Source organism: Leucopleurus acutus (assembly GCF_964270905.1).
Source record: "Leucopleurus acutus genome assembly, chromosome: 14".
In the NCBI taxonomy this organism is placed as follows: Eukaryota; Metazoa; Chordata; class Mammalia; order Artiodactyla; family Delphinidae; genus Leucopleurus; species Leucopleurus acutus.
In genome coordinates, this window is record NC_139156.1 from 42,570,498 (window position 1) to 42,714,676 (window position 144,179).

General features: G+C 35.5%; 1 protein-coding gene across 1 annotated transcript; it reads right to left on the reverse strand.

The window, feature by feature from the left end:
- Window positions 1-94,792: 94,792 nt before the first annotated feature.
- On the reverse strand, window positions 94,793-98,501 carry ZWINT (ZW10 interacting kinetochore protein; the record flags this gene model as incomplete). The annotated part of the gene is made up of 8 exons (XM_082854995.1): window positions 94,793-94,870; window positions 94,961-95,138; window positions 95,219-95,361; window positions 95,897-95,953; window positions 96,878-97,044; window positions 97,201-97,324; window positions 97,491-97,581; window positions 98,458-98,501. The coding sequence occupies 8 exons, from the start codon at window positions 98,499-98,501 to the stop codon at window positions 94,793-94,795; spliced, it is 882 nt and encodes a 293-aa protein (XP_082711121.1).
- Between the last annotated feature and the right edge of the window lie 45,678 nt (window positions 98,502-144,179).

Genomic DNA, 144,179 nt, shown 5'->3' on the forward strand with positions numbered 1-144,179 from the left:
AGACTGAGGGGCTTAAACAAGAAACATTTATTTCTTATAGTTTTGGAGGCTGTGAAGTCCAAGATCAAGGCACCAGCAGTTTTTGGTGTCTGGTGAGAGCCTATTTCCTGTTTGCAGACTGCCTGCCATCTTCTTGCTGTGTCCTCAAAGGCAGAAGGGGCAAGAAAGCTCTCTGGGGTCTCTTTTATAAGGGCACTAATTCCATTGAATAGGGCTCCACTCTCATGACCTGTCTAACCTATCAAAGTCCACACCTCCTAGTTGCCATCAGTTTGGGGGTTAGTATGTCAACACATGAATTCTGGAGGTGAGAAATATTCAATCCATAACATCAACTCCTTTGCCTGTTTAAACTTTCTTAATGAAATATCACAACTTAAAATACCATAAACACCATAAAACCAATTCTTACTCAGCCCTTTTAGCCATTACTGTAACTTTATTATTTTTAAATTCTATTTATTATTCATGTTGCTCACAAGGCCACGTGGTGGTAGAGGCCCTGCATGTTCCTCATGTTCCATATATATTAAATTTGCCTAACAATCAATTTTACTGTCTTTTTCTCTAACCTAAGTTCTTTTAGCCTTTATATAATGTATTTAATTTTCAGACCATTTAATTTCCTTGAAGGCCCTCCTCTGAATCCTTTCCTGGTACTTGAGCTCTCTCTATTTACAGAGGCCAGAAAAGAACAATCATCACTTCTCTCAGGTGTTTAAAGATACATGAATGAAAATAAATGAAGCAGTTGAAATTTCTAAGGCTGTCTCTTTGTAATGTAATTTCCATATATATTAACAGATGTGATTCTAAAAGAATATTGTGACATTGCTGGAAACAGGGTTATTAAATTAAGCACATTTGTTAAACATAAAGAAAACATAAAGGTAGGGTCATATCACACAGGGTCGAAGGCCAAGTTATACAAGAAACCAAGACTAGATTCCGGGCTTTGCTTCTGTTGCTAAATTCTTTTCTAGAACATGTTGAAGTTTATGTTTTGTCTATTGCATTCTTAGTAATAGGGCTCATATAAGAAGCATAGGCTAGGTTCTTTCTTTGGCACTTGTTTAACTATGGGATAAATCTATATTAAATGTTTGATTATATAAATGAAACAACAATGTATTTAATTATTTTCAAATTTACAATCATGACATTTGTAAGTAACTCTTAAAACAACTTTAAATAACTAATCTGTGTAGCATTAATATCAGAAGTATACTTTTCTCCAGTATATACTTTTTTGGTTTATTTCACCATTTGGCACCTCCCTATAGGGCAAAAAAGAACTAAGATTGGATAACCAAAAAAACATAACAAAACAAAAAGAAAACAAAAAAAACACACAGACAAAAAAACTAATGTGATGCACTTGCTCTGTGTGTGTATGTGTGTAATCTCTGAAAATATTACCTCATATTCATAGTGTTTGTTACAGTTTTCCAAACACTTGCAAATAAAACACATTGATGGGCACAAACTACTTACAAAAAATGGAAGGCAGACAGTAGCTATTCTTTTATGCCTTTTAAATACATTAAAACTGATTCATGCCCAGATAATTTAAGTAACTCATTCAAAATCTAACTTAGGTCTGTGCACCTATTTTTTTGGTAAATGCCTGAGACAAATATTCATTGATTTCCTTCTATGTGCCAGGCAGTATTCTAGTCCCCTGGAATACAGCAGTGGAAAAAGAAAGAATAGTGGCTTTAATCACTTTGCCAAAGCCATGGGCATATCTCTCAGACAGAGAAGGTGGTTAAGCAGATTTAACAGATACCTGTACACAACCCAGGTCTGTATAACTAGGCAATAGTCTGGTATTCCTAGTCTAAACCCTTATTTATATGTGAGTAAAATCAATTATATGTATTTAAGAGAAACTGAACATATCTTCAATCTCAACCCCCACTGAATATGTCTCAAAATCTAAGCAAGTTTTTTCCCCTGCCTTGGGGCTTGAGTACTTAATTTTTATGTTATCATTTTTATTCTTAAAGTGATATAAAATTATAATATTTCCAAGGACTATCGTATCTGAATTCAGACTGTCTGATACTTTATGGAATTTAAATTGGTATGGATGTTCATTGAAGAGAGCAGACATTAAAGATCACTGAGTAAAATGCTACACTGGACCAGGAAGATCAAGATAGTGCAGAAGGAGGATGTTGAACTCACCTCCTCCATAAACACATCAAAAATACATGTTAAGCAAGTCTCACTGAAAATTAACTGGAGACTGGCAGTGAGACACTTGTACAATGAAGGCTGTAAGAAAGATCCACACGGAATCGGGAAGGAAGGGAAAAGAAGCAATCAGGTCAGGACCTGTGCCCCTGAGAGGGAACACAGCTAAGAAAACTAGACTCTTCTCTTGAAGAGTGCACACTCACTTACCTACTCCCGAAACAAGGCTGAGAAAGCATATTGAAACTGCACAAGACTCTGGTTGGTTCCCTGCAATCACTCTGGCGCAGGCAACAGTCTAAGCCTAGCACCCCCTCCAGCCCCATGTGCTTCAGGATGCAGCTCCATACAAGGGCAAGGGCTGGAGCAGCCAAGGGGAGTGTTCAGCTGTGAGGGACAGAGTCAGCTCAGACCCAGGAGGGAAAGTGAAAGGGGCAGCGGCAGCCATTTCTGGCACTTATGGAGGCAGTACATCAGGGGCAGTCTGGAACTCTGACTGGGTCCAGGGCTACCTCAGTCTGCACCCTGACCCACACTGAGAGCCAGCTCTACGCCCTCTTACTCCAGCAATGCTTCCCTCCGGAGCGAGGGTGCCAGTGCTGGAAAGAGCACACACTTAGAGGGAATGTTACCAACTCAGACCGGACCCTCAGGGATTCTGCTCCAGCAACTTAGGACCCATCCCGACTCCCAGGGGAGTAGTGTTAGCCACTGAGCAGAGAAGGAGCCCCAGCCAACAAATAGCTCTGGCTCTAGCCCCTCCATCTCCAGCCCCACCTCCTACCAAGGTAACAGCTGCTAGCCCATCCTGGGGAAAGACGTGATTGGTGAGCACATCAGATATAGCTCTCCCACCAAAGCCATTGGTCACATGCAGACTATATAGGGATGCTCCCACACAAGGACACCCCTTCAAGACCACAACAGCCAAGACACAAGACATTGCTTAAAGAAAATAATTAAGGTATAAATATTTGGAGAAGTATGTCAAGTTCATTGGTAAAAAGACTCAATAGTGTAAAGACATGTATTCTTTCAAAATAGAGTTATTTCAGCATACTTTTTTCCAGATATTCACAAGCCAATGCTAACATTTTTATAGGGAAATAATACTTTGTAAAGGCAGATCAAGTTCAGGGAACTAATGCTATGTAAATTTGTCTTACTATAAAGCTAAAATAAGGGAGTGTAGCATTGGCATAGAATAATCAAAGAGTTCAATAAAACAGAAAACACATTCCCACTCTGTGGTTAAATATTTAACAAAGACACTAATTCAACTAAGTGAGAAAGAAAAAAAATCAACAAATGAAACTGTATCTACTAACTTTTTTTTAAGGAAAGGGGCTTAACCTTGCATCATAGTATACATAAAAAATTAACACAAAAATATACAAGCTAAAATTATAGCTCCTAAAAGAAAACATAGATGGATACTTAAGTAAACAATCATAAAAAACAACATGCTTATCAAAAGATCCTGTTAAAGGAAATGAAAAAGCAAGCCACAGATTGAGAAGAAATAGTCACATATACATTTCTGATATAAACTTATATATCCAGAATACATAAGAACATCCAACAAATCAATAAAAATAAAAGAAAACCAATGGGCAAAAAAACTTGGACAGGCTCCACAAAAAAATAAAATATATAAATGGCTAATAGCTAATAAGCATGAAAATGATGGTCAATATCACTATTCATCAGAGAAATGCCAATAAATTTCACAATAAGATACCACAGTGCACCACTACTGTGGAAAAAAAGACTAATGAGTAATAAGCAAATATCAGAAGATGTACTAAGTAATTTGATTTTCACACATTACAGGTGGGAATGTAAACTTGTACAACAACTTTGGAAAACTGTTTTTTTTAAGTTTATTATATACATTTTATGATGCAACAATTCAATCCAAATGTTATTTTTAGAAAAATAAAAATATATACCCACAAATATAGATTGATTACAAGAATGGTCATTGCAGCTTTATTCTTAAAAGTAATATTTTGAAACAACTCAAATGTCCCTCTCAGGAGAATAGATAAACAGATTGTGATATATTCATATAATGCAATATTACTCAGAAATTATGAGAAATGAACTACTGATTCACACAATAGCATGAAAACAATTATTTAAATGTTGAGTGAAAGAATTCAAAACAAAAGACTGCATACATTCTGAGTCCATTTCCATAAAGTTTAAGTAATCTAAAGAGATTAGATACAAATCAGCATAGTGATTGTCCCTGTGAGATAAGAAGAAAGGAATGGGGGGAATCTCCAGAGTGAAGGCAATATTCTATACCTTAATTTGTGTGATGCTTAAACATGTGTATACATTTGGCAAAACTCTCAGAACTGTCTCCTTAATACATGGGCATTTTATAATATATAAACATATATCAATTTTAAAAATTAAAAAATAAGAGTTGACAATATACATATCTACTTTTCATTTATTAAATAATTATCACTGGTATTAAGCAGCTAGTTAATTTCTGCTCATTTGCTATTCTTATGTGGTTGATACATTTAAAGTTCAATTTGTGGTCTCTGAATGTGTCCAACAGCATATCCTTCTATGTTTTAGAATCCCTGACACTAACTCCATAATGCCTTATAGGTCTCCCTAGTTACATGCAGCTCATTCCAATGTTCTTATTTATTGCTGAGTTTATTAGAACGCTCTCTGTGTTTCCTACATTGCTTTCTCTAACTTGTCCTGGTACTTCCCCATGGACAAAAAGGAAGTGTTTGAAATTATTAATAAATACTTTAAAGAGAATGTTTCACCTCTATCTAGAAATGTGTCTCCTTAATTTATAATAATATAAATGCACCTCATATCAAGCTGTCTCTTCTAAAGCAACTAAACAATATTTTCTAACATTTTGTCCCCCTTTCTAGAATGTGAGAGCCAAATTAATTTTTCCCTTTCAAAGTGTTAACAGCTTGAGAAATTGGACTCAGTGAGATAGTCTGGACAAGCCGTATAAACTTCTTCCCCCAACCAAACATTCTTCTATTTAAGTGTACTATGCGCTGTATTTCAGAACCACAGAGCTCTGCAGAGACAGGAGGGGGTAAAAAAGGAAGAAAAGGAAAAGAAAACACACGCCAAGAAGGACTTGTATTTAAATAGAGATAACTAAAGTTAGAGTAAGAAATAATCAGAATAAGAAATTGCAGGATAGCCATGAAGAATGCACAATCTATATAATTTTGAAAACAACAATAAAACCCAGTTTTGCATATTTGAATGTCCCCCTTATGGAAGAGAAAGGACTTTCATGTAGCTTTTTTATCATGTGTTCAATATCAATATGAATTGGAAAATGACATGTTAAAGTGTTTCCATTTATAGGAATATAAACAAGACTGTTAAAGTGTTTACATTTATAGGAATAAAAACAAAGTACAGGTAAATGTTATTGGAGGAAAAACATGGTTCATATCAGCCAGTGTCTCCACATTAGTACACTCATTTGGAACGGGGATTTTTTCCCCCAAATCTGCACAACTTCATGCAAATAAAACGAATATGGAGCAGAATGGTTGAGATTTGTAGATGTTCATGTTAATAACTGCAAGATTGAGAAGTTGAGATACAATTTTATCTAAATGAGTACTTCATATAAAAACCAAATTGTAGGGCTTCCCTGGTGGTGCAGTGGTTGAGAGTCCGCCTGCCGATGCAGGGGACACAGGTTTGTGGCCCCGGTCTGGGAAGATCCCACATGCCGCGGAGCGGCTGGGCCCGTGATCCATGGCCGCTGAGCCTGCACGTGCGGAGCCTGTGCTCCACAACGGGAGAGCAGACAACAATGAGAGGCCCACGTACCGCAAAAAAAAAAAAAAAAAAAAATGTCGTAAGCTACCAGCCACAGAAGCCCTTTAATGAGTGGTCAATATATCTGAACTCTGTAAAATTGCTTTTATTTATAAATATTCTAACTGGATAACTCTGTTCTTAAGAATGCAAAAATCGACCAAATCAAACTCTTCTGAGAAAAGCTTTCACACAATCTGCCCAAGTGTACAGAGCAAGGCAGACTGCTATTGTAGGCCTTTTTTTCCTTCTTTTTTTTTTTTTGTATGCCTGCTCTATCTAACTTGATACAGAAGAAAAAGTAGGAAACAAAATAATTGTCTGTTTTCTTAATTGCTTCTGGTATTATGTGGACTCCTTCTATCCCTGAGCTATTTCAGTGTGGGCAGAAAAATCAGTTGACATATTACCCAGCGGTATCACTTGAACACTGACACCTTCCTCTTGCATTCTGTCCAACTCTTCACACTCAACAGGAGACACAGGATTCTGAATAGAACTGCTAGCACAATCTGATGAATGCTGTCAGAGCTCACCAGTGTGAAGTCCATGGGTACTAATGATCATGCCACAAGCTGCTGGCGGGAAATTATTAACAATATTGCCTGAGATCTGCAAACCTCTGGCATATCAATTAGCAGAAGCACACACCGTCAATTTTAACCTCCAGATTAAACACCCAGAATAAAAGAGAATCTTATATGAGGGGCATGGCGATTTTCTGGATATTCTGAGCATTTGGTATTGGTATCATGTTTGTTTCATACTATTATAATTACTGTGAAATGGCTCAAATTAGTCTGATTCCTCAAATCCAATTTCGATGATTTACTGATTTTGAGGATACCAAGGGGGTGGTGTTAGGAGTAGGTTGGGAGGGGCCTAGGGGGTGACTAAGAAAGATGCTTATAATAATTTAAGGAGATTCTCTCTCCCTTTTAGGAAAATGGCTACAGATAAGGGCACTCAGAGTTCATGATAAATTTGTTCAAATTGTTTCTTGATCCTTCTTAGTTACCTACCACAATCATTTGCACATAGACTGCACAAACACCTGCAATTCCTTGCTTGGTAAACATTCACTAAGTGCCTTCTCAATTTCAGACATGGTCCTAGTTTTTGTGATAGGAAATAGGTAAGTAAGGCAAGGTTCTAACACTGAGAAGTTTACAATTGGGTTTTTGCTTTTTTCCCCACAAATTAATAAGTTGAAACAACCAGTGTTAAACCATCTCAATGACCCCTCTTTCCGACTGTGGATTTATTTCTGTATACTGAAATACATTTTCAATCCATAAACCTCTCCATTCTACAACAGGCTATACATGCAGAGGCGGGGGGTGGCTGTGGTTCATGGTGGGGAACAAGGACATTGGCAGCAGAAGTTATGGGAAGTATTCCCTGGCGTAAGCCCTCCCAGAGTCTGTCATTAGCCCCATCAGAGAGTCCAGGTAGTCTCCAGTGTTGGGTTGCCTCAGGCCAACAACCAACAGATAGGGAACCCAGCCCCACCCATCAACAGTCAAGTGGATTAAAGTTTTACTGAGCTCTGCCCACCAGAGCAACAGTCAGCTCTACCCACCACCAGTCCCTCCCATCAGGAAACTTACACAAGCCTCTTAGATAGCCTCATCCAACAGAGGGCAGACAGCAGAAGCAAGAAGAACCACAATCCTGCAGCCTGTGGAACAAAAACCACATTCGCAGAAAGATAGACAAGATGAAAAGGCAGAGGGCTATGTACCAGATGAAGGAACAAGATAAAACCCCAGAAAAACAACTAAATGAAGTGGAGATAGGCAACCTTCAATAAAAAGAATTCAGAATAATGATAGTGAAGATGATCCAGGACCTCGGAAAAAGAATGGAGGCAAAGATCGAGAATATGCAAGAAATGTTTAACAGAGACCTAGAAGAATTAAAGAACAAACAAACAGAGATGAACAATACAATAACTGAAATGAAAATTACACTAGAAGCAATCAATAGCAGAATAACTGAGGCAGAAGAACGGATAAGTGACCTGGAAACAGAATGGTGGAAATCACTGCCACGGAACAGAATAAAGAAAAAAGAATGAAAAGAAATGAAGACAGCCTAAGAGACCTCTGGAACAACATTAAACGCAACAACATTCGCATTATAGGGGTCCCAGAAGGAGAAGAGAGAGAGAAAGGACCCAAGAAAATATTTGAAGAGAATATAGTCAAAAACTTGGGAAAGGAAATAGCCGCCCAAGTCCAGGAAGTGCAGAGTGTCCCATACAGGATAAACCCAAGCAGAAATATGCCAAGACACATAGTAATCAAATTGGCAAAAATTAAAGACAAAGAAAAATTATTGAAAGCAGCAAGGGAAAAACGACAAATAACATATAAGGGAACTCCCATAAGGTTAACAGCTGATTTCTCAGCAGAAACTCTACAAGCCAGAAGGGAGTGGCATGATATATTTAAAGTGATGAAAGGGAAGAAGCTAAAACCAAGATTACTCTACCCAGCGAGGATATCATTCAGATTCCGTGGAGAAATAAAAAGCTTTACAGACAAGCAAAAGCTAAGAGAATTCAGCACCACCAAACCAGCTCTACAACAAATGCTAAAGGAACTTCTCTAAGTGGGAAACACAAGAGAAGAAAAGGACCTACAAAAACAAAGCCAAAACAAGTAAGAAAATGGTCATAGGAATATACATAGCGATAATTACCTTAAACGTGAATGGATTAAATGCTCCAACCAAAAGACACAGGCTTGCTGAATGGATACAAAAACAAGACCCATATATATGCTGTCTACATGAGACCCACTTCAGACCTATGGACACATACAGACTGAAAGTGAGGTGATGGAAAAAGGTATTCCATGCAAATGGAAATAAAAAGAAAGCTGGAATAACAATACTCATATCAGATAGAATAGACTTTAAAATAAAGAATGTTACAAGAGACAAGGAAGGACACTACATAATGATCAAGGGATCAATCCAAGAAGAAGATAAAACAATTATAAATATATATGCACCCAACATAGGAGCACCTCAATACATAAGGTTACTGCTAACAGCTATAAAAGAGGAAATCGACAGTAACACAATAATAGTGGGGGACTTTAACACCTCACTTACACCAATGGACAGATCATCTAAAATGAAAATAAATAAGGAAACAGAAGCTTTAAATGCCACAATAGACCAGATAGATTTAATTGATATTTATAGGATATTCCATCCAAAAACAGCAGATTACACCTTCTTCTCAAGTGCGCACAGAACATTCTCCAGGATAGATCACATCTTGGGTCACAAATCAAGCCACAGTAAATTTAAGAAAATTGAAATCATATCAAGCATCTTTTCTGACCACAACGCTATGAGATTAGAAATGAATTACAGGTAAAAAACGTTAAAAAATACAAACACATGGAGGCTAAACAATACGTTACTAAATAAAAAGAGATCACTGAAGAAATCAAAGAGGAAATCAAAAAATACCTAGAGACAAATGACAATGAAAACACAACGATCCAAAACCTACGGGATGAGGCAAAAGCAGTTCTAAGAGGGAAGTTTATAGCTATACAAGCCTACCTCAAGAAACAAGAAAAATCTCAAATAAACAATCTAACCTTACACCTAAAGGAACTAGAGAAAGAAGAACAAACAAAACCCAAAGTTAGCAGAAGGAAAGAAATCATAAAGATCAGAGCAGAAATAAATGAAATAGAAACAAAGAAAACAATAGCAAAGATCAATAAAACTAAAAGCTGGTTCTTTGAGAAGATAAACGAAATTGATAAACCATTAGCCAGACTCATCAAGAAGAAGAGGGAGAGGACTCAAATCACGAAAATTAGAAATGAAAAAGGAGAAGTTACAACAGACACCGCAGAAATACAAAGCATCCTAAGAGACTACTACAAGCAACTCTATACCAATAAAATGGACATTCTGGATAAATGGACAAATTCTTACAAAGGTATAACCTTCCAAGACTGAACCAGGAAGAAATAGAAAATATGAACAGAACAATCACAAGTAATGAAATTGAAACTGTGATTAAAAATCTTCCAACAAACAAAAGTCTCGGACCAGGTGGCTTCACAGGGGAATTCTATCAAACATTTAGAGATGAGCTAACACCCATCCTTCTCAAACTTTTCCAAAAAATTGCGGAGGAAGGAACACTCCCAAACTCATTCTATGAGGCCACCATCACCCTGATACCAAAACCAGACAAAGATACTACAAAAAAAGAAAATTACAGACCAATAGCACTGATGAATATAGATGCAAAAATCCTCAACAAAATACTAGCAAACAGAATCCAATAACACATTAAAAGGATCATACACCAGGATCAAGTGGGATTTATCCCAGGGATGCAAGGATTCTTCAATATACGTAAATCAATCAATGTGATAAACCATATTAACAAATTAAAGAATAAAAACCATATGAAAACCTCAATAAATGCAGAAAAAGCTTTTGACAAAATTCAATACCATTTATGATAAAAACTCTCCAGAAAGTGGGCATAGAGGGAACCTACCTCAACATAATAAAGGCCATATATGACAAACCCACAGCAAACATCATTCTCAATAGTAGAAACTGAAACCATTTCTTCTAAGATCAGGAATAAGACAAGGTTGCCCACTCTCACCACTATTTTTCAACATAGTTTTGGAAGTCCTAGCCACAGCAAGCAGAGAAGGAAAAGAAATAAAAGGAATACAAATTGGAAAAGAAGAAGTAAAACTATTACTGTTTGCAGATGACATGATACTATACATAGAGAATCCTAAAGATGCCACCAGAAAACTACTAGAGCTAATCAATGAATTTGGTAAAAGTTGCAGGATACAAAATTAATGCACAGAAAACTCTTGCATTCCTATACACTAATAATGAAAAATCTGAAAGAGAAATTAAGGAAACCCTCCCATTTACCACTGCAACAAAAAGAATAAAATACCTAGGAATAAACCTACCTAGGGAGGCAAAAGACCTGTATGCAGAAAACTATAAGACACTGATGAAAGAAATTAAAGATGATACCAACAGATGGAGAGATATACCATGTTCTTTAGTGGAAGAATCAATATTGTGAAAATGACTATACTACCCAAAGCAATCTAGATTCAATGCAATCCCTATCAAATTACCAATGGCATTTTTTACATAACTAGAACAAAAATCTTAAAATTTTTATGGAGATGCAGTCATAAAAGGGAAACACAAAAACACTTGTGGCAATGGAATTGTTTAGTATCTTGACTGTAGTGATGAATACATGAAACTACACATGACAGAACTGTATAGAACTATATACACACACACGTAAAAGTAAAACTGGAAATATCTGCATAAAATTATTTGATTATATCAATGCCAATATCCTGGTTGTGACATTATACTATAGTCTGAATGTGGTTATACATTCTTTCAAAAAAGTTCAGTTAAATATAAAAATGATAATATTTCAAATATATTTCCCAGATCTAAAACATAGACATTTTTTAGATTATAATGGTAATCTGAGTTCTTCCCAAATTGAATGAAAGTTAAACCACACAATATTCCATCAATATGAAATTTCAGAACTCAGTACAAAGAAAATATGTTCCAATTATATAATTTCATACAAAGGATCATGAATCAGAATGGCATTGGAATAATAGCAGTGCTAAAAGCTAGAACATAATGGAACATGCCTTCTGTATTCTGTGGGAAAATTGTTTCCAACCTACATGTCAATATTCAACCAAACTCCCTTTATATGTTTGGCATGTAAAATATCTATAAATAGGGCTTCCCTGGTGGCGCAGTGGTTGAGAATCTTCCTGCTAATGCAGGAGACACGGGTTCGAGTCCTGGTCTGGGAAGATCCCACATGCCGTGGAGCAACTAGGCCCGTGAGCCACAACTACTGAGCCTGCGCGTCTGGAGCCTGTGCTCCGCAACAAGAGAGGCCACGATAGTGAGAGGCCCGCGCACCACGATGAAGAGTGGCCCCCGCTTGCCACAACTAGAGAAACCCCTTGCACAGAAGCAAAGACCCAACACAGCCAAAAAAATAAAAAATAAATAAACAAATGTTGGGTTTAAAAAAAAAATCTATAAATAGTATCTTCTATGTTTGAGGAGGGCATATAGTGATATTTTCAAACATATGAAGTTTCAGAAACTTTGCTACCCAATGACCGTGTCTCGGTATCATATTAGAGGATGTTTCACACCATAATAAAGAAATAAATGAGAATAAAGAAGTCATGGGCCTCAGAAAACAGGCAATTCAAATAGATAACAGACAAGAGCAATTCCCAGAATAAGGTTGGAGGAACATATCTCTATGACAACTCTTCATCAAGCCTAGGAAGCCATTGTGTGAGAGTCAAATGGTCAGAGGGCCCTGGGAGAGATTTCTTCAAAAAGAAAAAAAAAATAATGGATTATCTAATCTATCAACACATATTACAAAGAAGCTTTACAAAACTGAGAATCATGAGTTGAATTTGTGATATGGACATAGAAAACTATGTACGTGGAAACATAAAAGACCACTGTAACCAAGAAACAAAATGATGTAAAGGAAATGAAGAGCAATCATAGGATACTGCATGGCATAGATCTGTATAGCTTTTCTTTGGAAACAATATAATAAAATTGCACAGTGACTAAATTTATGATATAGTGATAGAGGGAAGATTAGTACAGGAAAGTATGTGTGGAGTAGTTAAGGGATGCTAAATCCTAATCTTCCATAGGAGAAAAAGAAATCAATACATAATATTTATAAGTTAAAAATCAAAAAGTAGAAATGGAGGGACATTGTTCAAAGATATGAAAGGATACGAAAATCAACTAAAGGATTTGAAAATGATTGTCTCTGAGGAAAAGGAAATGGTAAAGGAAGGAAACATATGACAGTACAGCTTTATTAAAACATCATATAATTATTTGATACTTTATATATTCTGAAATCCATATATCTCTATCTATATGTATGTATATCTAGATATACACACATATACATATATACACACACATTTAGATATAAATGCACATATAGATATACATATTAACATTTAATATATCTTACAAATTTCAATTCATTCTAAGAACATTTTAAATTCATCAGAAATTAACTTGTCTTACATAAGGCTATATGAATTTCACATTTTAGTTATAACTTTAAGAACATAATACTAAAAATATTTACTTTCCCATAAAAAGAAAAATGCTTTTAAAGCTACTGAAACACAAGTCAAATAGGATGCTTATTACTAAAGAAAATATAACAGAATTAAATGACAGTAATTTTTACCAAAATGGATGGAAAATTGATACAAGATAAATGGATTTATATACATAATAACCCATTCATAAAATATTAAAAAGAATATGCCTATGGGAAAATGTTATGAAAATAATCTACCTTCCCTATTTCACAGTTAAGCAGAATTATGGATGGTACTGAGAGATGTCGCATATCAAAGCTGTGCCCTGCAATGTTCACTATAGCATTCAAATAAAAACTAACATTGAAAATATCATTCATCATCAAGGAATTCAGAAAGTATTTCTGAGGTTATCTGCAATATTTTGATCTGATGTCCTCATAGAAACTTCATTTGGAAGACTGATAGAGAAAAGTATCTGAATTATAGCTAATAACTTTATATTTTAATGTCAGCTTTAAATTTTATAAAGGTATCAAATATTCATAAAATTAAAAAATATGCTTATATTTTTTGAGCAACTAAATTTTAAGTGCTTTTATTAGGCAGAATGATTTTTACAACAAATAACTGCCACAATCTGTTTTCTTTTCTTTTCTTTTTTTTTTTTTTGATAATACTTATAAAAAGAAATCACCTGAAATGCATGGAAAATTTTAATTCATAATGAAAACAGTATAATCAATAGTTATAAACAAAAGGTACACTTAGAAGACTTCTGTCTCTGCTAACAATAGATCATTTGGTATTGAATCTATCCTCATATCAAAAACAACTGGAAAAATATGTAAAAAGTTACAGACTCTGTAAACCATGCATTTTTCACAGAAACAGAACACGAACTGTAAAATTTGTATGGACCCACAAAAGACCTTGAATAGCCAAAACAATCATGAGAAAGAAGAACAAAGCTGGAAGTACCACACTCCCTGATTTCAAAACTATAATTATCAAAATAGTATGATATTGGCATAAAAAAAGGACACATAGATCAATGCAACAGAATAGAAAGCTCAGAAATAAACCCAGGCTTATATGGTAAATTAATTTACAACAAAGGAGCCAAGAACATACAATGAGGAAAAGACAGCCTCTTCAATAAATGGTGTTGGACAGTCACATGAAAAAGAATGAAACTAGACTAAAACCTTATAGCACACACAAAAGTTAACTAAAATTGAATTAAAGACTTGAATGTAAGGCCTGAAACTATAAAACTCCTAGAAGGAAACATAGATGATAATGTCCTTAACATAGGTTTTAGAAATAATGTTTTGAATCTGACACCAAAAACAAAAGCAGCAAAAAATTAATAATAAAGTGGGACTATATAAACCTAAAAATCTGCTGCACAGCAAAGGAAATCATGAAAAGGCAACCTACAAAAGGGAGAAAATATTTGTGAATCGTATATCCAATAAGGGGTTAATATTCAAAATATATAACAAACTCATACAACTCAATAGTAAAACAACAATCTGCTTAAAAAAATATACAGAGGACCTGAATAAACATTTTTCCAAAGATATACAGATAGCTAACAGGCACATTAAAAGATGCTCAACATGACCAATCGTCAGAGAAATGCAACTCAAAACCACAATGAGATATCACCTCACACTTGTCAGAATTATAAAAAAAGACAACAAATAACGAGTGCTGAAGAGGGTGTGGAGAAAAGGGAACCCTTGAACACTGTTAGTGGGAATGTAACTTGGTGCAGCCACCATGAAAAACAGCATTAAGTTTCCTCAAAAAATTAAAAATAGAACTACCATATAATAAAGCATTCCATTTCTGGGCATTTATCCAAAGAGAACAAAAACTGTAATTTAAAAAGATATATGCACATCCATGTTCACTGCAGCATTATTTACAATAGCCAAGATATGGAAACAACCTAAATGCCCACTGTTGGATGAATGGATAAAGAAGATGGACTACTACTTAGCCACGAAAAAGAATGGAATCTTGCCATTTGTAACAACATGCTGGACCTTGAGGGCATTATGCTAAGTGAAATAAATCAGAGAAAGACAAATACTATATGATTTCACTTACATGTAGAATCTAAAACAACAAAATAGAAAAACAAAGCAAAACAACAACAACAAAACACAATCTCATAGATACAGACAACAGACTGGTAGTTGCCAGAGGGGAGGGGGGTGGGGGTGGGCAAAGTGGGTGAAGCAGGTCAAAAGGTGCAAATTTCCAGGTATAAAATAAATAAGTCATAAGGATGTGAGGTATAGCATGTACTGCAGTGCATATTTGAAAGTTGCTAAGAGAATAAATCTTAAAAATTTTCATCATAAGAAAAAACTTTTTTAACTATGTATGGTAAGGGATGGTAACTAGACTTATTGTGGTGATCATTTTGCAATGTACCCCAATACGAAATCATTACATTGTACACCTGAAACTCATATAATGTTATATATCAATTATATCTCAATTTTTTAAATATTAAATTATATCATTTCACAGGTGATAGAAAGATCCTCTTCTCCTTAAGTATGTCTCCCACAGTTCTTGAAATGCCACCATTAGGTATCACTTATGATAGGAAACAGGACAAGAATGAAACGTGAATTTAAAGACTGCACATTGTTCTAAATTATTTTTCATCTAGGTAAAAATAGGATCATGATAAGTACCAACAGGAAAGAATGAATTATGCAAGTATAAGTAGAAAACTCCCCAAAGCAAGATGCCCTATTTCACATATTTTTAACACTGATTCCAGTCATATGATAAAGGACCATCACAGACACTCGCTTTTAATATTTGTAAGAGGAAATCTAGAATCTCAGATACAGATAAGGATGAACAGTTCAAAGTACTCCCAGGTCAGATTTAATTGTTTAGATTCTCTTACAGGTGAGGCCATTGAAACCTCTGTGGCTCCAACTAAAAATTTACCCAAGAATGGGGAATCCAGCATCTCAGAAATAATAGAGGTAGAGGTGAGGTTGTATTTTTTTTTTAACCTCTGTTTTGTTTTGTTTTTCCTCTCTAGGAAGAACTCTTAAGAACATCTGTAATTACTCAGCAACTGTTCATATTCCTCTTTTCTTATCAGAATGGCCTGGAATGGGGAAAAAACTAGAAGAGAAAGAACCATGTCTGGAACAAAGTGAGCAAACACACTGAACTTGTGTTGCAACTTATCACACTTTGCCATGGCAGACACTGCTAATCCACCTCTGCAGTGGTTCCTACTGGGCTCCTGTTCAGTGACACAATCTTTATTAACACATTCACCAGGAAGCACCTACACATCAGGGGTGCTGGTGCCCAAGAGATTAAATAATTTTTCTACTTCAGCTCATGTATGAAGTTTGACTTAATTATAAAACTGGAATGTATCAAAAGTGTATTCCTATTCTTGGCAATAAAGTTTAATCATCACTGTACTTCCTTCACATCCACCATCAAAAGAAAGCAGAAGTTCATGTGGACCTAAAAGTACCAGCAGTCTATACCTTGCAATATATTTGTTAATTATTAACAATAACTAACCTGGGGAGAATTTGTGCTTTCAAGTGCTGTACCAAGTAATTTCATGGATTATATCAAGTATTACTCACAAGAATATTATGAGAGAGGAAACCTAGAATAAGAGAATTTATAGATGAAGAAACCTAGAAGAAGAGAAATTATTTGACTTCATGAAAATAATACAGATATTGAGTGGTGGAATCATTAGATTAATCTGGCCAGTCTAAGTCCAAAGCTTTCATTCTTAAGATTTTGAGGTTTCATTAACAACTGCTATTTTGAAAATTTGCACCCTGATTATGTTTTTTAAATCTCTCTCTCTCTATGTGTGTCTCCTTCTCTCTCTCTCTCACTCTTTACATATATAAATACTTCTATCATTTCTTCAGTTAAAAAAAAACACTCTGTACCTGAATTTTATAATTGAGAAACTGGAAAAAAGCAAAACAAATTATAAGACAAAGGACTGTAGAGGTGAAATTCTCCTTTAATGCTTAATCTCAAAAGTGCTATTTTCTAAATAGGATTATGAATGCTGGAACTTTGTTCAATAAAACATTTATCAGGCCAAGGTGACCGAAGCCACACTCATAAAGTGCTCTTCATACAAAACATACTGCACAACACCTAAATAAAATGGATTATAAACACGGTTTCCATACAGACAAATCAAAGAGACCTAAAAAGATGTGACAAAATAATAGAGTGAAAGAAAACATCATGAAAATACAGAATGGTCTGAACGAAGGCCTTTATCTTTTATTTGTACCTATGAACAAACGAGGCAGGCTTACTGGGAAGAGATAAATCGTCTTGAAATGAGTGATCCTCAAAGAAAAACAACAATTAATAGCTATTATGCTTTTAGAAGATTTTTATCTTCTGTTTGGACATTTAAACAGAACAAAGTATGGTGAATTTGCCAAGCCCCAAAAATTACCTCAAATTTCAACTTGAAGTACTTATCATTTATATTAATTCTGAGTCACTGAGGACATTAACTCTGAAAGAGATTGTAAATATTGGATTTATAATTGGTTTTTGGAAACATCAGGTTAAGGAAGAGATTAAAATGAGCAACATTTGCTTTGATTTTTTTCGGGGGGAGGGGTGCTGCGCTCTACAGCATGCAGGATCTTAGTTCCCCCACCAGGGATGGAACCCATGCCCCCTGCAGTGGAAGCGCAGAGTCTTAACACTGGACCGCCAGGAAGTCCCTGCTTTGCTTCTTGAAATCAAGATTTTTTAACTACCACAAATATGTAAAACAGCTAGAGATAATTAATTATATTATGAATGATTATTAACCACGGTGGAGAAAAAGAAGAAAATATAAAACATGACTTCATTAGTTGACATATTTGTTCCAAAATGCCTCCTACTATTTAAAAGAGAAACCACCACATCGGCTTAACTGGATATTTTACTATGCTTGCCCTTGTTTTTCAAAACAGCAACAACATAGACACACACAGAGATTTGAGGACAAACATTTAATTTTCATCACTGGCATTAGTAAACCTCAGTGGGGCAGATATATTAGAAATCGGATACTCCTTATCCATCTGGGAGAAGGGTATTATTTTCCTAGAGGGTAGAAAATGTTTTTAGATCTATTTCTAAAGGTGTGAATGGACAAGCTCAGAGCTGTGAGCTCAGATTGATGCAAGAGGGTAAACTCTAAAACCAGAATGATAACCTCTTATTAGAATGGCAGGTCTAAAACAGATAATCATGGAAAAACTTCAGCTTTTTAGAGCTGAAGCCCTTTCTTTGAATGTGCCCAATATTTAGAGGCTTGATATTTCATTTTTTACCCAATTTGGGGAGAATGTAGAGATATAACACAGACTGATAGAGAAAGAGTAATGCAGAAAGGCTTATTAGAACCTAGAATGTGATGTAACAGCTAGATTCATCTGCGAAAACAGTTGTGATATTATCGTCTGAGAGCTCTGCTGCTTTGTATTTTAGGGGTGTAAGCCCTGTTTTTCTGGATTGAAGTGATCTATGTTAATTTCTTTTCATACCTGTATGCTACTAATCTATTTGAGAATGAACCTTTGGTGGGATGGGACTTAGATTAAACGAGAGATTTAAGACTTAGTTACTACTAATCACCGTAAATATCTGCCAAAGGCTGGCAGCTTCTCAAGCACATGAAGTCCAGAGAAACAGCCTTATCAAGAGTATTATGAATTTAGAACTCCATAATAAGATATCTTTTCAGAAAGTAGAAATTTGAGATCACCTAGGACTAGCCAATATCTCTGCAATTTAGAAATCACAAAGGTTGAATGTGGTCAAGATACTATGTTTCAAAACAATTGCTCACTGCTACACACAGCAGTCCCAAGGCACCTCTACACCTCAGGATATAGTTCTCAGCATTCCTTGCTGAATTGTTTTTCATCTAGATTCTTCTCCTTAGGAGACTAATGCTGGAAGTTTTCCCCAAGCCAAATAGAAAGAAAAGACGTTTTTGCTTTCTGTCATTTGACACACCAACCTCATACTTCTTTTTAGATATTTTCTCACATGTGTGTTGTCTTCATCCTCTGTGGTATTTTTATCTGGCATTTAAAATTCCCAGCTGCAAACCAGTTTTCTGGAGAAAGTTCAGCGCTGTGTCTCTGAATTTCCTATTTATTTTTCTTTCTCTCACAGATATAATTTCATTATCGAGAGGACAGGAAAGGACATTTGATAATAATATTCATTAAAACATATTACCTTCTAGATGACAATCTAAATAAAATTAATTTACATGAATATTTAGTTTTATTGCTAAAATATGAATATGAATAGAACAAAGCTTTATTAAGGAAGATGAATGTCATATAATGCAGAATGGTGAAATGCTATTGTAAAGCTGTCTTTTGTTAAAGTCTGAGAAGAGTGTGAAAAAATAAAAACAGATTCATTACAACTAAGCTGTCTAAGTGATAGCTGCCAGTAGGAGAACTATAGACACAAGACATTAGATATCTGATGAAGTTAGCCAACTGCCCATTTTCTCTTGTAATGTTGATGCCAAAAACATTTTTCCTTTAGTGTAACACTTTGCTTTCCCTTGTATGTGAGAATCTGAGTTATTCTTTTATGATGTCAAGATAGTTATCTGTGTAGTAGCTTCTGATAATCATTTACTTATATTTAGCTTTTCATGTATTTGTGTCTTTAGTCTCTAAACCAAACTATCTCAAAGTTTATAGGCTCTCGAATTTTTTTCTTTATTTTAATTTCCCTTACCACCTAGGAAGGTGGCTTGCACATCACAGCTTCTGATATTTTTGTTTGGTGTTTGAGGACATGTTTTGTATTTCCAGGATAAATGTATTTCCTCTACTAAATGCTACTTCTTGATTAAATGTTCCTGTATTCATACATTTTTGACACTGCCTATTCTATGAAACCCTAACATTTCAGAACAAACTGGTATTTTGTCCTATCAGGTTAAATTTAGTTGTCTAGAGTCTAAACTCTGGGATTTACCCCCAAATTTAGTAATCCTTTACTTTCGTTTGCTGTGAAGACATCTGATGAAAATAATATCAGGGCTCTCTAGACTGTATGTTTAAAAGGATTTGGCTAGGATAACAAAATTTCACCTTTCTAAATAAAATTATAAATATTACATTCATCTTTGGCCTTAGTATCCTTTCATTGATTTAATTCTGTTTTTGAAAACCATTTTAGACTTTGTGATTTCCCTAATGGATATTCACCCATTCTTAAACTTCTGAACAAAAAGTGTAACCTGGTGTCCCTCAATTCAAAGTAACCTGGTAGTCCTAAGAGTATTACTAATTTTCAACTCACAAAACTCAGGCTGTAGTATTATCCCTACTGAGGCTTTATCAACTTGTCAGATCAAGTGAGCACTTAATTTGTAAAGCACAATAACAAATTCCTTTATATAACCATCTAACAAGAATTATCACCATTCTATATAATATAATGGGCTCTTGACTTTGTTCACCACATCTGGTAATGATAACCTGGAAATATATCCTCTGGTAAAATTAGTTCAAAATGATATCTGGATAGTGTCAATGAAATCAAGTCTTTATAAAGTAGGCTGGGTCACAAGGCAGAATAGTATATTGATCTTGAAGCCTATATATTAATTTTTGCTATTTCATAGTTGAATAATCTACACATGCAATAAACTGATCGTTCAAAGAGCAAATTTATTTTCGGTCCTCACAAGAAATTATGTCCTACAAATGTGTAATCTTCCAAGGGACTCATTTTCTGAATGGTGGTTTACTTTTATATCTTGAGCATTTATCCCAAGCATGCATTTCCTCACTCCCTTGCATTTCTGTCAGAAATACATCCAAGTGACCTGCTTGGTTTTTATTTCCATTTTTGAGTTCTAAGTAAATAAAGTATTCACAAAATAAAGGTAACTTATTTGATAGCTCTATCAAAATATGGGAAGAGGAAAGTCCCCAAATCCATTTCCAACAATGTCTACCCAGTCCTGATTAGTTTTGGAGACTGACTTACCTACAGGGTCAGGTCAAACCCAGAATGTGTAGCTTTTAAGAGCAACATAGATGAAAGACAGCAGGAAAGGGGGCATGGGTCTAGCAAAATTATATTGATTACTGAATGAATCATGGATCATTAGTTAATAATCTGTTTTTTGAGGCAAAAGTTAGTAATGATTTAAATATGAACTATAATATAAAAATTGGGTATTGAAATGTAATCAGCACAAATTTGATTAGTTTGAAAGGTCAAAGCCTTTCAAACCTGGAAGTGGCTTAAAGTTAGTATAACAGAGTACTTTTCTAGAAATTAAGACAGCTTCTATTAAAGAAACATGCTTCCAGAACAAAAACAGAAAAAAACAGACAACTCTTTAAAAAACTATAAGTATAAAAGTTGAAGGATAAATACTTTCTAATTTTTGAAGATTGGCCTGAAGCCTCATGTCTCCCATTAAAATCTATGTTCTTCAGTGTTCATAAGTGAATCTCAAAGGTCACCAAATTACAACTTGCAAGAAAGAGATACGGTCTCCTAGGACAAAGAATTAAAGTTGCAACAAGCTCTGCCTTTCCTAATAAAGGTACTCTCAGTCCCTCCCATCTCCACTGGCCATGCCGATACATATCCAGAGGCCAATTCCGTTGTTTGTAAGAAAAAGAATATAAATAATGATAGGAAACTTAGGAGTTATTTTAATGTTAGACTTTGCAAAACCTAGTAAAATCCTCTCTAGGTCCATTTTGATACAGACCTTACTTGACTACTATAGCATGGTGAACACTTTGTGGTCAATCAAATATTCTGAAATTTTGATGAACAAATGGTCTCTGTCTTAACCACAGGAACCCAGAAAGCATTACTATGAAAGAGACTGAAGATAGGGAAGAGGTCTAGGTCCTGCATAGCCACACTGTAATTACAGGATCTATAACTGATGACTTGTGACTTGTAGACCATTATCTTTTAATTCTTATTTAAATAAAAATTTGTTCAGTGTTTGAGAAAATGAGATACCATGCTAAGCAGTGTCACATGTAAATAAGAAATGGATCAGAAATGTTAAATCTGGAAATATAACACATTAGTGCATTAAGTGAAAGAGACAGAACAATGTAGAAGTGGAAAATAGAGAAAAAAGAGATGCAACAAGGTTTACACAAGTAAAACTGAATATATTTACTAATTTCATGAATACTGAATTTCAAAATCTTCTGGAGTATTACTTTTACATATAGCATCAACTGTTTTTCTGGTCCCTAGGTCAGTTTTTACAGCTTCAGAGCAATTCGACTCATGACTGAGTAGAGAATCATAGCAGCTTTAAGGACCAATGTTTCCTTTCTAAACTTATGTAGCCAAGAGTCTCTCCACGTGATGTGCAACCTGAAAGCAGTCCTGACTCAGGGCATGCAGGAAATGGACAACTAAGTTATTCGACAATAAGCAATATCACAATGACTGATTATTCCAATATATCTTATGCATATGTATACTTGTGAAAGGATGACTTAAACACCTCCATTTTTCTACTTTGTACTACTCTCTGCTCCTAGTTTTGACATCCATAAGCTATCCCCTGATGATTCATTCAGCTCCCTCACATAAACACCAAATAATTGCCCTTTTTGACTATACTTCATTTATGAAACTTACTGAATTTTGCTCTTCTTCATAAACAGTAATCCCACGTTCCATTCCTAAAAGATTTCTCCATAGAAAACATCTAATTTTTAAATCAATGAGAATATATAAGCATTGCCTCACAAAGATTGTTTCCTCTAGAAAATGCAAAATTATAATGTAGAAATAGGGCATTTTGACAAACCATTAAAATCCACTGAATAAATATCTTAGGCAACAGGGCTCTTTAGAAGTCATTACATCACACACTCTAATAATCTTCCTATATAAGACTCATGCTGCTTACCTACCCCACAATTAAATCAAATTCTTATTATGAAAATCACTCCCTACAAATCATTTTGAGAGTACAACTTAAAAATAACAATCTATTACAGAATCATCATTAATGAAAGATATTTATATCCCATGATCTTAATACATACCATGATCTTAATTTTTTTCTAAATGTTTAATTTTTTAAAATTTGTCATTAAATTGCATCCCAGAGATACAAGGATTTAAAAATAAAGCTTCAAGCAGGCTATCAAAACTCTAGGAAATAATATAGTATATATGTAGTAATCTTCAGTGAGGAAACTATGGAAAAGAGAGTGAAAGTAGCTTGTTCCAATTTAACTAAAAACTAAATACTTGACTGTCCCTCCATACTTATTCAAAAGTACTATAAACTCTAGGCCTCAGTATTAAAACATGGCTTTGATTTGCCACTTCCTACTTTTTCCCCAATCTCTCTCCATTCCACTCCCTTACAGTCAGTTAATGTTATTGAATGTTTTCAATTTTAAAGTAGAAATGTAGTTTGAAAGTATAATAATGAAATACCCTACAAGCACTGCAAAAATCAATCAAGGAACCAAAATTATATTGAGTTTTTCTAAATATTGCCACTAAAAAATCTGTATCAAAACTTTAAAAAAAACTCCTTATGATGCACAACAGAAAATGGAATCCATACTTTTTGGGAAAATACATAAGCTCCCTCTGTAATGGGCAAGCACAGTCCACAAGCTAAGCTATAGCTTTGATTCTAAAAAGGAATGCCTGAGTTTTTATACCTGGGAAGTATATAAAATTAGGAGAAAAAAATGTGTTTTCACTTTAGTATTTTTCTACCACATGAGTACAATTTATATATTTGTTATTTCCACAGTTATGTCTGTACATCACTTCTACCCAAGAAAAAAGTAAATTAAAATGTTAAACATATGAATGACCAGCACAGTATAGGCACATTCTCTATATAAGCTATTTACCCATATTTCACTGATCTATGTGTTTTCTATACTGTGTCTTAAAGAAAAGATGTTTTATATTATATATTTCATCAAGTTAGTGTTATTTAATGTCTTTTAAAGAAAAAGAAAATCTTAACATATAATATTTAGAAACAAAGAGGTATTTAGTGAAATCTTGTTTTCCATATAATTTTTTAGTAAGAAATAAGTTATAGTGAACTAGGTAAACAGTAATTGATAAAGTGTACAGATGAGATTTTTAAAAATCCTTAAGAAGATAGTTGGGGAGAGAAAAAGCAAAAGCAAAATGGGGAAGTGCTATCAATCCAGGCTGGCATCATACTTTTAGGAGAAAAAATGTACAGGTGATCACTGATGGCTGCAATTAATCTGTAATCATTGTCTATTACTTGTAATGGATTTGTATCTCCTCAAAATTAATATTTAAAAATACTGATTGTAGGCATTTAGAAGTCTTTTAGTGAAGGGACAAAGTCAGAGAACAAATGAAAAACGATGAACTTCATTATTCATCAGCCCTCTCACTTTTCTCTGCAATTACTTATTCAACTCTCCACCCTTCATATTTTCATCATCCTGCAATGTGTCCAAAATTCATAAAGCTCTCCACAATGCAATCTTCTTCTTCTTATGACAGCAATAGTGATATACTCCCTTTGTTATAATTTGCTTGTTTCTCTGACTATACTGAACACGTAACTGTGAGACCGTCATGATGCTAAGGGATTTAAACCCAAGAGTGTGCAAGACTTAAGTCTTAGTAGGATTTAAATCCAAGCATAAGAGGTATTTCAACTATCCTAATGTTACAATGTCAAACTTGAAAACAAAAAGTTATCACCACTTACTTAACTATTGGATCTATGAAAATGTTATGTCCCCTTGAGCCTCTGATTGTGACTTTGTTTGAAAAAAAGAGCATCCTAGATTAGGGTGTGCCCTAAACCAATGACAGGTTTTCTTATAGAAATGAGAGAAAACACATAAAGGAGAAGGCCACATGAAGACAGAGGCAGAGACTGGTGTGATGCTGTCGCAAGACAAGAACACCTGGATCCATGAGGAGCTAGAAGAGGCAACAAGGAAGTGCAGCCCTGCCCGTGTGACTTCAGACTTCTGACTCCAGAACAATAAGAGAACACATTTCTGATATATTAAGCTACCAATTTTATCATAATCTGTTATGGAATCCCTAAGAAGCTAATATACAACATACTTCCATTATAAAGTAAACAGAACTAAAACAAATATTTGGCACATTTGGCAAGTGGGATCATGTATGTCACTGTGCTTTGAGAGCCATCAACATAAAACTAATCTAGATAGCGAATAGCTAGTGTTTTGGTGAGAGAAAATTGTGGCCTGGACATTTGTTTGGGGAGTGGAAATAGAGAGAAACCTGATAAATACTTAGGAGGCAGAAGTATCAGGATATGATGATTACTGCGATGCCCAAGTTTGAGGAAGAAGGACATATCAAGAATGACTCTCAGGTGTCTGTATTGATGAAAGTTAGATATATTTAAATTATACACCCACTACTCAGTGTGTACATGACAAATTAATGTTACACCAAAGAGTAAATTGTGTGGTGGTAGGTAATATGCCATACTCCATAAAACATCAAGTTTAGAGAACTTTTAAGGAAAACAGGAATAGCAGTTATGCTTTGGACCATTTGGCTGAACAGTTGCATATTTAATATCACCTTTGATTTCCTCAGAAACGTTGCTTTAGCTCTGGAACAATGGTCTGAACACAGATATTTTATTTAACATTTGAAAATCCCATTGTATTTTATCATTTTTGTGCGGCTGAAATTTTAAGAATTTATATTGTTAATGTAAATGTTATTCCTCTTCATTGAGTAGAACCTTTGCTCATTCCTAATGCTTAATGCACTACTGCATGACAGAACATATCTAAATAATGCTCTGCATCTGACCCTTGTTTCAGAACATTCACACATGCACAGGGCAGAGGTAAATCAAAGGCTCCTTGTTGTAAGCACTACAGAAAGCATTGAAAAAGAGTGAAATAAAGCTTAAAATTAGGCTTCTACTAAAGAGATTTAGATATAATCTAGTTAATAATCATACAGCAGCATCAGTTTGCTAAGCTAGTCAAGAACCCTGCAGGTGTAGAGTATGAATGAAGGTTATCTCCCGGGAAAGCACTTGATGACAAGTACTTCTCCAACCTGATCTAATCATTAAAGAAGAAAAAGAAAAAAATAATGATGTGAACCCTTACAGTGCAAGCTTAGAAAAACAAAACAAAGTTGGACAGCATTCCCTTAGAGAATTATTAATATGATAGAAAAAACTGTTCCACTTTTCCCAGTTACTATTTTTAATTCTGAGTCTACTCTGACTCTACTCTCCTTCTGCACATTCATTTTACCTCCCACTTGCCTTCAGAAATTCACCGATGCCTCGCAAAAGTGAAGTTAGTTGTATTTTCTATTTACTTATCCCAAAGAAATCACTTGCAGGTTTTTATTGTTATTATCAGTTTAATTGTCTTTTTTTTTCTAAAGTGAAAGTATCCTTAAGGCTTCACTCCTCTATTCCCAATCCCTAACACAATACCTGGTGTTTATTGGCCACTCAATAGGTATCTGCTAATTTGAAGTAAAGGCAATTCCCTTCTTATTCCATGAGATGGCCTGCTTCCATTCTTTTGTTCTTTATACCTCTAGTTCATCCTGAATATATTCTTAGAACTACCCAGGTTCATAGTGACTTAGCTCTCCACCAGCCTCTTAGAATTATAGCAACTACTGATCTTAGATTTTCCAAGACAATCCTAATTTTATTTAAGTTTACTATCTATGTAAATAAATTAACAAATGTGTTGCTTCATCTTTATCTGCTATTGCATTACACAAAAATGACTGAACAGATTTTACTAAATCTATTTGACTCTCAGATCAAATTAAACTAAGGGTCCAGTCAGAAACATCATATTAATCAGTAGTCAAATACTGCAGCATTTAACCTGAATGAAAGACAGAGACAAGAAACTGGAGTTTAAAGGAGGGATTGGTAGTCAGAGAAGAATGTAAACCAAGAAATAAAATATTTGGAACAAAGGGGAGTCTGAGAAATTGAACCCAAATATGCAAGACTGATGTGGGTGTGTGGTTATATGTACTCCAACCAGCTCTGAATGTTAGTACAAGGCATAAGGCACTTTCAGATAATAGTATGATTACAGAAGTTCTTAGAACTGTACCAGATTTAACTCTGTTTTACCTCCGTCTATAGCTGCTCTGTCCAATATAGTAACCATTAGCCACACATGGCTATTGAGCACTTGAACTATGAGTAGTATGAACTAAGAGGTACCATATGTATAGAACATATATATTTTTTGAGGACTTTGTACTAAAAAATAATTCATAATATTGCATTAATAATTTTATACTGCTAATGTGTTTGATAGATAATATTTTAGATACATATTTACTTTCTAATATAGCTACAGGAAAATTTTCAATTACATGTCTAGCTGGTATTATATTTCTATTTGACAACACTAGATCAGAGAGTGGCTCAATCTTCCAAAATAACTTCTTCCCTAAGTAATTCATTTGATTTCAGATGTATTTAACAAAAATATCATTAAGAACATAAAAATGTATGCATTATAATAATGGTTCCATATAAATTATATTTTAACAAAACTGGAGGAAAGATATACATTTTTATTTGAAACAGGCCTATTTTACCAAAAATTCCCCTAATAATTGCATACAAATTAAAAATTAGACATTTTATAATGGCTCTTAGAACAAATAATATTAGTTATATACTACAATTTTCTTTTTTTTTTCATCAGTTGGAAATATTTTATCCAGAGTGGGGATATATGTATACTACAATTTTCTTTAATTACTAAAATCAAAGAATTCAACATAATAAAATTTCTGAGTAAAGTTCTGTTAAACAACAGAAGTGAAAGGAGAGAAAGTTCCGTAGTGAAACATAAAAACCCTGAGAGAGCCAAATTCAGAAATGGAATATTTCAATAAAGCGAAGAATAACTTAATGCAAATATTGTATGTAATTCAATCTAGGTATGAACAATTTAGGCCTCAAAGAAGAAAACTCTCATTAGTTTTAGTTGAATTCACTGTGAGTGATATGGTTCATTTGATCTTGAAAAACATAATATAATACAAGTTTGAAACCCATGAAAATCAATTTGGGAAAAATCCTTTTAAGAGGGTGTTTCATGTTTTTACATAGTCATGCTTGATGTGTTTTGGGGTTAAGGTAAAAGTATTCTGCTTCTCTTGGTTTATGGCAAACTTCCTCATTACCATTTTCTTTCTGTAACATACAGTCTCTCACATCCTTGGAAAAAAATAACAGGTTGATTTTGTTTTAGTTTGATAGCCATCAGTTTCATAATTTGATTCTATATTCACATGCAAATGGCCAAAGTTTTCCATAGCTAGGTATAAATATGAGTGAACATCTGAACGAAACATAACTAAATGACACAGGTAAATGAAAATATATGTTAATAAAGAGGGCTAATATCAAGAATATTCCATTTAAATATGAGTCTTTTCTAGATAAAGCAACTTTGTTATTTAAAAATAAATATATAAATAGCAAAAAAGCCAATTTTCCCCTGCAGTCAAGAGGTAAATTCAGATGTAATTATCTGACATAGAAATTGATTTTTTAGGCTACTAAGGCCCCTATCATTACACTAATAAATGACTTTCACACAAATTTCTCAAATGACATTTAAATATAATTAATTAAAATTAAAATACAATTTATTTGTAAAACTGCCTTATATTGTGCTTTAGGGGGACATGATAATTACTATATTTATCCAGAATTTATTTTCTATAGAAGTAATGAATAAGTAGATATTAAAGATGCATTTTTACATAAGCCACATGCTTAACCGTGAGGAAAACATGAGTTTCCTTGGTAGAAGTATGCATTGGAATAAATCAGGACCAGGATCAGGGTTAGAGGAAGTGACTGTCCCCAGAATAGCTGTAATCCCAGAAGCGAGCAGCAGGACATGTTTATGCATAACATGGGTTGATGCCAATATCCAAAACAGCAGATCTGGTAGCTAGGTACTCCACATTATTGTCAATATTCGTAAGCAGGAAGATGGGCCAGTCTTTGTCTCTGGGTCCTGAACCCAGTGTAAAGTCCATAGCCAACAGCAATAGACACAAACTATGATCTCCATGAGACCAGATGCTTTAGCAGAACTTTTTACCATGGTTTATTTTAGAGCAGGATTGCATTTTGTTTTGAGTATTAATAAGATTAAAAACTGAAAGTCAGCTCAACCCAAGATTATCCAAAGAGAGTATTCAACCTTCAACTAATTTCTTTACCAATTCTCAGAAAGTTCTGGACGCAGCGTTCTGAATTCACTTGTAGAGATTCCTTAGTGAAGTTCATTGGTCTGAAGTTAGAAAACGTGGACTGAAATATAACTGTCATCACTTCTTGATCCTCATTTCCCTCATAGAGAATTAAAAGATAACACTGACCTGTATATATATCAAGAGGGTTTATAAGGGCAATATGAAAAACTTATGCAAAATCACTTTGCCTAGGCAATTTTTTACAAATCTGCAATACTTTTCATTACTACTATTGTCGCGACTATGATAATGGTGATTTTGCTGCTAGACACCGGCTAATAAACCTGTCAATATAAATAACTAATTTTGCATGAACTTAAATAAATGTTTTATTCTATCATACCTTTTTTTAATCTTTTACTTTTAAGTAATAAGTTACCTATTTACTTGTCATAGTGTTTGTGTGGAGTAGGGGAGAAAAGGTGGTTTGCTTGGTGAACACAGATATCTCCTCCACAATTTTTTTAGCGTCCAGAGCCCACCCATGGGATTCAGTCTGCCTATTAATGGCTGCTTTCAGAGTATAGCCCTGACAATTTGATTAATGAAAAATGTTTGATTTTGAATGATCAATCTGTGATGAAGACGATATAGAGCAAAGGCAAAATCTGAATTAGAGCACATAGCAAATTTACTTGATGTTATAAGAAGGGTATAGACAAAAGCAAGAATGGAGAATAAATGGGACAAGAGTACAAAGGGTGGATAATGGGCAGTGATTACAAAGCACTGGAGAAAGTACAAGGTAAGGAAATGAGAACAGTTCTGGAGACAGCACCAACAATGTGAACCTACTAAGCATGTTGTTCTTATATATGGCCCAACCAACTTCACTTAGCAAGAGGTGAGTTCTTTATAAAGGGGTTAATCAAGGCCAGAGTATCAGATGCTCACTTAGCATGACAAATACATCTCTCAAGTCAAATCTAGAGGCTTCTTTTACCTTAAAGATTTCTCTTAAGGAATGCTGCCTACATCACATCTTAAAATCCAGGACTTTTGGCAAGCAGATTTTCAGGTTAAATATACTTCCAGAGAGAAAAAGACCACTTAACCTAAGTATATCATGAGAGTACTTTGGAAAGAGAACTATTTCCTCACAATCTAAACTATTTAAAAGGATGCCTATAAAATACAATTTATAAAAGCAAATAGATGGCTTCTTGGGTTGTCCAGGGGATGTAAATAAAGGCCAATTCTATCAATTTTGAAAATCACCATAGTTAAGTTTTTACTCTAATAAAATGCTTTGCTAGAATAGGATGCAGAAATAGTATTGTAACAAAGAAGAGCCCTCACTGATCCAGCAAATCTGTTCTTCTGCATAAAATTAATATCAATTTGTTTATGCATCTATGACCATAGAATATAACTATAAATCATTACTTATGAATACTTTAATACAAGTACAGACTGTTGTCAGAATATTTAAACATGGACAAAAGCTATATTTATACGAAATACTTCAAACCTAACAGCTACCTAAAATTAAGTCACCAGTGCTGAAATAACAATGTCCTGTAGATGACCAACTAACACAGGTTGCCTGGGACTAAGATTCCCAGTTCAGCAGACTTTTCATGCTAAAATCAGGAAAGTCTTGGGCCAACTGGAACAAGCTGATTACCCTAGTGGTGCAATGCGTTAGTCAGATGTCTGTATCATGAAATCAACTTCAAAACACTGCCTATAACTGTAATCAGAAACATTATTTCTGTTTTATTTTGGTCTTTGTAAACTATTTTATATACTAAGCTGGATTCACATGATGCTGTCAAAGATTTGAAATGACTGTGCTCCAACTCAATTTGCCCTAAAAGCAATCAATTTTGCATATTCTGAAGTGATCAGAATACTCATGAACTTCCTTTTCCCAAAATACAGTGAAATCTCTGCCACATTTATTCAGGCAAGGGTCAGAATTGTTTAGAGAAAAATGCTAGAAATAGATAATATATATTTGATATTTAAGAACTGGAATCAACAATTGATACTTATAGCAATCCCTTATAGCCACTCTCAATGTATCTATTACAAAAGCTTCCTCTCCCTTGACAGTTTGAGTGATATATACCATTAGATTCTTTTCTCCATTAATCTTGAAAAAACTCATAAATCTAAATAGGATTATTTTTTGTGCCATGCCTTGTGCTATGAATATGGTATGATGTAATGAATAAGGCATTTGTTCAACTAACATTTATAGAGCTTTTGTACACATCATTGGACTACACACAGTTTTGTGCTTGGCACTTAGGTAAATTATCCAATAGATAGGGAGCCCTTGATACATAGCTGTTGGTACAATAAATGGTTCCCAAAAGAAATACAAAGTACTAACTTCATCTTTCAAAATCTTATAATTCCCCTGGAGAAACATATCATCCATTAAAACCAGGCTTTCTCAACTTCAGCACTACAGGTACTGACATTTTGGGCCAGATAATTCTTTACTGTGGTGGGCTGTTTAGTGCATTATAGGCTATTTAGCAGCATCCGTGGCCTCTACCCACTGGATGCCATTATCCACCCCCCCTCAAACAACAATAATGTTTCAACATCCAAAAGTATCTCCAGACATTGTTAAATATTTCCTGGGTGAAAAAATCACCCCAGATAGAGAACCAGTAGTATAAAAAGTAAGTTACTAAGTCTGAGAAAATAGACTAAGGACAGTGTACTCCTACTCTGAATCTAATGTGAGCCCTTAGAGGGCCACTTGACTTTGGACAGTAGTGAACGAAGAAAGGGATCAATCTGTGTTGCAGGACCTGGGGAGAAATATCTCAAAACCAAGGGGAATAACCAAGTTAGTTCAAAATCTTCTGGGGCTGGGCAGGGGAATAATTTATAACATCATATCTTCTGTCAAGGGGTCAATTTCTAAATTTATTTTGAAATGGCAATTTTTGCATATGTCAAAATTATTCTTAAAAATACTTAGAACATTACTACTCTAAAGGCCAATATTCTATATTATTTCTCAATAAATCTAACACAGCCAGTGTTGTTGTTTTGGTTTCCCCAGCATTGGCACAGTTTACTCTTTCTTCAAGGATCAGGACTAGTAGTTATGCTGAATTTAAAAGTGAGAGTTACATTCTAGGGCATAAATGCTTTAGGTGGGATAGTGACTAGAACTACCCACACTATTTAACACATTTTTCATTTTTTCATTTTTTTTTCTTTATGGTTGATGATATAGAGCTTCATTTGTGCAAGTAATATGTCTTTGATGTAATTTTCTGTGTGGGATAGAGTATTGAATAAAAGACTACAATCTAGGCCAAGAAAGATCAAAGCTGAGAGTGCAAAGTAGAGCCTGGGGGAATTCCCAGCATTGGGGAGATGCTACAGGCTGTTGTCAAATGTACTCCAGTGGTCTTGGTTAATGTGAGGATGGAACTATTAAATTTGCTGATCTAGTCAGAATAACAATGCAGGTGCATGGCCCATTTGAGTGAAGGGAGAGAGTAGTATGAGCTGAAGGGCTTAATGAAATTCTGTTTAACAGACTTAGAAGAGGTTTATATTTAGATCACGAAGAATGTGTTTGGGAAAAATTGCAAGCAACAACAAAAGCAAGAATGCCAAAGCAAATCTATGAAGAGAAGTATATTTTGGTTCTTTTGAAAAATCATTGTATAGGAGTTTGGAAGGGTGGTATAAAAGAAAAATCTTGCACCAGACACTTATTAAAAACAAGATAGATTTTATTCAAGGTATTGCAGTAGAGGAGAGAGGATTCACTATATAACTAAGCTCAACTCTGAATACAGCAAAGACAGCTGAGGATTTATAGTCAGTGAACAGAGTAAAGGTGTTGGTGGATGGAAAATTACTAAGAGGAACTTGATTAGATATGAAGGAGGGGGGTATGTTTGCTAAAGGTGAATTAATAGATTTCTTGCTAAAGCCAGGCCAAGGACTTAGATATTAATGGTGAGGGATAAGGAACTTGATTAGAAATCAAGAGTGGGGGAATTCTTGATTAACTGCTTAACAGGATTTTTTGTTAACCTGGGCTCAGCAGGTCAAGCATGGGCAGGAGGCCAAGGTCAATGCCTAGCTGGCAAGAGGGCTCAAAGAATTTGAATAAAGTTTGGTCTAGGAGGGAGCCCTCATCAGTAGGCTGGGACCTGATGACAGATAGCTTTACAGTCAGGAAGCAGCTTCAGCTGTGCAACTACAGAAAAGTTTTCCTTCCTTTATTCAGGTGGTTATGTTTGCCCCTGGATATCACCCTGAAAATTAGACTTTCCCCATTTTTTTTCTCTTCCCTGTTACCTGTCTTCTAGTAATCCCAGTTTCTATACCTTGTTTCTGACATCCAAGATACTGAACTTATTTATACCCACATTCTTGTATAACACTAAGATTGAGAATTTGCTCTACAGACAATGGGAGCAAGCAGAATGATTTTAAGAAGATTATGGGCAGTGATAGGCCGTTACAAATTTTAAACAAATATCAGCATGAATTACATAAATATCAACTAATTGTTGATCAAAAAGTATTTTTATGCTAAATTTATTTAAATTCCTATTGCTTGGAATTCTCAATTCCTTAAGGCAACACAATAGAAATAACGTAGACTTTGATAATAGGTCTGGATTGACACTGGATCCACAGACAAACTGGCCCTTCCTTTGTCAAAATTCTGCACTACAAACAAACAAAAAATGGCAAGATTGGGCCTGAAAGAATCCAATACTTTTTAAAAATCTTTTCCAAAAAGGGAATGTTTTCTTTTTGCCCAGGTATAAACTTTATAAATTTTTATTGTAATAAATAATTCAGAAAACTCAAGAATACAAATTTAAATATGAAGGTGTTAATCTTCCAAAATCACACCCTCAGTAGATACTCAAGAAATATATTATTTTACGTCCTTGGAGTATTTTCAATGCCTATATATTTAATATAAAGAGGAAGGAGATGTTTATATGTTGCCCTGTAACTTGCTGTTTCCATTTAACAATATATTTTTCTCTATCCAGATGTATATATCATCTGTATTTTTAATCACTAAATATTATTTTATTACATCAATATAGTATAGTTTATATAGTTTATAGTCCATAGACGGACATGAGATTTTTTTTAATTTTGAACTTTATTCTAAATACTTCAATGAATACACTACTATGTAGGTAATTTGCATATTTGCACACATGTCCTAGAAGTAGAATTCTTTTTGTCAAGTCTCACTTTTCCCTGGGTAGTTCCTCTGAACATCCTAGCCCACAATGAATTCCTACATTTATATACTAATAAAAATCTTAAAGTGTTTATCATATAATATAAAATAGCAACAATATTTACAAAAATTACAAATTTTTTGTTAATCTTCTACCATGACCTATGGTAAAACAGGTTAAGAGAGGATACAGGTCAGACTGCCTGGAATATACTAGTTATATGACCTCAAGCAAATATTTAAATTCTCAAAGTTCTCTCATCTCTAAATAGAGAAAACAGTAGTTTCTATCTCATTTCACGATAAAAGAATGAAATTATATAATACATATAAAATGATTAGTACAGTGACTGGAACATAGTAAGCGCTCAGTAAATGTTATTTATAAATTTTATGATACAGGAATTGAAGAGCAGAGAATCTAAGACACATTCCTAGGAAGCAGTGGGATGGAGTGTCTAACTCAGATCACCTTAGCTTCGAAGATCGCACTCGTTTTATCATTTTCTGCTGGCTCCTTGTACTGAATTAGTATTTGCTGTTTCACAATGTTCAGACACTGAATAGCCTTGTAGTTTCGAGCACTAACTGCAAAGTTGTACTGATGGGGTTAAAAATCTCAGCTCCACACCTATGGGTTGTGAAGCTTTAAGTAAATTACTTAATATCACACTGTCTCAGTTTTCTCACCTGCAAAATGTGGCTCATGTCAACTAAAATTTTGGTGGGAATTATACATATAAATGTTATACATTAATTAATTATATATATGAATAGTACCTATCATATACTTAGTATGGGTAAAAAAATGGCAGTTATTATTATTATCAGTGACCTTTTTCTCTTTGGTATATGGTCAGTGTTTACCACTATGTAACATATTCATTAATAGCAGAAGTTTTATCTCATACAGTATTGTCATACTCTTAAAACTGGTAAGTACATAGCATTTTCTCACTAAATATTTACTGATCTGCATCAATGACTAGATTCATCGATAATGATTCATATCCTACATAGGGACACCAATTCTAGAAATACTTAATTTTATTTCTTGACCCTAAGGACATCATAGAATGGTATTAAAGTCATTTCCTAAATATATACCTCTGGGCCTTAAAATTAATATTCTATTTTCTTAAAAATAAGAATTGATCTCAGTGCTATTTTACAATTCCATCATCCATTAGTAATGTTCACACTCTCATTCTTGAAATCACATTACCTCAATGCTTAAAAATTAGCTAATATATTCCTCCAAAAATTTCTGATTTTAATAGTGAGGTGAGCTTAGGAACAAAAAGAATGTTTTTCTTGAGAATTAAGTTTAAATAAATAAATTTCTTAGTTTCACATACATACACACAAACACACAGGAGGAAAGATTTTTTTTAAAGAATTGAATTAGTCAGTCTTTCCCCAAGAAATAGCCCCTTTGAGAGTTCTTAGTAGTGAAGCTGGTAAACAGGAAAGACTAAAGGTATGCCTCACAAAAGAAACTGGATATGTTAAAGCCTAGAATGAATTATGTGTTACCAGTGGCTATTTCTTAGAGGTGGAATCAAAGCTTCCCAAAAGCTTAACAAGAAACTGCCAAAAGTCCTGAACTTGGGCAAGTTCATATACCAAGACTCCAGAGGAAAACAGAGAAACACTGAAAGAAATGCCTTAAGCTGAAAAATCACCTTCTGCCCCAGCAGGAATCCTGTTCTTTCATTTAAGATGGAAAAAGCAAAACAAGTTCATCTTTTGTTTATTATTTAATTCACTTGTTGAAAGGAAGGGAATAATAGGGGCTCAGAGAGTTCAAATACTGGTCTTATTAAAATAACATTTAGGTGGAAGAAAAAACATTCAGCATGAAAAATGCAGGAATCACAACCTAGAAAGAGTACCTACCCATTTCACTTGGAGGAAGAGAAACATAGGCTCATAAAATGGTGGATTATCAACAATATAGGGGAAAAAATAAACACTAAACACCTGGGCTACAATCCCATCAAATACTAAAAGGAAAAACTGTCTAATTTTGTTATAACTTCCAAAGACACATATATTGCTTTTAAATACTATTTGAAAATAAACAAAATAAAAACATTTAAATGAGAAGGAATAGGTTAGTCAATAAAAGGCAAAATCACACCCTAAGGTGAGGTAAAAAATGGGGACTATTTGGGGAAACCATAAATGTAGAGTTAGAAACTTTTATATTTTCCACACAAGTGTCCTTACATTTTCCAGTACTACAGAATTATACCTTAGATATAGCCTTTTTTCAAAAATACCTGAGACAATTACCTGAGACAACTGTCCTTCTCACATTAGCCTCACTGAACAAAATATTTTTCTCTTTCTATAAATCTACCACCTGCTTTATGAACTATTGCTTTATCTTGCTGAAGGTTGGCATAAGCAATCCACAAATCTCAAAGAAAGGTCAATAAAACAATAAAAAAAAAATGTATGTACATTGTTAAAATCCACTGGACCGGCAACTTTAAAAATAATGATATATTTTTGTTTTCCTCCTGGAAGTATATCTTAACATTTCCCTAAATTACGCTTTCACAAATAAGACAGATCATGGAATTGGCTTGCAGTGAAGTTACATTACCTTTTATTTTTCTTCTCCTACTGCTGTTATCACAAAACTCTCATGTAGGTTGCTCTTTCATAAATGTTTTGCCTACATGGACAAATGCAACTTCCTTAACTACTGTTTTCCGGCCAATGAAAACTGCTTGACCGCGGTCTTATTTTAGATGGCTGTTGACATGTTTAACAAGATGCAAACATACTCCTCCACATTTTATTTCATATTCTGAGGGAAACTTCTATTCTCAATCAGTTTTAGCTTCTGCATTACATATTTGCTAATATGTAATGCCTTACATATGTGCTAATATTTCATTTTTCTTCCAGGACAAGTTTTCCATAGTAAAAAAAATTATATATATATATATATATATATATATATATATATATATATATGTGTGTGTGTATATATATAAATTATATACATATATAATCTCTATTTGCATTCTTCAGCATCAAAATAACATTTTTAACAATTCTTTAAGTAATCATCAGGCATTAGTCTGGTGATATCTAAATATGCTGGTCCTTCAAGTGATTATTATTAATATGTACTTACCATAGTATAAGCCTTTGAACACATTTCAAGTGAAGAATAATTGAGAGATGTAGGTAATTGAGAGATGTAGGTAAAAACAACAATGTATAAAAAGTATGACCAAGTGGGATTTAGTCCAGATATTCAAGTTTGGTTCAATAGCCAAAAAAATAAAAAATTGACCACATTAACAGCCTAAAGAAAAATCATGTGATGATATCAACTGATGCAGAAGAGACATCTGAGAGGATCCAACACTCATTCACAAAAAAAAAAAAAAAAAAAATCCCAGTAAATGAGTATAAAGAATATCTTCAAAATTCCACAGCTAACCACATACTAAATGGTGAAAAAAAATGAATGCTACACTCTGAAGAGCAGGAGGAAGGTAAGGATGCCCTCTGCCACCAAACCAATTCAACAATGGACTGCAAATCCTAGCTAGTGCAAGAAAACAGACCAAAAAAAGAGGAAATAACAGTATATTCTTTCATATATGACATGACTGTCTACGTAGAAAACCTCAAAGAAAACCAAAAAAACTTGCAGTATAAACAAAAATAGCAAGGTTGCAAGATACATGGTCAATATACAAAATTTATTGTTTTCTTATGTATCAACAATGAATAAGTTGACTTTGAAATTTTAGAAAATATTCTTTACAATAGTACAAAAAATGAAATACTTAGGTATAACTATAAAAAAGTGCAAAAAGGTTCTATGTGCAAATACTGCAAAATTGATGAAGAATCTCAAAGAAGATCTAAGATATCAAATAAATATCTTTCATGTTCATGAGTCAAAAGAGTCACTACTACTGATATCATTTCTTCCCCACTTAATCTCTAGACTCAATGAAATCCAAATCAAAATTCCAGAAATCTATTGTGTAAATACTGACAATCTGATTCTAAAGTTTATACGAAAAGGGAAAAGGCAGAATAGGCAATACAATACTGATGAACAGAAACAAAGTTGGATGATTCATCTTATCTGATAAAAGTAGAAAAATCAAGACAGTATAGTACTGGTGAAAAAAAAAATAGGCACATAACTCAATGGACTAGAATAGAGAATCAAGAAATGACCCCTACAAATATAGTCAACTAATTCTTTTTTTTTTTTTTTTTTTTGCTGTACACAGGCCTCTCACTGTTGTGGCCTCTCCTGTTGCGGAGCACAGGCTCCGGACACGCAGGCTCAGGGGCCATGGCTCACGGACCTAGCTGCTCCGTGGCATGTGGGATCTTCCCGGACCGGGGCACAAACCCGTGTCCCCTGCATCGGCAGGCGGACTCTCAACCACTGCGCCACCAGGGAAGCCCTCAACTAATTCTTGACAAAGGAACAAAGACAATTTAATGGAGAAAGAAGGCTTGTCAACAATTGGAGCTGGAAGAATTGGGTCTCTGTATGTAGAAAAATGAACCTAGATACAGACCTTATACATTTATAAAAAAATATCTCAAAAAGGATCAATCGGGCTTCCCTGGTGGCGCAATGGTTGAGAGTCCGCCTGCCGATGCAGGGAACACGGGTTCGTGCCCCGGTCCGGGAAGAGCCCACATGCCGCAGAGCAGCTGGGCCTGTGAGCCATGGCCGCTGAGCCTGCGCGTCCGGAGCCTGTGCTCCGCAATGGGAGAGGCCACAACAGTGAGAGGCCCGTGTACCGCAAAAAAAAAAAAAAAAAAAAAAAAAAAAAAAGTATCAATCATAGACCTAAATGTAAAATGCAACACTATAAAACTAAAAGAAAACATGGAAGAAAATCTGTATAACCATAAGTTTGATAATGAGTTCTTAAATACAGTATCAAAAGCATAATCCATGAAAGAAAAAAAAAGATAAATTGTTTTTTGTACAATTAAAAACTTCTACTCTGTGAAAGACACTGATGAATGACTGAAAACACAAACCACAGACTGAGAAAAAATATTTTCAAAACACGTATCTCATAAAGTACTTGAATCCAAAATATACAAATACCCTTAAAACACACAATAATAAAAACAAAAAAGCATGTAAATTGGCAAAAAATTCTGACCAGGCAACTCACCAAAGAAGATATTCAAATGGAAAATAAGCATATGAAAAGATGCTCACATCTTTTGTCATTAAGGAACTGCAAATCAAAACAATGAGATACCACTACAAAACTATTAGATTGGCTAAATTCCAAAAGACTGACAGTACCAACTGCTAACAAGGATTCAGACCAACAGAAATTCTCATTCATTGCTGGTGGGAATGAAAAATGGTACAATCACTTTTGAAGAACATTTGTTAATGTCTTGCAAGCTAAACATAGTCATATAATCCAGCAATCATGCTCCTAGGTGCTTATTCAATGGATTTGAAAATTTATGTACCCAACAAACTTGCACATTAATATTTGTAACAGCTTTATTCATAATTCCAAAGAACTGGAAGCAACCAGGATTTCCTTCAAGGAGTGAAAGGACAAACTGGTACAACTGTATAAAGACTACCATTCAGTGATAAAAAGAATAAAAATATGACAACAAATAACAAGTGTTGGCAAGGATATGGAGAAAGGGAACCCACATGCACTGTTGGTGGGAATGTCAATTGGTGCAGCCACTATGGAAAACAGTATGGAGGTTACTCAAAAAATTAAAAATAGAACTACGGTATGATCCAGCAATTCCACTTCTGGGTATTCTTCCAAAGAAAACAAAAACACTAATTTAAAAAGTTATATGCACCCATATGTTCACGGCAGCATTATTTATAATAGCCAAGATATGGAAGTAACCTAAATACATGTGTGTATGTGTATATATATACACACACACACACACACACACACACACAATGGAATATTAGCCATAATAAAGAATGAAATCTTACCATTTGCTACATGTATGGACCTAGAGGGCATTATGCTAAGTGAGATTCAGACAGAGAACAACAAATACTATGTTTTCACTTAAATGTGGAATCTAAAAAACAAAACAAATGAACAAACACAACAAAATGAAAACAGAGTTATAGATACAGAGAATGAAACAGGTGGTTGCCAGATTGGGGGGGGTGGGGAGGAGGAAAGAAATAGGTGAGGGGATTAAGAGGTGCAAACTTCCACCTGCAAGATAAATAAGTCACGGGTATGAAATATACAGTGTGGGGAGTACAGTCAATAACTGTAATACCTTTGTATGGTGACATATCATAACTAGATCTACAGTGGTGATCATTTTGAAATGTAGAGAAATATCAAATCACTATGTTGCACAACAGGAACTAACATAATGTAGTAGGTCAATTATACCTCAAAAACAAATAAACTCACAGAGTTACCAGCGAGTGGAGTGGGGGGAGGGGAAATGGATGAAGGCAGTCAAGGGGTACAAGCTTCCAGTTATAAATAAGTACTAAGGATGTAATGTACAACATGATAAATATAATTAACACTGCTGTATGTTAATATATGAAAGTTAAAGTTAAACTCTAAGAGTTCTCATCACAAGGAAAAATTTTTTTCTATTTATTTAATGTTGTATCTATATGAGATGAATGCTCACTAAACTCACTGTGATAATTATTTATTATTTCATGGTGTATGTAAGTCAAATCATTATGCTGTACACCTTAAACTTATACTGTGCTGTACGTCAATTATATCTCAATAAAATTAGGTTACTGTGAGGGTGACATATAATCAAAATGCAACTCAAAAAATCAAAATATGAAATACAAATTGTTTGCCAGTTTAGGTTTTTATGTTTCCCAAGTCCATTTATTCTTTCTCTCCAAAGAAGTAACACTTGTTTAAAAAAAATATTCAAAATATAAAACCATGAGAAGACCTGTATGAAACTTGAATGTATATTTCTACACAAAAAAGTCAATTTGAACAAGGCTACATATTGTATAATTTTGATATTATAACATTCTGGAAAGACAAAACTAAAGAGATGGTAAAAAGGTGAATGGAGGCTAGGGTTCCCAAGGGAAGTAGGGAGAGCTTAACAGATGAAGCATGAAAGATTTTTGGTGTTGAAACTGTTCTGTATGAACAGAAATGTTGGATAATAATAACCATTTATCAAAATCCTTAGAACTTCACAGCACAAAGAGTGAACTATAATGTATGCAAATTTTAAAATAATCATTTAAAAGGCCAGAGGATCCCAGGATCAAATGTGGAGCTATAAAACAAACTGTACTATAACTACATACAACAACATCACTGAATGGCAAAGGGGAAAAGGGTGCCAACCTAAACAACTTTGGAAATGAGTAGAGTTTGTAAAACTAAATGCAAAAGAAAATGTGCAATAAGCACTGTACTCTAGTTGAGGAAGTTGATTGCCACAGCGATACGAGTTAACAATTCTGATACCACTATACACGTACACTGAAACTTAAAAACTAATAAATGAAAAAAATTGAAGAGCCAAAATTCATACTGCTGGAGTGGGGAGTTAAGTGGAAGTAAGGGGAAGAGACTAGAATCATCCATGCAGTGATGTCTTAGAATTGGAGACATCAGCATGAACTCATGTTTAGCTTTACATAGTACAGATAGTTAGACATAAACATATTTATAGATATGTGTGTATGCACGGGCTACTATGCTCACACGTATTTTCTTGCTCTGTCAGCTTAAAGGGCCTAGAGCAACACAACTCCAGTCAAAATTAACACATCCAGTGCCCAGATCTTGGTTTCTAATACAATTCTCCAGTAAAAGGAACCAGTTTTGGGGAAAATGTCTGATTCTCATACTGGGCAGGAAATACAGGAAGTACTCAAAACACATACCAACAAACCCCATACTGATAGAGGTATGTCAAATGGGCACTGAAGCAAACTGAAAGAGCTCTCAATGGCCAGAAATGGACCCATTTTAGCAGCAAAATAAAGTAGTATTGGATTATAACAACATTAAAATAAATATCCATGAGTCCATGGAAATAAATAAATTATTAAATAGATAAATAAATTGGAGAAAGAGGAAAAATCACCCAGCACAATGAGATATCACCTCACACTTGTTATAATGACTATCATCAAAAAGACAAGAGATAACAAATGCTGGTGAAGATGCGAAGGAAAGGGAATCCTTGTACACTGTTGGTAAGAATGTATACTAGTACAGCCAGTATGGAAAACAGTATACAGGTTTCTTAAAAAATCAAAAATAGAACTACCATATGCCTCAGAAATCTCACTTCTGTGTATATATCCAAGGAAATGAAACCATCATCTTGAAGATTCATCTGTACTTCCATGTTAATTGCAACATTATTCACAATAGACAGGATATGGAAATAACCTAGGAATTTGTTCACAGATAAATGGATCAAAAAATGTGGACGATATATATGGTGGAATATAATTCAGCCTTAAAAAGGAAGGAATTCCTGTCATTTAGGGCAGCAGTAGTGAAACTGAAGGGCATTATGCTAAGTGAAATAAGCCAGACAGAGAAAGATAAATATTCATGGTATTACTTATATGTGAAATCTAAAAAAAAAAAAAAAAAAAAAAAGTTGAGCTCATAGGAACAGGGAGTAGAGAAGAGGTTGCCAGGGGTTGGGAGTGAGGGAAATAGGGAAAGTTTGGTAAAAGAGTATAGACTTTCAGTTTTAAGATGAATAAAGTCTAAGGATCTAATGTACAGCATGGTGACTAAAGTTGATAACACTGTATAGTATAATTGAAATTTGCTAAGAGAGTAGAACTTAAATGTTCTCATAAAAAAGGGGAGGGGTTTTAAAAAAGGTAAAAAAAAAAATCTCCAGGGCAGAATGTTTCCAAATAATTTATATAGATAGTCCACTCTCAAAAGGTAGAGCATAACGTCACACTTCCTATGCGAGGGCTGTGCAGTGACTTCCTTCCAAAAAGTACAGTTAGAAAAAAGGGAGGAGTAACTATATAGAAGACAAACCTCACAAATGCTATCTGAGTCAGATGTCAAGGTTTACATCAACAATGACACATCTTATTGATAGTATATACCTTTGAGATGATGTGATGAAAATGATAACCTATCTCTATTGTCTTCCTCCCCAAAGCATTCAACCCCATTATAGCTATGAGAAAATATCAGACATATATCAGTTGAGGGACATTCTACAAACTATTTGGCCAGGAATCCTCAAAAACATCAAGGTGATCAAAATCTAGGAAAGTCTGAGAAACTGTCAGAGCAAAAAGGAGTATTAGGAGACAGATAACTAAGTGTAATGTGACATATTGGATGTGATATCCCTAACATAATACCATATTAGGAATGGATATGATGTCCGTGATAATCAAGACTGCCGTTTTGTTGGACGTTCATGGTTTAAACTTTTATCATTGAGGTTTTCAGTTTTAGGATTGAAGTCTCTTTGGTTATCCCAAGTGATAATGTAGATAATAATTTGAAGAAATTAAGATATTAATGAAGTAGTCATTATTACCTTAGTATTTAAACTTCACTTGTATAAATCAACTGAAAACTAGCTGAAACTTTGGAAAATAGAGGACAAAACTGACAGTATAATATTCAAAGCAAACACATTGCAGTAGAGAGAAAGGAATACATCTTGATCTAGATAAGAAAGTGTAATGGTACCTTTTAATAGTAGGGCTTCTGTAGAAAGAAGATAAGTTTAAAATTTGATCCAGTTAAATAAAGGACAGGAAAGGAAATACCATGTTCTCCATTGACAAACATTTCCTTGCATTTTAATTTTACCTGAGGATGGTTCTGCTGGGATTTTAGAAGTATAAATGAGGCAATTCACTTTTTTTTTTTTTTTTTTTTTGTGGTACGCGGGCCTTTCACTGTTGTGGCCTCTCCCGTTGCGGAGCGTGCAGGCCCAGTGGCCATGGCTCATGGGCCTAGCCACTCCACTGCATGTGGGATCTTCCCGGACCGGGGCACAAACCCGTGTCCCCTGCATCAGCAGGCGGACTCTCAACCACTGCGCCACCAGGTAAGCTCTCATTTTATTAATGAAAAATAATAGTAATATATGATGAAATGCTTCTACACACATATAATTTTATTTGGTAAAAAGTCTTTGGAAGATGTAAGAAAAACCGATGGATGCAAGTATTTAAGTATATTTTAAGTGTTTGGTTGAGTTATTCAAATTAATATGATAAAGAAGAAAAATTTGCATTGGTTATTGGCACATAAAACTAAATTACATTATACAGTTGTGCCCTCAAGACTGAAATAAGCGGAGTTTTCCTGGATTAAGTGTCTCTTGACCAAGTTAATGATAATATAAAGGTTTACCTATCAGCTCAATTAATTAAACAGTAATTATTGACTGATCATAGGTGGAATAACAATCTCATCCTTTGTCAAATGTCTTGACAAGAGTTTGTGAGGAACTGTGAGGAGCAGAAGATGCTATCTCAAGGGGATGAACACACATTGTAAATAAAAAATTGTTGAGCCTGTTTCCTTGAGAAATTCTGGGGTATAATAAAGGCGAGTTATTTCTTCCACTGATTGAACACAGTCAGTGTAAAGAAAACAAGCAATCTTGTGGATCCTTGTTAGCCCAACTATTCTTCCTGTCAGTTTTGTTATATGGAAAGGAACATGTTCTGAAACACAATAGAAATTACTCAGTCTTGTGTCTGTGCGAATTGCTGAACAAGCATAGCAAACAGTGGAGACTACTTTATAAGGTGTTTTCCTGTTTCTTGCTTTTGCCAGAGGGTCAAGTCCCCTTCAAAAAGTGGCTGTAAGTACAGAACGCAAGGTCAACATGCTATAATTTTAAGTTTCAGTTTAAAAAAAACAAAAAGAAATCTTTCATGAGCTTAGGAAAATTGGAGAAATATACTCCAAGTAACTTGGGTTTCTAAAGATTTTTTTAGAAAATCAATAGCAATATCAGGCAGTACTATACTAAGAGAAATTTCTAAAGCATTTATAAAATCCTGTATCTTTCAATAGAGAGCTTTGATGTTAAGTCCCTGTCCCATTGATGCAATGTATTGATTTTTCTTCCCACTGTTCATGAGGTCCTTTTATTTTTATAAGAATACCACTAAAATGTGTCCATCAGTTCAGGAAAAGAGGGTGAATATACAAAACTACAGTCCAGAAAAATCTTCACTCTGTAAAAATATGAAAGAATATAACCTATGCTTTCACACTTTATGGTCAGTCTATATATTTATGACACATAAGTACTGTGTGGTTGGTCTAATAGGAAACTAATTACTTTTATCATTCCTCCAGGACCGAAGGCAAAAAAAAAAACACTCACTGATCATTAGAGAAACGCAAATCAAAACTACAATGAGGAATCACCTCACACTGGTCAGAATGGCCACAATTAAAAAATCTAGAAACAATAAGTGCTGGAGAGGGTATGGTGAAAAGGGAACCCTCCTGAACTCTTGGTGGAAATGTAAATTGATATAGCCACTACGGAGAACAGTATGGAGGTTCCTTAAAAAGCTAAAAATAGAACTACCATATGACCCAGCAATCCCACTACTGGGCATATAGCCTGACAAAACCATAATTCAAAAAGAGTCATGTACCACAATGCTCATTGCAGCACTATTTACAATAGCCAGGACATGGAAGCAACCTAAATGTCCATTGACAGATGAATAGATAAAGAAGATGTGGCACATATATACAATGAAATATTACTCAGCCATAAAAAGAAACGAAATTGAGTTATTTGTAGTGAGTCTGATGGACCTAGAGTCTGTCATACAGGGTGAACTAAGTCCAAAAAAGAAAAACAAATACCGTATGCTAACGCATATATATGGAATTAAAAAAAATGGTATTGATGAACCTACTGGCAGGGCAGGAATAAAGATGCAGACATAGAGAATGGACTTGAGGACACAGTGGGGGGAAGGGGGAAGTTACGGCGAAGTGAGAGTAGCATGACATATATACACTACCAAATGTAAAATCAGCAATCCCACTACTGGGCATATACCCTAAGAAAACCATAATTCAAAAAGAGTCATGTACCAAAATGTTCATTGCAGCTCTATTTACAATAGCCAGGAGTTGGAAACCTAAGTGTCCATCATCGGATGAATGGATAAAGATGTGGCACATATATACAATGGAATATTACTCAGCCATAAAAAGAAATGAAATTGAGTTATTTGTAGTGAGGTGGATGGACCTAGAGTCTGTCATACAGAGTGAAGTAAGTCAGAAAGAGAAAGACAAATACTGTATGCTAACACATATAGATGGAATCTAAGAAAAAAAAAAAGTCATGAAGAACCTAGGGGTAAGACAGGAATAAAGAAACAGACCTGCTAGAGAATGGACTTGAGGATATGGGAAGGGGGAAGGGTAAGCTGTGACAAAGTGAGAGAGTGGCATGGACATATATACACTACCAAACGTAAAATAGATAGCTAGTGGGAAGCAGCCGCATAGCACAGGGAGATCAACCCGGTGGTTTGTGACCACCTAGAGGGGTGGGATAGGGAGGGTGGGAGGGAGGGAGACGCAAGAGGGAAGAGATATGGGAACATATGTATATGTATAACTGATTCACTTTGTTATAAAGCAGAAACTAACACACCATTGTAAAGCAATTATACTCCAACAAAGATGTAAAAAAAATAAATAAAGTAATTTGGATATTAAAAAAAAAAATAGCTAGTGGGAAGCAGCAGCATAGCACAGGGAGATCATCTCTGTGCTTTGTGACGACCTAGAGGGGTGGGATAGGGTGGCTGGGAGGGAGGCTCAAGAGAGAGGGAATATGGGGATATGTGTATGAATATAGCTGATTCACTTTGTTGTACAACAGAAACTAATACAGCATTGTGAAGCAATTATACTCCAATAAAGAGGTATAATAAATAAATAAATAAATAAATGTAAAAGAAAGAGAGTCCAGAAATTAAAGGCAAGTGTGTTGCTCTAAACCCTATCCTTCACTTCACCAGTGGCCACAACTGAGCATGATGCAATTTCAATTTTTTAAAAAATTCTTAATTCATGGTTTAAAGACTTATGTTAGTTCTGATGCCCTTAGGTAAAAAAGATTTGCAAACCTCTGGAGTAAATTACCTGTTTTTTTTCTTTTTTAAAATAAATCTAGACCCACAGGAAACATTTCTCTGGAACTATCTTAATCTTAAACCACTGTTTCCAAGAACTAAGAGATGCTAAGTTCTGTCATATTCCCTGCCTCATCTCTCTGTTCTTGTTCTATTTTCTCACGACCAAATAAGAGACTGTAAAATAATTCCTACTAACTGCCAGAAGGTAAGGAGAGTCTCTCTTTTTAACTGACCATTCTCTTCTCTGGTGGTCTTCCTCTAGGACCTTCAACTCTGCTGACATTTGTAATCTCTTGAAAGAAGTATGGTATGAAGATAAAGAAGGTATACATATGCAAAGACCAGGGCTTTAAAACATAGTTTTGGCACTTAAAAGCTTTTAATTTGCCTAGCAGTGTCATCTGGATTATATGTTTTATATTGAGTTATTCTTATTTCTATTTTAACATAGTGATTGAAAAAGTTCAATTTTGAAGGACTAAACAATATTTTATGAGACTATCTGATAGTTTCTTAAAATATGTTATATTTGGGCATATAGAAATATTTTACATATTCTAATTAATTTGAAATTTGAATTTAATGAAAGCAAAAATATATTTTAAAGTATATTTTCATTTTAAATGGTATAATATTTTTAAATGATAGAAAAATATAAAGAAAATAAAAACCTGTTTATAACCATCCCAACTGGAAATTATGATAATTTTTAATTCTTGAAATATTTAGCCTATTTGTATATGTGACAAAAGTTGGAAACATATTTAACATACATTTTTGAAAATGGCTATTTTCATTTAACAAAATATTGTACTCTCATGTAATTAAAATAGTTTCTAAACCGTGTTTTAGTGACTAATATTAACTTTATATGACTATAACTCAATTTTTTAACTATCATCTATTTCTAGGCACTATTAGTGTCTAGTTTGTTCTCAAGTTTCTACCTTATAAAAATAATGCTGCAACTTTCAGTTTCCAGTTCCTCATGTAAGGAGCTTGGAAGTTGCCACTGCATCTTAACAATATGTAAATGTTGGACCAACAAAAAAATCTATAAAAATTCTTGGATCCCTAAAAGAGGGGAGGGCACAAGGCACACCATTACTCCCAAGATTAGAGAGACAGACAGGTGAATACATAAAGTCAAGGTAGGATTAACAGAGCAGATACTCATAAGCAGAAACCACCGAGGGAACCAGTGCCAGGGTAGGCAAACCTGAACTATAACTGGCAAATTGCTGGAGGCTCAGTGTAGACAAGTCTGAAAATTTAAAATTCCCGAGGTACTCAGTGATAGAAGGGCTCCCACAATATTGAGAACTAGTAAGCAATACAGCAGATTGCAGGATACAATTTTAATATGCAATAGTCAATCACATTCCTATATACCAGCAATAAACAAACGGAATTTGAAATTAAAAACATAATACCATTTACACGAGCTGCGAAAACACCCAAAATATTTAGGTATAATTCTAACAAGATATGTACAAGACCTATATACAAAAAAACTACAAACCTCTGGTGGATGAAATCAAAGAACTAAGTAAAGGGAGAGCTCTTCTATGTTCATGGATAGAAAGATTCAATGCCATCAAGATGTCAGTTCTTCCCAACTTGACTCAGTACAATCCGACCAAAATCCCAGCAAGTTATTTTGTGGATATCAACAAACTGATCCTAAAGTTTGTCTGGAGAGGCAAAAGACTCAGAATAGTCAACACAATATTATAAGAACAAAATTGGAGGACTAATGCTATCTGACTTCAGTCTTACTATAAAGCTACAGTAATCAAGTGATATTGTCTATAGAATAGACAAATAGATCAACAGAACAGAATAGAAAGCTCAGAAATAGACTCCCATAAATATAGCTAATTGATATTTAACAAAGGGCAAAGGCAAGACAATTGGGCAAAGATAGTCTTTTCAACAAATGGTGCTAAACAACTGACAACGGGACATACACATGCAAAAAAAAATTTTATATATATATATAGACACAGATTTACTCCCTTCACAAGAATTTACTCAAAATGGATGACAGATATAAATGTAAAACGTAAACCTAAAAAACACCTGGAAGATAACATAGGAGAAAACCTAGATGACTTTGAGTATGGCAATGGCTATTTAGATACAATACCAAAGGCGTGATCCATGAAATAAATAATTGATAAACAGAACTTTGTTAAGATTTAAACCTTCTGCTTTGCAAGACAATGTCAAGAAAATGGGAAGACAAGACAGACTGAGAGAAAATATTTGCAAAGGAAACATCTGATAATGTACTATTATCAAAATATTCAAAGAACTCTTAAAACTTGATAAGAAAATAAACAACCCAGTTTTAAAAAATGGACAAAAGACCTTAACAGACACTCTATCAAAAAAGATACACAGATGGCATATAAGTATATGAAAATACATTCTACGTCATATGTTATCAGGAAAACACAAATTAAAAGAAATGGAATAACATTACATACCTAATAGAATGGCCAAAAAATTGAACATTGGCAACAGCAAATGCCAGTGAGGATGTGGAGCAACAGGAACTGGTAGGAATGCAGAATGGTACAGCCATTTTGGAAAACAGTGTGGCCGTTTCTTACAAAACTAAACATACTCAGATCATATGATCCAGCAATTGTGCTCCTTTGTATTTACCTAAAGGAGTTGAAAATGTATATCCAGACAAAAATATGCATATGGGTGTTTATTGCAGCATTATTCATAATGGTCAAAACTTGGAAGCAGCAAAGATGTCCTTCAGCTGGCATGAATAAACAAACTGTGGTATATATAGGGAATGGAATTCTATTCAGCCCTAAAAAGAAATGAGCTATAAAGCCATGAAAATACACAAAGGAACTTTAAATACATATTACTAAGTGAAAAAAGCCAATCTGAAAAGGCTACATATTTTATGATTCTAACTATATGACATTCTGAAAAAGGCAAAACTATGAACACAGTAAAAAGATCAGTGGTTGCCAGAGGTTAGGGGAGGCTGAGAGGAATAAATAGGCAGAGCACAGAGGTTCAGGCAGTAAAAATATTCTGCAAGATACCATAATGATGGATACATGATATACATTTTTCCAAACCAATAGAATGTATAACACCAAGGGTGAATCGTAATACAAATTATGGACTTTTGATGATTATGATGTGTCAATGTAGGTTCATTAATTGTAACAAATGTACCATGCTGGTGGGGTATGTTAAGAATGGAAGAGACTGCATGATGTGTGGGAGCAGCAGGTATATGACAGATCTCTGTACCTTCTTCTCTAATTTGCTGTGAACCTTAAAGTGCTATTAAAAAAAATCAAGTTAAAAAAGTAATAATGCTGCAAGAAATGTGATTTACATAAACTTTACCCAACTTTTCTGATATTTTGTTAGAGTTCTATTACCAGCCGTATTACTTTCCCTCAAAATTCCTACGTCAAAGCCCTAACTGCCAGTACCTTAGGAGTTAAAGGTATTTGGAGACAGAGCCTTTAAAGAGGTGATTCAAGTAAAGTGAGGCCCTTTGGATAAGCTCTAAACTACTTTTATTGGTGTCTTTATGAGAAGAGGAAATTTGAACACATAAAAAAGAAACACCAGGGATGCATTCATACAGAGGAAAAGCCATGTGAGGACACCAGAAGGCAGATATCAGCAATCCAAGGAGAAAGACCTCAGAAGAAACCCAAACTGCTGACATCCAGCCTCCAGAGCTGTGAGAAAATAAATTTCTATTGTTTAAGCCACATTAGTCTGTGGCATTTTGTTTAGGCAGCTCTATCAGTCAAGATTCTACCTTTCATCTGATATATTTGTTCTATCTATAACACAGCCCAAAGCAATTTCTTTTCTAATAATGAACACATGGAATAACTACAGCTTACTCATACACAGAACATAGGGCAAGGAGTTATACAGATCTCCCTTCCTAATAATTACAATGTACAGAATTTACAAACAACATCAAAAAGATAATAAATATTATGTGACCCTTTGAAAGGAATCTCATCAGGCAATCAAGTAAGACTTGCCTGTTCAAGGATAAACAGTGGCAAATAAACTTATATTTTAAAAAATGCCTTACTTTATACTGTAGTGAACTATGATTGGTCCTTTCCCAGAACTATGAGAATCTGAAGAATTATCACACCTACTTTTGTATAAAACGTTATGATCTAAGGCAGTGAAGTAGAAGAGAAAGGGGAAATAATTAGCCAATAAAACCTTGGAGGTAGATTTTTGAGAATATAAACTGAATTTTTATGGTATAATGGATATTGCTATTTCTTATATTCTTACTATGTTTCTCAAATGCCACTGCTTTAATAATTTAGAACTAAACCTGGTAGTTAAGTATTATGCTGGCAATGTAATGCAATCTCTAATTTTACAAAATCAATAATGGAGTAGACATATTTAAATGAGTGTTTGAATTTCAAGAAGTTTGCTTGAGGGAGAATCTTTTTTTTTTTTTGCGGTACGCGGGCCTCTCACCGCTGTGGCCTCTCCCGCCGCAGAGCACAGGCTCCGGACCGCAGGTTCAGCAGCCATGGCCCACGGGCCCAGCTGCCCTGCAGCACGTGGGATCCCCCCGGACCGGGGCACGAACCCACGCCCCCTGCATCGGCAGGCGAACCTTCAACCACTGTGCCACCAGGGAAGCCCGAGGGAGAATCTTTTTATAGTCAAAAAGTGATAAAGTAAGTTAACATTTGTATTATAGGGACGTGAGTACAATATTAGATCTAGGTGCACTAGAAGATGCTACATTATTATTAACAGTATACTAGTCCTAAGGCATGTTAATTACACGATTTTATGTTACTTTGTAGATGTGATAAGGCAATTAATTTTTATTTTTAAGCCGACAACTATGCTCAAAAGTAATGATTTTATACTGTTTTTGTCATTTTATAAAGCTGAAATAAGTTTTCCAATAATAAATATTTACTTACAGTGTTATTGTTTTATGTAACTGCATTTAGTTTTAATTCTACACTAATAGGACAGAATTGTATCAACAGTCTTTTCTTATCTTCAGCTCACAATATATTCATTCTAGAACTATACATTGCATAGTGTTTATAGTTATGTAGAAATTTTATGTTTTAGCAACATTTACTTTTTACTTGAAATATTTTTACTTGGTAGATGTTTTATGAAAAAGGGCCCCATGATGAAACAAATTTGGAAATTCTGGATAAAAGCAGTTAACCAGTTTTTCTTTTTCCTTGAAGGAATTCTCAGAATCACTAATATGTTAAAATACATTGGAAATCCCCAAAGAAGATAGACTTTTCATTACTTGCCAAAGGTCAGGCTGATAGTGTTAATAACTATCCCATGAGATTTTGATCCTAACCCTATTGAATTTATTTTATCACTGTTAAACACATAACACTTAAAATTGTGTTCTATTGATACTACCTAGGAAATAGCTCTAAATTCTGTCAATTCTGTTTTCACCCCCACTGTTATTATTCCGGTTCTAGCCCTACTTATCTTATTGCTGGCTTATACAACAGCTCTGCAAACATGCTCCTCCCACTGAAATCAATTCTTCCCACAAATTATCTTTCTAAAGTTAGATATCATCAAGTAGCTTTTGACACTTTCAAGGAAAAGTCTCAATATAGCAATTGGCATAACTGCAACATGGCCTCTATCATCTTTGGCAGGAGCATCTCTCCATACTCTGCCCTTAGTCAACCCCATATTTTGGTCCCTCATATTTACTAATGATTTTCTAACAGTACAACAAACTTTCATGCCTTTGTGCTTTTGTTCTGAAACATGACTACCTCGCTTGACCCCTCATATTTCAAGGGTTAACTGAAAGGTAATCCTGTGATGCCTTCATCTTCATTCCTCCTTTTGAATTAACTGATTTTTAAAATATCTTTTTGTAGCATTTTATATTTATCTTATCATAAAACGTACCGCAGAGCTACATGTCTCTCTTAGTATACTGTAAGGGTATGCCAGCCAGCAGATAGGATATTTTAGGGAGAAGATGTCTTTAAAAGACATCTGGTTCATTATGATTTTTTTACTAATTCTACTGCAAAAACACTTCCCTTATTTTTAAATTCTAGTTTCACCTACTGTCATATCCTAAACTTTGAGATGAGATATCTGAGTAATTAGAGTAGGGAGACCTGGGTATAGAAAGTAGGGAAATGAAGAATAAATAAAAATGGAGTTATAATCATACTAGTTTGATTATTTATTGGGTGCTTCCTATATGCTAGGCAACTTGGTAAGCACTTCATATACACTATCATATTTATGAAATATAGAAAGACAAGAAAACACTAATAAAATGTGAAATAAGAGGGCATCCTATTTGGACCTCAGAGTGCTGCAGTCCAGTCCTACATTCACATAACCATATGAATTTTTGAGCTTTCACTAGGTGTCAGGCACTATGCCAAGGGCTAGTGATAAAAAAATGAGTAATTCCAACCTTCACAGAGCACACAAACTAATGTTATGTGAAGGCTATTATATAAGAGGTCCATAAAAAAACCGTTATGAATGACCATAGAAGCTGACTGTTATTGGATGAATTGTGTCTCCTCACAAAAATATGTTGATATCCTAACCCCCAGTACTTCATAATGTGACCTTATTTGGAAATAAGGTCACTGCACATGAAATTAGCTAAATTAAGATGAGGTCATACTGGATTAAGATGGCCTCCTCATCTACTATGACTGTTGTCCTTGTAAGAGGAGGAGAAGAAACAGAGCCCAATACATGAGGGGGAAATTCCATGTGACAACAGAGGCAGAAATTATTTTTGTGTCACTAGCTCTTGGCGTAGTGCCTGACAGAATTTTAATAGCACATTTTCTTTCCTACAGTTTCTGCTATATAAGAACATTTAAAAACTGCTTCGTAAGGTTTAGTCTGCAGAAGGTTAACAGCTTTTTGCTTTCCAGACTAAAAAGTCTTCGTTGTATTTCCCTTGTCATTAATCAGTGCAAGCACATAAGGTAAATGTTCATGGGTACTTATTGCTTGATGGCGTTTATACAATTCTTGGAATACAATTGACATTTGTGTTATTTTTCCTTCTTATTTATAATTTACTGTAACCTTTGCTTTTCAGTTTCTGTTTTTTTTGGGGGGTTGTTTTTTTTTTTTAGAAATTTCCTTATATTTACTGTCTAGTGTTAATATGCTTCATTTGTCAGTTCTTAAATCATCAAGTAACCATGTAGAAATAGGAAGCAAATTATTTAAATAGTATCATATCAGCATCCATTTTGGAATGACATTTTATAACATCTTGCCTAAAACTGTCATCTGTTCTTTCATGTCCCTCAAAACGTCAAAGGTGAAATTAGAACTTGCCATATTTAAGTAAAGGTGTAATTGAAAACATTTGATTTATTTCCATCTGATCATGGCATAATGAAAAGGCCTTCCTTGCTTCCACTGAATGTTCCTTTGCTTAAAGGCACACTCCATATATGGTTTGGCAGCACAGATTCTGTCAGGCAATATGCTGTATACAGCAAAGAAGCACGATATGGAGTCCTAGTATTTGATGTCAAGGTTTATTCATTGGGGTGATCTCACTTAGCCTCCTAGTAACTACACTATTTGTTGTATCTAGAAGGAAAAATATAGTTCAAAGACTTCTTTGTTAATTTTTTAAAAATATAATTTACATAAAATAAAAATCAATTTTAAGTGTACAATTGAATGAGCTTTGACTACTGCATATAACTGTGTGATATAGAACTTCAAAGGATATAGTATGACACAAACAATTTTGAAAAACAAGACCAAAATTGGAAGACTTAAACTGTCTGAGTACACTGCTTATTATAAAGGTACAATAATTAAGACTTCATGCTATTGATTTAAGAAGAATGCATAGACTAATGCAATAAAATAAAATCTAAGGATTAGATCTATACATGTGGAATCAATCATATTTTTTACACAGATGAAATGAAAAATCATTTAGTGAATAATAATCTTTTCAACAAATAGGGCTGGAATAATTGTATATCATGTGAAAATAAAATAAAACATAAAAAATCACCTATCTAGACTCACACGTCATGCCACATTAAAAAACTAACTCTAAGTGAGTCCTAGACCTAAGTAACAGGATTAAAACTGTAAAATACCTGGAAGAAAAACTTTTAAGTATAATGACTTTGAGTTAAGGAAATGTTTCATAAACATAAAAGAATGAAAGAAAGATTGATAAATTGTACTTTATAAAAAAGACATGTTAAGAAAATAAATTGACTACCCACATAATGAGAAAAAATGATTGTAAAACATAGAGGTCTTATTTCTAAATAGATAAAGAATACTTTTAACTCCATAATAAAAAAACACAAATAATTAAAAACGCAATGAATTTAAATGAATCTTTCACCAAAATTATACATGGATTGGAAATATGTAGGTGCAAAGATCTTTAATCATTAGAGAAATGTATAATCATTATTATACACTACTATACACCACTATAATGGCTAAAATTTAACAGACTGACAATGCCAAATACTGGCAAGGATATTTAGTGGATGAACCTTTCATATACTGCTTTTGGGAATGCAAAATGGTACAGCCACTTTGGAACATAATTATGCAGTTTCTAATAATGGCAAATATACACTGACTTCTCATCCTCTCCACTCTCCTCCCAAGAAAATAAACCTGATGTGTGCATATATATCAATATCAGGTTTATTCATAAAAGCCCAAAACGTGAAATAATGCAACTATCCATTGGATGGTGAATGCTGCTCAACAATAAAAAAATATAATGTACTGATACATGCAACAAAATAGATGTATCCTCAAAGCATTATGCTAAGCAAAGAAATCCAGGTATATAGCCACTAAATAAAGTCATATAACACACCCTTTGCCTTCATGGGAAAGCCCACACTCCACTCACCTGTATAAGACTTCGGTCTCAGTACACCGGCATCTCACATAGTGCTCAAAAGAGAACATTTCCTGATGGAGGAGCTTGGGTGAAGGGTCCAGCTACCCAATTGAGGGTGCTGGGCAACTCAGCTGTTTCAGAAAGAGAGAGCAATGACCTGAGGCTGTTCTTCAGAGAAGAGGCGGCAGTGGTCTCCCAGGACAAATCCTAGATACCTCTCCGCTGCCAGTAGAAACAACTGCACACAGCGGGTGCAGTGGAACAGCACAGTTCGGGTTGTTGCGGTGCTGGACCTTGGCAGACATAGCACTGCGGCCCCACGTTCTGCGCCAGAAGGCCGCATCACTGTCCGGGAGTGGAAGGCTAAAGATTTGGGGCCCAAGCATGAGCAGTTCACTCCCCCGCTCTGGTCTATGGCTGACGGTCCTGCTTCTACACAGCTTTTGGGCCACAGCCTGTTCTCACCTGGCCAGGCCCCTGTGGCGAGGCTCTGCTGCGCTGAGACTCTGGAGGTGGCAGACAGTGTCCGTAAGGATTGGGGTTTGCTTTATAGACTATGTGAGCCAGACTCCTTACAGATGAGTCTTGACGAGGGGCCTCTGGAAGCTGTGACATCTGCACATTTCTCATCCCAGGACTCCCTGTACGCCCACGTAGAATTCCCAAGATCCCGCGAGATCGAACTTCCCTGGGAAGAACGGTTGCTGAGCGCCGCGTCGCGCCGTGTCGCGCTGCGTCGCGCCGCGTCGCGCCTGATTCCTCCGGAATTCTTTGAGCACCTGACGGCTCTGGGCATCCAAGCCCATCTTCACCCTGCCCCATCAGGACCCACAGTTACCACCCCCTACACACCCAAAGCCTTACAGAACACCTTGTGGGCTCTAACTGAGCTCTCTTTGCCTTTCTGGAAAACCTGCACACCACCCACCTGGACCAGGACTCACCCCTGTCTGTGGTCAGCGAGTGTCCCCATTGGCGCTCAAAAGAGAACATTTCCTTGTGGAGGAGCTTGGGTGAAGGGCACAGCTTCCCCCATCACATGGTGAAAAAAAAATTTTTTTTTTTAGCTATCAACAAATGTCTAAAAACTGTTATTTTCTTTTCTTCTTCTGGTTTACTAATTGTTTAAGGCAGGAGGGTAACCCTGTTATTTTTCCATAACCATAAGTCCAAGTCGTAAGGGCATATTTTAAGACTGAGATTTTTTTCTATTGCTTTATATATTTATTACTAAACTTATACTTCTATTTTGAATCATCTGTAATCAGTGCAAGTAAATCTGTTCTGTGCCTTGACTTCATGACTTCCTTTAATGTTTGCTGTACATATACTTACTGAAAATATTTTATATTAGACAAATATATCAATATTTCATGTGTTCTATGCTGAAATTTAGTGAAAAAATATTTTACAACTACTTAGTAAAAATATAAGAGAATGTAATGTTGGCATACAATACTAAATAATTTCATATCAATAAAATTCTTTACCCTAGTTATGATATTTAACATAATAAAATTGACTTAATGAGAAGTTCTCATATTCACCAATAGTAAAATGCTGGTAACACCAGTTATCTCTAGGAGATAAATTCAATGAATCTCCTGTCATGTGAGCCTGTAAACATAGTACTGGCAATTAATATAATAGGCTTAGATTTGTCATACATATATGACTGAGCAATATGTGTTACAGGATAAGTTGATAAATATGTGATCAGATAAATTGATCATATTGACATGTCTACCTGTAAGTGTATAGTATATGATTGTAACTCTGCTAAAACCTAAGAAATTATTTTGCTGAAAAGATTTTTGACCCAATAAGGCAGATTTGACAAAATCCACTGCAAAAAGGCAAATAAAAAATATTTCTTTACAAATAAAACATAGAGACCTCATAGGGTACTGATTTACTTTAACTTTGTATACAGTGCTAATAAACTTGGATATTTGGTTTTCCTGAGTTTCCAAATTAAAGAAAGCTAGCTAACTGAAATGACAGGGGAATTGAAGAATTAAAAAGTGATCTTTTAAAGCAATAAAAGAGATTAAAATTCTACATAACTTTGACCCAACAATCCCTATGTAATTTGAGATTGTTAGCATAGCATGAATCAGCATTATTCACATTACTCTCAGAGGTGTCACTTATTTTATTGCTGTTACAACACAGTGCTACAAAATTATATATTTCTTTGGTAAAGAGTCATAAAAAAACAATAAATATAACATAGCATTTTCGTTATACCCTTCTGAAAAAGCAACAATTGCTTTGGATAAATCCTAGACAAGTTGAAATAACTTTCTGGCACAAAAGAGAGTAACACTTTGTCTAAAAATGTACATATGTGCCATTATGCAGGAATTTCAGGAAAATATAAAAATATGCATACGCTTTTATATGAGCAAACTATTAGAGAAGAAATAGCTAGATTTGAATTTTCATATTAATAGGTGGTTATACTGATATAATTCTCACAGGCTCCTTAATAACAAAAGATCTCCAAAGTATTGATTTCTTTTTGTCATTAAAAATTTATAAAGTAATAAACTATATCCTGGCTTGTTATCTATCATTAACTGCATATGTATATAAAACATCTGTTTCTAAATTCAAACTGAATTTCTGAACTGGATTTATTGGATAAATCATCATTTTGCCAAGGGAGAAACTCCTCTAAATATCATACTCAATGTGTAAAATTGGTTAGTTTTCTTATTTCCCTGACATTCCTCACATTTTAAATAGCAAAGTTTTAGTGATACATATTATTTCACCATTTCTGGTGCTCTTTTCCAAATCTTTAAAAAATTCAGAATAATGTAAAACTGATGAATTGAAACAATATTTTCATTTTCGGCTGATCTTGCAATTTTAGATACTCAACCTACTCTCATTGATAGCTTATAGTAGAATGGCCGAAAACTTCCTCAGTATAATATTTTAAATTTATTTTTAATCTCATCATTGTTCTTGTGCTAATATATTGAACTAATATATTTATTGAGTTTATTCACATTTTTCACCTTTCAGGAAATAGCTATTAGATATGAAGTTTATAAATTCCACGTAGCAAAAGTGAAGCCTAGTTTTATAAGACAAATGAGAAATACTGAAAATTTTGTTCAAAAAATTAGTTCTTCCAGATTTCTTGGAATTCACTACCAAAAAAAATGACTATAGATTACATTTGTAGCACCTTTTTCTTATACTGAAGGAAAACCGTCCAATTATTTTGTTCCTCTGTAATTTCTCACAATTGAATAAACAATAAACCGTAAACTTATTTAGATAATCTTCCTTCCAAATGAAAAGGTCACAGAAATTGTACTGGTACAAAGAGGATATACTATTTGTATTTAGTTTTCTATAGCTAAGGATTCTGATATAAAACGTGACCAGAAAATTTCCGTGAGCTTTCAGGAGACTGGGATTTACCCTGTGGCTCTACATGTGAGCACTATGGCAAGAATAATTTCTAGTCTATGCACCTCATGTCTTACCAACCGATTTTCAACAATAATATATTATTTAACCTTGTAGTTTGTAAGTAACACTATCCAGCATAACAGAATTTATTTTCTATCCCAAATGGTTTCTTAATGTTTATACAAAAAGCTCTGAAATGCACACACTCTACTGGGAAGGTGAACGAGAATTGACTTTGGGATAAGGTAATCCTAAAGTGCCAGTTTCACCTCTGTCATTCCTTGTTCACTTCCCCTATGTTCATCTACTCCATTGGCTTTATTCTCTCAATTGGCTATGTAATATTTTGCTCACCTGCCTTCTTAATTTGCCTCTCCACCCTGCCCTAAACCGCCCAGGGAGAGACATAATTGTAGCCCCCTCTCACTTCAGTCTAGATAAGAAGACTTTGATTCTGGGAAGAGGGCCTGTCTTGATGATTTAGGAATGACCTGGAGGACTTCCAGGGTGTAATGCATCTGCTAAGCCTAAACCCTGGCTCTTCCTCTGAATGCTAATGCTTTAGCTCATAATATAAAATTCAAAACGTAAGGTTATTTAATAAATTAAGCATCACATTTCAAGAAACAGAAGATGATGAACCACAGGCTAGGTAACACCTGATTCCTATGGGCAATGTTTTGGAGTGGCCTACCTATCCCTCTTCCATTGGAGTTAGATCAGTTAAATCAAGAGTCCATGGAAATAAATTGGCTTGATGTGATGGAGAGAGGAACAGCCATTTCTCCGTCTAGTACACATTGGGCCTAAATGATGGTGGTAGCTTTAAGAGAATTAAGAGATCACAAGAGAAGAAAAAAGATTGAATGAGAAGAATAAACATAATAAGTATTGACTGTATAAGGATGATGTGGCAAGCAGCTAAACTGAGATGTTTACAGTCCACAGCACAAAAAAAATGTGGTTGGGATAGAATTATGGTTGTTACTTAATAGCCATTTCCTCATCTTGTTTTATTTGCAAAGACCCTTTTTTTTTTTGTCTTCACCAGGGAACTCAGGGGGTAAATCCTGATGATTCAGACTGTTAGGCTGTTCCTATTCTCTTTGACAACAATAGGTGCTGTACTAAAAGTCTAGATAGAGTGTCTGAATTAAACAGTCTTCCAAAGTGACTTTTGTTAATCATAATACTGACTTTTATGAGCAAGTTCTGTTAGACCTGCTGTTCTCCACATATCAGGGTCATACCAATGATTTATCTTTCCCTTAAAGGCCTGATTCAGTGGTGGTCTCTTCTGTGGAGACTCCCACATGCTCCTTTCCCCCTGAGGCTAAATGTTGCCCTATAGTACGTAGCCCATTTGTAGACCAAACAATGACCCCTAAAGATGTCTATGTCCCAGATCATCTGAGTGGGCCCAATGTAATCACAAGGGTACTTATAAGAGGCATGCAGTAGGCAAAAGTGAGTAGTAGAACATGTGACAAAGGAAGCAAAAAGTTGAAGTGATACAAGGAGTAGATCATAAACCAAAAGAATGCAGGAGGCCTCTACTAACTGAAAAACGCAGCCTCAAGAAGGAATGCAGTCCTGCCAACACCTTGATTATAGAATTCCAATCTCCACAACTATAAGAGAATAAATTTATATTTATTTAAGCTACTAAGTTTGTGGTCAATGTGTTATAGCAGAAATAGGAAACAAATACACCAATATAAATATTTTATTTATACCCATATCACATATTACCGTAATTACTTATTTGCATGTCTGTGACCCCATTCAATCTGAGCTACTACACCTAGGGATCCAACCTTATTGGCCATTTTCTGTAGACTAAACATATTTTCTAGTACAAGGTAGTCCCAAAATTGTCTTTTCAGTAAATGTTTATTTGATAAGATCATCTAGTGTTACCTCGGGGCACACTGGATTATGTATAAGGTCAGATAATTCAATGGAAGATATAAACAATACAGAATATAGTAGTTCTAATTCCTGAGTGGTTAGAAAACACAGTGGAACCAATTTAATTATATTCATAGTCTTCTCCACAAATTTTCTCTATTTGCTAACCCTGTGATGTCCATATGTTGGGATGTTCCTGAGGAAGGAAAGGAGCATTAAAAGATTAATGACAATGCCACTTTCTCACTTCTTCCCAGCTTACCCTTTCCCCTCCCCATGTCCTCAAGTCCATTCTCTACGTGTGCGTCTTTATTCCTGTCCTGCCCCTAGGTTCTTCAGAACCTTTTTTTTTTTTTAAGATTCCATGTATATGTCTTAGCATACTGGGAAGCAGCTGCATACACAGGAAGATCAGCTCGGTGCTTTGTGACCACCTAGAGGGGTGGGATAGGGAGGGTGGGAGGGAGGGAGATGCAAGAGGGAAGAGATATGGGAACATATGTATATGTATAACTGGTTCACTTTGTTATAAAGCAGAAATTAACATATTATAAAGCAATTATACTCCAATAAAGATGTTAAAAAATAATGAGTGCACAAGAGGAGGAAAGGAGTACACAAAAAGAAAAGTTTGTTCCTTCAAACTTCATTATTTAATGATTAGTCAACTACAGTACACTCTTGCAGCAAGAAAGGCAGAAAAGAAATTTCAGTGCAGTAACTAACATTTTTTTGTCCTGCTAAAAATGTACTTGAAATGGTAGAGGGGATTTAACTATATTTGTTGAAATCTTCATTTATTCCTTGCCTTGCTTTTCAAAAATGCATCTCCATGTAGTACTTTGGCATTCCAAGTAAGAAGTACTTTTTTATTCTAAATAAAAATAAATCTTTCTACATCTCCATTCAATTATATATTAAATCAGAAAAAGTATGACTTCCTAGAACAATCATGTGTTCAGGTTGGTTTTGAAATAAGCAGATATGCAAGATAAACCTGAGATTTTAATTTTAGAAAGCTTTAAAAAGCTTCTATAAGACAGAGAGACAAAGAGACAGAGATAGTCCAAATTGTGAAAGTTTTCCCTAGTGGCCATAAATATCACAGGATAATTTAGTCATATAGACTGTGCACTAAAATACAGAAATAAAGTATTTAGACAAGCATATAATACTTATTTTATTCATATGATACTTATTCATATTATAGAGAAAGAATATACAATTATTATTCTAATATAGCCACTCCTACCCAGTAATAACAAATGAGGTAACCCTTTCAAATTTCTATTGAAGTATGCCTTCTTAGTCACTCCCATCATTAAGAGAGTAAATAGAAAGTGGATTTGAATATTAAAAGAATTACAAAGTATAAAAAAATAAATATTAAGTATTATTTCACTTCTAAATTAAGTTCCTTATGTGTACTTTTTAAAATTTTCAGAGTTGTTGTTTGCTGTTAAAAATGTGACCTTTGGGGCTTCCTGGTGGCGCAGTGATTGAGAGTCCGCCTGCTGATGCAGGGGACGCGGGTTCGTGCCCCGGTCCGGGAAGATCCCACATGCTGCGGAGCCGCTGGGCCCGTGAGCCACGGCCGCTGAGCCTGCGCGTCCGGAGCCTGTGCTCCGCAACGGGAGAGGCCGCAACACTGAGAGGCCCACGTATCGGAAAAAAAAAAAAAAAAATGTCCCATATGTATTTCAGTTGTCCTAAAGAAATAAACTGATTGAATTGCTGAACTCCCCTTGTTATCCAATGGCATGCACCTTCTATCTTCTTCAAAAGGTAAATATCATCCTAAAGCAGGTGTTAATCTTTTTCATCTATGTTCTTATAATTTTATTCTAATAGTACATAACCCTAAGTACTGAGATACACATTTTTAAAAAAAATATTGAATAACATAAAACTTTTCAAGAAAGAGAGAATAAAAACAGATGAAATCTCTAATTATAAATTATAAGGAAATGTTGCCTTAATTTTCTAGGCTTTTTAAGCTGTCTTTTGTTTCTGTTTCCTGGATAATTGCCATGTTACTTAAAAAAAAAATTGTCTTGGCCAGTGTGATGGTTTTCTAGAGCTGCCATAACAAAATATCACAAACTGGGTAGTTTAATCAAGATGAATTTATTGTGTCACAGTTCTGGATGTTAGAAATCCAAGTTTAATATGTTGGCATTGTTGGTTCCTTCTGAGGATGTGAGGAAGAAGCTGCTCTGTGCCTCTCTCCTAGCCACTATTGGTTGGTTTGTCAGCACTCTTTGGAGTTCCTTGGTTTATAGATGCATCCCCTCAATCTCTGCCTTCATCTTCACATGGAGTTCTCTCTGTGTCTCTTCGGATCATTTTCCATTTTTGCATGTTTATCTCTGTGTCCAAACATCCTTTTTTTATAAAGGCACCAGTCATACTGGATTAGGATTTACTCTATGATTTCATTTTCACTTGATTATTTCTATAAAGACTCTTTCAAAGTAAGGTCACATTCTGAGGTCCTGAGGGTTAGGGGTTCAAGCTATGCAATCCATAATCCAATTGACTTACTGCATAATTACATAAGAAAAATCAGCCCCTGGCTGACAATGAATGGGTTTAGATATCAAATGCTAAGTCATATGCTGTTAAAGAGAATCATCTTTAGATGTCAGCAAAGTTTTACACATGAGTGTTTACAAGTTTGGAAAGGGTAATTTCTAACCTTTCACCCATCCACCCGCCTAGAAAATCTTTCAGAAGCATTTACTTTACAAGTAAAGATACATGATAGAATAAACTATTTTAAGATTTTTTTTTAATTCCCTCAAGGAGCAGAGACTGGATATGTGATAGTGGTGGTGAAGATGGGAAGAGCATGGAGCAGAGGGCCATTTCTACCTATATCTCACCATCTTCAGGAATGTTACAAGTGTCAGGGGTTACACTGTGGCCATAAAACCATATGGTTAAATGACAGCTACACATTTTATATCCACTGGTCAATAAAGAACTTCTAGTTAAGGAACTCAGCCCTAAGTTTGATTCAATGAAGCCTTAAAGTAATAATTATGCAAGAAATTAACATCAAAAATTTTAAACTATGAAAATTGAATAGGCTTTTAAAATGTCACTTTTTAAAATTAAGGCATTAAACTTTTTATGTTAAAGTCACATTTTCTTTATTTCTTCCTGTGTCAAATGCTTAAGTCCATATAGGAATGCAATTTTCATACATGCTTTCGTGTAATGAAAGGGGAAAATTTTTCCAACTGTGGAATGCCATCACTAAGTTGCTAAAAACTCATTGTGCCTGGATGAATTCTGGTACAAATGGATGATTTTGAGCTCATGTAGGTAATTTTACGTAATTTATTTCATAAAAGGTTTAGTTGAACGTTTTTAAATATGTAGCCTTTCATATGTCATGTTTTAGAGGCATGGTCAGGTACTTTGACAATAAACCAAGTTACAAAAGCCCTACACAGATATTGTCACAGAGGTGTGGGAAGTAGCACAAACTTCAAATAACTAAATTGAAATTATTTTTATCATAATTTATAATAATTTCCAGTAGCAATTCACTCATATAGCAATTAAATTATAGAATATTTAATTTAACTAAAATTAATATTTCTCAAGCTTGGAGATAGTGTATCTCACATTTTGCATATCACAAGGGACAAAGATATTCACAAGATGACACTACTACTTCATGGATGAGCTTGGAACTCAAATCGTGATTATTCTAAGACACATTTTCTTTATTTGTAAAATGAAACAATTGAACTGAAGGACATACAAACTCCCTCCCAATGCTTTTGTTTGGGGGAAAACTAACTCTCAGGTTACATTTATGCAGCTTCACTCACTTACCCAACCAGCGAACTATCCTTCCATCCATCTTCTGATTCATTCTGTCAAACATTTAAGTGATTACTGTGCATCAGGCACTGTGCTAGGATAAAATTCTGAACAATACAGTTTTCCTTCCACTATGGAAGGTATTTTCATAAGAACGCAGACTGTCAATTCTACTTGTGATTTTTATTTTATTCCTGCTTCAACAGTGTTAGACCATCTATTCCATCAACAATCTATTCCATCTGCAAATTGAAAATCATCACTTTTAATTTACATCGGAGTTTAGGCACTGCCTGCTCCTAACACCCGTTCTGCTCAAGAAAGAAGTTTGTAATAAGTTATTGGATCAAAGAAATTTTGCTTCACCAACAACTTTAATCCCTTATTGTTGCTATTTTAACATCACTCCACTGATTGCCTGGATTCCTCAATCTCAGCTTGTGTGTGATCAGAGAAAACTCTTCCCTTTTTTCAGCCATACTTGATTATCTTATATACTTTGAACAACACAGGTTTGAACTGCATGGGTCCACTTATACACAAGTTTTTTTTCAATAGTAAATCCTACAGCACTACACAATTCACGGTTGGTTAAATCCACAGATGCGGAACCACAGATATGGAGGAACTGCATATGTGGAGGGCTGGCTATAAGTTATATATGTATTTTCAACTGCAGGGATCACCGGCATCTCTAACCTTTGTGCTGTTCAAGGGTCCGCTGTACTCCTCTTTGCCTGTTGCTCTTTTATTCTACACTGGATGCCTGATTTTGGAACTCTAAATGCTTGGACCCCTATTTCCAGGTACTCCTGTTGGAGGAGGTAATCAAGAGGAAGAGACCAATGGTTTGAACCACGAGATGTACCCAGGAAATTGGAGGCTTCTCACCCCCTCCCCTGTCCTTGGAATATGTGTTCCACTTGCCTTCCCCACTCCCAGAAGCTGCCCCAAGGATAAGGCCTTGAGATAGTAATGGGGTAATAAGACCGTCTGGACTGTGTTCATGTTGGAACCCAGTTAAGGCCTCTTTATAAATGTTTAAGATGCTGGAGGTAAGTATTAGTTTTGTGGCCACCCAAGGTAAGCCTCGTAAGTAAGTTCCCTTGCTTATTAAACCTGCAACTTACCAATCTGAAATGGTCTCTCTCTTTCTTCCTCTCTCCCTGCCCTCCCTGTAAGGGGGTCAGTTTCAGGTTACACCCTGGAAGTTCCATAGGATGTAAACCAACAACTACCTGACTCTGTGATGCTGTAATAAGTCCTATTGTTTCTGCTCTATTCAAACATACTCAAAACAATCATGAGCCCTAATATAATACTTAGTCAATTTTCTTCTTGTTATCCAATCAGATAACCTGTGCAATGTAATACCAAAGGTATGATTATTAATGATCAAACTTTTAATCCTGATTCTTTATTGAAGTGAATAAAAGATGCCAAAGTGAAAATATTCTGCAAAATTATTTAGATAACCCACTCACAGACTGTTAGGAATGAGGTCACTTCTGACTTCGTGTGTCCAGTTATTATTTATATTAATTAGGTTGGATGCTGTTCAATTCACCATTCCATTTCATGGGAAGATGAATATGGACCAAACAGCCAAAGTGTTTCAGAACAAAGACATTACAAGGTTTTTAAGCTAGCTTGTCATCAGCATTTTTATATTTATAGCATGGTTGTTAAGAGCCAGAAAAGCCCGTTTTTAATTTTTTTTTCCTCTATTGATTATTATCAGACTGATTTTGGCAAGTTACTAAAATTTTCTGAGGGTCATTTTCTTCATCTGTAAAGTAAGAGTAGCAGATTGAGTTTATAAAGTTATTTTTATGAATATATGGGAAAACATATTTAAATCCTTCATCCTAGGGCTCAAGAAGATGTAGGTTATGTTAATATTGCCAATGTTACCATCAACCTTATTGTCAGTAGGCAGACACTCTATGAGTTTACAACTTTGAAGATTAATTTTTCTTTAGTTCTTCACAATTTGGAGCAGGGGTCAGCAAACGTTAGCACACAGGCAGAATCCAGCCCTCTATCTGTTTTAGAAATAGAGTTTTATTGACCATACTCATTTGTTTCCATATTTTCTGGCTGCATTGGCAAAGTTGTGTAGTTGTGACAGAGAACTTATAGTCTTCGGAGTCCAAAATGTTTAATTTCTGGTGCATTCAAAAAAGTGTGAAAAATCCCCATTTAAAGGAAAAAGGAGTTCCCAGTATAAGCTTTTGTGTCACCAAATTCCCTACTAGCATTGGTAACCAGGAATGGTGAAAAACCCACAGTCTGCTTCTGAGGGGAGTAAGCAGAGGAAACACCTCTTTGAAAAATCATATTGACAGATCAGAAGTGAGCTATACTGATAATCCTTACCTTATTAAAAAAACAACCAGGATTACTTCTCAAATGGATTGTCAAATTGTCTCTTTTTCAAAAGAAAGAAAAATAAAAAAAAATTATGTATATGACAAGGACTTTGACAGAGGTACATTTACTGGATAACATGAACTAACATGGAGGTGACAAGTATATATTTGTTAAAGAGAAAGTGGTGTTGGCTTAATTCAAGAGGTAAAAAAAATATTCTTTAGAATTGCAACTAAAACAAAAGTTTTGAAAGAAAACTATTACGTTTTATGTTAAGGCAGAGGAGCCTTAACATAAAGTAATGTTTATGTTTAAAGTAATTTAAAGTCATTTCCCCTCTCCAAGTGTGCTATTTCTCACTTGTTATAGGAACAGTTTATGCTAAATGAATTCTATACTTCCCTTGAATTGGGTCTTTATATGTACTTACTTTCATTTCTCTTGGGTAAATATTCAGGAATGGAATGTTCAAATTTTTAAGGTGCAGCCAAACTCTTTTCCAAAATGGTTGTAACATTACGTATCCCCATCAGCACTGCATGAGAGTTCCAGTTCACCTACTTGCTCATAAAAACTGGGTATGATAAGTCTTTCAATTTTAGTGATTCTAATAGATATGTAGATGTATTTCACTGTGGTTTTAATTCACATTTCCTTAGTAAGAGATCTTTTCATATGCTGAGTTGCCATTCATATATGCTCAGTTAAATATCTGTTAAATATTTTGCTTATTTTTAATTTGTTTATTGTTTAGTTTTGATAATATGTTATGGATGTAAGTTCTATTTTAGATATATGATTTTCAAACATTTTTTCTAGGCTTGTATGGTCTGTGGCTTACAGTTTCATTGCTTAACAACATATTTTAAAAAGAAGTTTATAATTTTGATGAAGTACAATTTATCAATTTGTTCTTTTATGGATCATGCTTTTATTATTGGTTCTAAGAAATGTTTGCATTACTCAAGGCCAGAAAGGCTTCTTTTTAGTTTTCTTATAAAAATATCTTGTTTTAAGTTTTACATTCATGTCTGGAATCCAGTTTGAGTTACTTTTTATATAAAATGTGACAGGTGCATTACTGTTAATTTCTTGTTTATGAATTTTTCCATGACTATTTTCCTTACCCAAATTTTTTTTTTTTTTTTTTTGCGGTACTTGGGCCTCTCACTGTTGTGGCCGCTCCCGCTGCAGAGCACAGGCTCCGGACACACAGGCTCAGCGGCCAGAGCTCACGGGCCCAGCCGCTCCGTGTCATGTGGGATCTTCCCGGACCGGGGCACGAACCCGCGTCCCCTGCATCGGCAGGCGGACTCTCAACCACTGCGCCACCAGGGAAGCCCTCCATACCCAATTTTTCCAGCACCATTTATTGAAAGACTAATTCTTTCTGAGTTGTCTTTGTCTAATATCTGTTGTCCATATATATGTGACTCTTTCTGAACTCTATTCTGTTTCATCGATCTATCTTTATGTTATTTTCAGTCTTGATTATTGTGATTTTACAAAAAAATCTTAAAGTCAGGTATTATTAGTCTCTGATTTTGCTCTTCTTTACCTAAAATGTTTTGCTCGTCTAGGTCTTTTGAATTTCCACTGGAATTATGAAATCAGTTTGTAGATTTCTACCATAGAAATCACAATGGTCTTTTTGATGGAATTGAATATATTCAATTTTTGGAAAACAGGTATCTTCACAATACTTGGTCTTTCAGTCTATGAACATGGTGTTAATTTAAGTCTTAGAATAATTTGTGCTCTAGTTGTTTATTTCTTTTACATCTTTTGTTACTTTATTCCTAAATAGTTCATATTGTTGATGCAACTGTTCATGGAGTCTTTTGTAAATTTTAATTTTCAATTAGTTTTTACTAGTATATAGGTAGGTATATAATTGATATGAGTATAAGGATCTTATATCTCACAACTGTACTAAACTCATCAGTTCCAGTAAAGTTCTTTAGATTCCACTGGAATTGCTATATAGACGATCATTTCATTTGTCAATAAATTCAGTTTTACTTCTCTCATTTAAAACATGGATTCCTTTTATTTCTCATTATTTCCTTATTGCATTGGCTAGAACATCCAGGGCAATATTGAATAGAAGTGGCAGGAGCAGATATCTTTGTCTTCTTTCTTATCTTTGAGGGAAAGCTTTCAGTCTTTTACCATTAAATATGTCAGTTATAAGTTTATTTTCTGGATGTCCATTGTCAATTTGAAGAAGTTCCATTCTATTCCAATATTGCGGATAATATTTTTATCAATAACAGACTTTGGGTTTTATCCATTTTTTGGAGTTAAGTGATTTTTTTTTCACTTTGTTGAAATGGTGAGTAACATTATTTACATTTAGTTGCTTAACCAACCTTGCATTCATTGGTTATGATGAATTATTCCTTTCCTATATTGTTGGATATGATTAAAATTTTGTTTTGATCTTTTGATGTTAAAGTGGTGTATTAGTATATGGATCTCTTACTTGTCTTTGTCTGATTTTGGTATCAGGGTAATGGTAGCTTCATAAAATTAGTTGGGAAGTGTTCTCTTTTTCAGCTTTCCAGAAGTTTTTGTAGAATTGTTATTACTTCTTTACATGTTTTATAATTTACTAATAAGGCCATCTGTGCCAAGAGTTTGTGTGTGGAAAGTTGTCTTTACTACAAATTCAATATCATTAATAGATACAGTGCTATTCAGTCTATTTCTTTCAAGTGAGCATGGTAGTTTGTGTCTTTTAAGGAACTTGTCAATTCCTTAAGTTCTAAAATGTATTGGGAATAAAGTTTTTTTTATAACCTCCCCTTATTTTCCTTTTAAAATCAGTATATTTTCTAGTGGTGGGACCTTGCTCAATCCTGATATTGGTTAAGTGTCTTCTCTGTTTTCCTGATCAAAATGGGTAGATAATGGGTGAGAAAACAACCAAAATCTTATCATGAGCTGAATTATAATCATTACAGGGAGATACATATTATCTATCTTTTCAAATAATCAGTCTTTGGTTTCATTGGTTTTGTCTACCATTTTCCTGTCTTATATCTGATTTCTAATTTGATCTTCATTATTTTCTTTCTTCAACTTATGGTGGCTTTAATATGCTTATCTTTTTCTAGTTTCTTAGATCTAAGATCTTTGATCTGAGGCCCTTCTTTTCTAGTATTGACATTTAGCACTAAAATTTCCTCCAAAACATCACCTTAGCAGCATCACACACATTTTGATAGGCATATTTTCATTTTAAGTTCATATATATTTTCTAATTTATTCTTTTATTTTTTCAGTGAATAATGAGTTATTCAGAGTTACATTATTGAATTTCCAAACTTGGGGGCTCTTCCAGAAGTCTTTCTTTTATTGGTTTCTAATTTGGTCACAGTGTATAATAGTAGAATACTTTCTATGGGTTTGAATCTTTTTTATTTTATAGAAGCTTGTTTTAGAACACAGTATATGGTCTATCTTGATAGATGTCCGGTGTGTACTTGTAATACAGTTATAATAAGGGTTTTGATGTTATTGTCTCATAATTTTATCATCTTTGTTAGTTTTGATTAATTTTCTCCTTTTATGGGTATACTTTCTTCTTTCCTTGAAGACTAGTGACTTTTAATAGGATGCCAGTCTGAGCATTTTACCTTATTGGTGCTAAATAATTTTGAATTCTTGTGGTCACAATATTTTTCTTGAACATTGTCACACTAGTTTTCCTTTAGAGTCTTGCTCCTAAGATTTTTTTAGACAAGGCTGGAGCTGTTCTCTGTCTAGGGCTAATCACTCCCCACTACTAAGGTTAAAGCCTTCTTTATACTCCATCCAGCGCCTTGTGAATCATGAGGTTTTCCAGACTATATGTTGGGAACAGGTACTATTCCAAGTCCTGCATCTCTGGGAATTTTTGCCTCTATTCCTTTTTGGTGATTATTTCTACAACCTTGGATAGTTTAATTTAATGAACATGTTCATCATGCTTAGCTAAACATGTGATAGGGTCTCTGAAGACCTCTGAAATTCTATCTTTATACAGCTTTCTCCTCTCAGATAACTTTGCTGTGCAAACTCCAGTTGCCTTGTTATCCCCAGGCTCTTGGCTCTTATTTCTTAACTTAAGGATTCCACTTGGATTTGCCTGGATTCCTGCACCTTGTGCCTTGACCTGGAAAGTCTCTCAAGGCGGTCAGCTGGGTAAACAGAGGGCTTACTTCATTTGTTTCTGATTCAACTGGGTAATGATAAAACTCACCTCATTTCTTTCTCATGTCTCAGCAAACACTGTCTTTTGTTACCTGATAGACATCCTGGGAAACATCCGTTCATGTACCTTGTGCATTTTTTTTCAGTTTTTTTCAGGCAGCCCAGTAAATTCAGTCCCTAATATTCCATCTTGCCCAGAAATGGAAGTTGTGCATTTTATCTGTCAATGCTTTGTTGCCAGGATAAACTTTTCTAAATGATTCTATTGAAATATGAAAACATTGAGAGAAACTTGTTAAGTTTTGGATCAGCAGCTTCCCTTACCCCATTGTATTACTAAGAGATAGGAAGAGGTAATTAATCTAATGAGTTAACTTTTTTTCTATTTCCCAGCGCTCAACTGTAATTAATCTTGCAATGAGTATATAAGAAATCATGTATTTTACAAGTACTTGGTGGAATTACACAGATTCATTAGTAAAAATATGACAAATTAAAAAATCTTTTTTATGTGTTTTCTACCTGAGAGTATTTTTATATAGACTGCAAGCTTTGTAAAAAGCAATTATTGTATGTTAATTGTATTCAAATAAAATATGATATCGATTTTAATTTGGATCATATATATTAAAATAATATTTGGATAATGCTTTTTAATTGTTTATTGACCTTTTGTTTATGTACATTATTGCTAGAACAATTACTAGTATGTAAATGTGAGGAAATATATCTTAATATAACAAAATGAATTCAGACATTAGAGTTACTAATAATACTTTGAAAATTTTAAAAATCACATCTAAATAAATGAACTTTAGCATTTTTAAAGTTGTTCATTGAATAGTTTTACTATTGCATCTTCCTGAAGATTATGAATACTCTTTTGAGAAAGTCAGTGCAGTTTTTGGTAACATGGAATAACAAACCAAAGGAAAAGTGAAACATCTTTATTTATTGATTTTTTTGTTGATATTATTGTTGCTGTTTTTCTAATCTATGTTATCTGCCAGAAGACACAGCCAAGTAGTTGTCTCAACTAAAAAGTAAAATATGCAAATGCATTCAGCTTCAGGAAGAAAACTGAGTTTCCACTGGACTTTTGACCTCTCATTTTTCCTTTATACAAAAGGTGATTAGGTCATATCTTAGAGCTAAAAAGAATCATGTGGACTATTAATGAGTCATAGTAGAGTGGAAAAAAAATCACATAAACAAATTCCTATATTGACAGTAGAGATAAAATTTTTAAAAACAAACAAAAAACCGACATTAAACTCCTTGGATTTCAGTATAGACTTCTATTTCCTTGGCTAATAAGTAAGTATTAAAACATGGGTTTTACAAATGGGACATAACAAACTTACAAGCTTTCGCACAGCAAAGGAAACTATAAACCAAATGAAAAGAAAACTGAGGGACTTGGAGAAAATATTCACAAATCATGCGACTGACAAGGGCTTGATTTCCAAAATATACAAACAGCTCATACAGCTCAATATCCAAAAAAACTCAAACAACTCAATCAAAAAATGGGCAGAAGACCTAAATAAACTTTTCTCCAAAGATGACATCCAGATGGTCATGAAAAGATGCTAAATATCTCTAATTATTAGAGAAATGCAAATCAAAACTACAATGACATATCAACTCACACCAGTCAGAATGGCCATAATCAAAAAGCCTACAAATAATAAATTCTGGAGAGGGTGTAGAGAAAAGGGAACCTTACTATGCTGTTTGTGGGAATGTAAATTGGTGCAGCCATTGAATAATAATGGAGAACATTATGGAGTTTCCTTAAAAAAATAAAAATAGAGCTACCATACGATCCAGCAATTCTGCTCCTGGGCATATATCCAGAAAAGACAAAAACTCTAATTAGAAAAGATATATGCACCCCAAGGTTCACAGCAGCACTATTTACAACAGCCAAGACATGGAAGCAACCTGTGTCCATGGACAGATTTTTAATAGATAAAGAAGTGGTATATATATATATATATATATATATATATATATATATATATATATATATATAAAATGGAGTATTACCCAGCCATTAAAAAGAATGAAATAATGCCATTCACAGCAACATGGAGGGACCTAGAGATTATCATACTAAGTGAAGTAAGTCAGATGAAGAAAGACAAATATATGATATCACTTATTTGTGGAATCTAAAAAAATGATACAAATGAAGTTATTTACAAAATAGAAATAGATTCACAGACATAGAAAACAATCTATGGTTACCAAAAAGGAAGGCAGGGGAGGGATAAATTAGAAGTTTGGGATTAACAGATACACACTACTATGTATAAAATAGCTAAACAACAAGGACCTACTATCTAGCACAGGGAACTATATTCAATCTCTTGTAATAACCTATAATGGAAAAGAATCTGAAAAGTATATATATATATATATATATATATATATAAAATTATATGTATATGTATACATATATATATAAAACTGAATCACTTTGCTGTACACCTGAAACTAAAAGAACATTGTAAATCAACTATACTTCAGCAAAATTTTTTAAAAACATGGGTTTTAGTTCATAACAGAATAGTATTTACCTACTAAACACTTCACAATGTGAATCTAAATAATCTAAAACTCTTTAGCTCTTTTATAAAGATAATGGGACTCTATTAAAAAAAACTTTGACATTAAAAATTTAAACAGAAATAAAATTTTGTGAATGTATTATCAGATTCTCAGGGTTCAGACCTTAACTGTAGTTGAAACTAATTGTTCTTTTTCATGTGTAGATCATGTTTGTGCTTTGATATTTATGCTATAATTAATTCAAAAACATATAAGATTGTCTAAAAAGTATTTCCTGTAAAGGAAATAATTTTGTGTCTCAAGAATATCATTTAATAAATTCATTCAAAAATTATTTTCTGTAGTTTTATATAATTTCACATATTACATTTTTAAATGATACTATTTTCTAAGAATAATTTAACATGTATGTTATCTAAAATGTTTATTTAAAGGTATCTCAAAACTGCACATATATAAATATTTGCATCTCTCTTCATATATATTTTCTCTTTATCTTTAATAAAAATAAGTACCATTGACTAAGTGCCTAGTATTTTTCAGAATATGTTATCCTTATCTCAATCTTCACAACTGAACATTTTACAGAAGAAAAAACAGAATAAGAATCTGCCTCCATTATATTTGTATGAATCATATCTAAATTCATTTCTGTCCAACCCTAAAGTATTTCTGGCCAAATCAAAGATCCATAGTTAAGAAAATACTGAATGCCCACTACTATTCTGTTCCATTTAACTTGGCCCAATGTTATTTGCCTATAATCCAGTTTCTTCATGGCTGTCCTTATTGTGCTAACATCTATTAAAATCACAGTTAGGGCTTCCCTGGTGGCGCGGTGGTTGAGAGTCCGCCTGCCGATGCAGGGGACGCGGGTTCGTGCCCCCGTCCGGGAGGAGCCCACATTGCCGCGGAGCGGCTGGGCCCGTGAGCCATGGCCACTGGGCCTGCGCGTCCGGAGCCTGTGCTCCGCGGCGGGAGAGGCCACAGCAGTGAGAGGCCCGCGTACAGCAAAAAAAAAAAAAAAAAAAATCACAGAGTTAGCATTCACTTACTCCTTTAAAAATTTGGAAATGTAAATCTTTTTAAAGTTATATAATAGCAATTATCACCTTTGTTTTGTTACTTTTAGGGAAGATGCTGTAGACAAGGATATTCACTTCAAGTATTTATATAGTCATCGAAAACTTCAAAATGTTCAATAGTATAAAGCCAGTTTCAAAGGAAATACAATTTCAAAAATGTATTCTGTATTTGAAAATAAAACTTTTGCTATTGATTATCTTAGGCTTAACATTTCTCCAGTAACTGTCAGCTAATTATACATGTAATGGGATGTCAATTATACATTGTTGAGTCTTAACCTGTGAAGGGTCTGACATGCTATGTTACTTACAAGTTAACAAAACAGCTGCTACTATTGTCAGACTCAGCAGTCAGTTAAATTCAAGATACTTGTAAAGTTTGCTAGAGCAGCACCAGAGCATTTTCCTTCTGGAGAAAAGCTACACACGTAGTTCTGAAGAAAAAAGATCATTAATACAACTCTCCTGCACCTCTTGTGGTCTAAGCTGTTCTTTTCCCAGGTTTAGGGGTTTTTGCTCTTCCTCCAATGTCATAAAATCAGTATGTCTCATTTCAATAGCTATAATTTCACTTTTCCCCCCAACCTTCCCCTACTTGCAAACAGACCTTTGTCCAGAAGGGTTGGATGCAAGTAGAAAAAGATATTTTCATAAAAGTTAACCAGATTTAGTTCTGTTGGGCTACACCCTATAGGCCTGCAAGCCATTTAACTGCCCAGTCTCAAGACCCAAGAAAGAGCCCAGAGACATCCACGATTTATTGGATAGGGAATCTTACAAATCAGAAGCAAAAGGTCCTGGATTGACACCCCATCGTGTATGTCAAATAGCTGGCAGGACAAGGCAGCAATCTTCGCTACTCCAGTGAGGAGGCTACCATTTATAGGGGGAATTGACATCAGGTTGGCTCATCAGTTATCAGGGAAACGAGTGTCAGGGCAGGGGACAAGCACGTAGGCAGTTACTGATTAAGACCTATAATTTACAGGATTGGATAGTAAAGCCGGGACTGATTGAGCAGGCGTTATACAGAGAGCAAGAGAACAGCTATCTTGAATGGTCTAACGATACAGTTCCAAATCCCCTAGGCAGTCTTTCAACCAGGCTGCCAGCCATAGGGTATGCCAACCACACTGTCCTAGTTGCTGTTAGTATAAAGAATGACATACTATGCCCAGAAATGATCACAGCAAAATCTTCAAATATGTCTCTGTAACCCCCCAGCCTTTCCTCATGATTATCACCCAGGAAGCAGACAAGTGAAGGTTTTCTCATTCTAGGGACAGCTGCATTTAATAATCAAACTGCCTTATTATGGTGTATGGACCAGGAAAAGCTGAGAGAAGTAGAGTTAAACTATCAGCTCATTGTTGAGTAGTTTCTGCCATAAGAAGCAGAGGCTGTCAAACTGCAGCCAGTCTGGAAAGCCAAAGATATACCATAAGTTTATTTTTAAGAAACATGTCAGTATACCTCGAGCTAACACATCAATAACTGAAAAAATTCTGAAGTGGCGAGAAATCACAGATGTAGTCAACCTGTTAGTAGTTGACACGGGCCATGCCACTGGCATGCAGTGGTGGCCTCCACATGAGAAACAACATCCTTTCCTCTGAGCCAGTGTATTATGGTGAACAGGTTACCTTGTCCAGTGTGATGATGATTCATGCAATGAGAGTGGCAATCTGGGTGTTGCTGTCATGAACAGTAAGCAAGATTCCAATGAGTTTCATCAGAGAATCAGTTTTTTAAATATATATGGAGCATTATTTCCCAACACACATGTAATTATATTATATTTGCTCTTTATAACTCAGAGAAACATAAATCTACTTGGAATGCTTGAAAATGCTGCCTACAAACAGACCACCGTGTTAAATTCTAGCTGAGCATCAGCACAAACAAGATAATAGAACATTTTCACCTTTCCCTTACTTCATTTAATTGTAAAGAAAAAAGTCACATTTCTCCCAGATAGGAGTAAGGTCACATAATAGCATTTATAAGCTATAGACTAAATAAAAGAACTAATTCCTAAATTCAAAAAACTTACAAAAAATCCATAATTTCTGAAGCTGAGTAAAATATAAGAACTGTGTTTTGGGGTACATTCCACCTGATGCATGCCCTGTTCTATTATTTCTCTAGTACTTCTTTATGGTTCTGAGTAACCCCATGTTACCACCAATAACCTAGTAGAAAACTTAGCGTTGCCAGACCTTATTAAAACACAGAGTTTTTATTATTTTCCTCATTTCCTGCCCCAATCATCGTTCTATATCACTATTCAATATTTTTTATGTACCACTCCACCAACGTCATTTAACGTAATAACACAGTAAGATAAATCACTTCCGTTCTTTTGTGGGGTTTTTTTGTTTTTTTTTTTTGCGGTACGCGGGCCCCTCACTGTTGTGGCCTCTCCCGTTGCGGAGCACAGGCTCCGGACGCGCAGGCTCAGCGGCCATGGCTCACGGGCCCAGACGCTCCACGGCATGTGGGATCTTCCCGGACTGGGGCACGAACCCGTGTCCCCTGCATCAGCAGGCAGACTCTCAACCACTGCGCCACCAGGGAAGCCCCTCAAGTGGATTTTTGAAAGATCGTTCAGAGAGACTCTGGTTGCCTTCACAGGGCTATTCTCATGTTAGATATACTTAGGATAGCATAGGTTAAATACATAAGGATATCAGAAAATTCAGTTTGATATGGGCTGTTCCTCAAAAACCATCTACAAAGAAGCAAGCAACCACTGTTTGACAAAGTATGCACAACACTAGGAGTTTGGTGTTTCTTATTCAATAGCACAAGAAGAGTAACACCAATGAGATAGTATGTCATGCAAGAGGGACATCATATGTTAATACAAAATGTCTCAAGGGGTTAGAGAGATTGCAGATCCAGGGACTGAGGACTAAAGTATGAAACTTTATGGAAATCTTTGGAGGATTTTTACAAGGTTGGAGATTCTTTATCCAGATTTCTGCCAAACACACATACTTCTACGAAGACAGTGATACCTAGAGTTTAGATTTTCAATTTTTCTATATTTTACATTATGCATAATTTCACATACTTACCAATATAGAAAATATTAGATATACTTCAAAACAGATTGAACAAAACAAGTATACTGTTCATCACAAAACTTTAATATTATCAAACTAAGACAAACATCCAGGAAGCAAGCATCTTTTGAATTCTAAGACAGTCCTAAGTGAAAACTCTGCTCCTAATACAAAATTTAAAAATGAACCAGGCTGTCATTTAGCTTCTTTACAAATAAACAGGATACTCAGGTAAAAAATAGCAAACTGTTGATAGCAATCAGTATTACAACAAAATGACATGAATTTCCTGTAGTTTCCAGGTGTCTTCATGATTAAAATAAATGACTCCTTAAAAAAATAACACAAAATAAATTAAATTTATAAAGAGAAAATGATGCCTGACTTCACATTTTAGAATATATGTAAATGGACATATATTCAAAAAAATATTTAAAGCTCAAGATAACTAGCTAGGAAAAACAAAACACAATATCAAACAGCTCTATAACCTAAGTTTCTAAACTGAAATTAAATATTATAACATGTGTAACAGAAAATACTATTTTATTAAAAAGCCTTTTAACAAAGATAGTTACTATAAATTACACCCTAGTTGCTGGGAACTAAGTTTCTAGAGATATAAAGACTATAACATGGGCTTCCCTGGTGGCGCAGTGGTTGAGAGTCCGCCTGTCGATGCAGGGGACATGGGTTCGTGCCCCGGTCCGGGAAGATCCCACATGCCGCAGAGCGGCTGGGCCCATGAGCCATGGCTGCTGGGCCTGCGCATCTGGAGCCTGTGCTCTGCAGCGGGAGAGGCCACAACAGTGAGAGGCCCACGTACCGCAAAAAAAACCCCACAAAAAAACAAAAAACCCCACAAGACTATAACACAAGGCCAAAATCATTTCATTCATTCCTCAGAGAGTGATGTCAACATCAGTTGTGCAGGCTGTGGCTAGAGGGACCCATTTATCTCCAGCAGCACCCGGATTTCTGAGGAAGGACCTCTGTGACTGGGGAGAGGTAGAGAAAAGGAAAGGAAGCTGACAAGAATATCAAAGTGTCATGTTTCCTGCTGTCTGCTTTGGTACTTCAAAGGAAAACTGCCCACTGCCTCTGGGTGTGCCCCACTTGAGGATCCCCCACTGACCCTGTGGACACCCCCAAAACCCTAAGATTTTGCTAAGTCCCCACCTCCCCAACTCCGCTGCGGACTCCTTGTGCCCACTGCCTAGTGCATATTTAAGAGCCAGTGCCTATAGAAGAAACCACAAACTTGAGCTAGAGCGCCACCCTCTGGAATAAAAAAGGTTTCTAATAGCCAACCTGTTGAGACAGAAGACTCAAAGTAAACAGAAAGCCTTAGTTTAGTAAAATGTCTGCTACTTCAAATGCGAAAGGAGAAATGCATACCTTCAAACACTAAGAAAAATCAAGGAAAGATGGTATCACCAAAAGAAAATGATAATTCTCCAGCAACGAAATTCAAAGGCACAGAATATTGCAATCTAACTAATAAAGAATTCTAAATAGTTGTCATGAAGAAATTCAATGAGCTACAAGAAAACCTAAAAAGCAATTCCATGAACTTAGGATTAAAAATAATGAACATAAAGAGTTCTTTACCAAAGAGATTGAAATTAAAAAACAGAAGTTCTGGAACTGAAAAATTCAGTGAATGAGATGAAGAATGCAGTAGAAAGCACTGATAACATGAGAGACAGGAAAAAGAAAAAATAAGTGACTTGGAGGATAGGAATATAGAAATAATTCAATTAGAAGAGGAGAGAGAACTGAGATTTTAAAATAGTGAAGAAACTTGAATACTACTCAGTCATAAAAAAGAACGAAATAATGCCATTTGCAACATGGATGCAACTAGAGATTATCAGTAAGTCAGAAAGACAAAGACAAATTCCATATGATATCACTTACATGTGGAATCTAAAATATGACACAAATGAACCTATATAGGAAACAGAAACAAAATCAGGAATATAGAGAATAGACTGGTGGTTGCCAAGGGGGAGGGTGGTGGGAAAGGGTAGGAGGGGGAGTTTGGGATTAGCAGATGCAAACTGGTATATATAGAAGGGATAAACAAAAAGGTCCTACCGTATAGCACAGGGAACTATATTCAATATCCTGTGATAAACCATAATGGAAAAGAATATGAAAAATAATGTATATATATATATATATGTATAACTGAGTCATCTGTACAGCAGTAATTAACACAACATTGTAATTCAACTATACTTCAATAAAAAATAAATTTAAATAAATAGTGAAGAAACTCCATGAGAGCTATCATTTTCAATCAGAAAAGCAAATATAGGAATAACTGGTGTTCCAGAAGGAGAAAAGAGGGAGAAGGGAGCAGAATATTTATTTAAAAAACAAAAGTTGAGAATTTCCCAACTTGGGGAAAGAATTGGACATACAAGTCCAGGAAGGTAACAGAGTCACCTTATTATCTCAGTGCAAAAAGACCTTCTTCTCCAAGACACATTATAAAGAAACTGTCAAAAATCAATGACACAGAAAGAATCTTGAAGGCAGGCAGGGAAAAAAAGAATAACCAAAGTAACCTACTAAGAAACCCCCGTTAGGGTATCAGCAGATTTCTCAGTAGAAACTTTATAGGCCAGAGGAGAGTAAAATGACATATTCAGTTGTTGAAATATAAAAATTACCAGCCAAGAATGCTTTATCTGGCAAAGTTATCCTTCAGAGATGAAGGAGAAATAAATGCTTTCCAAGACAAACAGAAGCTGAAGAATTTAGCACCATTAGACCTAATTTGCAAGAAATACTTAAAGTTCTTTAACCTGGAATGAAAATATGTCAATCAGTGACACAAAAACATATGAAAGTACATAACACACTGGTACCAGTGGGGAGAAAGAAAACAGTCAGAATTAGAAAACTGTAAGTCTATATTAGAATAGTGTTTTAACCAGTTAACTATATTATAAGGTTAAAGGAAAAGAATATTAAAACTAGCTAATTGTTAACTAATTCACAGCATAAAAAGACGTAAATTGGGGGAATTCCCTGGCGGTCCAGTGGTTAGGACTCAGTGCTTTCACTGTGGTGGCCTGGATTAATCCCTGGTCGGGGAACTAAGATACTGCAAGCCAGGTGCTCCCCTGGCAGTCCAATGGTTAAGACTTTGCCTTCCAATGCAGACGGTGCAGGTTTGATCCCTGGTTGGGGAATGCCTTGTGGCCAAAAAACCAAAACATAAAACAGAAGTAATATTGTAACAAATTCAATAAAGACTTTAAAAATGGTCCACGTCAAAAAAACCTTTAAAAAAAAAAAAGAGGTAAATTGGGACACCAAAAACACAGAAACGTAAAATATACTTAATAATACTGTATTACATATTTTAAAGTTGCTAAGATAATACATCTTAAAAGTCCTCATTGCAAGAGAGAAGAAAAATTTTTTGTAACTATGTATGGTGACAGATGTTAACTAGACTTATTATGGTGATCAATTTGCAATCTTTATGTTGTACACCTGAAACTAATATAATGTAATGTATGTTAATTATATGTCCAACAAACCCAAAACCTAAAAGAGGAGCAGTAGAAGGGTGGAGCCTTTATAGAAGAGTGAAGATAAGTTGTTTTTAGTACAAAATGGACTATTTTATTTATGAGATATTTTATGTAAGCCTCACGGTAACTATAAAATATATGCATAAAACATTAAAAAAGGTGATACTGAGCATACTACCACAGAAAACCACCAATTTACAAAGGTGGACAGAAACAGAGAGGAAAAAAACAATGGAGTTACAAAACAACATGAAGGTAAATGATAAAATGGATTAAAAAAAAAATAAGACCCAACTATATGCTGCCTACAGAGGACTTATTCAGATCTAAAGACACACATAGGACCCCGATGTTCATAGCAATACTATTTACAATAGCCAAGACATGGAAGCAACCTAAATGTCCATTGACAGATGAATGGATAAGGAAGATATGGTACACACACACACACACACACACACACACACACACACACAGGAATATTACTCAGCCATAAAAAAGAATGAAATAATGCCATTTGCAGCATCATGGGTGGACCCAGAGATTATCACACGAAGTGAAGTAAGTCAGGCAGAGAAAGACAAATATCATATATAACTTATACATGGAATCTAAAAAATGATACAAATGAACTAATTTACAAAACAGAAAGAGGCTCATAGACATAGAAAACAAACTTTTGGTTACCAAAAGGGAAACGGGGGAAGAGATAAATTAGGAGTTTGAGATTAACAGATACAGACTACTATATTTAAAATAGCTAAACAACAAGGACCTACTGTATAGCACAGGGAACTATAGTCAATAACTTGTAATAATCTATAATGGAAAAGAATCTAAAAAATAATATATAACTAAATCACTTTGCTATACACATGAAACTAACATAACATTGTAAATCAACTAAAGTTCAATTGAAAAAAAAAGATACACATAAGTTCAAAGTGAAGGAATGGAAGAAAATATTCCATGCAAATCAAAAGAAAGCAGGGGTAGCCATACTTATACCAGACAAAATAGACTTCAAGCCCAAAAGAGTAAGAGACAAAGAAGGTCATTATATGATAATAAAGAGGTCAATAAATTAAGAAGACATAACAATTGCAAATATATACACACCCAACATTGGATCACCTATATATATTAAGCAAATATTAACAAATTTGAAGGGAAAAACAGACAATACAAAAATAGTAGGGGAATTCAATACCCCAATCAGCAATGGATAGATCACACAAACAGAAAATCAACATAGAAATGTTGGAACTGTACCATACTTTAGAACAAATGGACGTAGCAGACATATATAGAACATTCCATGCAGCACACATTCTTCTCAAGTGCACACAGAACATTCTCCAGGATAGACAGTATGACTGGACATAAAACACATTTTAGCAATTTTAAGAAGACTGAAATCATAATAACTACCTTTTCTGACCACAACAGTATGAAACTAGAAATCAACAAGAGGAAAGTTGGAAAAATCTACAAATAGGTAGAAACTAAACAGCTATTGGATCAAAGAAGAAATCAAAAGAGAAATAAAAAATTATCTCGGGCTTCCCTGGTGGCGCAGTGGTTGAGAGTCTGCCTGCCGATGCAGGGGACACAGGTTCATGCCCCGGTCCGGGAGGGTCCCACATGCCACGGAGCGGCTAGGCCTGTGAGCCATGGCTGCTGAGCCTGCACATCTGGAGCCTGTGCTCCGCAACAGGAGAGGCCACAACAGTGAGAGGCCCGCGTACCACACAAAAAAAATTATCTCAAAACAAGTGAAAATGGAACTGTATCATATAAAACCTTATGGGATGCTGCAAAAGTAGTTCTGAGAGGAAAGTTCATAGCAATAAATGCATATATTAAGAAATTGAAACAACGGTACACCTGAAGGAAACAGAAAAAGAAGAAAAAAATTAAGCCCAAAGTTAGAAGGAAATAATGATCAGAGTAGAAATAAATGAAATATAGGCCAGAAAAACAATGGAAAGATGAATGAAACTAAAATCTGTTTTTTCAAAAAGATAAACAAAATCTACAAGCCATAAGCTAGACTCACTAAGAAAAAGTGAAGACTCAAATAAATAAAATTAGAAATGAAAAAGGAGACATTTCAACCGATATTACATAAATATATATGATCATAAGAGATTACTATAAACAATTACATGCCAACAAATTAAATTACTGGGAAGAAGTGGATACACTTCTAGAAACACACAACCTACCTACCAAGACTGAATAAGGAAAAAACTCGAAAATCTAAACAGACCAATAACTAGTAAACAGACTATATCAGTAATCAAAAAACCTCCTAAGATTAAAAGTCCAGGACCAGATGGATTTATTGGAAAATGCTACTAAACATTTAAAGAAGAACTAACACCAATCCTTCTCAAATTTTTCCAAAAAGTTGAAGAGGAGGAAACACATCCAAACTCCTTCTATGAGGCCAGCTTTAGCCTAATACCAAGGCCAGGTAAAGACACTATAAGAAAACTACAGACCAATATCCCTGATGATACAGATGCAAAAATCTCCAAAAAATATTAGCAAACTGAATTTAAGAAAACATTGCAAGGATTATACATCATGACCAAGTGGGATTTATCCCTGGGATGTGGGGATGGTTCAACACATGCAAATCAATAAATATATCACATTAATAGAATGAAAGATAAAAACCATATGATCATTACAATGGATGCAGAAAAGGCTTTTGACAAAACGCAACATCATTTCATGATAAAAACTCTCAACAGACTGGGTACAGAAGGAACATGCCTCAACATAATAAAGGTCATATACAACAAACCCAGAGCTAACACTATACTCAATGGAGAAAAACTGAAAACTTTTCCACAAAGATGAGGAACAAGACAAGGATGCCCACTCTCACCACTCTTATTCAATATATTAGGGGAAGTCTTAGCTAGAGCAATTAGGCAAGGAAAGAAAATAAAATGCATCTAAATCAAAAAGGAAGAAGTAAATTTTTGCTGTTTACAGATGATACAACTTTCTATACACAAAATCCCAGAGTCAACCAAAAAACTATAGAAACTTTCAGTAAAGTTGCAAGCTATAAAATCAACATACAATAATCGGTTGCATTTCTACATACTAATGATGAAACATCTGAAAAAGAGATAAAGAAACTATCTCATTCACAAGAGCATCAAAAACAATAAATACCTAGGACTAAATTTAATCAAAGTGAAAAAACTGCACAATGAAAAATATGTGACTTTGCTGAAAGAAACTGAAGAAGACAAAAACAAATGGAAAGACATTATGTGTTTATGAATCAGGGGAATTAATATTGTTAAAATGTCCATGTTTCCAAAGCCATCTATAAATTCAACACAATTTCCTCATCAAAATTCCAAAGTGAGATCATGTGATCAAATTAAAAGAGAAATATTTTCTCAAATTTAATTAGCTATGCAAATTGTTATAAAAACCAAAATCAAAAAGAAAAATATTCCAATAGCATACTTCACTGTAATAGAAAAAACAATTCTAAAATTTGTACAGAACAATAAAGGACCCTAAATAGCCAAAGTAATCCTGAGGAAGAAGAAAAAAGCTGGAGTATCATACTTCCTGATTTCAAACTATACTATAAAGCTACAGCAACTAAAAACAGCAGGTGCTGGTATAAAAATAGGCACACAGACCAATGGAACAGAATAGAAAATCCAGAATTAAGCACCAACATATAAGGTCAACTAATATTTGACAAAAGAGCCCAAAACATCTAATGGGGAAAAGAGAATCTCTTCAACAAATGGTGCTGGGAATACTGGATAAACACATACAGAACAATGAAACTGGACCCCTACCTTACAGTACTCACAAAAAGTAATTCAAAACCTAGAAGAAAATGTATGGAAGAAGCACCTTGATACTGGATTTGGCAATGATTTTTTGGTTATGGCACCAAAACCACAAACAACAAAGCAAAAATCAACAAATGGGACTACATCAAATGTAAAAGCTTCTATACTGGAAAAGAAACAATTAACAAAATGAAAAGGCAACCTACAGGATGGGAGAAAATTTTGGCAAACAATATATCTGATAATGGGTTAATATCCAAAATATATTTAAAAAAAAACTCATACAACTCAATAAAAAAAAAAAGTGTTTAAAAAATGGGCAGAGGAATTAAATAGACATTTCTCCAAAGACGGCCAACAGGTACATGAAAAGATGCTCAACATCACCAATCATCAGGGAAATACAAATTAAAACCACAATGAGATATAACCTCACAACTGTTAGAATGGCTATAATTAAAAAGACAAGAGATAACAAGTGTTGGTGAGGATGTAGAGAAAAGGGAATCCTTGTACACTGTTGGTGGGAATGTAAATTGTTTCAGCCAATGTGTAAAACAATATGGAGGTTCCTCAAAAAATTAAAAACATATCTACCATATGATCCAGCAATTTCACTTCTGGGTATATACCCACAGGAAATGAAAACAGGATATTAAAGAGATATATGCACCCCATATTTATTGTAGCATTATTCACAATCGACAAAATATGGAAACAATTTTAGTGCCCATCAGTGGATGAATGGATAAAGAAGATGTGATACACACACACACAAACTGGAGTATTATTCAGCTGTGAGGAAGGACACCCTGCCATTTGCAACAACACAGATGGACCTTGAGGGCATTATGTGAAGTGATATAACTCAGACAGAGAAAGCCAAATACTGTACTATATCACTCATACATGGACTCTAAAAAGCTGAACTGGTAAATACAGAGAGTAGAATGGTGGTTTCCAGGGGATATGGGGTAGAGAAATAGTTTGTACCTTGTTTAAAGGGTACAAATTGTAATAAGTAGTAAACAAGCCCTAGAGAGCTAATGCACAAAATAGAGAATATAGACAACAATATTGTAGTATAATCATCAAATTTACTAGGAAACTAGAGCTTAATTATTGTAACCACTAAAAATAAATGATTAATTATATAACATGACAGAATTACAAATTATTGCTACAATGACAATCACATTACAATGCATAAACCTATTAAATTAACATGTTGTACATCTTAAATTTATACAATGTTATATGTGAAATATATTTTAATAAAAGGAATAGAATAGTACCTGGCATATAGGTACTCAGAAAAGTTTGTTGTTTAGGCATTGAATGAATACTAATAGAAAAAATTATCAGGGTAACAAATCTATATGTAATCAACAACTTAGTGTCAAAATATAAAATAGCACACCTTATATGAATATGATTAGGTATCTGCACACAAACACACAAAATTTTAGAAGAACAAGGCAAGACATTTGCAAGAAACTGTGAGCCTTATAAACAAATCCTTACTACCATCTGCCAGACTGTGCCACGTGTTTGAGTTAGACAATGTGATTGCTAAATTACATGTACCGTGACATACCAATAACACTGTTGTGCAATATCCCACCCCCCCCAAAAAAAATTATCTTATTTAGATATAAAACAAATTTCAGGCACATGAAATCCCAGTTTTAGTTTTTCTTCTATACAAGAGATATACAATATTATTAGACTATTAGAATTAACTGAATATCTACTAGCCCTTCCTTTTCATTGTAATACATTTTTTTTTCAATAACTACTTCTACTTCTTGAGATCACCACCACCACCACCAGCACCACCACACACCAACAGAGTTAAATTTAGCTATTGAATTAGTTCCTGAAAATTCCTGAGATATAGGAGTAGAGATAGGGGTGGAAGAGTAAAATAGAAAATCTCTTATGATACCAGACTTTTTTTTTAACCAAATAAGACTTGTCTTTTTCTTTTCCAAAAGAATAAGAACTGTCTGTTGTGAGTGCCAAGGGTGACATAGGCACCTAATGGAAAGCTTCTCTTATCTTTACATTCCAGTAATCTCTGAATATTGTTCAACATAATTGTTAACATTAAAATTATGGTAGTCATAGGATACTGTTTAAAAACCATACTCATTTTCTAATTGATGTGAAGTAGGTCACTATTATTTAATATAAACATTTTATATTAAGGCTGAGCTTTTTTTCCCCCTCCTATTTTCAATTGTTAATCCCTAAAACCTTGATAAGTAGAATATTTCTCAGGCACGATGAGTGATTTTCCATTGCTGAATATGTTTTCCGATGTTCTCAAACAGTCATGAGCCTTCAGTGACTAAAGGCTTTGGTGACTTCTGTCACCAGAAAGCACTGAGCTCTGGGATAGGTGGTTCATTAGTTTCTAGTTGGTGTGTACTTGTTTGGATTGGTAACTGTCATCATCCATGAATACTAGTATCACTGAACTGCTTTAGTGATTATTTTAGTGGGTATAATATGCAGCTACTAATAACTATGATCATTGTATTATACTTATTTTTAAGTATCAACATCTAAAATAGAGGTTCCATTCTCCTGTTACTCCAATGTTGCTTTAATATGATATCTAATTGCCTAAGTGGATTTCAGCTCTTTTGCTGCTGTCATTATAGCAAGTCCCAATAATAAGCAATGGTTAGACAGGGAGATACGTTTAGCTCAGGAGGAAGATGAAAGCATTTGTACTGCTTTCTAAATGTGCATTCTGCTCTAAATTCATAAATGTACTGACCAATGGTATGACTTTCTGAGAGTTCTATTGCAATAGATTAAAAGGTACTTGAAAATTTTTTACCCAAGTAGGAAATAAAATTTTGATAGGTTTCCTTGGCTTCCAGGTGTAGGCTTTGACTTCCTATAGCCAGCAGGGTAAAGGCAAAAGGCTCTCAGCAACTCACTACTCCCATTTCCTCCCTTATATCCTATGCTCCAAGCACTGATTGTCAGGAATTTGCATTCCTGAAATTGCCAGTTTCTCATTTCCTATACTTTACTTATAATGTTCCTTCTGCTTAGTATGTATGATTATGCTTGGTGCCACCAAAACATTTCAATTCTTAGTCCTTAATGACAAACATAATTTTTTGTTAAAATTAAATTTTTCCTTCCTATCTCTAAATTTAAACTCAGATTGTTTTGTTTTGTTTTTTTTAAATTCTCAGAACTGACATTCAGTAATAGCCGACATTCAATAAATGATGAAATCTGCCTCTGGATAATTTCATTTATTTGAAATTGAGCTTAAGAGGCAGCTCTTTGGGAAATCTTCCCTGAAGATGATCCAATGAACATTTACTAAGTACTTTTAAAGTGTGAAGGTATTGATATATGTTCATTTGTGGATGCAAAGATATATATATTCCTATAGAGAGGAATCACAGAGAACAAATGGTTATCTGAAAAAAGAGGTCAAATATCTGTCATGCAGTCACTCTCACTTCCTCCAGCTAATCTACATTATCCCTGCCAATTTTATATGTGTATGCGCACACACACACACACACACACACACACACACAAATGCTATCTATTTTATGACTAAATTCCTCAACTAAATTTACCATTTCTTTCCTTTTCCCCTTCTTTCTCATGTTGAAAATGACATACTGGAACAGTGTTAGGCATTTCAATCATCATCAAGAGTAGTTTTCAACCAAGAAATTAGTATATCTTGCCCCAAACGCTATTATCTTCATATAATATCTTCACTTGGAGTAACCAAATGAAACAACCAGAGATAATGCTGAATTTCGGTAAATAAATTCTTGCAAATTCTTTTTTATTTCTAGAATACCTGGCCAGGTAAATCCAAGGCTTACATATATGGAGACTGTGGACAGGTCCCTGTCCCTAAAGAGAAGTATTTTCCCTCAAAGACACATATAAAGCATAACTTCTTGTCTACTAAGTTACATAAACAGGACAAAAATTTAATACACCTAGTATTTTTATTAATAAAATTGCTATTTATGATTGGTTATTAAGATTAGACCCAAAGTTTTTGCAATATAATTTCATAACACGGAGACTCTATAGGATATTTTAAACAAACTTTCATAAAATAAATCCTATTTTGATTTCCAACTTGTGTGTTTTTCCTAACATTACCTATAGTACATAAAAAATTTGTGCACTAGATTATATAATTTTATGGTTTATTTCTTTTATAATGTTTGTGATAATCTTTTATTTCCAAAAGTTCTGTCACCATCTGAAAGCATATTTCTAGATTTTCCCCTTCTTTTTTCTATCTCAAAACATGATTTTAGGTACAGTAATCAACTCATTTAAATAATTATCATATGGGTATAATCACTATAAAATGTATGATGAAATGAATTATGCATACCTTGCGTAAATGTGCTTGCTAAAGTTCATTTGACAACTTAAAATTTTAGAAATGCGTTTGAATATGGCATCTAAAATTGCAGAGCTCCATAAAGATTAACAAGTTTTTTTATAACTATGTCAACAGTTACACAAATTCAATTTAACAACATAAAAAGAATTTACCCCCCCCCCATGACAGTTTAAAAAGGCCTCAAGATGTTGATTCCTGAGACTATAGTTTTCAGACTTAATGCCTTGGTTATTCAGGGTTTCAAGAGCAAAGTGTGTCAAAACTCACTAAATTTTTCAGAGCCCAATGTTCGAAGTATCAAAAGGGTCATTTAAATACTGTGCTGGGAATAAGGAAACTAGTTGATTTAATACCACAGTTTATATTTTAAAACTTACACATATTTGGCCCAAAGAGGAGTTGTAAAAATTGTAATATAAGAAGTTACATAATTCTATAAGACAGGATGGGGTTTATTAAGGACAGATTCTAAAATGGGAAGATAGTTTTCTTTTCATGACAGGGTAGAATATTTGAAATGAGCTTAGTTTCACAAATTTCAAGATTATAAAGATAGAATGAGGGGGATTAGCTTTGCTGAAACTATCCAGATGTTTGTAAGAGAAAAAACCAAATCTACTCTCACTTGGAGACTTGAACATACCCCTCTCAGAAGATGATATTCAGAAAATAAAAAATATTAATGAAAATCTGAAGGGATGTATAAAGGAAAAAATCAGTAAAGCACAAAAAAAGTATCAGGAATATAACATTAGGCCATCCTAAAACAGGCTGCAGATTTAGATTAAAAAGATTACGACAACTTCATACCAATTTAAAAAGATTAGAGACGAAAAATTGCTAGAAAAAATTGACAATACCTAGAAAATATGAAACAAACTAGAAAAAGTAAACAAAATAATGTTTAACCATAATAATGTTAAACAAAATTATCTTTAAAAAGGAAAAACATTGGGCTTCCCTGGTGGCGCAGTGGCTGAGAGTCTGCCTGCCGATGCAGGGGACGTGGGTTCGTGCCCCGGTCCGGGAAGATCCCACATGCCGCAGAGCGGCTGGGCCCGTGAGCCATGCCCGCTGAGCCTGCGAGTCCAGAGCCAGTGCTCTGCAACAGGAGAGGCCACAACAGTGAGAGGCCCGCGTACAGCAAAAAAAAAAAAAAAAAAAAAAAAAAGGAAAACATTATTCTTAAAGAGAATAGAAAAAGAAAGTTTTCCTATTGGTTTAACAGAGTAAGCTTAATTTTCACTTTAAGTTATCAAGAAGACTTCTGGTCAAGACAGAGCAACAGTGTCTTGACTGTGCTGATTCACTGCCTAGTCTCCCCTCCGCCCCCACTCTTCACTGGTTTCTGTGTCCTTCCCTTCAATAGAAAAGAGGAAGAGAAAAAATTCTGGCAGGCAGCAGGGCCTTTTCAGCAGCTTCTGTGGACTCATAGATTTCCATGTCTTTGTGTAAGAGATCACGATTTCCCAGGGGTAGTATTCCTCCTTGCACACATCTACCTTGTGCAAGTATCAATGAACAAGGATAGTCTTTAAGGGCCTAACAGAGGGCTGAGAAGAGCTGGAAGCTGAAGTCCATCTTCTATCTGATAGCAAGTCCCAATTCCTGAGCTGGTCAGTCAAGACACTTCCGGCCAACTTGAGGCTCCAGCCACATGGGCGAATCAAGGGCTTTGAACGTAACAGATAATCAAGCCTCCCCTCCTCTTCGGCCTCAGTGTGGACTGATGCATTTCACACTCCTTGAGAGAAATCTGGTTCCCAGAAGTTTGCAGACCTCTGTGCTTGATTACTGTACATCTGCCCAATCTCCTTCCCCTGTCCCTGGCTTGGAGTATCTCAGAGTATTATCCTTCACCCCCATCTTGGTGGGCTTCATGTGAGTGTCTTCTCTTCCCTGCTGACTTTCTGACAGCCATAATGTATGCAAAGATAGGGAAACTCCACAACATCCCAACCCACACCCCAGTGTCCCTTAGTAGACACTCTTTTCCTGGGGTGCATATATATATATGTACTCTTGCTCTCTCGTTTGTGCTGCAGACATTTTGGAGAACATGAGACTAGAAAGGAAATGAGACTGTAGGGGTAAGGGAGCCTATCCAGTAGGAGGGAGGGAAAAATGGGACTGGATATTTGGGTACTAGAAGGCTACAGCAGGAACCATGTGGGAGGGAGGGGGATGAATAGATTGAGGAAGCCACTCTGTGGGCATTTGTGTGCTCCCTGGTGGAGTATCCTCAATCCTCTCTGAGCCCAAAGACCTCTGATAATTATCCTATTTCATACGTAAAAAATGGGGCCAACACATTTGAAAAGACAATTTGAGAGAAAACTAGGGACACCTTAGTAAAGCAGGGCAAATCATCAGAATGCACAAGGATCTCAATCTCCACCTGAGAGAAGGTGACCCAGTCTGAGACAGACAGGGAACACTGACTCTTAAAACTTTCTCTCACCAAAAACAAAAGGCCCCAGTGTCTTTCTCATGGGGATGTTTAGGTCTTTCTCTCACATGAAGGTCCTTTTCTCATATGGAAAATGAGTTTTCTACGCTCTGAGAACTGTCATTTTTCTCTCTTTCTCTCTGAAGTAGCAGTTTCCACACTCTCAATCAGGAATGCAATCTCTTTCTCAAACACAGTAGTGCCCGCCCCTGTCCACACACCCAGCGACAGACACACAGAGGAATGGAGACTGAAAGCAACAAAGACACAGAAACACACACACACAAACACAAACAGAAATACTGACTCATAGACACAGGCCAATATACACAGATGGGGGTCTCTCTACTCTCACTATTGATCTTCATTGTATTACTCTGTTTTAGTTTGCTACCCTGTTTTAACACACCCTGAAATCATCCTATTTATCTTTTCAATTGTTCATTCTCATTATGCTCCATGTAGGCAGGGACTGGTCAGATAAGCCCACTGCTGTAGCTCCAGTTCATAGCAAGGGACCTGGCACAAATCAGAGATTCAGTAAACATTTGGATCAGTAATTAAAATTATCCTCCCACATCTAATCACCTGCATAAAGCATTCACCTTCTCCCTGAATTAAGCTCAGCATGTTTGTAGTATATCCCTTTGGGCAAGCAGCCCCTGATGCCCCAGGCCAGGGCCCCTTCCCCATCTGTACCCTCTCTATTCACACCAGTCCCTGCACCTATCTTGTTGCTGGCCTATGAGTGTGGTTCTTCCCACCAACATATGAAGATAAGCGGACAAACAGGCAACTGAGAGAACTCCAGGGCTTTTAATAAACAGAATCCAGAGCCTGCCCCGACCTGGTATGTAGTCAAAAATCAGGCTGCACTCAAGGAATTTAAGTCCATCCTGCAATGTGGGTGAGGCCAGAGAGCTGGGGAAGAGGAAGAGAGGGATTAGCCCAGGGTAGGCTGGATATGGGGATAATGTACAAAACTTCATCCATAAGATAAACTCCTTGCTCCTCCCCATGTCCCATCCCCTCCATGAATAGCGGAGCACAGAAACAAAGACAGATAGACCAGAGACCCTCGCTCCTGCCATACCTACAGTCCAGGGACACCATAGCCTGAGCTGGAGTCTGACCTGATCTAGGATCCTTCCCCATGTTGCTGTCTCCCAGGAAGCCATGGTAAGCCTGTATCTCCAGCAGGCTGTGGGTTGTTGGCCTTGGGGAGACAAGGTATGAGCAGTGAGTAAGATTTATCTCCCAGCTTTTCTCTCTGCCTCCCTGCCCAACTGTTCCATCTTTCATTCACCTTGAAGGACACACATTCATCTCTCCCCATGGTGTCCCGAATGTTCTGCTCCTGGGGCTGGGTCAGCTGCTGGGGCTTATCCTTAGGAAGATCCAACTCTTGTGGCACCTCTGCGTCAGCCTCATGGAATAGCAGCTTACCCTGAAGGGTGTATAGCAGGTGGAGGAAGGTCTGGTGCCTGGAAGGAGGAGGTGGGTGTGAAGACAGCGAACCTCAGCTGAACCACCCTGGGTCTGTAGCCCATGTTCCCGGCCTCACCTCTGCAGCTTGTACTGCTCCTGCCCTGCCTGCTGCTTCAGGGCTCCAAGTTCCTGATATAGCTGTTCAAGCTCCTGCTGAGTTCCTGTCTGACGCTCCCTCACCTCTGAAGAAACCACTGCCAGATGCTGCAGACGCTTCTCCTACCAGGAGTGAGAATGTAGACACGGTTCCTCAGATGCTGACGTCTTAGAGCCATTTCCCCAAACCCTACAGCCTAGACCTAGCTGGGGGTTCAGACGCATAGATGGAAAGAGGGACTCTACTCACTTTAGGCAGGACCAGGGGCTTAGAAAAAAGGAAGGGTCAGAATGTGTTGTTACAAGGTGAGGCATTCTGGAGAAAAGGAGCACAAAGAAGATGATAACACTTATTTAGTTTGCTATGTGCCAGGCACTATTTTAAGCACTTGCTATACCAATTACTTAATCATCATAGTAACTCTATAGAGTAGATGCTATTATTTTCTTCTTTCACAGATTAAGAAACAGAAGCAGAGAAAGTTAGGTGACTGCCCAAGATCATGCAGTGGTAAGTGGTGATGCTAGGATTCAAGTCCATGTTGGTACCCATGCTATAATGCCTCACTGGAGGAAATAGAATAAAGGTTTTCTAGGACTTGGCCCATGCAATAGCATGGTGTCGAGAAGAGGTATTTTCCTAGGTGAATGGACCAACCTGTTGTAGCTGCCACTGCTTCTGGACTCTTCTGAGTTTTTCCATGGCCATTTGCTTCTGCAGGTAAGCAAAGGAGGGGAACAAGGAGAGGAGGAGTGCATTTTTATGTTTGGATTTCTTTTTTTTTTTTTTTATAGTAAGTCTTTGTTGGTTATCTATTTTAAATATAGCAGTTTGTACATGTCAATCCCAAACTCCCAATCTATCCCTGGCCCTCACCCTTCCCCCTGGTAACCATAAGTTCATTCTCTGAGTCTGTTTCTGTTTTGTAAATAAGTTCATTTGTATCATTTTTTTTTTTAGATTCCACATATAAGTGATATCATATGATATTTGTCTTTCTCTGTCTGACTTACTTCACTTAGTACGATAATCTCCAGGTCTATCCATGTTGCTGCAAATGGCATTATTTCATTCTTTTTAATGGCTGAGTAATATTGACGGATGAAAGGATAAAGAAGATGTGGTACAGGGGCTTCCCTGGTGGTGCAGTGGTTAAGAATCCGCCTGCCAATGCAGGGGACATGGGTTCAAGCCCTGGTCTGGGAAGATCCCACATGCCGGGGAGCAACCAAGCCCGTGCGCCACAACTACTCTGCCTACGCTCTAGAGCCCGTGAGCCACAACTACTGAGCCAGTGTGCTGCAACTACTGAAGCCCACACGCCTAGAGCCCGGGCTCTGCAATAAGAGAAGCCACCGCAATGAGAAGCCCGCGCACCGCAACGAACAGTAGCCCCCACTCGCCACAACTAGAGAAAGCTGGCGCGAAGACACGAAGACCCAACACAGCCAAAAATAAATAAAAATAAAATAAATAAATTTATATATATATATAAAAAGATGTGGTACATATATACAATGGAATATTACTCATCCATGTGGTTGGATTTTAAAAGACAGCCAGTGGGTCCAACCCAGCATGTTCACCCTTTTCCTCCTCCTCTCTGCCTGCCCTCTCCTCCCCTCATCCTTGGTTCACCTTGGCCTGGAGTTGTTCAAGGGCCTCCTGGAGTTTGGCCTGCTTCCTTTGGGCCTCCTCCACCTTGGGCAGTGCCTGGGTCAGGGAACTTGTGATGGCCTCCACGTGCTCTTGGTAGGTGGCCTTCAGCTCTTTCCATTGCTCTTTGACTTCAATTGCCTTCTGCCCTGAGAAGAGCCAAGAGTGAGGGAATAAGTGAGGTTGGCCCACCTGCCTGCAACACTGGGGCTTCAGTCTTCCTGTCAGCCAAACAGCTGACTTGACTGATGTCCCTCTTCCTTCTTCACTAGGGAAGCCCCTATTCCAACCCCCTGCCCACTCACGGCTCGTGTCTTCAGAAGCCAAGGGGTTCAGGTCCTGGGCAGTGCCTTCCTGAACCAAGAAATTCTGCAGGAAGTCTACTACTTGAAGCTGGCTGCAGAGAAGCTTGTCTTTCTTCCGGGAGTCCTGTTCAGAAGGAGGGTGGACGCAGGTAATATTCTTACCTCCTTGTACTATAGGCCAACAAGGTTACCTTCCAGTCTGCTCACCATTATCGCTGCCCAGTGTCTCAATAGGAGGACCCAGGAGCAGTCCCTGGCTTGTGAAAGGCTAGCTCCCATCTTGTACGCACCATCACAAACTCAGCCAGCATCTGCACAGGCAGTTCTGCCTCCTCCTGAAGACCTAGAGGCTCCAGGATGTCTGCCACTTTGGCCAGGGCCCTGAAGGGGCAAGAAAACAGGAGAAACTGCAGACTCCTGGGGTCCTAGGTCTAGTCAATTTGTGTGCACATGCACATATGTGATTATGTGTATTAACGCTGAGTCTTGTCCTGCCTAGCACTGGCTTGAAGGGCCATCTGGGACCAGGAATGGTGTTTGTATGGAAGACACATGGAGGTAGTAAGTGCCGTGAAGAAAAATAAGCAAAGCAAGGGGAATAGGAGTGTGGGGAAGGAGCTGTGATTTTAAATAGGGAATGTCTCACTGAATAGAAACCGTTTGAGTTTCTGAAATTAGTCATGGAAATATACAGGGAAGGGGGGAGCCCCGCCACGCAGAGGACACAAGCTTGGGGGCAGGGTATCAGAGTACTTGAGGAGGAGCTAAGGACAGGGGGCTGAACCCCTGGGTCTAGGCTCTCCAGAGTTCTCCCTTGTTAGCGGCCGTAGCAGTCCATTAGGAGGCGGGGATGGGGACAAAATAATCCACTGGGAGAGTGTGTGTTGGACAGGGGTGACAGAAATTGAATGGCCCTCCCAGCATGTCTCCTAGGGATGGAAAGTCTCCTGTTAGGATGGTCGATCTGCGAAGAGATAGGGAGGGTTAACAGAGATGGAACGGTCCCCTTTCAGAACACACCTCTGGGGTGTGTGTGTACGTGGTGGGGGACGGACAGTCCCTCACAGCCCTTACTCCTGGAGAGACGCAACCGTCACCTCAGGAACCTAAGACTGGGGGGCTGGGATCAGGATCACTTCACGGCTTAGTCGACCCGCAACCGCTGTAAGGGGTGGAGGAGAATTACTGATTTTACTTGGGACCGCGCAAGGTCCGCCCCAGCCCGCCCCCGGCTGCCACCTGGCGAGACACACTTACTCTCGGGCAGCGGCCTCCGCCTTAGTCTCTGCCGCCTCCATCATTCCCCGGGCCACGCTTCAGCTCAAACCTCAGTCCACTTTGGACTCGCCGCGAACCGCGCGCCGGGACAGGCGATTGGATGTCCTGTCAGTGGGCGGGAATCAAGGACCATTGGGCACTCTCATTGGCAGGCGCAGATTGGCGCGTTAGCGCGCCCCGTTGTTTGGCGCAGGCGCAGTTGTTGCTGAGCCCTGCAGGCGCGCAGAAGTTCTACGCCTGCGCAGTAACCCGTAGGCGGTGCTGAGGTTTGGAGGTGCGGCTTGAGCTCGCTCAGTGGCGCGCTGCCTAGTTCTCAGAGTAAGAGAAAAGACGTTTGCTCTGTTTAGCTTTTAGGGGCAACTCTCAGAGTTACCTTTATTAAAAAAAAAAAAAAGAAAAAGAAAAAAAAATCTGCCCTTGAAGGAGAACGCTGGGTCTGTCTTCCGAGACACTTGGCATCAATAACGGATAACTAATCCTGGAGACTGAGGAAACAAATAATCAGCTCAAAATGCTTACAGCCTTTCAAAGATTTTCCAGGATGCGGGTTTGGGAGAGAAAACCTAAGCACAGCCCAGCGAATTGCCTGCGTTGACCGGTTGGAGCCGAAAGTTTGTGGGAGACCAAGGCAGGTAATGACCTCCAGAGTACAGCGGAAAGGAGAGGGTTGCTCAGAGAGAGAACTCGGAGTTCTGTAGAGTTTTCTCCAGTATTCTGCTGAGTTCTGAGCATCTTGTGTTTGAGGAAACTACCCCGAAGGGGTTTTAAGGATTCCCAGAGATCACTTAGGGTCAGTAACTCCTTCCACCAGTCAGGCTGGAAAACTTCATAATCCATGGGGCGTTGGTTGGCGTACACAGACAGGTTTTGCCTTAGTAATAGGGCATTAGCCCTAGACACCTCACGCCTCTAGTGCCACCTAACAAATCTTAAAAGCAAGGCCCAAGGGGATCAAACGGTTAACAAATCATTTAAGTATATGATAGACCAAAGTTAAATAATATTTATAGAAATACAAAAATGTCCAGCAACCAGTAAGGTACAGTTCACAATGTCTGGCATCCAATTAAAAACTACCAAGCTAGAAAGAGAAAAACAAATACTGTATGCCAACGCATATATATGGAACCTAAAAAAATGGTACTGATGGACCTAGAGGCAGGGCAGGATTAAGACACAGACATAGAGAACAGAGTTGAGGACACAGTGGGGGAAGGGGAAGGTGGAACAAAGTGAGAGAGTGGCATGGACATATACACACTACCAAATGTAAAATAGATAGCTAGTGGGAAGCAGCCGCATAGCACAGGGAGATCAGCTGGGTGCTTTGTGACGACCTGGAGGGGTGGGATAGGGAGGGTGGGAGGGAGACGCAAGAGGGAGGGGATATGGAGATATTCGTATATGTATAGCTGATTCACTTTGTTGTACAGCAAAAACTAATACATTGTAAAGCAATTTTATGCCAATGAAGATATTAAAAAAAAAAACAAGCTTGCAAAAAAGCAGGAAAAGAAAACCCATGTTTAGGGAACAATCAATCACTGTTCAGAATAGAAATAGATGCTAGAATTAACAGACAAGGGTTTTAAAACAGTTATGTTCAAAAAGATAAGCAGAGGTATAATCAAAAAGATAATAAGAGGTAAGGATATGGAAAAAGTGGACTGCTCACGTTACTGGTAGGAATGTAAATGGTGCATCTGCTTTTGGAAAACAGTTTAGCAGTTTCTCAAAATGTTAAACATATAGTGACCATATGAACCACAATTCCACTCCTGGGTATATATCGGAGAGAAATGAAAACATGCTCATAAAAACTTGTACACAAATATCCATAGTGCAGCATCATATACAAGGGCTGAAAAGTAGAAACAACCCAAGTCCCTTCAGCTGGTGAATGGAAAAAACAAAAATCTACATCCGTTAAATGGGGTATTTTTCAGCAATAAAAGAGAATGAGGTAAAAATACATGCTAAAACATAGATGAGCCTTGAAAACATGCTAAGTGCCAGTTGGAAGAGAGCAGATATTGTATGATTTCATTAATGTTACATGTCCGGATTAAGCATATCTGAAGAAACAGAAAATAGATTAGTGGTTGCCAGGGCTGGGAGCTGGCACGGGAATGGGGGAAGGTTGCTAGTGTATGGGGAGAGACTGCAAATGGACATGGGGTTTCTTTTACTGGGTAAATAAATGAAAATGTTCTAAAATTAGACTATAGGGAAGGTGGAACAATTCTGTGCAAAACAACCACTCAATTTATACTTTAAATGGATCTTAATAAAGTTCTGAAAAAAGTTAATCAGAAATATGAAGCATGTAATAAAGACCTAAATCAAACCTGTAGAGGTGAAAACTGCAATGTGACGGATGAAATTAAATGGAATTAATAGCAGATTAAACATTGCATAATAAGAGATAAAAGAAATTGAAGACATAGTCTTAGAAACTAACACAAATAGTAGAAAACTAAAACATAAAAAGAACAAAGCAACAGTGAGCTGTGGTACAATTTCTGACAACCTATGCTTTCCATAAAGGACCTTTTTGCTTGACTGAGTCCTTCCTGCTTGATGAGTCTACTTTTTAGAACTTTCTAAATATTCTACATATACAATACAGTGGAGAAAAAAATGACACTTTCTGAAAAGTACATTTGATTGGAGTAACAAGGATTGACTGTCAATCTCTTTATGTTTGAAGGTTTGGGTCCCTTTGATCTGTTTATCACAAATTCCCACAGAAATACTGCCTTTTGAATAAAATCCTTTTCAAATGTTTGAAATGACCTCACTTCACATCTAAATTTAAATATTTTAGGGTAAACTGAAGACCATATCATTAAAAGAGCAAACAATAAATAGCAAATCAAAATGACATACTGCAGGTTGAACTTGAATGCAAGTTGACTTTGGACTATACATAGCACAAATTTGCCAGCTCTGGGAAATTCCCTGGAGGTCCAGTGGTTAGGATTTGAAGTTGTATTTCTACATCTTCTCTGCCCTGTCGCAACGTCATCTAAATGAGTCACGGGAAATCCAGTGAATAAAACATTATATATAAATAGGTATATATAGACATAGATACACATACATCTGTCTATATCTCTATACATGTCTTCATATGTGTTTGTATATCTTACACAGTAAAAATTAACTAAAAAGTAACATTTTAAAATCGATTTAATTTTCTCCTAGTATTTTAACACCAGGCTTTTCTATAGCTTCACTGATTTTTTGCTTTCCATGTCACAGTCACTCTCAGAGTACTAAATGTAATTCTCTTCTGATATTTATTAGTTCAGAGGCTAAAGCAATAACAATGCAGGTAAATAAAACATATGTGCTAGGCCATTTTCAAAGGCTGCTTGAAAATTTTATTCATTATGATAAAACTATCAAAAATATCTCCTCTTTTCTACCTTCCTAAACATAGGAATATTTCTGTGTTTATATCACTTTGACCATTAGTTGCTGGATGTTTTCTTCTATATTTCAACTATTCTCCAAGCAGGCCCTCCGAGAGCTTACACAATTTAGTCTGCTGATTTTTTTTTAATTGTTTTTGGTAATAGTAACTTTTTAGGGTTTTTTTAATTCACAAAATATATGATGAAAATTTTGTTTAAAAAGTTGGTAAATAATTATTGCTTTGGTGTAGGTGTTTTAATGCATTAAGGCAAATTGTATATCTGATTGGAACATCTATGCAGTAAGCTAAATATGTGGCAGATAATACAAATAATTAATCAAAAAGTGTTGACACTCAAACTTTTTTTTGTTTTTTTGCGGTACGTGGGCCTCTCACTGTTGTGACCTCTGCTGTTGCGGAGCACAGGCTCCGGACGCGCAGGCTCAGCGGCCATGGCTCATGGGCCTAGCCGCTCCGCGGCATGTGGGATCTTCCCAGACCGGGGCACGAACCCGCGTCCCCTCTATCGGCAGGCGGACTCTCAACCACTGCGCCACTAGGGAAGTCTGACACACAAACTCTTGATGAGGAAAATACTTTTGCTTTTATCAGCCAGTGAATATATGCTTTGGTTTTCGTGTGTGTGTGTGTGTGTGTGTGTGTGTGTGTGTGTTTTCAGTCTTGCTCTGGGAAAAAGAAATTCCCATCGGTTTACTTACTTTTTAAAAACAGCTTTATTGAAGTATGAATTATGTGACAAAATTTATCAATCATAAATGTAAAATTCAGTGATTTTATTATATTTACATAGAATTGTGCAGTCAGTTTTAAGACATTTTTGTCACCCCTAAGAGATCCACTTTGCCTGTTTGTAGTGAATCCCTTTTTGTAGCCCCGGGCCCAGACTAACACTGATTTTTTTTTCTTTGTCTCTGTAGACTAGCCTTTTCTGGACATTCCAGAAACATACAATATGTAGGTGTTTTTGCATCTGGCCTCTTTGCCTTAGCACAGTGTTTTGAGAATCATCCATGTTGTAGCATACATTGGTAATTTGTTCGTTTTTATTGATGAATATATTCCAATGTGGAGATATACCACAAACAATTTATTTGTTCACCAGTTGATGGAAATTGTACTGTTTCTGGTGATTGCCATATGAATAATGCTGCTGTGAATATTCCCAGAAAAGATTTTTGTGTGTGTGTGAACATATGTTTACATGTCTCTTGAGGAGATACCTAGATGAAATCACTGAATCACTTGGTAAGTTTATGTTTAACTTTAAGGAGGTACCAAGGTATCTTTCCAAAGTGGCGATACCATTTTACATTCTCCCCTGCAATATATGAGGGTTTCAGACTTCTCCACATCTTCACATGTTATGCTCAGTAGTTTTAATGATAACCATTCTAGTGGGTGTAAAGTAGTATCTCGTTGTAGTTTTAATGTGCATTTCCCCCAATGACTAATTATGATGGCCATCTTTTCATATATTTATTATTCATTTATACATCTTCTTGGGTGAAATATCTATTCCAATATTTTACAGTCCTCACTTAGAAAAACTGGGTTAATTTTTTAATTAATATTGAGTTGTAAAAGTTATTTCTATTCTATGTAAAAGTATTTTTTAATCAGATACATGATTTGCAAGTATTTTTTCCCAGCCTGTGGCTTGTCTTTCATTTTCTTAACAGTGTCTTAAATATTAAGAACACTTTGCCTAGCTGAAGTTATGGAATGTTTTTTCCATGTTTTCTTCTCAAAGCTGTATAGTTTTAATTCTTACATTTACATTTATGATTCATTTTGAGTTAATTTTGTGTACAATGTGAGATAAGAGTCTAAATTCATCCTCCTGTATATGGGCATTCAGTTGTTATAGCACTACTTGTCAAAAAATTATTCTTTTCTCATGTAATTGTCTTGGCACTTCTTGTCAAAAAATCAACTGGCTAAAAATATATTGTGTTTCCTGGACTCTCAATTCTATTTCATTGATCAACATTCTTAGTCTTACAGCAGCACCACATTGTTTTGATTTTTGCACCTTTTTATAGTACCTTTAGAAATTGGGAAGTGTATGTCTTCCAAATACTTCTTCCTTTACAAATATGACTTGACTCTTCTGGTTTTGTTTTGTTTTTGGCCACACCACGTGGCTTGTGGGATCTTAATTCCCCTTGACTATTCTGGATCTTTTGCATTTCCATATACATTTTAGGAATGGCTGATCAATATCTATCAAAAGGCCTGCTGGGATTTTTTATGATTTGCATTGTATTAGGTTGGAAGATACGGATAATGGTTTTGGTTTCTCTCTGTTTTTTTCATTTATTTTTATTTTTACCACTGTGTGTTATTACAAAGCTAGGCTGCCAATAATTTTCAGGGAATACTTGGTGTATTTATTGCATAAGACAGTGAACCAGCCAAGTGTCTCCAGGAATTCTCTGGAACTGGTGAGGCCGAACTCTAGGTAAACACTTCTCTCTCCAGATAACTATCTTAAACACCAACTAGAGGTGGACCAGTTAGACTTTGGAAAAACTTTAACGTTCAAATCAAAGTATTTGACACAATAACCTCACCTTGTTTAAAAGAAAGCAGGCAGAAGATTAAATACTTTATTAACAGGACACAGTAATATTTTATTGACAAAGCTAGATAATTTGCTCTGACACAATTAGGTATTTTTTCCTTCATAACTGCTCTCTCTGAACATTTCAAGAGCTGATCATCTTTGTGTTTTGAAAAAAGCGATGGCAACTTCTAAACTGATGTGCAAATTTTGAAATTTGGAAAAGAAAATGGATTAAGTCCTCCTTAAACCTGGCATCTGTGGGAATTTTGTTCTGCATGGATGAAATTCACATTTATTAATTCAAGGCACTAAGCTAGACTTAAAAAAAAATTCTTTCATTTAATTGCCACACAGAAACTCTCTGAACTAACTTATTATTCCCGATTAAGAGAAAAAAAACAGAAACTCAGGAAAGCCTAACTGAAGTAATTTTACCAAGGCCACAGAACTACTGTAGTAAGTTGCAAACCTAAATCTGAAATATGTCTGACACCAAATTAGCTCTTTCTATGTGAACTGATTGGAGTTAGACCTGAGAGATTTTCAGCAATAAAATTCAGCCTTTGTTGAAGGCCTGTTTTTCTTATGTCATCAGCATCTTATTCTCTACCTGATTCTCAGTAAATGTTTTTAAAATTGATTTGAAATTGCTTTGTTTTACATTTTTTAGAATTTTATTTATTTTAAATTTATTTATTTATTTGGCTGCATTGGGTCTTCGTTGCGGTGCGTGGGCTTCTCATTGTGGTGGCTTCTCCTGTTGCGGAGCGTGGGCTCTAGGCGCACGGGCTTCAGTAGTTGTGTCGCGCAGACTCAGTAGTTGTGGCTTGCGGGCTGTAGAGTGTAGGCTTAGTAGTTGTGGCGCATGGGCTTAGTTGTTCCGCGGCATGTGGGATCTTCCTGGACCAGGGCTCGAACTTGTCTCCCCTGCTTTGGCAGATGGATTCTTAACCACTGTGCCACCAGGGAAGTCCCTGCTTTGTTATTTTGCTTTTTTTCTGTTCTACCTACATGCAATAGTAGTGCTTTACCCCCAAAATATGTGTGCCTTATATTTATGGTTTCTGAAACTTTAAAAGCTTTATTTATTGGGAATTTCAGTTGAGAGAGGACATATCTTAGTACAAATAGTTTTTTAGATTCTCTTCAATTATAGCATTTCAGTGACTAGCATTTTCAACATTGTACATTTTCAACAGCTGAGAGAGTCATATTTCATCAGAGGAAATTAGTTGCCCCCTGAAGATGCTGAAAATCAGGTTTATTATAGCACAATTCATGGCAAAAGGCAAAGAACATGGTCTTTATAGTAAGAGATTCAGGTTCAATTTCAGTTCAACTACCTAGTGCATTTGTGACCTTGGACAATTTAAATGAAATCATGAATTCTGTTTTCTCATTTATTAAATAGGGATAATGATGAGCAGGTTTCTTGTGAAAAACAGAGTAAAAGAATTTTTGGAAAATATCTTGATCTATGTTCGACACATAGTAGATGTTATTAACATTTTAGTTTCCATGTCCATCAGCTGCTTTTAGGAGTCATATTTAACTAAAGCCAAAACATGAATAACTGCAGAAATTATTTGGGAATAGTCTGTCATATAAGTACTCAGTAAATGCTTAAATGTATACAACATGGATTAAACTTGTTTTCCAATAAACTATCTCCTCCAATTGCATGGTTGTTTAACATGATTTACAATTTTTACCTTTCACAATGCCCTATTATTCATTTTTCAATGTCAACTTAGTCATTAAACTTAAAACTCTAATTTTGGGTTTCACTAAAACAACTAAGAAATACCCTTCCAAAGACTTAACATTTAGCTCATAAAGCTATTACTGTTTTACTATGAGCTATGATTCTGAGAGTCAGTGATAGTTTGATGTTTGCTACAACTGTGCTTTGCTGGAATTTTCATATTAACATACGACATCTTGTTTTAGGAAGAATCTCCATGTTTAGCATCTAAATTGCAGACCATAAGGTATTGCCTTGGTTTGCTAGTTCCAGATGGATAGATTCTATCTTACACCCTGTTCCATTCCCTGTTTCAGTCTCATTCTTCTAACAATGCTAAGCAACCATGCAATTTGGATATGAACCAGCAGAACCAAATTGCAAGACCCTCATGAGAAAGCATATCTTGCTAGGAGTAAATGCCCATGAAAGCCTTTTGAATCATTTCTAATCACTGTCTAACCCTCCAGCTTCTTACTCTTTGTTTTCTGACAGTAATGAACCAAATCAACATGGTGACAGCCTGAAAGCTAAAGGGATTATTTTTCATTCTCAAACTCATTTTTATGTATCTGTTGCACTTATAATCATGTTTAGATTATTCCCATTGCTTTCCTCTAATTTTGAAGGGAGATAATTTCACCTTATCTATATAAATCTTTCCCTTTCAGTTCAAGAAGAGTTATCTGTTTCTCTTTGTAGATTAAGCTAAGTGCTAAATATATTTGTTTTTTACCACTCAACAGCCACAGAGATTCACCCAGGGACAGCTAATATCTCATAGTTGCACAAAGTGGGTGGCTTGGAAAAGCAAGGGGAAGAACAAAGACATAATCTAGGGATTTCCCCCCATTTCATCCTTATACATCTACTCTACAATATTGCTGTAGAAATTACTCATCCCTTTGAAATTTTTTATTCTGTTTAAATATGATTATGAGAAAAAAGTCATAAATCTTCAGGTAAATTTGTATTTCCACTAAGTGAAATGCATTTAAAAATAAAACTCAATCCTGGCAAACATGTCCCTTTATATCACATAGATACACTATGTTCAAAAGCAATAATTTAGACAGTTATTTTAGTTTCCAAGTAAGTAAAATTTTTAAAAAATCATGGTGACTAAAATACAGGTTTTCATTATTTCGGTGTCACAATGTACTGTGCCATTTTGAAAGTAGTGATTTACTGGTATTTTTGTCAGTTATTTTGTCAGTTTTAAATATCTAAATATCAATATTTTTATTAACATGTACAAAGATACTTATTGCCTATATTAAAATTGTATGTCAAATGAAATTATATCAAAAAACCCTTCACTCATTACAATTTTTCCAAGGTATTGTATTATAATTATATATCCCAAGGTATCTTATAAGATTAATCATCTTTTCTTAATTCAGTTAACAATTTGTATACAGAGTATGGTTGAATTATGAGTTGGATCTATTCTGCCAATCTCTGTCTTTTAATTTGTGTATTTAGACATTTTAACACATAAAGAAGTTATGTATATGTTGGGGTTTAATTTTGTCATTATTGTTTCTGTTTGTTCCTGTGTTTCTTGTTCCTTTGTTTCCTTCTTTTAGCCTTTCTTAGATTACCTAAACATCTTTTAGAGTTACATTTTTATTTATTTACGATGGCTTGAGTATATCCACTTGTATAATTTTCTGTGTGGTTGTCATAGGTATTGCTGTATACATATATAACTTATCACAAGCTATTGTGTCAATTTTTTTTGTTTGTTTGTTTGTTTTTGTGGTACGCGGGTCCCTCACTGTTGTGGCCTCTCCCGTCGTGGAGCACAGGCTCCGGATGCGCAGGCTCAGCGGCCATGGCTCACGGACCCAGCCGCTCCGCGGCATGTGGAATCTTCCCGGACCGGGTCACGAGCCTGTGTCCCCTGCATCGGCAGGTGGACTCTCAACCACTGCGCCACCAGGGAAGCCCTGTGTCAATGTTTTACAACTTAGAAGTGTAGAACATTTGCTTCTCTTTAGGTCCCTTTACCCTCTCCATTTTAAAGATATAATATTCTAATACATTTAGCACCACATCAGATAGTTATAACTTTTATTTTAATCAAAATATTTGCTAAACGAAGCTCATGTGATGAAGAATAGTCTATTATATTTACTATCCAGTTCATTGTTCTTCTTTCCTTTCTAAAGATCCTTGTCTTCTGTTATCACTTTCTTTGTGTAGAGAGAGCTTTCTTTAGTCATTATTTAAGGGTAGATTTGCTAGCACAAATTATTTTAGTGTTCCTTTGACTGAGAATGTCTTTATTTCCTCTATTCATGGTGGATAGTTTCATCACTGGATATAGAATTTCTGGTTCCTTTTTAGAATTGACAGTTCTTTCACCACCTAAAAAAAATGTTGTGCCACTTCCTTCTGGCCTGCATGGTTTCAGATAGAAAATCCATTGTAATTTAAATTGCTGTTCCTTTATGGGTAATACATTCTTTTCCTCTGGCTATTTTTAAGATTTTTTTCTTTTTATTTAATATTTAGAATTGTAATTTTGTTATGTCTTGGTGTGGATTTCTTTGGGGTTGTTTGAGGTTCTCACATGTTTGAGTGTGTAGATTTGTTTCTTTTGCCAAGTTTGGCAAGTGTTCAGCCATTGTTTCTTCAAATCCTTTTCCAGTACCACATTCTTTCTCTTCTTCTGTATTCTGATAATATGAATTTTTGCTCTTTTAAATTTTTCTACAGAAACTTCTGTTCTGTTGGTCTGTCTTCAAGTTCAGTGATTCTTCCTTTTCATTGACACTCTATTGAGTACAACTAGTGAGTTCTTTTAAAAAACATTCAGTTATTGTAGTTTTCAATTCTAAAATTTCCTTTTAGTTATTTTATGTAACTTCTATTTCTGTGCTGAAATTTTCTTTTTTCATGTGTTTTGTGAGAATTTGTAATTGATTTAAAGGATTTTTAAGGCAGTTGCTTTTAAAATCTTGTCAGATAATTTCAGTATAAGATTAATCTCCATATTGGCATTCCTTGATTATCTTTTCTCATTAAATTCTGGTTCTCCAGTTTCTTGGTATAATGAATGGTTTTTTCAATTGTATCCTGGACATTTATTTTGTTGGGGGACTCTTTTTCCTAAGTATTCTATTTTAGCAGGCAGTTGTTCTGTTTAAGTTTAGTGTGTAAGTTATAGTCTACTTCTCTGACTTTAATTCCTATGAATATTTAGCTTCTGAGCCCTTGCAATGTTATTTTTGTCTTCTTTGTTTTCTGGTGCTGCTGGGACTCCTGCTTAAGCCCTATTGGAGCCATCTGTGGGGGCACTGAGAAGTATTCTGGATGAGGCAAGAATCCACTGGACCTAGTCCCCTTATACCACTGGGTAGAAGCCAGGAAGTCACAGGGCTTTGCTATTGCAGTAGATATGAGAGGATGGGACCACTCTCTGGGCCCTGGTTCTGGATTGGGTGATAAGAGAGCTAGAAGTTTGTTTCTGCTGCTGCTGGGAGATCACAGCACTCACCTGGAGCAGGCGCTGGGGTGGCTGAGGCTTTGCTGTTGCCATTGCTGTTGGTGAATTGGATCATCAACAGAGGCCCTCTTTGTGGAGAAGTGCTTGGGGTTCCCCATCAGGTCTCTGTTAGGTTTCTACTTTCCCAGTCCTTTGGTTAGAAAGAGCAGGTCTGTTTTTTCTTTCTTCCTCCCTCTCTTCTTTCTTATTCTGTCTTGCTATCGATCTTTCTTTCTTCCTCTCTTTTTGCCTTTTTTCCTTCATGCCTGTTGGTCATTTCTTGTGGCAGTCCTCTCCATTGCCCAGTCCAAGGTATATGGGAGATGAAAAGAAAACCCAGGTAACTTGCCATGTTGTTATTCTTCAAATCCTGCACTCTCTAGCCAGTACACATTCTTTTTTCAGATTTCAGATTTCTCTTACTGTTGTCTATGAAATAATTTCCAGGGTATATAATTATACTTAGAAGGAACAGGGAAAAGTGAGTCTATACTCTCTTATTCCTGAAGCCTTAGCTAGTATTTTTATAGCTGTGGTTATAACTTATATTTTTTATGCTTTAGCAATTAGCATTGATCTTAGAACACACTAGGTGCTTGGCAAAAAAAAAAAAAAAGTGAATGAGTGAATTAGCAAATGAGTGGTTGCCTAAATAAAAGGAAAGAAGGAAGGAAGGAGGGATGGAAGGAAAGAAGGAAGAAAGGAAGGGTGAAGAAAAAAAGGAAAGAAAGAATAAAGGAAGAAAAAAGAAAAGGAAAGGAAAGGAAGAATGCTTTTGTCAATGGACTACTTTACTAACATTATATATTGGAAAGAGCACCAGCCTCAATTGTGTAACTAACCAATGTAGCATTATTGCCTATCAATTTAAATTCTATAAACTTATGTTTTCTTATTTATAAAATTAAAGGCTTTACTTAAAATTTGTCATCCCTTCCAGTCATGTATGCTGTGGCTCTCAAACAGCTTTTCTGAAAGTCACAATTGACACTGTACCTAAAAATCATCTGCTATAGAGCTTATAGTTGTGACCCCTGAGGCAGCATGCAAACCCTTTGATACAGCTGTGCAGTAGTGGGAAACAGCAACAAGTCGATTGAATTGGTGTAAAACAATAGCGGATTCTGTACATTTTCCCAATCCATGGCATATGTAGGGCATGAGTCAAAGGGGTTGAGCTGCCAAAAATGAAGGGCTCAATAGAGCTTTCACCTGTGAGCAGCTGGTCACACACTTGTGGTTTTCCATATATGTTCACATATTGAGAGAAAACCATCCACTAGCTATTATCTTTGAACACCAAGGACAAACGTATCATGGATAATGCCCATCCAACTGTTAATGCAGTCTGTGCCTTTGTTGGAACTTCTGTTCCCAGGCTAATGGATATTTCATTTAACTGATAACTGCCTTCTTGATATACCATTAGCACCTAAACTTTTTATGCAAGAAGTAACTAAGAATGTGCTGAGGGTGCATATGTTTATTCTCTTGGCCCCAACTCTCTAATAGTCTTATATATAAAAGTGTTATACAAATTTTGGAAGTGAGAATAAAACTGTCAACAGAGGAGAAATATATAAATGCATCATTAAAATACTATTATGCTAACATCATAAACATATTTTATACACACACATGCATGCAGACATTTAGCTATAGTTATAGATATATACATTAGCCTTAACAGGTATATAGTATGCTTCATAATATATATGGCATTATGGTTGTTCTTTTCAGATGCAAGTACAAAGACTGTTCAGAATTAATATTATGATAGCTTGTTACAATCCCTTTTTCCAAATGTAAGTAGAACTTTCTAAAATGCAAATCCAAGCATATATTTACATTACTTTATTGTCTTTCGGTGCATACTTATTGAATATTTAATACATTCAACATACTGTATATGATGTGGAGAATATTGTTCAGGGTGTGACTAAAACAAATATGAAAATTACAGTCTATTAGATGAATGCTTGGGAGACCAAACTCTTTAAATATTTTACTAGTCCCTACGTGATACAGTCCCTGATTACAACTTCTTACTAAGATTTTTCTCTTCATTCTCTCCTTATCACTTCACCATTCCCTCTACCCCATACTTCCCCACTACAAATTAAAACATGCTTTCTGTTGCCCTTAACCTTTCTTACATCCTCTTCCTTTTGACTGAAATAAATACTACCTCATCTTCTAAACTTGCATGTTTGTGTGGGAAGTGCCACTAGTTTTTTATCCCTAGCTTTGATACTAGTTCTTCTGGAAGGCCTTTCCTGATGATCCTGACAGGCTTAGACGTTAGCTAAGTGCTTCTCTTCTATTCTCCCTTATCACTCTATACTGTCCTATAATAGCTCTTATCACATTGTTTTGAACAGTAGTGTATAGCCTTATTTAATTATTCAAAGCCCAGATGGATCCCGAGCATCTTTTTTTTTTAATTCCTTTTTTTTTATTGTGGTAAAAAACATATAACCTGAAATCTAACTTTAGATACCTTATATGAAATCAATAAAGTGATCAATCTCTTAGAAACAAAAAGTAGAATGTTGGTTGCCCGGGGCTGGGGAGAGGAGGAAATTGGGAGTTGATCAATGGGTATAAAGATTCATTTAATGAAGGTGAATAAGTTCTAGAGATCTGCTTTACAACAATGTGAACATAGTTAACAATACTGTGCTACTTTCTTTAGGGTCAGTTTCTGGAGATGTATTTTATTCCTTTGATTGGGCCATATTTCCCTGTTTCTTCATGTGCCTTGTAACTTTGTGTTGGGATTCACACAGTTGAAAAAAATAGACACCTCTTCCAGTCTTATAGACTGGCTTCATTCAAGGAAAGACTTTTACCCATCAACCCAGCTACAGATTTTTGGGGGTCTTTCCAACTTTTTCTGAGCATGTACCTTCTCTGGGCTTGTGTATGTGATTTCCCAATTAGAAAGGTTTGCTGCTTTTCTCTGGCTCTGCCTGAAGCCACCAAGCTCTGTGCACCCACCAAGTGTCCAAGGTATAACTGTTCTGTCAGCGCTCCACATCAGATGAGACAGAAACCAGTCTCTCAGACTGCACCCGCAAAAGCGAGAACATTGGACTTATGCTCTACTCTTTTTTTTTCTCTCTCTAGGGGGAAGACACAAAGTGGGTGCTTACTCCTGATCATGGTGAATGGTGGCTGTTTTGTCTGCAGTTTTACCACTTCTCTAGTGCTGCCACAATCTGCTGAATTCTCTTTTGTTCTCTGCAGCCCCCCGACACTCAAGGTATGCCAGTTCCCTGTCAGTGCCCTGAGTCAGGTGAGACAGAAAGTAGTACCCCCACAATCTAGAGCTTTGAATGTACATTCTCCCTTTCTCTTTCCTTCCCAAAGGAGAAGCCGCAATTGGGCTTTTCCTCCCAATTGCAAACTGTGCTTGCTTTGGGAGCATGGTTGGAATTTTCTTACCTGTTTCATTGAGGCTGTTCTTGGATTTGAGCTTGCCTGGGTGCTGCATCTTCCTAACTGATATCTGGAGTTCTCATAGAAGCTTTTGGGGCTGTATGTTGATGTTTCTGTAGTGCACTGAGGTCTGGAGCTTCCTATTCCATCATTTTGCTGATGTTACGTCTGGATTTTGAGCATCTTGAGTAACATTGTTTTCTTGGTATCCAGCACACTGCCTGGCACACAATTAGTGCTTAACAAATGCCTGTAGAATCTGAATGAAGTAGTCCCAGTTCAGGGCTAGAATATCAGACTTGTTTCTAAATGACATTAAAAATATTTGGTTTTATAAAGACATTGATACCTTGGCAGGTTTGTTTATTTCTCTTCAGGATAGTGGGTTTCAGGGTATAGTCTTGTGCAAATTCAGCGTATAAACAGCAAGGCCTAGAGCAGTGCTTCCGAATAGAAATTTATGCAATAATGGAAATGTTTATTTCTGCTATCTAAAAAGATTGCCATAAGCCATATGTGGCTTTGGAGCATATGAAATGTGGCTAATGTGAGGGATAGAATTTAAAATTTTTTTTACATTTTATTATTTTAAATTTAATTTTAAATAGCTACATGTAGCTAATGGTTACTATATTGGACAGTGCAACTCTAGAGAACTTGAGAGCTGGCATGGATCTCTAAAAATGCATTTTGAAAATATTTATGCGACAACATTTTCTGTTTTTTCCTTATAAAAAAGCACCTACAGAGATGCAATGTCATTGTCTTAATCTTGACCATAAGTTTCTACCTGCTACCAGAACTAGTTGTTTTTGAATTACTTTATTTCCTTCCTTCTTCCCTTTTCTTTTGTTTTCTTGACTAAATTAGGCATTAGAATAACAGACAAAGATTTGATATTTCTTTTGTTATTATTCCATGGTATTTAAAATTTATATCAAAGCTATATATATATATTTGGGTCAAATAATACTACAAATCTTAAAAAATAAAAAAGATATTTTCCTAGCAACTACTTTGCCCCACCCCTGAGTTATGCTACTTTGAAGCAACTACTTTGAACTCTTCAGCTATTTCTTCTGTTTCCTTTCATATATATAAAATATGCTTAAAGTTGAGTTTTCTATTTTCAATATCATCCTATATCTATTTATGGCAGATGAGGATGCAATTCTCTTGTATGACCTGACCTGAAATTGCATGCACACACACACACACACACACACACACACACACACACACACACAATGACATATCCGCTTCTGCATCTCTCTAATGGAATTTCTTCATAATTCTGGTTAAATCAAATTTCAGCAGTTATATAAATTAGTCTGTAAATTATAATTACTATTGAGGCAGGATTTTGAAGAGTAAATGCCTTGATGTGAGCACTACTGGTTTCTTTCTGCTTCTCACATACTTCACTCTAGGGGATGTAGGAGTATCAATTGATTGGTGAATTTGGAAGGAAAAACAGAGAAGGTTTGGCCCTGCCCCTCCCTCTCACTTCCTCCCAGTAAGAATGAACTTGCTCATGGAGTGACCTCCATGCCATCTGGTTTATGGTTCTAGGCCCTAAACCTGCAAAATAGGGGAGATCTGTAGTTTTAGGGGATAAAAATCACATTTGGGGAAGAAGAACACATGTAGTACTTGAGGAGTCCATTTGTCCAGGGCCTGTGGCTTGGCTTTTAAATTTTAGTGGATGTGGAGAGAACTATTAATGCTTGTAGAGGAATATGTCACACCATGCGTATTCGACTTTTAATTGCTGCGTCTGGGCAAGAGAATTTAAACTGCAATGCTTGACTTAATTTATGATGGCTTTAACAACAAGATCCTAAAGAAACTGAGCTTTACATTTTGGGTCTTTATCAATTAAATAGGGGTTGAGGGCTTAAGCAAAGAATTAGGGTTTGGGCAGACTCTAACAGGTGCATAGGCCTTAGGGAGGCAGAGGTGGTACTTTTGACAAAGGATTTAACTTCTCTAAGTATTATGTTTTCTTATGTAAATTACTGAAAATAATAATAATAATACTTCATAGAATTAATGGACTTGTTAGGAGGATTAAATAAGATAATAAATATAAATAAATTAGCAGGTTGCTTGGCATGTAGTGAGTTCTTAATTGTAGATACTAATGTTATTATCTGCATATCAATTAGACAATAAGAACAGTTCAGGGGACTTCCCTGGTGGTCCAGTGGTAAAGAATCCACCTTCCAATGCAGGGGACACGGGTTCTATTCCTTGTCAGGGAACTAAGATCCCACATGCCGTGGGGCAACTGATGCCGCGCACCACAACTACTGAGCTCCTGCACCTCAACTAGAGAGTCCACGTGCTGCAAACTACAGAGCCCACGTGCTCTGGAGCCTGCACACCATAACTAGAGAGAAGCCTGTGCACTGCAACGAAAGATCCCACATGCCTCAAGGACGATCCCTTGTGCCACAACTAAGACCCGACACAGCCATAAAAATAAATAAATAAATAAATAAATATTTTAAAATATTTTAAAAAGAACAGTTCAGATTGCTTCACATTATACTATTCATATACCCAGAATGCCATGGCAATCCTGGACAGAGATATAGCCATTAAAATAGATGGGAGGATGGACAATACAAATAACATGGCATATGGATAGTCCAGGGTTACTGGATCCAAATGCAAATTGTAATCACTGCTATTGATCCATAGTATACAATACTTTATAATGGTTTTTGAAGTTCATACTGTTATGGACTCCATTGTGTCTCCCCCAGATTTATACGTTAAGCCTTAACCCCCATATGACTATTTGGAGATATGGCCTTTAAGTAGGTAATTAAGGTTAAATGAGGTCATAAAGGTTGGCCCTGATCCAATAGGACTGCTCTCCTTATAAGAAGAGGAAGAGACACGAGGAGTGTCACATACAGAGAAAAGGCCATGTGAGGACATAGCAAGAAGGTGACTTTCTGGAGGCAAGCCCAGAGGCATCACAAAAAACAGTCTTGCTCATACCTTAATCTTAGATTTCCAGGTTCCAGAACTATGAGAAGTAAATTTCTGTTGTTTTAGCCACCCAAGTCTGTGGTGCTTTATTATGGCAGTCCGAGTTGACCAATACATATACTGAAACAGAATGTGATTCCATAACTTTGAACCATCTACAATTATCTAACCATAGCTCTGAAGGCCACATTTCTTTAACTATTTAATAATTGATTGGGTCAGTTTTATTCCTGCCACCTTTTAGTATCATGCTTTATTTGTTCTTTGGGAATGAAATTGCATTTTCTATTATAGATAATTGGAATGCTTTTATGTTACTGCCTTGTCAAGAGAAATGGATCATGGAAGGACATTAAAAGTGAACAATAATATAGACAAAGAATAGTTTGTGTTTCGAGACTGAATTTTAACTTGAATTTAAAATTTTCCTCTACTTAATCAGTACTTCTTTTTATTAAATACACACACATTCAGTTCCTCAATAGGGAAGAAGGAAGGGCAATTGGATGTATATTTCTACATGAAAGGGATTTATGTAAATAGAAAAAACAAATCAGAACATATTATAATTTAAATTTAAAAATATATTTAATGGTGCATTTAATACTTATGAAACTTTACTATATTTCTCATGAAAATATATCTGGGTGTGCAAAATGAATGTAATTATCCCAAAATTAATGAACAAATAGGATGAGGAGTGAATGTGGGCATTTCTCTCTCTTGAACAATTTTCAAGCTGAACTTCAGTATGTACTTCTTCACTTTCCACTAATGAAATTATGTTTCTGCCATATCTGTCTTGTATGATTTTTGAGAGTGAGTCACATTCTGACCTACCATAATTGTAGGTTCCTAGGTTAATAGAAACACAATGAAAATATAAGAAAAGTGAAGAAAAAACAAGGGTAAATTACATTGGAATTCAAATAACAGGTGAAGAAGGTCATCTGCTTCTGGACAAATCAAACTTTTCTTGTAAGGAATGAAAAGTAGGGGGGTAGTCCTTCTACTGATATTTTTGGTGATCTTCTTAGTGTTTTTAAAATTAAATAGATTTTTTCCTTAACAAGAAAGAGAACTGGATACATAATTAAGAGACTGGTATCTAGGCTTGGATCCACCTTTACCCAGCTACATGATTTTGAATGAGCTGCACCTCCACAGGCTGAAATGCCTTCAAGTATGAAGGGAAGGAAACAGGCTCAATGACCTTTAAAGAACTTTAGACTCTAACAACTGATAATGTTATTCCTCTTCATCTACTGTCTATTCTGATAGTGTTTCCTCTTTAAAATTTCATGATGGTACCTAGTGAGTGCAATGAGAAACACATCCTGAAACTTCAGTGGAATTGCTATAGAACTTGAACAGGACAGTACAAAATTGTCTGCTGAAAAGTTTGTCCACTGGCAAAGCAACATCAAGTAAAATTTATAGTGCTCCTAATTTTCACCTTTGTGCTAAAGCAATTTTATTATTTGTGCTCAAAATAAATTATTCCCATTATATCAGTGAAAAGCTCAAGAAAAACTAGTGATTGGTCCTTTAATTAACACTGTAATTACCAGTCATCTGTAAAAAATAAAGAAACATGGATAATGAGTTAACTATGCTGGGTAGGTCATAAGTAAACTTTGGACATTTTCAAAAATATGAACACTGTGCATGATGTAATTTTGTTTATCTTTTCTTTTGCTCTCCATAGTTTTGTCTCTTACTCTTCCTGAAAGGAAGAACAGAGACAAAGAGAAAAAGGCTTTTGAGTCCTTACTTCACCTCTAATTTTTTTCAAGTTTTCACCCTACATGCAATTTATGCCAATAGTAACCTCTCTCACAGATCTATAATGAAGATTAATGAGGTGTATTTATTTTCCCACATGTGGGGCTGTTGGACTTGTCTCTAGAGATGCTATAAGCTTTGTCAAATAGAAATTATATTGTATATGGGAAAAGGAAGGATTTTGTTCATTAGGAAGTTTCTTACTAATTAATAGCTGATCATTATTCCCTCTTAGAAAGGATAGCACACACACTTCAAAAATGATATGATTAGTACAACTTTCATAAGTGTCTATTTAGTATGTAACTATTCCGCAAAGTTCCCAAATAGGGTTAACACAGCTGAATAAACAATGAAATGGAAAATATAGCTCGCTGAATAAGCAGTAAAATGGAAAAAACAACTAGGTATTCTGGATCTCAAGTGATGACTTGAGCTGTGTTCCCATATCTGAGTCACTTGGTATCTCTGGCTCTTACCTCTAAAATGAGAATCATAATTCTTTACTAAAGGTAAGGGATTTCACTAGATGTTCTTTTAAGGACTCTGGTAGTTCTGAGAGCCGCAATTCTCATACTAAAGATGATTCAGTGCATTAAGGTGAATTGCTGATCTATGGTTTTTCACAGATTTGTATCACATTGAGCTGGACTTACTTTCAGCACTGATATTGAGAATATCCCTTGGATTGCTAATCAGTCATTCAACAAATATTTACTTAGGGCCTAAATTTTGTGGTTTCTGTTTCATGTCAGGCTGCTCTTTATTTCTTGAAGTCCTCCATCCCTCATGATCCATATTACAAGATTTATACTTTAACTTTTAAAGTAGATTCATACATTATAGTTTTGACTTCTTAACCAGATTTGAGTTTCTCTATAATATGTGGACACAGTGGGAGAAGGGAAGGGTGGGACGAATTGAGAGTTTAGGATTGACATATATCCACTACCATGTGTAAAATAGTGGGAACCTGCTTCATAGCACAGGGAGCTCAGCTAGGTGTTCTGTGTTGACCTAGATAGATGGGATGGGGGATGGGGGCTGGGGGCTGGGGATGGGAGGGAGGGCCAAGAGGAAGGGGATATATGTATACGTATACCTGATTCACTTTATTGTACAGCTACACAGAAACTAACACAACATTGTAAAGCAGCTATACTCCAATAAAAAAAATGGTAAGGAATTTATTTTGGATTCTCCCAATGGTATGGCAGAAACTACTGGATTCCTCTTGGTATCATCTCTCTCCTTTTTACTTAACTAAACAAAATACTGGAGACATTGCCGCCACAATAAAAGGATATATTTCATAGCATCTCTTGCCGTGGTTGGCTGTTGAGGTGTAAATAGAAATTTTTTTATTGTCCCATAAAGCTTCCTTAAAAGGGGAGAGGAGCCATCCTTTTTACCTATTGCTTAGAATGTTGATGTGATGGCTAAAGCTCTAATAGCCATCCTGGATTATGTGGAGACTCTTCCAGGGAACAAAGAAAATAAGCCTGCTATCCTGACAATACTCACTCTGGACTATCAAATTTTTAGTTCCTTTTCTTTTATAGAAGAATTAATGTCTATTTTGGCTAAGGTGCTACTTTTCAAATCTTTGCTACTCACAACCAACTGAAATTCTAACCAGTAGAACCTCATAAAGTGTCAGGTTCATACTAAGAATGTTAATAAATCCATATTGAATAGTTGACCCCTATTTTGTGGGTTATAAATATATCCATTCGTGTGTGTATGTGTATATATATCCTATCATATCCTGTCATATATGGGAAGTAATTCCTATAGTAATAAATGTCAGAGTTAGCATTATACAGGTTTATTTAATTGCAAATTTAAATTAACACAAACTCATAGTTATTTGAAAATGTTACAGAAATAGGAAGAAAAAATGATGAAAAAAATAAAAAATTGACATAAAAATTGCCCTAACATAATAATAAGTTCCAATATAGTACTATACTAATACTACTGATAATAATATAAAAGAGAGATGATGTCTCAGTCCATCCCATTTATTTTGCCCATGTTTACAAAGAGCATGATTAGTATTCTTTTGTTAGAGTGTCTCCATGTCCATAATTATGGAGGCAGGGAAGTACAAAATCTGCAGGATGGGCTGAGAAGCTGAAGACTCAGGAGAATCGATGGTGCAGTTCTAGTCTGAAGGCCAGTGGGTGAAGACCCAGGATTGCCATGTTCAGGATCAAGTCAAAGGCAGTCTAGCAGGCCAGTCTTTTTGTTCTATTCAGTCATTCTACTGATTAGATGAGGCCCACCCAAATTATGGAGGGTGATCTGCTTACTCAAAAATCACCGATTTAAATGTTTATCATCCAAAAACACCCTCCAAGTTAACACATAAAATTAACTATCACTGGCTCTTTGTTCAAATAATTGTAAGAAATATTTTTATTGCCAAAATATGGGTGATGCTAAAATTGTTTCTTGAAAGATGAGTAAATATTTGTTAGACAAGACATATGACAAGACATATGACTAAGAGGCAGAAGTTTCTAGGCAGAGGGAAAAGCACAGATCCTTCCAACTTCTAGGTTTGTGTTAGAAACTGCTTGTTAATGACTATAACACTTTACTATTTAACATTTTTCTGTTCTAGGAGTCTTCAACATAATCATTCTGAGGCTAGTCTCTTATTCTGGAATTAGCCAAATCCATTTTTCAGTCAACAGATTTGAGGGTCTGTATGTAAAACTATTTGTATGCAATGAATAAGAGTTACTTGTCCCATCTATGATTGCCTCTAGTCATTTCCCCCGGGTTTACCACACTAGAGTTTCAAATCTCAAAATCAATCTCAGTAATATATAAAATACTGCTGTGCTTATAATTCCAACCAGCTACATTTAGCTGCAGTTGGAGATGAGGCTTACTGGAAACACATAATCATTTTAGTAAATTTCTCTTTGTTAGATATAACTTGCTTTGAAATAAAACACTTGTGGAAATGTTGATTATTTGACTGCCATGAGAAGGAGGCAGCTTTTGTTGAGCAGCTCTTTTCATTTTTCCATTCCTTACACTTTCACACAAAATGCCTTAATATCTTTCCTGTGGCAGAGATGGAGGAAACTATTATATAGTGAAAGAAACCTCAGAGAACTTATACAGGTTTTCAGTGATTTTTATGAACAGTCTAATAGTCTATAGTCTGTTTTTATGAACAGTCTAATGTTTATAACTTTCCCTTTGTAACTCATTAATGCAAAATACAGTTTTTACGAGAAGAGAGAGAAAATTCTGCATATCAGGAAACCTCACAGAGGTATCACATTGTTGCCATAATTAATTAGGGAGTGTCACATTTTGCAAGATGGAATTGAGCCACCATATATGGAAAATATTACTGACGTGGCCCCTGTCTCTTCAGTCTAGGCAGTTTGGTCGAGAAAATCCACGTGCAAGTGGAAGTTTCCTGGAGCCAAGATTTCCTGACCATGTATACAAGAGTATTAGACATGACCATTTTCACCTTTCTCCCTTTCATTCTCTCCCGCTTTATAGTCTTATGAAAAACTTCACAGTAAACTTAGCTAAAATGCTATGGTCCCAGGAAGTGAGACCTATGATAGAGAGGGGGAAGAGTCCCCAATCTACCCTGCCCCGCATAAACACACAACAGACACACACAGTGCCACTAATACTGCCAGGCTAGACTAGTAAATAGAAGGTGAGAGGCTTTGAAACATGATCTTCCTCCTCCTGCCTGGAGCACTCTTCTCATTCCTCACTTGACTGGCTCCTCTTTATCTCTTCAGTCTCAACAGAAGACCTTTACAAAGGCTTTCTTAAGCTATTTGTATAGCACTTTTTTTTGTTGTTGTTGTTTCTGCTTTACAACAAAATTAATCAGTTATATATATACATATGTTCCCGTATCTCTTCCCTGTTGCGTCTCCCTCTCTCCCACCCTCCCTATCCCACCCCTCCAGGCGGTCACCAAGCTGATCTCCCTGTGCTATGCAGCTGCTTCCCACTACCTATCTACCTTACGTTTGGCTTTGTCACACCTTACTCTTCCCCCTCCCCATATCCTCAAGTCCATTCTCTAGTAGGTCTGTGTCTTTATTCCTGTCTTACCCCTAGGTTCTTTATGACATTTTTTTTCCCTTAAATTCCATATATATGTGTTAGCGTACGGTATTTGTCTCTCTCTTTCTTTTACATTTGTCCTGTCCATGTCTCCCTCTAGAATGTGAGATAAATCCTATGAAGGCAGATTACCTTGTCTTTTTTGCTCACCACTGTATACCTAATATCTAGTATACTTCCTGGAACATGAAAAATACTAAGTAAATTTGTGCTAATTAAATAAATGAATGCATAAATGAATTAAATGGAAAAATGTGAAACAGTTTTGTGAGTATTGGGCTAATTAATTAACATTTGAGCTTCAGGTTTCTCATCCGTAAAAAGAAGAAATTATGACTTTTTTGATATTTAATGAACTTTTGTGATGATCAGCTGGGGAAATGAATGAGAAAGTGTTTTTAAACCTCTAAACTCCATGGAAATATTGAGCATTTTTCAAATTTGGTTACATCTACCAGGTTATTAAATCCAAACTGTAAGCAGTGCAGTTTTAATAACTAAACATCACTTTCCCTCTATTTTTTAGTCTGTGATTTTCTCTAACTGAGTTAACAGAATTTCACTCTCTGCTCACACTTTTCTCCTCTAATTTTCCTAACGTTTCATAATACAGGGGGTGGCTAAGAGTTCAGTTACTTTCTTAGAGGAAACTGTAGCTCATAGAAGTTGCAGCCTGCTCAAAATTTCCTGTTTTTAATAAATGACAGACAGAATCTCATCCCACATGCCATGACTCCAAGTCCTTCTGTTAAATCATAGTGGAAGACACAGCAAACGGGAGGGCTAGTCATATTTCTTGAAAACACGTTACATTGTCTTCTATATTTCTGGGAAAAAAATAAAATTAGATTTAAACAGTCAGGTCCATTTTTTTTTTGGCAAGAACACTTCTTAGGTGGTGGACGTTTCTATCAGGAGATACATGGTGTCTGGTTGTCTTTATGAGGTATTAACAGTCATTGATGATCTTTTCTAGGAGTCATCACATTGTTAGAAGTTGGATAATAATGGTATTCTATTTCTATCATTTCTTAATTTAAAAAGTAATTGGCATAGTTTTATAAAAATAACTTTCCTATCAATTATTTATTTGCACTGAGGAACACTTTTTATACTAAGGAAAGATAAACTCTTGATTCTTTCCCTTTATAACTCAGTTTTTAACGCAATAAGTTAGTTAACTATCGTTCTCTAATAGTGACTAATGAGCTTTTCTATTTCATTTTGATCTGTTTCTTTAATTTGTTGGTTTTGTTTCGATATCATCATGTACACATAGATTTAAATACATTTGATGAATTTTAGTTATTGCCATTATCATTCTAATTGTTGGTCTAATTGTCTCAATTGTATCCTAGGAGAGGCTCTTCAAATTGGTCTCTGAAACTTTTTTGACATGACCCTAGTAACCTTTGATATCATTTTGGTTATCTGGTTTTACAAGATGTTGTAGGAACATCTTGTACATGTTCTGACCCACACCTAAATCAACCAATTCTTCAGGGATACTTGATTTATTCCTTTTGGTAGAAAATTCTATTCAGGTACAATCTATTCAGATACAACAGTGAGAAAGATATTTATATTCCGATTGCAGGACAATAAATATGGCTCATTTAAAAAATAATTTTAGTAGGAAAAGAATACATGTTATTGATTTTACATTGTATTGTCTGCTTTTAGGCATTAGCTAATATATTTCTTAGAACAGTTTTCTGAAGTAAGCATTGTCAAACTCATCTTACAGATGAAGGAATTGGGGCTCAGAGAAGTGAATTGTTCCAAGTTGACAAAACTAATAATTGGTCAGCTTGATTCTCTAATGCTAGCATGACTCCAAAGCTCATTCTTTAACTTTATTGTACATTGCCTTTTATTCAGTCACCTATACTTTCTCTTCCATGCTTATCACTTCTACATAAAGTTTTTTTTTCCTTTGGTTAACTTTCATTTATATTGATAGGAGCTCCAAACATTTTTTTCCCCTTAACATTACTTTTAGGTGGACAGATACTGGAAAGGAATCTGGAAAAACCTGAGGTGAAGGGCAAGAGATAAAACATTCTTCTTTTAAAAATTTTTGCTTTTTCAAAATGAACTTCTGTAAGGGATTTTATTTTATCTTCATAGTAAACTGCTCTTTCCAGAGAATTACAAAATTGAGAACATTTAAAACAACTGTATCGCAAGACTTAGCAACTCAATATAAAATATGTGGCATAGACACCAAACATATGGTAATTATTAGAATTATATTTAATTCTTGAGTCTGCTGAGAAATGGTTTTCAAGTTTCCACTTTCAAATATTTCCCATTGCACAGAATGCTAAAAGTATTTTTCTTTGTAAGTTACCATCTGTTAAAAATGAGTTAATTAAAATTATATTTTTATCATTTACTCACAAAATAAGCTATATTTTAAATAAGCAAATAAGCAGTCAATGGCTACAATGAATTTAACAAAGCTTTTGCTTGTTCATTCCTAGGTATAAAATCCTATTATATGAAGGTCAAAAAGCACATTTGGAAAGTACAAATACCAAATATAAGGCTGGGCAGTTGAAAATTAAAACCATATGCAATGCCCAGTATGACATTTTAGATGTTAAATATAATACAGTTCATTTCAGATTCGATGGCCAATGTCAATCTAGAACACTGTTTGATCTGCAATTTATATTGAGATGAAGCAGAGAGAATTTTTCTGCCTCAGCTTCTTGTCTTTTAACACAATGTTTCACAGATGTCTGACCTTTGGGTTTTAATGTGATAATGCGGCTTCCTCTGAACAAAGGCCTGAAAGCTGATTGTCAGACAGAAGTTGTTTTTCAAAGGAGAATGAACCCAAATTGTATACAAAAATGATACCATGTATTTTCTAAATTCCTACACATAACAATTATTGTTGTTCTCAGGGGTATTTTAAGAATAGTAGGTAAATATAAAATATTAAAGAAGTAATTAATTTTTTGAAGTTTAGTCACTTGAGAAAATGTTTAATTCTCCTTGGGAAGCACATTCATTATCACAGTTGTCACTTTTTCTTTAAGTTTTATTGTATATATTGTCACATGGGCTCATGGCTCTTTTATTGTCATTGTAATTTCTATTCAGCATCGTTTAATCTGCACATTGAAATGTTACTAGTTGTTTTCACATTCTCATGTGCATCCTCTAACTCTCTACTAGAGGCTACATGCTGAGATTCAATATCTCTCCTATCCATTTCCTCATGGATTTTCAACTGATGAAAATAGGAAGATGGACAAAAGCCGTTTTCTATTATTTGACAGCTTTTTATTAATTAACTGATATCTTCATACATGAGTGAGAGGTTTTGGGTTTTAAAACCTTAAGTAATTTTTTATTGTTGGTGATGATATATTTGAAACCCTGTGGTATTACTTTTTGAGTAATATCTATTATCTGTTCTTTCTTCTGCGTAATTACTGATGGTAGGTAAAACTGCATCTTCATACTAGTTCTAACCCTGTGTAATCATTATTTGACACAAGTAGAAGTTCTGCCCTTGCTGTTTGTGTGGCCTGTGTTATTTTATGTGCAGTTTCTTCTAACCACATTGTTGGCTGTTCTTTAATCCCTTTCTTACTTATTCAGATGCATTTTGTCTTGGAAGTAACAAATGTTTCCTTACCCACAGAGGCTTCTTCTTTTTCTTTACACTCAGTAGCAATTATAAAATTCAAAATCCAAGCATCATCCAAGGGTGAGCAGATGATACAATTTTTCATTCTCGCTGCAGCCAATTGCTCCCTGTAGAATCCTCCTAGAAGCCCGTTACCTGCCTCAGTTCTCCAAGTTACCTGACTCAGCTGCCATTTCCCAACGTCTTTCCTTGACCTTGGACTGACTGCCCCTGTATGCATGCCTTCTGTCTTCTCGATCCCTCACTGGCTTCAGGGCTCTTTCCTCCTATCTGATATCTTAATGCTACACATCCCTGCTGCTGTGTACAACCTGATGATCCACAAGATGCTCCAACACTTCTGCCTGCAAAAAATCCACTCCTTGTTTATGCTGACTTTAATGCTGCTCCCCTCTAGCTTTACTTTTAATAACTTTCTATCCCATTAAAACCCAAATGGTATGTAGTCACCAGCCATTCTGTTTCCTTATCACAAATACTCTTGACTAGTTTTTGTCCATAATTTACTTAAACATATAAATGAAAAAGTCATTTTTCTTTTTAATATCTTTCTCTTTTGTATTCCTCAATCAAATTCAAGTTTCTATATTTTCATGTAATCATTTCTTATCCTTAATTTTCTATGCTAAATTATCATTATTTTTCTCTCACTGACTGATGATATACCACTTTTTTCTCATCAGCATTCATCCATCCTCTAACACTTCATCTCTATACTTCAAGTTGGTCACGTAATAACTAGATTCTTTTTTTGTTAAATTTTATTTATTATTTTGGTTGTGTTGGGTCTTCATTGCTGTGCGTGGGCTTTCTCTAGTTGTGGCAAGCAGGGGCTACTCTTTGTTTTGGTGTGTGGGCTTCTCATTGCGGTGGCTTCTCTTGTTGCAGAGCACGGGCTCTAGGCACGTGGGCTTCAGTAGTTGCGGCGCGTGGGCTCAGTAGTTGCAGCATGGGCTCTAGTGCACACGGGCTTCAGTAGTTGTGGCTCACGGGCTCTAGAGCACAGTCTCAGTAGTTGTGGCGCACGGGCTTAGTTACTCCAAGGCATGTGGGGTTTTCCTGGACCAGGGATCAAACCCATGTCCCTCGCATTGGCAGGCAGATTCTCAACCACTGCGGCACCAGGGTAGACCCCTCGAATATTCCAGTTATTTCATCTCCATTCCTTAATGTTATCTACGTGTCACATTATTTCTCTCTGATCTTATCGTGTGTGTGTGTGTGTGTGTGTGTGTGTGTGTGTGCATGTGGGTGACAGATCCTTAGTATAGTTTTCTCTTCTGCAGTATAATTTATACTTTTATTCTTCTCTAAGGTTTTTCAAATTTTATATTAATTCTGATTTTTAATGTGAAATCCTATGACCTCTTGTTTTATAATCCATACTTTTTATGCAGACTGCAATTATTATATATCTTCAAAACATGATATAGGCACTTCTAAATCCGACAGACTTTATAAAACCAAGTCATGTGCTGGGGATGAAGATGCAAATAATGTTTATACGCCCTCAAGGAGCTCATGGTATATTAGGATTACACAAAAGTAAACAGGATATTTCTGTATACTTTGAGGAGAGTTAAGATAAAGGCATGCTTAGGATGCTGTGGGAAGCCAGAAGAGAAGAATTTAACTCAGTCAGGGGGGAAAGTACCTGCTTGATTCCCTAGTTTCTTGAGGCCAGAGACTGACTACCTTATTCATTGTTCTGTACCCTGTCCCACCATTTCTCTGTACACACTGAAGGTACCTAAGAAATATTCAGTGAGTGAATGAATAAATAAAATGACACATATGTGGATTTATGAAGCGTGCTTAGTGCTTAGGATATAACCAACATTAACAAATCAGATATAAAAGGCACTGAGCATTAGGGGGAACTGCGGAATTTTGACATAACATGTTTGTAGATGCAGGCAGTTCATTCTAATGAGTTCAAAACCATAGGTGATCAGGTTCCACTAAATGATTTTAAGTAGGAAAGTGACATGGTCAGATATATATTTTAGGAAATAATTCTAACCTGTAATATGAAAGATGGATTTGGTTGGTAGAGAGAAGGTGTAGAGGAGGGAGTAAGGAAGATCCTTAGGTGACACAACTGAGAAGGTATGGTGATCAGATGGACTGGACTCAATAGTATTGGGTTGGCCAAAAAGTTCGTTTGGTTTTAAGTAAAAATAAAAGGCATTTTTCATTTTCACAAAGAACTTTATTGAACAACGTATTCACTAACCAAACGAACTTTTTGGCCAGCCCAATAGCAAGTATCACCCTCATTCTGAGTGACACAATGAGCTAGCAGGGGGAGGGGAAGGAACGTTTAGATTTGTTGTCCCTCTAAATAACTTTATTTCCGAATCAAAGGGGGTTTGGCATATTGTCTGGGGAATATATCAGATGGAAATTCTGTTTCCTCATCCCTGTACAAAGTAGCCAGACTCTTCATTCCTTTTTATAACACACTTGTACAAGGAACAGTAGCCTGTGTTAGGGCTATATCTCCCTGAGATGTTTCTTCCCACTTTCAACTTGGAGAAAAGCTGAGATTTCTTCTTTTTTCAGAGGGAACCATGACCAAATCCCCACTCAATTGTCCATGGTGTCTCTTCCCTCTTTCTATACATCTATCTCACCATTATATTCATATCTCTTAATAGAATCCTTCTAATCAACATCAACTGCTAATTCAAAATGAGATGGACATTTTTGGAATTAATTATTCCAACTTAAATTCATATTTCAGATAATTGTTCTATGTATAGTTGTGGACAGCTACCAATTAAATGCATGTGTTTAACTGGCCTCTGATTTTTCCAGATATTTTACTGCTTAAACTTGGAGAGGGGTTAGAATATTATAGTATCCACTTACAACTCTTAATGGCGTGAACTCTAGGCTGCAGCTACTGTTTGTGAGTATAATTCCTCTTCCCTTACCGTAGAGATTCTGAGAAGCTCATTTATTTCCTCCTTAAAACTGCAGCAAACAGAGTGCAGTATTCATCAAAAGGAAATACACAAATAAGTATATTTATTATTAAAAAAACTGATATTTGAACAATAATATTCAAGCAGACTGCAGGAAGTCTCTATTAACTTGTCAAGAAATCTCTTTTTACTGAAGAATACATTTATAGAGGAAAGTTAAATCAGTTTTATCATTCAGAATATATTTGGATGAGAGATCAATGTAAATTTTTGAATGAATCATTTCCCCCTCCTCCAGAGAAGCTGAGACCAAAATTTTTATATTATTAACTTTTAAAGGAAAAAAAGGACGTTCTTGAGATGTGCTTCTAGGAAGATGGTGACAGAATTTCAGATATGTAGACATATAAATATTTGCTTTTATCTTATAGAAATTCCAGTAATGTTCTATTTCCAGCCCTTTGTAAATATGCAACCAGGTATTTCTCAGTGTTTTGTTTTGTTTTTGTTTTTTTTCAGTAAGAGAAAGCAAACAAGCTTAGTCTGATAGTAATGCATCTGTTTTCTAATCAAACAGAGAGAGAAAGTTGAAAGTGCTGATGGGTGTCACCTGTGAATGGTTATTATGATTCTATGATATGCTTACCTGAGGGGATAAACACAGATAATAATAATAAGGAGAGAAGCTACTGAGTTACAAATAGATTTCAGATTGAGATGCCACATAGAATGCATGCCACAAGCATTAGGACAGCAGAATAGATATACAAAGATGAAGCAACTGCCTCTGTAGGGGGTACCTTTATGTTTGCTTTTCCGTGGGCAGTTTTCATTTACCTATGTTGTCTTGATGTTCTGACTGGCTAAGGATCTATTCCTCCCCCTTTCATTTTTAAGGAATCCCAATTTAGACAAGAACTTATATTTTTTAGCCCTAAAATTTGATAGCTAGGGTGAAAGGTAATTATTTTTAAAAAGGGTTTGTTTCTTTTTGACCTCTGATTCACGCAAACTCTGGCTTTGATTACTCCCAAATATGGTACCCAAAATTGGTCTTTTTTTAATATTACTCTCAAAACAAGAAGGATAGTTTGAAAATAACAGACTGGACAGCAATGTGTTATTAATTTTCAAGATATAGAATGAAGTATAACCAAATTTTACTTCAAAGATTGTTTCCTTGGCCAACTCAAACTAGAAAATAATGTGGCTTTTTCCTCTGACTCTAGAAAAGAGAAAAAGACACAGAAGCTCTTTGCTAAAAAGACAGTTCACTAGACTTGTCAGCCCTATTCTCTCCTAAAATTTTCGCTAGTCATAATTACTATATTTTTTTTTAAGTGTTAAACCAGCAGAAATGGTTTTTACCTCGTTGTTCACGATTTCAGGTTTCTTTACTCTGACTCCGGTTACAAACCTTGCAAAGAGTACCAAAAAGGAACTCGCTAGTCAGAATTTCCTGTCCTTCCCTGAACTTCTGATTTTACTTCTTCAGTGTATCATGAATGACATCCTACCCCCAGGGTGTTAAAATATTAAAAAAAACTTAATACCTCCTGTTGCACTTTTTCTTGATCTTCTGGATTTTTAAGTCTTTATTTCAGGAAGTGATAACTACATAAACTTCAACCTTGATCATATTCAAGTATTTCTAAGCCTTTATTTCCAATATCCACAAACTCTTCCTCTACTTCAATGCCCAATAAGTCCAAATCTACACTAGTAACTTGTTCTGTACTCATCCTGGTATATTATATTGATAGATGATGTAGGGCTTGGTAAATGGTTTTTGTATTTTCTGATTGGATTGATTCATTTCATCTGCTGCCAGATTTACCTGGAAACATATAGGCAAAAAATATTTATGCTAAGGAGAGTTCCATAAATACTTTGGGAATTATGTTTTCTATGTTTGCATGTTAATTTTTATGGGCTCAGTAAGTGTAGCTAATGGCTTTCTTTTTGAGGAGGGGAAGGTCCATGCTTTAATATGGAAATTTATACTTACATGAATGAATCAGAATACAATTTAAACATTAAAAAGCCATGAAGAACCATCTGCTTACACTTAATAACCCAAACATTTAATGAGATTTTTTAATATTCATATGTGCGTGTATGTGCATGTGTGTGGGTGCAGAAATAAGAGAAAGCCAACCCTGACCAAGCAGAAGTAAATATTTGGAAAGAAGTCATGAGAAAAAAGTAAATCCATCCTATTATTTCCTTTTAGAGACGTGAAAATCTTCCCATTGCAATTATGTGGTTTTCTGTGCTCTCTTTCAGATAGCAAACAATGTTAATTATGTTTTGAGTCTTCGTTTGTGATTATGATCATTATGTTGTATGTCTAATGGAGGCAAGAGGGTAATAAAATCCAAGATCAGGAAAGATGTGTATTTGTATATGTGTATATGTATTTGTGTATATGTATGTATATATTTTGAAGTCTGAACATAAATGGTCAGTCTTTTCTCTGGGAAAGATACTTCTAGTACATGTACACATACATGTACACCTACATTTACAAGTCATCACAAAAGAAAAGTTAATATAACCATTCTAGAAATTATCGTTGTGATAATCCTACTTTTTATTTTTCAAAGTCTTTGCCTTGTCAAATCTAAACAGATTATGTTGTAAGAAGATACAATTTTTGGAAAATGGCAGAACTAGTAAAGAATATGATATAACATACAGCTGAATACAATATTTATACCAGTTGTAGTAATATGTAAACAAATTAATACTCTCTGAGATTCAGTGAAACAAAGGAAAATATATTAAAATAAACTATAAGTAAATGATTTTATAGCAGAGAAGAATTCTTGGGAGATAAAAATTTCTATTAAATTAAAATTGCAAATTTTATTAAATTATCAGTTGAATTTGTCCTCTTGGGTGAAAGACTTAGATTTCTTTCTTTATTTTAACCCCACATCTAAGCCACATCTACACAGGAAAACTATATATGAACGTTTTTCTTTTTCCAAATATGCCAGTCTCCTTCCTACCTCAGTGTCTTTGCACATACTGCTATTTATCTGGAACACTATAAACCATTACAAGGCTGCCTTCTCTTCATCATTGAGTTCAAATGATACCTCTTCAAAAATAGGTCATTCCTAATTACTCTAAGTCATCATATCCATTCCCTGACTATCCTAGCTGAAATAGAGAATAACACTCATTACTAGCTTGTTGCTCTTATTTTATAGGTATATTTTAAAATGTGATATTGAGTGCATTTCACCTCAAACCGAAAAGGTTTATAATGTTGGCATGTTATAGAAGAAAAATTACTGACTTTGTAACCAGGCAGATCTTGTTTGCATTCTGGCTCTACCACTTACTAATTTTGTGATATAGGCAATTTATATCCTTTCTGAGTCTGTTTTTCATCTGCAATATGGGATAATAATTTCTACTTTGCAGGATTGTTATGAGGGTTAAATATAAATTACTTTCTGGTTCATAATGTTGGTACATGGTATTCAATGAATGATAGTTAATATTATGAATATGATTTTAACAGTAAGCCATAGGAATAAATAATGTAATACGGATTCTTAGAATTCATCAAAGCAGGTTGTAAAAATGACTTAAAGAAACATCCACCATGGCAATGACTAAAACATTTTGAAAAGCTTTATTTTTCCATTGAGAACCATAGCCCAACAGTGTCTGCACTTCTGTGTTCCTCTTGCCAGGAAGGATAATATCTGTGATACATTGACTAAGTCTAATGAAAACTTTTATTCTTAAGACACAAAATATTTCCTAACACAGCACATAAGGTCTTTGTGCTCATGTCAGCATTGGAGACAAACTTACAGGAAAGAAATAGAGAGATTGCTCATTCTTACAAAACCAAAAGACTAAAGTAAAAATGAAAATAAAAGTACATGGCAGAATTTTTTTTTTTTAAATCCCTGAACTGAAAAATATACCTATCAGGAAACATCTAGCCCATGAATTACAAATTTTTAAAAACAGTGTTTTTACATACAGACAGATCCATGCAGTTTGTCTGATGTTCCTCTGTGTTTGCTTTGTGGGGCTTAGTGCCATCCTTGGAGATATAGGCAAGAAAACTATTTCCTCTGTAAACCAATAAGAGGAAAACAAACTGACCATTTCTCACACACACCTTGGGAGACTTCCCTCAATGGGCTTTCTGATCCATAAATCATGTCAAATATGCTTTCTTGTTATTTTTTGACACAATACTGTTCCTAAATGGTGGTACTCAGAAACTCCCAGAGACTCAGCTTTATCATAAATTCAATACATTCTTTTATTAAAACAGTGAAGCTATTTATCCCCAGTTATTAAGGCTATGTTTCATTTTATACATATATGTGGATACAATGGCCTTTTCCCTAGAACTACTTAAAAATAGGATTCCTTAAAACTTCCTTATTTATATTTTCTATGCACCAAATGAGCAGATTATACATCAGATGAGCCACATATGAGATGAGGAGCTGAAATTAGGAGGAGTTGAAAAAAAACTCTGAAATAAATCTTTAAGTAATGAGAGGAAAAGGTTACTTTAAAATTATCCAAAAAAGGGAATATCACTGTTTTGGTTATGTTTTAAAAATTAATAGCTTCAAAATATATATATATATATACATATAACATTTAACTAGGAATACTTTTATCTATGTGTAGCCCAAGGCCAATTTTCTTCTCAATTTCTATGTTGTTTGTTTAGTATAGTATATATTTATTTTAATCTGAACCACTACAAGCTCAACTGCAGATATGGCTATGTTACCATTATCAGGTTTGTGAATCTCCCGATTATAACCTGCCAGCTGGTCTATCTGCATGGCTCTCTGGGAGGAAAATCTCGCTCTTTGCAGAACCAAACTTTTTCATTTTCAGATAGTTTTAAATATTTGAACATTCTTGCTGATTCAAGTCAAAATATACCTTACTATAAAATTTGTAATCTCCGGGTTTACATTTTAAATTATATGAGATTAGACCAAATCATTTCTCCACATGTTAGACTCTGCCAAATTTGATGCGATTTATTTGCCAAAATTATCCTACCTAACCATTTCTCCCCATTCTTTAGGGAAAAAACACCTCCAGCTTTTTTCAACCACACTTGGAAATATTCTTTTGAACCTCTTTATCAATCTGATATCTTGTATTTGCACACCCTCTAGTTTCTTCCTATTAAAATATGTATGAAAACTATGCTTCTAGTGTGATCTAGCTAGAGAAAAGCAGGGCTCTTACTATCTATCCAGACAGTAGACTTATAAGAGAAAATCATCATTTTCCTTGTAGCCAAATCGCTCTGCTAACTTGGTTTCAGGCAGGGCTAATAAACATTTACTGTAAAGGGGCAGAGAATAAATATTTTAGATTTTGTGGGCCAGATTGTCTCTTTTGCAGCTATTTAACTGTGCTGTTGCAACGAGAAAGCACTTGTAGACAGACAATAAATGAAAGGATATATCCATATATCAATAAAACTTTATTTACAAAGTAAGGCTGTGGGTTGGATTTGCTGTGCAGGCCATAATTTGCTGACCCTTAGTTTAAGGCCTAACTAGCTAAACGCTGCTTGTTATAGTGACACCTGGCCTTTGAAACAAACACATCATTCTCATCCTTGAATTGTAAATTATGTGTGAGCATATAATATTTAAGTATCTTCCCTATTCCATTTCATTTATTAAAACCTGATTGGTAATTGTGATTCACTAACATTTATTTAGGTTTTTATCTTATTATTTAGCCTATTAACTAGTACTCAAAGTTCTGTGTCATTCCACATATCTGTTTGGCAGATGAACAAATCAAGTCACAGATGAAATATTACCAGAACATGGACAAAAATGAGTTTTTCAGGTTAAAACTTTGTTATTTATTAGTAATTTATGAGTATATCTGCCAGTCATATAATAATTTATGAAATTATTCCATGACCTGGTCCATGTTGCTCCTTCTTGTCCAAAAGAATATAATAAGCTACATTGCCAAATAGTAAACTGTGACATTAGTGGGTATTTACTGTATTATTAGAGGATCCTGATATCAGTCTGACTTAAAGAACTTAAACTGATACCTAGTGATTATTGTTTCTTCATCTAGCATTGTACTTTGAATAACCCATTCTAGAAAAAAATCATCTCTAGTAATTAATATTACATTTACTGAGCTTTTTTTTTTTTTTTTTTTTTTTTTCTGCGGTACACGGGCCTCTCACTGTTGTGGCCTCTCCCGTTGCGGAGCACAGGCTCCAGACGTGCAGGCTCAGCCGCTCCGCGGCATGTGGAATCTTCCTGGACCGGGGCACGAACCCGTGTCCCCTGCATCGGCAGGCAGACTCGCAACCACTGCACCACCAGGGAAGCCCTACTGAGCATTTTTTAAGGACAGTTTTCTAGTGGTGTTTTAGTAAATATTCAACAACCGGTTCTCTGAGAAAAAATGACATATTTTTAGCTTCCTAATTTCTGGGTGTTAAATACTTCCAGCATGTCCAGTTTTAGAACGTGACATCATTGAGTGCAGATTTGGGAAGAGGTGAGTACTACTTGTTCTTATAAGCAGTTCAAATTGGTTCAAACATAAACACCACTAATATGGTTTCCTAACCTAACTTGGGTCCCTTCATCTGACTCTAAGCAGTCAATCTACTGACATCTGGCTGCGGTGAAGGAAAGTACAGCATTTATTGCAGGGTGCCAAGCTAGCAGAACAGCAGCCCATGCTCAAAAGATCTGAATTCCCTGATGGCTTTCAGGGAAGAGTTTTTAAAGACAGTGTGAGGGGGGCTTCCCTGGTGGTACAGTGGTTAAGAATCTGCCTGCCAGTGCAGGGGACATGGGTTCAAGCCCTGGTCAGGGAAGATCCCACATGCCGCAGAGCAGCTAAGCCCATGCGCCACAGCTACTGAGCTTGCTCTCTAGAGCCCACGAGCCACAACTACTGAAGCCCACATGCCTAGAGCCTGTGCTCCGCAACAAGAGACGCCACCGCAATGATAAGTCTGCACACTGAAACGAAGAATAGCCCCCACTCACCTTAACTACAGAAAGCCCGCACATAGCAGCGAAGACCCAATGCAGCAAAAAATAAATAAATAAATTTATTAAAAAAAAAAAAAAAAGACAGTGTGAGGGAGAGAGTTGCAAGGTGTGTGATCAGCTTGTACACCATTCTCTGATTGGTTTATGGTGAGGTAACAGGGTGATGTTTCTGGAATCTCAGTTATTAGTTTGCTGGCTCAGAAGGCCAAAGCTTTTCTATGAACAAGAGAGGGGAGACATGGAGGGGAGTGAGGGTATGTTCCCAGGAAGGCTGTGCAGGGTTCTGCTCAGTTTCAATATCACCCCTTTCTAGCCATGGGACTCTCCTTACTGATGCTTCTTGCATTAACCACAACATAAAAGAAAACTTACAATCCTTATTGTCAAGAAAAACTCAATTCATCTGGACTCTTGATATTATTTTAACGTTTGTCATGTTGTTTCTCAATTAGTGACCACCTTCTTTGGGGTAAAATTTTAGCAATATAATCTGCAAAACCTCTTCAGGAGTAGTTATTCATTCAAGAACAACAAGAACAATAACCAACCTAGGACTGTGTTTTAAGGACTAGCTAAAGTTAATATTTCAGTTCAACATTTCAAACCTAGGATGAGCTTATCTCAAAAGAGTCCTAACTCATTTAAACTGCTTTTGAGGTCTCAGTTCTAAGGCAAGCCGTAGGGGTGGACGTTTTGGGAGCTGGGAAAACAACAGTGATGGTGCTGCCACCATACAGACTGTGACAACAGTGCCCGATAGAGCTCCAGAGCTGCCCCAAAAGAGCCACAGAACTCAGCATGTAGTGACGGGTCACCTGCACTGCCAGGGTCATTGGGACTCTTGCTGTGTCATAACTCACTTTGCTGAACCAATGATTTCTGAAGATATTTTCTCTTGTTTATATATTTTTGTTTTGTTATCCAACTTTATTAGTGTAGCTACACAGTCAGTTTTCCCACTGAATGAGAAAATAAACTGACATTGTTAAATGCACACCCAGGGAAATTCTCTATGCTAGATGTTCATATTATATTCCTTTTAATCCTCTAAACAACCCTGTGAGGTCAATATTATTATCTCTGAATTGTATCTAAAGAAACATATCTGTAGATTAATAAATTGCCTAGGTTCACACAGAGAATACATTGTGGCACTGAAATCTTATACAGACCTATATGACTTCATAGTCTTAAGTGGAAAAGACAAAGAATTCACCTTGGATATCAGGAGAAATGATGGGACAAGGTCAATACTGGATTTTATAGAGGTAAAAGACTTATTTGGGCAGCAAAATTGGAGGTGCTCAGGCAACATATATATTACCAAATATGTAGGAAAAGGTCTGTTATTGGTGGGTCATGGCTATATCACAAAAAAATTTAATTTCACATACACTATTAACACTAGACTACTTATTAAAATAGAAAGTGACTACATAGGGGACAGACAACAAAAGTAATAACACTGTGGCAAACAAAGAAATTAAGATGTAGCTATCTGTTCCCTTCTGCCCCCCCCACCGCCCCAAGTATCCTACCCCAGAGGCTTAAGTGGACAAAGAGAAGAGGTTGGGGCTATCAAAATTTATAAGTTCAGAGGAATAGCCTTGCTGAACTGGGGCTCACACCCCTGAGTAAAGGATATGTTCCAACTGCTGCTTCTAAGTTGGTGCTGTAACGCTGGTTCAGGGGATGCTGAAAAAAGCAGTTAAGCTGAAATCAAGTACTGTTTCTAGGGCAAACAACTGCTCCTTGCCTTCCAGTGTTTCTCTAATACCTCCCAATAGTGGAATACAATAGGAAGCCATTCAAAGGAGTCTAGAAAATGTAGCTTGTTGATCCCCAGCACAATGAATTTGTTGCAGAGAAACATAACTAAATTCCATGATTATTAGTAAATCAATGATCTTACCTAATTCTTTATCTGCATTGATTTCTTATAACATGGATATTTGTGATTATAGAACACTTAGTGTGTTTTTGTTTTCTTCTGTAGTGGCATTCCAGTTGTCCTTTGGGGAGCTACCTATTTCTTCCTCTTCTAGTTCACATGATCTGAGAGGGGTTGACCCAGTCATCACTTGTAGTAGTCAGAGTATCTCTCAGGCCTGTCCAAAAGAAGACACTCACTACCCCATCAACCATGGTTTATTTTGTAATGTGCTCATGTTCCACGCTAATCTAATGAGAAACTTAACCAGAAATTTTGTTGAAATTATTGGATGAAACAAATGTTATTTTTTCTGCAGAAGTAGCTATACTACCAGGATGTAAGCTCACTGCTGCTGGTGGCCATCTTGTCTAGGGTACATTTCTTCAAGAAAGCCTGCAAGAAATGTACACATTATAAAGGAAAGTAGACCAAAATTATAACGAGAAGTTTCTTACAACCTAGAATAACTTGAGCCTGAAACTACCTTTAAATCTAGATTTTTAATAATAATACTGTTAATAATAAATGACATTCATATGGCAAATACAATGCGCTAGGCACTATTCAATGTGCTTCATAGGACCAATGCATATAATATTCACAAGGACTCTATGAGGAAATTATAATTAATATACAATTTTATATATAAGGAAACGAGGTAAAGAGTAGTTAGGTGACTTACCCAAAGTAACATAGCTAGTAAATAACCTAACTCAAGAATATATGCTCTTATCCATGTCATTATGTAGTCTGATGTGCTTCAGTTATAAGAATCAATGCTTTACATTTTAGCTTATGGCCATTTGAATTTTTGTTTTATTTGTTTTGTTCTGGCCTGAAACTAAAATGTTCTGACTATTGATATCCTTCAGCAAAAGTAATCTTTCTTTTCTCTGAAATCAACATTTGATATGTATTTACTTATTTTATGGCCCTCCTTTGATTTCTTGAAATTTATTTATATGTGTATAAATATTCTTGCTGCTACTGGAATTTGCAGAAATTTCAGGGTATATTGTAAAACCTGTGTTATGGCCCACATCACATTGTAGCAATCAATGATACATTCAAGATTAAAGTCAAATCTCAGGAAAGCCACATATTTTAAATACTCAGTGATGTGAAATTGTATTGATTTGGTCCCAAGAGCTTATTTCTGAAGAAAGTGAATTTATTTTCTTTATGATAAGTTCTAGGAGTGTTTGGTAAATCAGAATATTTCATTTCTATCAGTTGAGAAAATGGTTTCTTATATTTTGCTATTCCTAGCACATCATTTGTTTCCTCACACCAAGATAAGAAAGGTTGCAGCATGTGTTTATTTTGTTTTTGAGCATAATGGTTAATGGCTTTTTCTGCTCTCAGAATTTTTTAAGCCATTAATTTTATCTGAGCCCTTTTTGCAGTCCATACCTGCCTGCATACTAATTATGTAAATGTCTCTTACAACCACATCTCCTTACTAGCCCAAATCAGTTCATTCCTCCCCTATCACACTTATTCAGACTCAGTGCCCTCTTCTATTAATTACTTCAGTGACAAGTTGACAAAATACAATGCTTTACTTCTATCATTTATTTCTCATGGTAAAGAAATGACACAGCGGATTTAGATCCTCATTTTAGCCATCAGTTAATCACGGGTATGTAGGCTCTAAAATAGTTCAGAGGTATTTATTGTTCAGCTTCTGTTGCATGCATGGATTCCATTAAAAGAATGAATTCACAAGTATTCAGGCAAGATATATCCGGTACAAACTTAATTATTTTCTGTTAAATTACATTGTATCTCAACTATAAAAGTTGATTAGGATTAAGTCAATACTTTCATAACAAAACTGCCTCTATAAATAGATGTGATATGATTACTAGGGTTGAAATTATTATAATAGAAAAGAAGCTATAGCACTCTGCACTGTTCTCAAAAATTTATATATACCAATCCTATATTTCAATACGTAACTCATATATTTTATCTAACCTCTATTGTCCAGATTTTATAAAGCAGCAACTAGAGACTATCCTCTTCCCAGTTTTTCCCAGGGGATCTTGGGTTCTCAGTCAAAAAGTACTTTGACTTTCCTAGTATAGAGTGAAGACTGAATAAATACCTATGCCTCTCTACCAAGATTCCACTAAAATGAGAATAAAGACATAAAAATTGTATAAATCTTCAATTAAGAAGAGAAGGAATGGAAGGCAAGCATCAATAAGCAAGATTTCAATAAATTTCTCATGGGCAGGAAGAAGAGTAATGGTAACCAATATAGTAGATCAGAGAAATGTTTATCCTAGAGTATGTGAAGAATAGGATATAATCAAGAAAGGGCAAGTCACTGTGGCAAAAACTCAGTCTCTTGGTGCTCAGACTAGCCAGACACTAAGTAGAGTAAGAATGAAACCTGGGGCTGCAAATATTGGGATTAACTTAATGACCATATATCATAGATCTGAAATAATTTATATATATACTTGTCCTCTAGAATTTCTGCATGCCTGGCCGGGTAAGAAGTACAAAGGCTCCTAATTTTGGCATTTGGTATTCCTCATCAGTAGCAAAGCTCACTCAGTGAAAAGCCCCATGCTGAACTCAGAGTTGTCAAACACATTTTTTTGCCCCTTGAAAAGAAGAAAAAAGTTGTATCAATAGAACTATATGTTCAGTTGAACTATATGTTCAATCCATAAAGCAAGAATTGGCTACTATGAAAAAAAAAACAAAAACAGAAAACATGGAAGAAATCCTCCAGAATTAAAAATAAATGGCTGAAAAGGTATTTTATTAGATTTTTTGAAAAATAATTTTGACAAACCATTGAAAATCATGAGAAAGAGAGAAATATGAGTGAAAGCTCAATTCAAAGGGTCCAGTGTAATCTTAATAAATGTTTTATTTTAAAAAACAGAGCAAATAGAAGGAAAAATCAAAACAAAAATACATAAGAATTACAAAAACTAAAGTGCATGAGTGTTCAGAATAAACGTGTCCATCAATTTTACCTGACAAAAAAATTCATGAAATTGCAGACTATTAAATATTATAAAAAATAAGACTCTAAATTCTTCCAAAGAACAAAGCAGGAACCCTTGCCTTGAGTAATGGTTGACTAAATTTATGTGGAGCAAACTTTTTATAAAAATAACCAAAGTAGTCTGAATAAATAAATTAAAATATACATATATTGTAAGACCTAAATGGATAGTAAGGAGTTAGACTGAATTTTAAAATAAATAAATCATAACAAAATGGCAGATGACCAACAAAAATAGGTGAAACATGAATAGACATTTTACAAAAGAAGAACTCCAAATGGTAGTGCACATATGAAAAGTACTTCACTATATAAGGAATCAGGGAATTTAATATTATTATATGTCTGGTGATTTTAAAATATGCCTGCAAATTCTTTTATATTCCTGCCCCTCAATGGTAGGGATTTATAACTCTACTCTTCAATCTGGCCTGGTTTGTGACTACTGAAATAGAGTATGGCAAAAGTGATGCTGTGTTTTCCAAAGGTAGATAATAAAATGCCAGGAAGTTTCCACGTTGTTTGCTGGAACAATGGTTCTCAGAGCCTTTAACCTCCATAAAGAAGTTGGACTGCCCTGATACTGCCATGCTGTGTGGGATTCCAAAACACATACAGGAGACACTACTTATATAGGTGCTTTGGCCAAGTCCCAACTGAGCCCAACATTTGTGTCATTTCAGCACAGATGCTTTACATGTAAGTGAAGAAGCTACCATATGATTCCAGCCCTAAGCTGGTTAACCTGCTCTGTTCTGGTTGAGTCTTTTCAGCTGAGTCTCCAGACATCATGGAGCAGAGACAAGACATCCCCTCTGTGCTCTGTCTAAATTCTTGAGCCACAGAGCCTTGAGCATAATAAAATACTTACTGCCTTATGACGCTAAACTTTGGGGTGATTTGTTTTGCACTAATAAATAGAACAGAATTTGGTGCCTGGAAGCAACTTGCTGCCAAAACAAAACTTAAAATATGTAGTGTTGATTGTTGGACCAGGTATTGCTGGAAGCATATTGGACCTTATGGAGGCTGTTTGTAAGGGTTTGAGGAAAGTGGGAAATGACTATTGAATTTAGGGGAAAAGGGGACTCATTAAGTAGTGGAGGGCGTTGTCACTTGTGATGTAGAAAGTAAGAAAAGTACCTAATAAATTTGTTCACTGAGCTATTTCTGAGCACAATGTTGATGATGCCATACGGCTTATTCTCTTTTTCCTATAACAGCATAAAAGAAGAGAGAAATTAACTAATGAACAAAAGTTCATATTTTAAGTAGAATTTAGAGAAAATATATAAAGCACTCAGAATGGTCAGACATTAAAGAGTTCTCAAAGTAAGAAAGGGCATTAGGATTCTTAATTGGCATTAATGAGAGGATTAAAGACTACATAGAGCTCACCAGTTGATTATAATTAATTTACTGAGTGGTAATCATTAATGTTAATACTCTGTTTCACATGATACTATATCTGGTTTTACCTACTATTTCAAAAAAAATTCTTATGTTCCTTTTATACTTAGAAAATTTTTTCCCATGTAGAAAGCTGAAAACTATTATGCTTATTTTCTTTTCAATTTTAAGGTGTTCTAACATTCATTTGTTCCTCCATGTAGAAATAATTTTGGATTGAACTCTGATTTGGAATTTGTTTTCTTCTAGTCATAATATTTTATTCTCTTGCATCTTTGATTATTGCTCTTGTTCCATTTTCATATATAGAACTTATCTATAGATGGGGGTCTCTTTTCTATTGTCTATATCCATGATTTTCAGTCTCCTCATTTTTATATCTTTATTACTTCCTGTTGAACATTAAACAGGAAGTAATAAAACATTCAATTTATTTTCTGTACTGATCATTATCATAATTTCTTCCTAATGAAATTGCCTGATTTAATTATGTTAATGGGTTTTATATTACTTTATTTTTTTACTCAGTTCCTTATCATCCCTTCTCTTCAGCCTGTTTTGAAATCACAAACAAGATGCTTTCTAAAATTTACTGTTTCCTATATTTCATTATTTCTAGACTATGAATTCTGTCTTTATTTTGAATGCTACACTAGATAGTTAAATAAACAGGGATTATAACCTAGCTGCCTTAAAAGAACCAGACAAGCAAGGAGTCAGGAGCATCAGTGTTAGTAGCTATGGGATTATTTCCAGAAGTCCAGGGAAAATAATACCTTTTTGTACTTTGATATGTTGAACATAAAGCAAAACAATGAGGTATGCAAACTTCGGATAATTTTGGTATCAAATTGGAAATTATTTTCTGATTTAAAATGTTGGTCAGTAGATAAACGTCAATTTGAAAAGAGTAAAATAGCAATAATAAATGATTATGTTGATAGCCTACTTTGTGTGAGCTAGACAAAGGGGATAGAATTGTGAACAAGATGTGTTCTTTGACTTCAAGGTTCATACTCCCTTTTTGGAGAAAATAGTCAATTAAATCAGCAAGTACAATGAATAATAAATAACACCAAAATGATAATAACAGGATACTTAGGGGCCGTATGTGACAGACATTTAGTGCCATTTAAGTAGCATTAGGAAAGATGTGAGCTCTGAGAGATATAGCATTCTGTCAATAGTGCTAGAATAGTCAACACCTTTATGACTGACTTTGATGAAAACACAAAAACATGCCTATCAAACTATGAGTAACTCAAAATTGAAAATTTCATTTTGTTAAATTAACACTTCAGTTTGACATCACTACTTTAAAATAGATGGTCAAACACAAAATGAATTTGAACAGACAAAAATCAAAGAACTGCATTCATATTTAAGAAAACTAAAGTAATTTAAAAGTGGATAGTGAAAATTTTGTTTAACAAGTAGAAACAGAAGAAGATGACAAAGAAGAAAAAGAGAAAGAGGAGGAGGACATTTGATGACGAACAGAAACATGCAGATAACTATCATATATTGAATACTCAACCTCAATCAAGGTACTATATTAGGCATTTTTACTCATGCTATCTTTAATCTTCATATTAACACAAATGGTGCATATTCTTAATCAACATTTTATAGAATTAATTTCTCCATGGCCATTGTACTGATGGCAGTGAACCCAATATTTGAATCCAAAACTAATATTGAGGGGTCTAAATTGGTAGTACTGGTTTAGATGAAATTTATTATAATAAATATTTATTTTATAGTAAATTAAATATTTATTTTATAGTTTGGTTACATTTTAAATGTATAAATTGTATAAGGTGAAAGATACTGTAAGGAAAATGTTTATGTGTATTAATGCAATATGCTTAATTAATTAATATAAAATATAACAGGCATTAAGTAATATTTATCACAATCAAAACGGTATTGAGAAAAGCTGTCAAAATACAGAGAACAAGGCTGCCTATTACTAACGGATGAGTGAGCCAATGTACTTCAACTTGCAACAACTCAAGGAAAGGGCTAGGAGATGATTAAGAGCCTCTTGTGCACTGGAGAAAGCATGTGATCAAA